The sequence below is a fragment of the Elgaria multicarinata genome, chromosome 18, assembly GCF_023053635.1.
Source record: "Elgaria multicarinata webbii isolate HBS135686 ecotype San Diego chromosome 18, rElgMul1.1.pri, whole genome shotgun sequence".
In the NCBI taxonomy this organism is placed as follows: domain Eukaryota; kingdom Metazoa; phylum Chordata; class Lepidosauria; order Squamata; family Anguidae; genus Elgaria; species Elgaria multicarinata.
This window is the reverse complement of record NC_086188.1, coordinates 2,947,872-3,072,975: the sequence shown is the minus strand read 5'-3', so window position 1 is coordinate 3,072,975 and position 125,104 is coordinate 2,947,872. Positions and strand designations below refer to the sequence as shown.

Here is a 125,104-nt window from a genome sequence, read left to right as displayed (position 1 = left end):
TGCAAAACTTGACGGAGACGAAAGTGGCGGAAGAATATGGTTCCAAAAATGAAGTGAGCTCTGGATGTTCCATCAATATTGTTCTCTGTAAACTGCCCAGAGAGCTTCAGCAATTGGGCAGTATGGAAATATAAAAGACGTTCACTGAACCCCTTCTCCGTGAGCCCCTGCCAAAGAAAGGGAGGCTACCAGGAGGGCCTTCTTTGCTGTGGCACCCCGGCTGCGGAATGAGCTCCCTAGAGAGGTCCGCCTGGCACCTACATTATACTCTTTTCGACGCCAGGTGAAGACCTTTTTATTCTCCCAATATTTTAACAGTTTATCATGGCCTTTTAACCTTGCTGCTTTAAATTTGTATTTTGTACTGCTCGGTTTTACCCTGGTTGTGCTTTGATATAGTATTTTTATATTGTGTTTTTTATACTGTTGTTGGTTTTATATTTTGACCTGTGTCCGATGGTTTTAACTTTTGTGAACCGCCCAGAGAGCTTCGGCTAAATGCAATAAATAAACAAACAAACAAACCCCGAAAAAGGGTCTTATGCACAATTCCCTCTCCCCCCAAAATGCAAGGGAGACCACGCTTCAGAGTAGAAGGCACGTCGCTCGCCACTCGGGATATTTATTCCACAAACCAAAGCCACGAGGACACTGCTCCGTCTCTTTTGCAACATGCTGTTCCAAGAACCGTCCCTCGGTAGCAATTTGGGATGATTTAACTTTTGAGACGGGTGTGTAGAAAGCAGTTTTCTTCCCAAAATGGAGGTACAGCTTGCCCGGGTTCCTCCATGAGGGCACGGATTACCATCTCTCTCATCTGCCGTGAGACCCAGAGGAGACCAGTGTGCTAGCCCTGTCGTTCCGAGGCCCGGGTGCACAACTTCCTCTCCTCCCCCAGGCCTTAAATGTGTTCTCCGAGGCTCCTCTGCCCCTCTCCCGCTCCTCCTGCCAAATTTCCTTCCCCAGTGATCCTGAACACCCTGGCCCAGCATCTTGGGGCTAAAATGGTTGTGCACCCGCGCCCTGGAGTGACAACATGTGTTAGATCAGCCAACCCAAGAGTCCAAAGAAACCCTGTGAGAGGACGTGTGTGCACAGAATCCACCCTGAGAACCTCCCTGAGGACATCAGCCTCCCCAGCTCCATCAACAACAGCAGGGGCCCTTTGTTCATATTCAGAGCTCCACAGGTGCTCCAGTGAGGATGTGGAGCTCTCCCCAGGACTTTCAAGTACACAAATGTGCATAGCGTGGAGACCCACGTCTTCTCTTGCAATGAATGGGCAAGGGGTGGTGGACGGGGCAGCTCCACATGGTCCATGGATCTCCACGTGGCCAGAGGAGCTCAACATGGTCCATGGACCTCCACGTGGCCGGAGGAGCTCCACATGGTCCGTGGACCTCCACGTGGCCGGAGGAGCTCCACATGGCCAGAGGAGCTCCACATGGTCCATGGACCTTCATGTGGCCAGGGGAGTTCCACATGGTCCATGGACCTCCACGTGGCCAGAGGAGCTCCACATGGCCAGAGGAGCTCCACCCACCGTGCCGACGGAGACGCTCCTCTCAGTGTGATTCTTCCACCCCGAGGACAGAAAGGGAGAAGAGGAAAAGCATGCAAGCAAATTCCAGAACCAGACATCCAGTGAAAGCCCAGGTTTAATTTCTTTTTGGTGAGGTGGGGGAAGAGGAGAGAAAAAGAAAGACAACATCCAGACACACCGTTTTGCTGGGTTTTTTTTTCTATCTTTTTGTTTTCTCTCATTTTTAAAACAATATAGTGCAGAGTGCACTTCTCACAGTAGAATATAATGGTCGCTTTTTCATATAAAAACACATTCTCAGAGATTTGTAAATGCACTTAGTGCTAAAACAGGTGGTTAAGGACACAGTACCTCTATAGTCTGAGCACAATCGCTTGGATGTATGGGGTGGCTCTCTCTCTCTCTCTCCCTCTCTCTTTTTCAAACAGTGTGGAGGAAAAAAAAACACCTGTAATTCCTTGAATAAAATCTATTAAACACGTAATTGCACGGGGCTGAATAGCAGAGCAAAAGGAATGGTTTTCCAGAGCTGCTTTTCTTTTTGTAAAAGAGGAAATTAAAGTATGCAAAATATTATATCCTGGAACAGGGCGGGGGGAGGCATCCTTTAAAAGCACTAGAATGCATTAAATGGGTTTCTACGTTCCTCACCTGCAAGCCAGAAGAGAGCAAAGATACAGCCGGCCGCCACATACATTATTGTCTGAGAATCCACAACGTTCCTGTAACTTGATCAGGACAGGTGGGGCGAAGGAGGAGACGGAGGCGTAATGGACACAGCCCGTTTCCAATGGGCGGATCAGCAAGGTAACAGTTCCCCTCCGGCGCGTCTCCCCACTCTTTTAACACCGTCCCACAATCCCACCCACCCCCGGCTCCTTTCCCTGCTGCGTTCAACCCAGTTCACATTTAGGCCAAGCAGAATCTGAAAAACCACTAGCCACAAAACAGTGTGTGTGTGTGTGTGTGTGTGTGCGCGCGCGCACGAGAGAGAGAGTTTGCACTGGGCCAAACGGATGTTTGTGGGTCCGATCCAGCTTTTAAGCTTCTTGGAAAACAAAAAAACAGAAAGAATATCGTCTCCTGCTTGCGACATTTCAGAGGTAAAAGCACACGCCCTCTTCCCTTGGCTTTGCCACCCCACCCATTCTCTCAAACCATGCATCCACAGACACGTGCGACAAAAATGGTCCTGACGGGGAAGCCGGGATTAAAATGAAGGGCAACGAATGGGACGGACGGCTGGACAACATACACCCTTCCAAGATGGCCTTTCCCTTTGCAGCTTTCCCCAACCTGGCGCTCTCCAGATGCATTTGGGCAACGCTTCTCGGCCAGGCTGGCTGGGATGATAAGAATTGAGTCCGACGCATTCGGAGGGCGCCGGGTTGGAGAAGCCGGCTCTAGCGCAACTTCCTAACTTTCTCAGACACACCCACACCGGCAATGAAATAACGTCGTTAAAAACAATAATAATAATAATAATAATAATAATAATAATAATAATAATAATAATAATAGGTAAGGTTTTAATTCAAAAAGCAACCATCACCTAAGGCTATGCCGACAGAGAGGGAATCCATTATGTAGCAGCCAAACACAGAATTGTACAGTAGGTTCAACTAAAACTAAAAAGCCGCTTCAAGTTTTCAAGTGTGTTTTTCTTCCTTCCTTCCTTAAATAGCCACCAGGCTTTCCCCCCTCCCGGATTATGAGCTTCAAATCGGAACAGTGCAAGTTACAGAGTTCAACTAGAGATATGGGAAAGCCACGGCACTAAAGCCACCTAGATCCAAGGAGGTGGGAGAGGAGGGGGGGGGTTAGAGCCCCGCCGCCGCCGCGTCCCCCTCCCTGTCCCCAATCAGGATGCATTTTTAAAAAAAACTCCCCCTTGAACTCAGCACAGGACAGAAACTTCTTTCTGGAGGAGGGAAAAGGGGCTCCCTCCACATGCAAATCCAACTGGTAACGCAGACACACGCACGCACGCACGCACTCCGTTCCTCACGCACACACGCAGGGCAAAAGCCGTCTCTCCCTGGGTTAGCAGCAACATTGGATAGCATCTCCCTGTTCACATTCTTAGAAACCAAAACCAAAACAACGTCTGAGCTAAATAGGCAAGCGATTTCCTCCGCGCCAGGGTAGCCCGGGTGCACAACCAGAGCCGTGGGCATCCAGCGTCTCTCCCACCGGGCGGCCTCTACTTCCGTCCCTCTTCCCCTGGCGGCGTGGCTTCCTGCGCCCCCTGGCGGCGCTGGAGAAGGGGGTGGGGGTTTGGGGGGAAGGGGTCAGTAGTAAGAAGAGATTTGCCCTCCGCTTCAGGCGAGGGCGCCGGCGGCTCTTATCTGTAGACGGGCAAGCGGATGTGGGCGTGCTGGTGGTCCAAGAGCCGCGGCACAGAGACCGTCTCGTAGCCCTTGCCCAACATCTGCTCTTTGATGCAGGGCGGGTGGATGTCGTTGATGAGATACTCCAGCGACTGGAGGCTGCTGCTGAGGATGGAGGTATTGCAGAGGGTCTTGCTGGGCAAACTGGGCAGCCCGTCCGAGGGGTGCACGCCCAGCTCGCGGGGCCCGTTGGCTAGCTCTGGGGGGTTGTAGCAGTCGCTGTTGGGGGTGACCAGGATGCTGTTCCAGGGGGGCGCGAAGTACTGCCCCACCGAGAAATTCCCGTGCATGCCCACGCAGTTCAAGGGCGACGAGCTCACCTTGTCGGCGGTGCCCGCCATGGGGTAGGCGCGCAAGACCCCCGAGCACACCTCCGGCGACTTGCTGACGGCCCCCCCGCCCCCGCTGCCCGCGCTGTACATCCGCAGCTGCTGCTGCTGCTGCTGCTTCTGCTGCCAGAGCAGGTAGTCCATGCTGTCTGGGTAGAGGCCGGGCTTGGGGCCGCCGAGCCCCCCGCTCGGGTTGGAGCCGGCCACCAGCTCGGCCCCCTTACGGCAATCGGGCAGCACGGCCCCCGCGTACGCCACCGCCGCCCCTACCGCGGCCATGGTGGCGAAGCCGTTGGCGCCGCCGTGCTTGGCCGGGCTGGGGTGGGCGGCCACCACGCCCTGGCACACCGGCTGGCTATTCTGGGCCTGGCATTGCTGATTGATCTGGAAGATGATGTTCTGGATGGAGGGCAGGTTGGACTGGGGCAGCGCCAGGCCCCTGCCGGCGTGCGGGATGGCCGAGGCGGCCACCGTGACGTTGGGGGGCAGGGGGGCCTCCATCTGCTTCTGGGTGCCGTGGTAACCCAGCTGGGGGGCGCAGGAAGGGCCTGGGGCTAAAGTGCTTGTCACCGGGTAGGGGGCGACGGCCACGTGGGCGGGGGACAGCTTCGTCCGCTTGCCCTCCGCGCTCTTCACCACGCCTTTGCCGGAGGGCGCTTTCACAATGGCCAGCAGGCCCTGGTAACTGCTGGCGTGCACCGGGTAGGGGCTGTAGCGCTGCCCGGTGGTGTCGTACCCGTTCACCGTCCGGTTAAGGTGCTTGTGTTGAGGGACCCTGATGTTCGTGGGAAAGATCTTGATGGTCAGGGGGTGGTTCGCCACTTTCTGTGCGTAGGCATCCAGTTCCGCCGGGCTGGGGTACCGCGGGGAGTGCACGGGGGCCATCGTTTCACCTAGGAGACACAAAGAAAGCAGGGGGGGTCAGTGCTTGTTTTTGGGGGGGACGGGTCTCTTCACTGAAGCGTAATAACTAGAGATGTGAAGGCCTGGAAAAAACCCGGAAAAAATCGGGGGGGGGAAACATTTTTTTCTGAAGCCTTTTTTGGTTTCCCCCCCCCCCAAATTGAAATAAATGAAGAAAAACGCATTACGGGATGTGTTATTTTAGCATGATGAATAAAAGGTTTAAGACAAGGTCTTCATTTATTTACTTCTCCAAATGATTTCTAAAAACTGTACAGTATCAGATTATTACAATGCCTGTGCACCGAGGACAAGCAAGTCCTAGGTTGCAAACTGAGACTACAACTCTCAAATGCAAGAGCAAGATGCATTTCTGCCTCTAGGGGGCAGCACTGCCATGGAAGCAGAGACTGAAACTAATACTGATAGCTGTATTTCAGAAAATGAGTCTGATTAAATTTCATGCATATTCACTGAATCTTGTTCCCCGCCCCCCCCCCCCCCCATTTTTCTCAGTTCTCTTTTATGGGAATGGGGGCTTTACGTCTTGACACTGGAGGACTAGCGGAGACATAAATAATTTTCTTTGTTACTAATGGTTTCTTCAGTGGTTGTTTTTTAAAATTGTTTTTTTGCCTGCTCCTCATAAACTGGCAGAACCAAAGCGGTTCCTTACAGTTCAGGAGCTTGTAGCTCCATTTGTTACCCCCAAAAAGTTAAAAAAAAGTAAATTAAATTTGTAATAATTGTTTGAATACACTACTTTTAATATACCAAATGTAATAATTTTATGCCAAACCAACTTGGACATAATTACATTATATGTTCCTAAAGTAACAAAGTGACTTTCAATCCGTAAAAAGTGCTAATATTGCATTATTTCAATTTTCCTGAAAATTTCCGTTCCCCCCCCCCCCGAAAAAAACGGGGAAAAACGGGTTTTTTTCATGGCTTCAAAATTTCCAGGAATTTTACATCTCTAGTAATAATCTTTGCGGGATTTACCTACGAGTTAACATCATTATGTGCAAACCTGGTCTATGTACGCCAAACATCTTTTTTGTAACAGACTCCAGACAGATGCTTCTGGAACGCCTAGCCCCACGGCATGAAGCAACGGCCATCCCCCATCATTTATCCTCAGCATCTGGTGCAGGTACACTGCCTCTCAACATGGAGGCTCCAATGAGTCATGCTAACTAATATCAGTCACCCTTCCATTTATTTGTCAGATCCATTCGAAAAAAATAAACCCGTTTTCCGTTAACTGGACCCCAGGAGATTGTAAAGACCCCCCTGACACCCCATTTTTGACTTACAGTATTTATTTATTTTATAATGCTTCTTAAACCATTTCATATAATGAAACCTCTAAGCTGTTCACAAAAACATGCATATATAATAGAATATAAAAACAATATATAATAATAAACTATTTAAAAACGTTACAGCAAGGCGACAATATTCAGGGCAGCGTCAGGCTAGGGGAAGCAGGTGCAAACCAATGTTTCCAAGAGGTGTTTGAAGCATCCCGTATTTCTGCCTCTTGAAACACATGCAGAAGTGTTCCAGAGGGTGAATATGACTACTGAGAAGGCCCACTTTTGAGCCATTACGGGGCAACATTTCACTGGTAATGGGATGGTCAACAAACCCTTCTCGCAAGATCTTAAGGGTCGGTTGGAGATAGGGGCCGGTGGTCCTGAGTTATTTAGGTCTACACCAAATCTTGATCACTGCAGCATTCTGCACTAGCGACAGGCTCAAGGGCAGCCCCAGAGACAGCGCATTACAGTAGTCCAATTGTGAGGGTGCTTCCGTAAGCAGTCCAAATAAATTTGGAACGGAGGGGTAGAAATGTCTCTTTACCCAAGGTTGGTGGGTGGGGAGACTCTCTCTCTCTCGGAGATTGGATTTAAACTACATTATACAAGCAATTTCATGGGTGCTTTACGCCACTATGAGAGCTTCACCCAAAAAAAAACCTAGGGAAAAAATTCCATTTACCAGCTATAAATCAGCACTTCTTATAATGAGCACAAAAAATGTCACTTTTATGCAATTTTACAGATGAACAAAACTGGCGAAATTAACTGTGGTAACCTACTGTAGTCAGCAAAAGGCAGCTGCAAGGAGAGAAGCAAAGGAGGGGAAAAGAAATTATATGTATTTTGCTCCTCTCAAAATCCTTTCTTGAGCAAGTTTCTGCTATTTCTGGTGTGAAAACTCATTTGTCGTTCCCATTATACTTTCATTTGGAGTTTATCTTGAGTATCCAATGAGCCACCAACTGTGAACATGATTAAATCTACAAAATCTATCTAATAGATGGAATAAATTAGGTGTTTGAAAAGGCTGCTTCTGAAAGGGAGATGGGGGGGAAAAGAGGAGACCGTCACCACTGAGCCGTTTAAGAACAGCGCACAAAACCTTTCTGGGGGGTTTAGAGGGCCGCCCATCCACCCAACAAAAAACGCAAAGGTGTTTTGGGAGAGGAATGAGCGGCGTGAGACCATTTTAGAGGAGCGTCGCCCTCTCGGTTTGTCACTCCGGGAGAGCTGTGTAGGCTCTGGCAATCTTAGCCAATTTTTTTCCAACCAAGTCTATAATCTGCTATCCCCATGGGTCCCAAAATCAGTTTGAAAGCCTGCAAATGATTTAACGGATTCAACTGCCCCCTCCATCTGTGAACGCTGGAGGCGGTTTACAACAAAGCCTTAAAAAGATAAAATGCAAAAAGTAAACACAAGGTACATAAACAGCTTGGGACCAGGCTATCTGAAGGAACGCCTCCTCCTATATGTAGCTCCCCGGACCCTACGGTCATCCTCAGGGGTCCTTCTCCGCGAGCCCCTGCCAAAGGAAGTGAGGCAGGGGGCTACCAGGAGCAGGGCCTTCTCTGCTGTGGCACCCCAGCTGTGGAATGAGCTCCCTTAAAGTGGTTCGCCTGGCACCCATACTAGACCCTTTTAGATGCCAGGTGAAGACCTTTTCATTCTCTCAGCATTTTAACAGTTAAGCGATTTAATTTTAACTTTGCTGTTTTCAATTTGTATTTTAAATCTGTATTGCTGTTCGATTTTATCCTGGCTGTGTCTTTATATTGTATTTTATATTATGCTTTGATACTGTTTTAGATTTTGAATGGTTTTTACGGTTTTAATTTTTGTAAACCGCCCAGAGACCTTCGGCTATTGGGCAGTATAAAAATGCAATCAATCAATAAATAAATAAATAAAACACAGGCATTATAATAAAACTGGAGAAACTTCTAAAATCAAGGAGCAGCATCAAATGCTGAATGCTGAACAAAACAGTACCATTTTTACGCTGTATGAACACCAAAAACTAGGAATCCTACCTAACCTCTGTGGAGAAGGAGTTCTGCAACCGTGGTGCCGCTACATAGAAGGCCCTGTTCCCACCAGGAGGAGAGTAGGCAGAAAAGGACCCCGTGTTGGAAAAACTCCATTACCCCTACAAAACCTTGCATTCCACTCTGTGAAAGTACATAAATTCTCAAGACTGTGTTATACTCTTCTGGACTCTTCTTAAAATTCCGCAAAGGCTTAGCTCTATCCCTAGGAAATATTCTGCCTTCTTCACCTTTAAGGGAAATGCAAACACGTTTTTAACACCCTTACTCTGATTGGAAAAATACAATTTTCCCCCCATTGCAAAAGGCTACCTTGAGACCTCTTTGGTGGATAGAAATTGGGTGCTGAATTCTAAAAGCCTGAATGTTCCTATTCCACGGCAGAAACCCAAAACCATCCCTAGCCTCTCTCTCTCTTTCCTCTCCCAGTGGCTACATTAAATCCAGCTCAAAGGACTGGGTTTTAATTGACTTAATAGACTCGTTAATAACAATGTCTATTTAAGACACCTGTAAAAAGCCCATAACATTAATGTAATGGGGAAATGGACGGTGAACCCATCCGCCTTGCTTTTTAAATGACTGCTGCAGAGGGTTTTAATGGGAGCCAGCGATTAATGGACAAGAGGAAACAGTTGCTCAAGTGAAACACACTTGTACAAACACACATTTTGCAGGCACGCTGCCGGCACATCCTGTTGTTTCGAGGTTAAGAACGCTGCCAATTCTGTCCTGTCATCAAAACAAAACAGCCGAATGGGGAAAACACTCGTCCGTTCTCCTCTGGGGAGTTAAAAATAAAAGTTCACCCCATCTGCGCTTATTCAGAGGTGGAACAACCGAGCGCAGAAGGGTGTGACGGGCCCAGAAGATGGCAAAACGTGAGACCGTCCCGGTCAAAAGCGCCTCATCGTGGGCTACCAGAGGGTGTGGCCGCCAGGGATGGCCAAACCCACCGCTTCTTTCACACTGTGAGTTCCTCCAGGGCCTTCGGGAAGGGTCGGTCTTCGCAGGAGGTCGTCTACCAACGGCTATGAGCTGTGATAGCTATGAAACCTCCAAGCTCACAAGCAGTTTACATTGGAAAGAACAAGCCATGCACAAATGAGGGAGAAGGGTGAGAGACCTTGTGCCATTATTTATTTACTCAGATTCATTCCAGCGGGCTGAGCTGAGGGAGATGAGTCCACCCAGAGAAGAGCCTTCCGTGTGATGGCCCCCTTCCTATGGAACTCCCTGCCTCTGGAGGTCAGGCTGGTCTCAAAACAGTGTTGTTCCCGGCGCCTCCTCAAAACATTTTTATTTCAGGGAGCCTTCTTTGATTGGCTAGCCATGTTTTTTACAGGTACTCTGCCTCTTTAAAAATAATTTTTAATATGGAATTTTATTCTTTTATCTTTTTTTGATCACCGCTCTGGAATCTGTCCAGATATATAAATGTTGTAAATAAATAAATAAATCCCACCAGTCCTGCTGAAAGGCTTAGTTTATCCTCCTCTTCCCTCCCCATCCCTTCTTCCTTGGATGCTGTGTCTTTTGAGACGCTGCGCCTGCTGGTGCTCGCCACAAGAGCTAAACAAGTTCTCCACGCTCAGGGGCAGCCTGTTCCTTAATGCCCAGATGCTGAGGACGAGCGACAGGAGACCTGTCGCCTTCCTTCCCTGATTGTGGGCGGTCCCAGAAGTATCAGGCCGCGGGGGGCCCACCTGAGTTGTGGATGCTGTATAAGCAGGAATAGGCGCTCTCGGTGCCTTCGTCCTGGCCCAGCTGCACGGATTAGCACCACGTCAGATGTGGGAACGACAAATATAGGGCGGGACGTCCAGCCCAGCTGTCAGTATCTCGTCAACACTCTGCCCCCAAAGCCCAGCTAAGCCAATCATTTAAAAAACGAAACGGACATGCCATGGGTTGGGCGGATGAACCGGCGTGGTCTCACAGCGGCGGGGACCTTTCTCTCCCGGTCTGTTCCCGCTGGAGCACTCCGCAGTAACCTCAAGAAAAGAGTCGTCCTGTTGGATCAGACCAAAGGTCCCTGTAGGCAAGCGTTCGGTTCCCACGGTGGCCAGTCAGAGACCTCTTGGTAAACGCCAAAGCGGGACAGGAGGGCAACAGAGGGTCTGTCCCAAGCCTTCAGAGGGATATCGCCTCTGTGGCTGCAGCCGTGGTGGAGGCAGGAACAGCCTGAGCCCAGCCACTGTCCAGAGCGCTAAAGCCAACCCCTTCATCCCAAGAAGTCCACCACGAAGAAGCCATAGAAGGTCAGCAGCCTGGCCCCCGCCGCCAGGTTCAGACGCCTCTCCTATATTCCGATTTCCATTCCGGCATTGTCAAAACTGGTTTAGCTTCTCTGCGTTTTTTCTCCACTGCTCTTCTCATGTGCGTCTCGTCCTTCTGACTCGAAGCCTGAGGGTACGATCTGAGTCTCTCTTTTGACTTAAGGAGTGCATCTAGTTAAACGCAGGTACACCAGCCAAGCCAAGCCAAGACAAAACGTTGACAGGTCTCAAAACCAGTTCTTTTATATACACGTAACGCACACCTGCACCACTTAGGGATATTTGCCAAGGCTGACTTTATTGCAAGTGGACCTTTGCAGAGTTGGGACCTTTGTAGGAAAGAGTGCTGGGCCAGTGAGAAGGGAATGTGGGCACGCAGTGCCGGGGGTCATGATTCCTTACCACCTCTGTGAGCCCCACCCTGGGCTCCCTTTCGGGTTCATGAGCAGGACAGCAAATGCCCCCCATAAAACATAGCATTAGAATTCAAAGCCCATACTGGATTCTGAGATCTTTGGGTCAGCTCCCATCAGTCTTTAAAAGGAAAACTCCCACGATGAAGTCTGGCCCGTGAGTTTTAGTCCTCCGGCTCCATCAGCTGTCCAAGCGTCTCCTCCGGGCACACAAAAAATCCCTCCCTCCTGACTCTCACACCTGAAAGTACCGCTGCACAATGCCACCTACTCTTCCCCTCTCGTCCTTGAAAATCCCTCCTCAAACCTTGCTTTTTCCTTGAAGCCCCGAGGTCTCGTGCCTTATCACGACCAACCCTCAGTGCGGGCCACCGAGTTGAACACAAAAGGTCAAATTTTAGACCTTGAGGTCTTCGTGCTACTGTAAAGTGCCAGGTGTACCAACAGTGCAATATAGCTTTATTAATGGTTTGATTTATTATTATTATTATTATTATTATTATTATTATTATTATTATTGTTTATATAGCACCAGCAGTGTACATGTGTACATTAATAATGGTTTGATTAATATTCCGTGTCCTCCCAGAGTGCAGGACATGGAATAACAGGCTCAAGTTACAGGAAGCCATATTCTGGCTGGACATCAGGAAAAACTTCCTGACTGTTAGAGCAGCACGACAATGGAATCAGTTACCTAGGGAGGTTGTGGCCTCTCCCACACTAGAGGCCTTCAAGAGGCAGCTGGACAACCATCTGTCAGGGATGCTTTAGGGTGGATTCCTGCATTGAGCAGGGGGTTGGACTCGATGGCCTTGTAGGCCCCTTCCAACTCTGCTATTCTATTATTCTATGATTTGTTTTTAGCTGGGTATATTTATTGGCCTGGTTCAGACCACACGCTAAACCACACTGCTTAACCACAAAATGGTTAACGGAATGCCTTGACCCTGTGATATAGGGAAGGATACAAATGTCTTAACATCATCATCATCATCATCATCATCTACAATCATATACAATATATCATCATATATGGACCACTTCCCTGACTTCTTAGATTTTAGCAGGCATTGACTTAGGACCAGAAACCTATTTCTTAAGGAAATAGCAGCTGAGATTCTCTTTGGGCAGCTCAATTCTGCCCCAGGCACCCTCTCGTCCCGGGCCTTCGCTGGGCTCTGCCTACAAGCCCCCAAGGGCTGTCTTTCATCCAGCCAAGTCCTAGCCGTTACAGAATTACTTCCGCTACGATCTCCCGCCCTACGCCCCGTCCCCGGTCTGACCTGTCACCCCACGGCTTTGCTTGGGTGGAGAGGGCGCCCGAAGCGGAGCCGGCGGAGTTCGGCGGAGGCTCAAATCGTCGCCCAGCTGACACCCCATCTGCATTCCCCTTCACGCGAGAACCGCTGTCCTTGGAGGTGGCAGCGTCGCAAATACTCAATTAACATGACATTAATTAGCCGGTGACACGCGGAGAATCTCTAATGAAAAGGGCTCCCGGCAAGGGGGCTGCCAGCGAGGGTGCCGCTCGAGAGGAAGGTGTGGTTGTGGGGGGGGGAGGGGAGTTTTGGGGCAAAACTAGGGAGATGGCTTCAGGGGTCAAGCCCAGGACCTTTGGAGGGAAGCGGCCTGGGCCATTTCCACACCTCCTGAGCCCCTTAGATCAACGGAGGAGGGTTCTCCTCCAGGGCCTTTGGAGGGAGCGGTCTCTGCTATTTCAACGCTTCTGAACACCTAAGATCAGCGGAGAACAGCCAGGTCTTCCCAACGCTTCTCCCAAACACTGATGGAAGCGGCTTTGGTCATTTTGACTTAAGTAGGGACCGGAAGCGCACACGATTCACACTCCCCACTACGGCGCGGAAGGAATTGCGGAGACCAGCCCAGTCGGCATGGCTGCCTCCTTAGGCTCGACACAGGGGTTTCCTGAGCCGCGAGAGGTCTCTGGCTTTCCCTGAACGGACTGCCGGATTCGCTTCGCTCTAGAGCCATGGTCCTGCTGCCTGCTGGTGGTCTGGATTGTGGAGGAAAGGCCTAGCGACCGGATCGCCCTGATGGGAGTCGATGGCCTCCTCTTTCCTTCCATCTCTTAGGAGTCTGTGAACAATGCAACTCAGCGCAAGGTTACGCACTCTTTCAATCCCCGTCCATTTCGACGGGACTTCAGCCAGGGCGGCGCGTCGTCCGGGCTAAGCGCTATTAACATTCCGCGCTCTCCGGCTACCCAAATTCTGGGCGAAGGAAAGCTTGAACCCTGTGACCTATATAAATTATGCAAATGCGCACAAGTCCTCTAATTTTGCATAATTTATTCCACAGTTCTTACTATTTTGCATAATTTAGCCCGTTGTCGCAGGGGAGAGGGGCTGGTGATAAACGGGACAGTGAAATTGCATCCTTTGGGAATACTTTGATCTCCCTCAGCGCCACACGGCTGGCTCCAGACCCGGCCCAACGCACTGCCCACGCCTCTCTTCTCAGCCACAAGGACTAGTTCCTTGCTTATTATTTTTAAACCAAAGCAGCAATGTTGGGGGAGCTCTGTTCTGCCCCTAATGCCACACGGGGCAGCTTTTATGCGCTCCTATGGGATCGCAGCGCACCCACCTTATTATTATTATTATTATTATTATTTATTTATTTATTTATATAGCACCATCAATGTACATGGTGCTGTACAGAGTAAAACAGTAAATAGCAAGACCCTGCCGCATAGGCTTACAATCTAATAAAATCATAGTAAAACAATAAGGAGGGGAAGAGAATGCAAACAGGCACAGGGTAGGGTAAGCAGGCACAGGGTAGGGAAAAACCTGGATGAAGCTGAGCCGGATCACAGTCTACAAAGGGCACCGCGACCCAAGAGCAGCAACGCAACAACCAGGGACAGAAACATCACTCACGGATCAAGGGAGGGAGAGACAGAGACAGAGGGGGAGACAGTCTGACTTTGTCACTGCCTGAACACCAGCAGGACTGGATATGACAAGCTGCAAATTCCATGTGTTGTCACATCTCAGGGTGACGCAGCGAACCCCCGCTGGGAAAATTACAGAGCTACCAATTTCCGAGAGGGTTCCTGGCGCGCTTCTGCGCTCCACTGGTAAGCGCCAATCCTTCCCCGCAGTAATTACTGCTTTCTAACGGGCCATAATTATTCTCCCCAATCACCCCGTCATGCAAAGGCAGCCTTTGCCTTGACATACCGCCAGTTGCTAGCACCGGCCTGGCCTTTCCCTCACCCCTCGCCACTTGCAACGCGAGCTGTCGGCAGCGTGGAGGCAAAGGGCCCTTTTCTCCGCTCCGGGTGCCAGGTGCTGTTCGTGAAGCCTGGCGCCTACTGCTCAGGGAGAGAGCGCCCAGGTTGCTGCTGCTGCTGCCTTCCACCCAAAGAAGATTCCCTGGCAGCAAAACTGCGCAGGGTGCATTTGACCGGAGGGGTCTCAGAAACACCATCTCGTAGCAAGTGGAGCACCAGCTTTGCGTTGAAAAATCTGCGGGGTCGATCCCTGGCGTCGCCAAGTAGGGCTGGAAAACACCCTGGTAAGCCACTGCCAGCCAGAGTAGACAATACTGAGTTAAGACGGCCGAACCCGGTATAAGGCTGCTCTGTATAGTGCTCCAAGTTCTCCTGCAAGGAAAGCTCAACTTAGCCAACTGTGTAAATGATGCAAACCAAGCAGACCTGCATGATTCCAGTTAGAACATCAGAAGAGCCCTGCTGGATCAGACCAAGGGTCCGTCTAGTCCAGCACTCTGTTCACACAGCGGCCAACCAGCCGTCGACCAGGGACCCACAAGCAGGAGATGGTGCAACCATGTTCCCCAGCAACGGGTGTATATAGGCTTACTGCCTCTGATACTGGAGGCAGCACAGAGCCATCAGGGCTAGTAGCCATAGATAGTCTCATCATAAATGATTTTGTCTAATCCTCTTTTGAAGCCATCCAAACTGGTGGTGATCACCACACCTTGTGGCAGTGAGTTCCAGAGTTTGACTCTGTGCTGTGTGAAGAAGTCCTTCCTTTTACCTGGCCTGAATCTCCTGCCCATCTGCTTCATGGGAGGACCCCACTGGGTTCTGGTATTTTGAGAGAGGGAGAAAAATGTCTCCCTCTCTCGGTTGCATGTGACGTGATCCGTTTCTGTGATTTGATGACTGATTTAGATTGCAATTGGGGGTTGGACTCGATGGCCTTGTAGGCCCCTTCCAACTCTGCTATTCTATGATTCTATGACTGTTGAGACACTTACTAGAGAGCATGTCCCACGGAAATGAGCGAAACTGACTTCTGAATAAACACGCACACTGTCATCACAATGTTGTTGTTGTCGTTTAAATGTTGTTCAAAAAGTTTCAGCTCTGGTGTTTCCGCATTCTTTACAGCCTGATCCTATGCATGTTTACTCCAAAGTAACTCCCACTGATCACAACAGAGCTGTCTCCCATTTAAGTATGCACAGGGTTGCAATCTTCATTCGTAGAGAAGTCGGCAATTAGGAAATGTTGTCATTGGGATACAGCAGATTCTGTCCACGCCCACTTCCATTTTAAATGGAGTTCTTTATTGTTTAATTTTTTAGAGCATTCAACTTTTCGGAGCATTCTGAGAACACGAAACGACAGATTTAGATGCCAACAATCTATTTTCAACATAAAGCCTGAATAAGATGAATAAAAAAATAAATAAGAGTAGAGCAGAGAGTTTCAGTGGTCTAAGTATGAACAAATGTACATGAGAAATCGCCTAGTATATGAAAACAGGCTTTGGTACCTTAACGGGCTCCGTTTTGGGGGCGGGTGGGGGGAATATCATTAATTCTTCACTTTTGCAATAAAACAGCTTGGTCAGGGAATCAAAATCGGTATCTTACAGGCCAAAATCCACTATTTACTCACATTTTGTGTTTTGTACCCAAAAATGTAATGTCATATAATATTTGAGAATTTAATTTAAAAAAAATACATTTAACTATCTGGGGGGAGACCAGCTTTTAAAATGAGAGAAAAACTAAAACTGCTAACTAAGGCACAGTTCTGAAATGTAGTTTTTTAAAAGTAATTTCATGTGCTTGTTAACCTTTGGGGGGGGGGGGAAACTGAGTTAAAATATCACTTTATCCTTTCCAATTAAACTGATACCCGCTTAGAAAATGCATATAAAACTGTTGCAGTATCATAGTTGGACTTAATTATGTACCTGTTTCTTGGAACATAACACACATAAGAAGAAGAGCCATGTTGGATCAGACTGAGGGTCCATCTAGTCCAGCACTCTGTTCACACAGTGGCCAAGCGGCTGTTGACCAGGGACTGACAAAGCAGGACATGGTGCAACAGCACCCTCCCACCCATGTTCCCCAGCAACTGGTGCACACAGGCTTACTGCCTCGAATACTGGAGATAGCACACAACCATCAGGGCTAGTAGCCGTTGATAGCCTTCTCCTGCAGGAATTTATCCAACCCCCTTTTAAAGCCATCCAAATTGGTGGCCATGATTTTTTTTGCGCCCTCTTGACCATTAAAAGACTGATACAACACTGGAAAGGTAAAAGCTCACCACCAATAATGCAATGGACTGAAGACCTAACAGCACTAGCTAAATTTGAAAGAGTGGTATATAGGTGTCAACTACAAATGGACTTGTATTCGGCCATTTAGTCTGCCTTTACAGAGGTTTATGTGTCATTTACTCCCACCTTTTCCTTTTTTTCATTCAGAAGATTGTAATAATTGAAACTGAGTCCTCTGTAGTATGGAGGGAAATATAATGGCTGACTAAAATGAATTTGTGGAGTCTTGAGTCCTTGGGATAAGTAACCTAAAAATTTAGTTCTAGCTCTGAAACTCTGCAATTGACTCATCCATCACATTTCTGCATCACCTTATAGCCAAAGCTCTTTGGGCAAGTTTACAAAGATCCATTCGTTTACGTTACTTATTATTTTTGATGTAACGGAACAATTTTAGAAACTTACAATTTTCAACATCTAAGGTCTTCCTCCAGGTACCTACTCCGAGAGAGGCTCGGAGTGTGGCAACGAGGGACAGGGCCTTTTTGGTGGTGGCTCCCAGACTATGGAATGATCTCCCTGACGAGGCTCACCTGGCACCAACGCTGCTATCTTTCCGGCGCCAGGTTAAGACTTTCCTCTTTGCCCAGACATATGGCGGCACATCTTAATCACCCACATGTTTAGGTTTTTTTTTTAACAGTTTTTAATGCTTTATGTGTGTATGTTCTGTGTTTTAGAATTTTAAATTTTGTATACTTGTTTTTATCTTAATTTTAGAATTTCTGTAAACCGCCCAGAGAGCCCTGGTTATGGGAGCGGTATAGAAGTGCAATAAAATAAATAATAAATAAATAAATACGGGCAAAGGTAGCAGCGGAAGTCATTCTACCCCAGCTACCCAGCTGCTGACTGCTGCGTCTCCTTCCTGTACTTTTTGCTGTGTGTGTGTGTGTGTGTATGGGGAGGGGGGGGAACCTGGCAGCCCCACAAAGAACACGAATTTCCTCTCTCGCCATCCTACAACCCGTTCCATTTCCCAGGCTTTGCATTCAATAACAGCTAAATAATTGAATCAGCTCAGCTGCTGAAGATTTGCTTTGAATTTTATTAGAATTTTAAATTGTTTTGTTTCTTCAGTATTTTATTACTGTAAATGGAAAAACACATTGCCCGCAGTAATACTCGGATGGCTTTTTATATTACTCTGAGCGTAGAGTGGAGGGAGGGGGAGAGAGAGGGAGGCAGGCCCATGAAGCCATTAGGGCGGCTGCAGAGGCTTATGAGATTAGGCCTGCAGCAAAAGAACTTTTCTACTCCCACAAATTGGCCAACAGACTGGGTCGGAGGCAGATTTAGAAGCCTGGATCTGGGGAAATTGCAACAGGAAATAAATCTTGGGTCTTGATTGTGGGTGATGGAGGCATTGGGGGTGGGGTGAGCCAACTGGGCCCAGCAGGACCCTGCCTGTCAAGGTCTAATTTGGTATATCCAGTCCGAACAGCTATGTAAACATGCAACAGAGCATGCCGTGGACTCCAAGTTCATTCATGGAGGAGACTAATTCAAGGAGGAGAAGGCTATCGATGGCTACTAGTCCTGATGGCTACCTACAGTATCAGAGGCAGTAGACCTGTGTACACCAGTTGCTGGGGAACATGGGTGGGAGGGTGCTGTTGCACCCATGTCCTGCTTTGTTGGTTCCTAGTCAACAGCTGTTGGGCCACTGTGTGAAGAGAATGTTGGACAGATGGATGCAGCACGGCTCCTATGTTCGTTTTTATTTACTGAATGCAACAAAGCATTAAATGCTTGAACTATATGGACGTTCTCAGACACATCTGGCTGACCATGGTTTTGGGTGTGTGTGTGTCAAATGCTTGGCCTGATGGACCCTTTGATTCAGACAAGCGGTTCTTATGCCTTCCCCCATCTGACACTCAGATTTCCGTCCAATTTTCACAGCCCTGCAGCAAGAATATGAGTCCTGTAATGTTAAGGGTGATGCCTATATTAGTGCTATAATGCTACGGATTCATCAGAAGTGGTGTTGGCTGTGGATTGTACATGCAACTACCTCTGTACGCTACACAAAAATGGTGCAGAATTTGGGCGGCGTGAGCACACTCGCAGAAAGCAAAATTCTGCTGGAAATTGACATCCGTGGCCTAACCCTTCCTCTAAGGCAGAGCTTTCCAAACTTTTCATGTTGGTGACACACTTTTTAGACGTGCATCATTTCGCGACACAGTGATTCAGTTTTACTAGCAAACCAGAGGTTAAACTAACCCCTTATAAGAAATACGGACACATACATACATTGTAATAACGAAATGTATGGGGACACAACATATCTCATGAAAACCTTTCATTTATATTTTTTAAAATATATGATTTGCAAGATAATAGCATACATTTCCAAGACTTTTCACAGTGAACCAATTTTGTCGAGCTGCGATCGTGCGGCGGTTGAGACGGTGTTCTATCAAAAAACTGGACCCATGGAATTTATCGATTGCGTCATTTCAGGTGCAGCTGTGTCACCGGAAGTGACACGGAATCAGCTGTTTCGACCCGATTATGCATACTGCGCATGCGCAGTACCGGTATGATCCCTTGACCGCGGTGTGCATACACGGATACGACGGAAGGGGAATATACTAGTGCACCATACTGATCGGCACCTTTGCTGCGTAAAAATGCATGCAAGTTGGTATTGCTTATTTCACATAAACCCAGAGGTTTCTCGTTACGTTTGCGTGACGCACCTACACACTGCAGCCGACACACTAACATGTCGCGACACACAGTTTGGAAAGCTCTGCTCTAAGGAGTTGCATACACAAGCCCTATAGGAGAGGTGTTTACGAACTTCCGTCAACACGACTAGCCCAAGATTTCTGTAGTAGTAACAAGGGCTGTGCAGAGAAAGGATGCAAACTTTTCTGGGGGTGTTGAAAAACATCCCCGTGGCCCAGGAAATGTTTAGGCAATTGCTTTCGAAGCGTTTGCTGGTTTAGCAAGCGCTGCTCTCACTCTGAACTGACTAGGTTTTCTCTCAGCGTTGACTTCACATCGTCAAATGTGACGGACGTTTCGTTCCCATGATCTCCAACTGGCTGGCATCACCCACTGTATTTATTTAAAATTATTTTTAGGCTTCCTTTAAGAGTAAAAATCCTCTCAAGGCAGTGTACCCATGAACTCCTCATAAATAAGGTGCAGCCTAAATGTTTTAATATATATATACATTAAGAATTACAGGAAGGAGAAAAGAGCTCTAACTAGGAAAACAGAGTGGCACCAAAGCAATTAGAGGACACAACAGCATCAAACAAAATTGGGGTGGGTGGGTTTAATATTCTCCCAATGAAAGCATTTGTCAGGAACAGTCGCTTTCCCCACACAGAGAGAGAGGACCCTTGGCCAAACTTCAGAAGAGGAGAATATTTGGGCCAAATAATAAAACGCTGGCACTACAGACCAGCAGCCAAGTTTCTGGTTCATTATTTGGAGTCAGGAGGTAACGTTTAGATCTCACCCTGTCTCACAAAACCAACCCGGGCCCGCTGGATCATGGATTTCCTCGCCTCTCTACTTGATGCGCAGTCGTGAACATTCCGTGACATCAGAGAAGCCAGTGGCTTAATGGGAACAGCTCCCAGACGACAACTGGATTTTAGCCTATTGTGTGTGTCAGATTAAAAAGTGCAAGGGGGGGGCGTTTGGAGAGAATATCCCACAGCGAGCTCTACAGAAACATCCTTAATGACAGGAGAGAAGGGGGGGACCCACTAATTGGGAAGCCGCCTAGGCCTGCATGAGGCGGCAGCCGGCCTGCCCAGACTCACAACAGTTACCAATTAAACCAGACCGCGCTGTGAAACCAGTTCCGGTTATATTCAGACACACAATAGCTTTCTTCGCCAAGGCCCAGCTGCCGGGATTTCTAATTAACCCCGATTTATTTTTATTTTTTTTAAAAAACTGTACGCTTTAAAGAAAAATGTGCCAAAAAAAAAAAAAAAAGCAGTTACAAAGTGGAGAACAAGGCTGGGTTAATCGCGGAGCCCCTTCAATTGCATGCCCTGAGGGGGGAACGGAGGCAGGAGGGCCTCCATTAAATCGGATTGTCCACTGTGCTCTCGGCTGTCAGGCCGTCTCATGATTTGGCTCCCGAGGAGGCCGTTGACAGGAAAGGAACAGCGGCGCGCCTGCGTTCTGACAATCATGGCCTTGCTCATTTAAGAAGTGTTGCAGAATCAAGGCAGTGTTTGTAAATTGAAGGGGACGGCAGCCGACAGCAAACGCGCTCCCCCCCTCCCCAGCTCTGAAGCGGGCGCCAAAGTGCCCGATCGGTTCCCTCGTGCTTTCACCGGGTTGGGAGGGCCTCGGCACGGCCGCCCTTCCCAAACCTGCATGGTTATCACAAGGAAGCCGTTCCCTGGCTCCATCTACAGATTTCTAAGCCTCACAGACACAACCCCACTTTGACAGCAATGAAAACTCCGGGAGACCCTTATAGGCCCCACCACAACAGTAATTATTACTACTAGAGTACGCGGAAGAGCGTGAGTTCACCAGTCAGGGCTCGGGGGGGGGGGAAAGCACGTGGTGAGAAGCAGATGGTAGGTTCTAATGAGCTAGCTGGGACCGGACCGTCGCTGGGAAATGGCTTGAATGGATCTCGCTTTCCGTGCGTTGCGTCGGCTTCTCTGAGTACGTCACACTGACGTTGTTGTTCGGATCGTGCCTGGCTGTGTCATCGGGGAATACAGTGCTTTGTTTGTATCCTGGCTAAGTTAGGGTGAAGGTGGAAAGGAGTATGGGAAGGAGGACCGGGCTCCTGCATCTTTCACAGTTGCACAGAAAAGGCAATTTCAGCAGGTGTCCTTTGTATAGATGGAGAACCTGGTGAAATTCCCTCTTCATCACAACAGTTAAAGCTGCAGGAATCCTGCCCTCTTTTGGATCTGGTCAAGAAGGCAGGGCTTGCAGCTTTAACTGTTGTGATGAAGAGGGAATTTCACCAGCTGCGACATGCAGTCAAATGACACCTGTTAAAATTCCTTTTCTATGCAACTGTTAAAGATACAGGAGCCCAGTCCTCCTTTCCACAGGGTCACCCTAGCTGAGTGGTAAGTACACAGCTGTGATTGGTCCATGGCTGCTAAGTGGTAAATATACTACCGTGTTTGATCCATGGCTGGAAGAGACTCCCCTCCTAGACTCCAGAGTGGATGGGTGAAGCATTCACGGATGCTGCCTGAAATTGCCAGCGTGACGAATAACGGATGGCATGATCACATTGCATCCTGAGGATGCAGCAAGCCAGTTCTTGTTTCAGCATGACTGTTAGGTGCTTCTACCCTGGCATAATGTGCGTGCAGCTAGACGTAACACACTGGCATGTTTCCGCCAGGAAAAAGGGTCAATCCCTGCCGCTGGTGGTAAAGAAATAGCCCCATTCCTACTATCCAGGGCGAGTGGTGTTTTTATAGATATATTTATTTATTTACAATATTTATATACCGCTCCCCATTGAAAATTTCGGAGTGGTGTACAAGATAAAATGAAAATAAAAACAGCATAAAACACTTAAAACAGATTTTAAAAGAAGCAAATACAGTGACTCCTGGCTGGACGTTAAGGAAAGGCTTCCTGGAATAATGATGTTTTCAGGAGGCGCCGAAATGAGTACAAAGCCGGCGCCTGCCTGACTTCCAGAGGCAGGGAGTTCCACAGGAGGGGGGCCACCACGCTGAAGGCTCTTCCCCTGGTGGATTCCAATCGGAGGATGGATCTAGGTGGAACCACCAGGAGCAGGCCCTCGGATGACCTCAGTGACCGGGCAGGTTGGTAAGGGAGAAGGCGCTCTCTCGGGTATCCTGGTCCCAAGTTGTTTAGGGCTTTGTACACAAGTACAAGAACCTTCAACCTGGCCCGGGTAGCGAATAGGCAGCCTGTGCAGTTCCCTCAGCAGAGGAGTTACATGCTGGAAAGGGGTAGCTCCAGACAACAGCCGAGCTGCAGCATTCTGCACTAGCTCCAGCTTCCGAAGAAGCTTCAAGGGCAGCCCCACATAGAGCGCGTTGCAGTAATCCAGTCTTGAGGTTACCAATGCCTGTACCACCGTGGCCAAGCGATCCCTGTCCTGGAGAGGCCGTAGTTGGCGAACCAACCAAAGATGGTAAAAGGCACTCCGAGCCATGGAGGCCACTTGAGCCTCCAGCGACAGAGATGGGTCTAAGAGTACCCCCAAACTATGAACATTGTAAGAATAAGGTATAGACCAAATCCTGTCCCTGAATCACCGGCAGAAGCATTTGCCATCTACAGAATAGTGCCAGCAGCACCTCTCCGTAAAGCGGGAGGATTTGGGGACGCCGCAGAAGAGAGAGTCCCTGCCCCAACCCTCGAAAGACAATTTCAACGTACTTCTCCCGATAAGATAGGACAGAACTTATTTTCATATACATGAAGAGCCGAAATGGCCGGCAACAAATTGAAAATATAATCTCCACTCTTAATCTGTGCTGCCGTTGCTGCTATCGGAGGTAAATGCACACAGAAGAACCTGGCTTCAACCGGATTACCTCTGGTCTCTGCTGTTTACAAACGGGAACGAGGTTTGGCTATGAGAAGAGAAAGAGTAGACCAGACCTCTAAGGAGGTCAGATTTGACCTAAGGTCGTCCAGCTGCAAACCCCGAACCTGTGCAAACTGCACATTTCTCTTAACTAAAAAAGTAGGCTGTACTTGCAAAGCAAAATGGAGGGGGCCAAGGAGCTCCGTGGTGAAGAAAATGCACCTGCCTACATCCTCTGAGAATCACCTGGATGAAGATGTTGAACCCAGGTGCCAGTGGTGAGCAGAGATTGTAATTAAGTCGTCCTGAGCTGGTCGGGACTGTTATGGCTGTGGATAAGACAGAGGCGGCCTGCTGAGAGACACTGATATTCACTACTCTTTTCCAGCCTGAAAATATCACACACCAAAACTCCAAATCTCCCAGCACGGGAGGCTGCCTGAGCAGAGAAAGGGTTTTAATTTGGGCAGAGACAGAGCGTGCGCGCGGCTGCTGTCATGGGTGGTGCTGGACGGACACGGAAGCAGAGGGCATTAGCGCATCTGATGATCGATGTCACTGCACCGACGGCGAGGAGAGAGGATAAACCAGCGGGCTCTTCCCTGTCTCTCCCCCGTCCAGAAGCGGCGATCTAATCTGCCGGAGAGCGGCCATTGCCTGGCGACTATCTTGCTGATCTGCAGCACGAAGCGAAGGCAATGCAAATCACGGCCGCTAAGCACACCCAGCTGACCGCGTTGCTAGGGTCCTTCAAGCGCCGGAGGGAGAAGAGGAGGAGAGACGCACCCACTGGGCCCGTTACTCCTGGACTTGCAAACCGAGGTCCCGCGCCCCTTAGCTTTCAAACAGAGCATCTGATGTCTTATAGAATCATAGAATAGTAGAGTTGGAAGGGGCCTACAAGGCCATCGAGTCCAACCCCCTTCTCTATGCAGAAACCCACCATAAAGCATCACTGCCCAGCTGCCTCTTGAAGGCCTCTAGTGTGGGAGAGCTCACAACCTCCCTAGGTAACTGTTTCCATTGTCGTACCGCTCTAACAGTCAGAAAGTTTTTCCTGATGTCCAGCCGAATTCCTTCAAAATAAGGAATAGCTTTGCCTTTTGTCTCAGGCATTGTGGAAGGCCTGAGCTCAGCAAGAAGACGCATGCTTTGTGTGAAGAAGGCCCCCAGGTTTATCCCCCCAAAATCTCCTCTTAAGATATGTGGTCTTCTATCACTTTTGTGCTTTGGCTGCCGGTGGCTTGTTAACCATGTATAAGGCCCTGCATTGCTTGGGTCCTGGATACCTGAGTATGATTGATTGATTGATTGATTGATTTCACTCGCTCTCAGGAGCAGGGTGCCCTGATGGTCCCCCGCTACAAACTGGAATGTGCGGGGGCCAGGGCTTTTTCAGTGGCTGGCCCCCGGTTGTGGAACAATGCGCTACTGGAGATTAGACAGGTTGCCCCTCTCAATTCTTTCAAACGCCTTTGTAAGGCGTTTTTATTTTCACAAGAGTTTGGAGAGGGGGTGGTTTAAACTGGGTTAAAGGGCTTTTAATGGATTGAGGATGAGGGTTTTTAATGGAATTGTCTTAATGCGGGTTGAGGGTTTTTAATGGAATTGCTTTATATGTGATTGTAAAGCACCACGATACCAGAAATAGTGAGGGGGTGCTATAAAAATGCTTTAAATAAAAAATAAAATAAAATAAATTATTTATTTATATAGCACTATCAACGTGCATGGTGCTGCACATAGTAAAAGAATAAAACAGAAACACTCTGCCATATAGACTTACCTTCTAATAAAATCATAATAAAAACAATAAGAAAGGTTAGAGATGCACCAAATAGGCGCAGGGCACAATAAAACTAACAGTGTGAAAGTAAGAACAAAGTCACGTTCTAAATGCTGTAGAAAAAAGAAGACCTCAAGTAACAGGTGATGGGAGAGAACCTTCTTTTCCAGACATTGTGCACCAGCTAATGCCAGTCAGAATAGGCAGTTTATTGTTTATTTTAGTTTTATTTTAAACGTTTCTGTACCACTCTTCGTTTTTTAACAACCAAAGCAGTATAATACAATAATAATAAAAACAAGTTAAATATCCAGAGTAGTTCGAGATTTTTTGGAAGCAAGCGGAGAAGAAAGTTCTTAAAATAACAGGCTATAATTTATCCTTTAACCGTAAAAACGTTATAGGAGCTCTTTCGATACGAGGTCCCAAAAATTCAACAGCCAATGATATCTGTTCTGTTAACAGCATCAAAAATGATTATTGCCAAGAATTGGAAAAATAGAAAACCAATTGCATGTAAAGAATGGTTTATTAAAGTCTGGCAAATGGCACAATTATTGAAAATCAGCGAAGGAGTCAGATTTAGAGAGGACAGACAACAGATGCCCAAATTTATGAAAGGATGGAAACCTTTTATTGAATACCGGAAAAATAATCATGGAATAGAAATTAATATAATATTCTTGTTTTGCTGCTTTTTAAATCATTGGGGTTGGAAGATATGTGAAACTTGATCTTACGTAGTATTTAATCTATTTGGTCTATTTGATATTTAACTCATTCGTGGGTGATTATGTTGTGGTGTTATGAGACATTTAAACTATCTGGTGCTAAAACATATTCCTAGGTGTTTGTATGTGGTATTAGGTTGGGTGCTTTTGCTGAGTCACTAATATAACTGAATGTGCATAATGATTGTGTTGTATAATGTTATGTTGTAAAATGTCTTACGTATTAATAAATCATAATTTAAAAAATAAATAAAATCCACAGTAATTCATAATACTGAGCTAGATCGGAGCAAGGCTCTGTTGTAAGGTGAGCCTTGACGTTGGATCGGACCAACGGTCCACTCAGTCCAGCACTCTGTTCACACAGTGGTCAACCAGTTGTTGACCAGGGACCAAGCAGGACATGGTGTAACAGCACCCTCTCGCAAATGTTCCCCAGCAACTGGTGCATATAGGCTTATTGGTTTTATATAAAGGTAGCTTCATATTTCATTTCGGGACTTGGAAGGGAAGAGAAAGCACTCACACTCACTCACTCACACACACACACACACACGAGTCAAATGCACTCATACCTCCACTACACACCCCCACACACCGATTTTTATGCAAGAGAGCAGGAGGCAGCCAGAAGAAGGAAACCAGGTAACTCAAGTGAGTCACCCACATCTCATCCGCTCTTGCTAGACAGTCTCCCAAGCTGCAGCAAGGCGAAACTACCTGGATTCCAGTTACCAATCTCTTGGCTTGGCAAAAGTGAGAAAAGGGATAATAACGCAGCTGGAGAACCTGCCAATTTATTTATTGATTACATTTTTTATACCACCCAATAGCCGAAGCTCTCTGGGCGGTTCACAAAAATTGCCTGGTGAACATTATTCAGCTGCCATAGAAGACGTGGATAGGAACAGCTAAATATGGGGGTGCTGATGAACGCTTGCGAGGTTCCAGAAAAAGACGTATTTCATTTATTTATTTATTTATTTATTTATTACATTTCTATACCGCCCAATAGCTGAAGCTCTCTGGGCGGTTCACAAAAATTAAAATCATAGTAAGACAATCAACAGGTTAAAAGCACAAATACACAATACAATATAAAAAGCACAACCAGAATAAAAACCACGCAGCAAAATTGATATCAAATTAAAATACAGAGTTAGAACAGTAAAATTTAAATTTAAGTTAAAATGAAGTGTTAAAATACTGGGAGAATAAAAAGGTCTTCAGCTGGCGACGAAAGGAGTACAGTGTAGGCGCCAGGCGGACCTCTCTGGGGAGCTCGTTCCACAACCGGGGTGCCACAGCGGAGAAGGCCCTCCTCCTAGTAGCCACCTGCCTCACTTCCTTTGGCAGGGGAAAGGCAGGGGAAATTTCATCCACTTTGGCCGCTGAGGGAGGGGCTACTGTTCCATGGCTGAGCAGATCCTTTGCGTGCAGAAGAGCCCTTGTTCGTTGCCGGTTTAACGCATGGACCTAGGTAGCAAGACTTGTCTCTGCCTGAAATTCTCGAGGCAATCCTGGGTGAGATAGAACCAGGGTCTGCCTCAGTATGAAGCAGGTTGGTAGGTTCAGGAAGGAGAGGAGCACACGGGTAGGACACGTGGTTCAATCTCTGGCATCTCCCCGTCGGTGTAGAGCAGACCCGCTTTTCGCAACTCGGTGGCCTCCAGAAGATTTGGCCTTCAGCTCCCATCAGGCCTAGCGAGCATGACCAACGGTCAGGAACGCTGGGAGTTGAAGTCCAGAACATCTGAAGCTTGCAGAAGAGAAATCGCACACGACAGATTACCTTCGACCCTAAAAAGGTGAAGCATTTCTCCGTCTTAGGAGCTGTGGCCCTAGTGAGAATGCGGGCGGGCGCGCACACCTCACACGTGCTCTTCTCCTTCCTCAGTCCAGGTGTAGCAAAAACGCTCCCCGGTTCTATAAACGATTGTGAATGTATGCTTCATTCATGGATGAAAAGAGGGTTGAAAGGTGGAGAGGATGAAGACACTGGAAGAGTCCAGAACGTTTATGTTGTGGCATATTTGACACGAAACAGAGGATTTTCAGTAAGGCTTCCCTACATTTCAAAACATGATTTTGTTTCTACTTCCTTTTTAAAGGCACGTATTTTGCAGGAAAATGCTGTCCTGCTTTAAGCCCCTTAAAACTAAACTGAACATGACTCCAGCTTTTGGGAGTGAGGGGAAAGGGCAGCAGCTCAGGGCTGGAATGCCTGCTTTGCATTGCCAAAGGTCCCAGGTTTCATTTGCGGCATCTCCAAGTACCGCTGGGGAAGGCCTCTCTGCAAACCCCTGGACAATAATGAGCTACATGGACTAACAAGCCCACTATCATAGAATCATAGAATAGTAGAGATGGAAGGGGCCTCTAAGGCCATCAAGTCCAACCCCCTGCTCAATGCAGGAATCCACCTCAAAGCATCCCTGACAGATGGTTGTCCAGCTGCCTCTTGAAGGCCTCGAGTGTGGGAGAGCCCACCACCTCCCTAGGGAACTGGTTCCATTGTCGTACTACTCTAACAGTCAAGAAGTTTTTCCTGATGTCCAGCTGGAATCTGGCTTCCTGTCACTTGAGCCCATGATTCTGTGTCCTGCATTCTGGGAGGATCGAGAAGAAATCCTGGCCCTCCTCTGTGTGACAACCTTTTAAGTCTTTGAAGAGTGCTCTCATGTCTCCCCTCCATCTTCTCTTCTCCAGGCTAAACATGCCCAGTTCTTTCAGTCTCTCTTCATAGGGCTTTGTTTCTAGACCTCTGATCATCCTGGTTGCCCTCTTCTGAACACGCTCCAGCTTGTCTGCCTCCTTCTTGAAGTGTGGTGCCCAGAACTGGACACAGTACACAAGACGAGGCCTAACCACTACAGTGCAAGGCGTTTTCCCGTGGCTGAAAGGAAGCAGATTCTCGCGAGAGGCTCGTTCTTTCAAAATGACAATACAAACCTCTGCCTCCCCATCTGCCTGTCACCAACGGATTCAAAAAGCTTCCTCAACGTCTTCCTCCAAGGGCGCCCAGAGAACAAGACATCCCTGCCACCCGCCAACTTTCCCCGGCGTGACAAGGCACAATGGAACGGAGAGAGGCCCCCCACGCCAACCCAGCAGACTCCTCTATTAACACGTTTGCTTCATACGCCAACATGTCGACGGCCCTGTCCCCCTCCCTCTCCCTCCTCCTCCCTCTCCCTCTCCGGCCCTCGGAGGAGCGAGAGGCTTTTCGGAGGCAGTTGCTTGATCCGCTCACCTCAGGGCGAGCTCTTTATTATCTGCAGCCAAAGCGTCACTGCAGATACTGCTCCAGACACGCACGCATGTCACCTTGCATTTGTCTCCTCGTGAGGAATCGGCGCTGCCGCACACAGCGCCACTTAGAGTCAGCAAAAAAAAAGAAGAACAACAACAACACTAGGAAGAGGAGGAAAGAGATACTCGGGGGTTGATGTTGGAAAAAAGTATTTTCTCCGCAGCGCCTAGGAGCAAAGTGCATTTGCAGCCTTAACACAAACTCGAAATAAGCCGGTGGGAACTTCCCACGGGGCCTGGGGACATTTGCGCCAAAGGAGAGCCAAACACGGCTTCTTGGGATCCAGATGACGGAATTCCCCCGCGGGAAATCTAGCCCAGCAGGAGATGGTGAAAGGGGGCGGTCCAGGATAGGACCCGTTGAAACAAAACCGGGAGGCCTCAAGCCAGGGGTCTGTAACTAGAGCAAAACAGCATAAATTAAAGACGTTTGCATCGGCTTCTTTTGCATAATCTTTGGAGGTCTGAATCTCGAAGGGTGAGCGAAGCCGGGGCAGCGTCGGTGTGACGATTCCCTTCGCAGATCCATGTAAAACAGGCTGCCAGCGAGACACCACCGCCCGGGTGCACCAGCTGACGTTGTCAAAACGCATTACGTCGTCCTTGGGAGGAAAGAACACACCCGACTCAACAGGGGAGGAGGGACGGATCCGCCTGAATCCCACTGGGGTAGGGGAAGAGGAAGAAGGAAGACAGTAACTCCAACCCGCCCCTGGATGTATTCATTATATTTTCCAGGCCAGCAGCAGCGTTTTGGAGACGGGCGCCAGGGTTGGGGATCAAGGTGCCCGTATCTCAGGTCAGGTTGAGAGCTCTGTGTCCACACTGCTGACAACACAAGGAATAGGTCATCAGGGAGAAATGGCTGGCTGGGCTGAGACAGGCGAGCCCTGGCACATGGGCTGCAGCGTCAAAGGGAGAGAGCTGACAAGTCAGCATGCTGCATTCCCCGTTTGTCAACAGGCGCAGCTGGGTGCGTCTCAGGGCCTGGGACCACCCGCAATAGCAGATCAAGGTCGAACTCTTCCCAAGCCTTCTGTGAAGGCTGAATCTCTGAGGTTTGGCCTCCAGATCCAAGAGGTACTGGGGGATCCACTAACCGAGACTCAAAGTGCTCCAAGAATCATAGAATCGTAGAGTTGGAAGGGGCTTAGAAGGCCATCTAGTCCAACCCCCTGCTCAATGCAAGAATCCACCTTAAAGCATCCCTGACACAGAACGTGTCTCCTACAGGGGCTGCCCGCTATTGCTCTACAGAGACTTCTTAAGGGACAAGAGATTAGTTCAGATGGAGGCTACCAAACAACGTCCTTCACAAGCAAAACAGAAATACGATTTGTGATGGTTGCAATATTTTCACGTGTTTGTTCCTGTTCTTTCACTCTTTGTATATAGATGTCATACTGTCTTTTTACCTGTCTGTGTGAACCACTTTGTGAACCACTTAAGAGATCTTTGGCTATTAAGCAGTATAAAAGCCGTGTAAATAAATAAATAACCGGTATTTATTCCGTCCCGCCTCCTAAGCAGGGCCACGTTATTCTACCATTTAGTGGGGTGTGTATGTATGTATGTATTATGTATATTATATATACAGTGCCGACTCCAGGTTTTTGGAAGCCATGGCACCTTCAATGAGCCCCTTCTCTCAGTACGTCTACCTTTATTTATTTAATACATTTATATACCTCCCCACAGCCGACGCTCTATTCTGGGGTCCATTAAAAACAAACTTAACATTGTTAAATGCTGTTAAAATGCCTGGGAGAAGAGAAAAGTCTTGACCTGGTGCCGAAAAGATAGAGTCGCCCGCCAGGCGAGCCTCATAGAATCATAGAATAGCAGAGTTGGAAGGGGCCTACAAGGCCATCAAGTCCAACCCCCTGCTCAATGCAGGAATCCACCCTAAAGCATCCCTGTGATCTCCTCCATCTCATGGAGGAGATCACTCCACAGTCGGGGGGCCACCACCGAGGAGGCCCTCTCCCTTCTTGCCATCCTCCGAGCTTCCCTCAGAGTAGGCACTCAGAGGAGGACCTTAGATGTTGAGCACAGTGTACGGGTAGGTTCACGTCGGAAGAGGCGTTCCTTCTCATAATCATTGCTGCCAGCTCCTCTTCCCTCTCCTCCTCGTTGTCACCGCTGGCTTGCGTGACAGGCAGAGAGCCAGTGGGCCGTGGCCTCTCCTGTTCCTCCTTTTCACCCACCCTGTTGTCTGAGCCGAAGCGAGTGGCAGGTGAGGCAACAGGCTGCAATGACGAAGAGGAGGAGCGAGTCTGGGGTCTCTTGCAGTGTGGTAGCTCAGTAGGGGCCTGGCCAGGCCCTACCCTGGACGCTGACTGCGCCTGCCTGAGAAGACAGATCCGCTCATGGCAGAGACAGGATTCGAACACTGACCTCCCAGGACAAGTCCAGCAGGCTCTCCACCCACCTCAGTGAAGCAGGAAGCCAACCCCCCAACAGGAATTCCTACGGCCCTTTGAAACCGGCTTTGCAAAAGAGCTTGGGGATCCCGGAAGAGCGGCCTGCAACCTCGCTGCTGCCCACGCCGCTCACACCCACCCGTAGTTCCTGGCCTTCTCAGCCCGCATGCAAAAAAGGTGCACCGTTCCCAGGGCGAGGCTTGGCAGGGCACGAAGAGCAAGCACAGAGGCGAGGGGTTGCCGGCTGTCAGAACGCGGGGAGAGCCTGTGCGGAGGACGGCGGGTAAACGGAACTGAAGGGCCCTGCAGCCTGCCCGAGGCGCTTCTCAACCTCTCTGTTCTGTCATTTAAGCAACATCCTCCTTGAATGATTGCAAATTAATATTTGATTCACTGGGAGGAAGGCGCTTCCTTCGTGCCCACGGCCCCCGCTGGTCAAGAGGAGTCTCTCCTGGATCTTGGGAGAGGCTGAGGACCCGGGCAGGCGTGCAACGGGGTGCGTGGGGAAATGGGCTTCAACGGAGCTCTCGCTGGGGGTCGCCGGCTCTTTTGAGGAGAAAGGGGGCCCACCCTCAAAAAAAGGCTCTGGTTATCACACCTCGGGCTTTTAGCAAAGAGAAAAAGATGAGCAAAGGGTCTGTAATCATAGAAGGGCACGACATTACGCGCGATGCGGACAGAGGGTAAACAGAGATACGTGTTCTCTCGACACACTAGAAGCCGCTGGGGTCATTCCCATGAAGCTGGCAGGTGGGGGACTGGGGACAAATAAAAGGAAAGACTTCTTCCCGCAATTCGCTTCTGCAAGATGTCGCGACGGCCGCCAACTCGGACTGCTTTGAAATAGGGTTTGACAAATTGAAGCTCTCTGGGCGGTTCACAAAAATTCTCTGGGCGGTTCACAAAAGATGACGCCTCTTAAACTTTGCTCCGTTGTGGACGGCGGTTTTGGGTCGCTTGTTTGGCTTAAAAAGATTTATTTCTCTTACGGGAATAAAGGGAGGATGTTTGAAAAGGGTTCCAAGTTGAAAATTAGATCTTCCTAGGCTCTAATGCAGCTAATACTGGGGAGGGGCCGTAGCTCAGTGGTACAGGCCTGCTCTGCATGCAAACGGTTGTAGGTCCAATTCCCGGCCTCTCCAGATAGGGCTGGGAAAAACTTCCGTCTGAATTCATGCCGAGCCCATCAGCAATACTGAGTTAGATGGACTAACAGTAAAGACATCTTCCTGTGTAATGTGTGAAGCAAAGAGAAAACAGGAGCCCTGCTAGGTACATGCGTGTTGGTTTGTTCGATATATACCCCCCCCAACCCCCATAGTTAAAAACAGTGATAAAACGAAAAGCCCAGCAAAAATTACAGAATAAAAACACCAACAAACAAAACAGACCATTTTGCAAGCCAAAACGCCAGCTTGAACAGAAACGCCTTTGCCTGCCAGCGGAAGGACAACAAATCAAAGCCACGCTCTTCATCTTTGTGTGCGTTTCAAAATCCCATCCAGCGTGGTGGCTATAACCAGCATTTTTGCCAAATTTAAGAGCTGGCTGGGAGAGAAACCCAGGGACCTGACCGGCCCAGTGAGAGGCGGAATTTCACCCTCCTTGCCTTCTTTTGTATATACTCACAAGTGCTCTTATTGCTACCCGGCAATGAATTTATTTATTTATTTATTTATTTATTTATTACATTTCTATACCGCCCCATAGCCGAAGCTCTCTGGACGGTTTACAAAAGTTAAAAACAGTAAACATTAAAAAGTATACAAAATTTAAAACCATCAAAAACATAAAAGCAACAGTATAAAAACAACAGTATCCATTTAAAAACAACAGTTCTGGGGTCCGTTAAAAACAAACTTAGCATTGTTAAATCCTGTTAAATGCCTGGGAGAAGAGAAAAGTCTTGACTTGGTGCCTGAAAGATAACAGTGTTGGTGCCAGGCGAGCCAACGTTCCACAGTCGGGGGGCCACCACCGAAAAGGCCCTGTCCCTTGTTGCCATCCTCTGAGCAATGAAGAGCTTCTGTCTAGCTGTCTAAGGAAGGGGCCAAGAAGAAAAGGCAACCAAGCCTGCTGCACATTTCGTAACCTGATCCGATTTTAAAGTGGCCAGCGGGGACGACTGGGCACCTGGATATTTTGCACCGCTGCATTTTATGGTTCTGGACCCATTTTATCGAGTAGGCTGGGCTGCAATTCAACAAGCACACGCAAGCACACACACCACACGGGCAAATATATGCCTCTAACCCCCTAGGTGACCGACACTCCTTGAAGACAGACCTATTTTCAATTCCAGCAAGCTGCCTCCCACCTTGAGCTAATTGCCAGGGGCGAGGGGGAAGAACAGAATGGCAAGAGAGGGCAGGGCTAATAAAACCTTTTATAGCCAAGAATATAGGCTTATAAAACAGGAAAGGCAAATGAGGTCAGGCACCTCGTTAAACAGCCCCGTAAAAAACCCGAGTCGTTTTTTTACGAGCTCAATTTCCTCCCCTTTGCTTGAGGGGTCGACCATGTGCAGACAACAGAATGGCCTGCAGCCCCGTCCGGGCAAAGAAAGCCTTTTCCTGGCTAGCTGCACCATCTTTTCCAGCTATCCAAAAACTCAGCGTCCTCTAGATGTGTTGGGGCTACAAATCCTGGGAGGGCACCAGGTTGGGGAAAAAGACATCAGTGCCCACAAGAGGAGAAAGGTTCACCAACTCCCACCTCTCCGGAGATGCTACCCAAAGAGAAGGTGTTTCGGTGGCTCGCAAAAGCAAGCCGAGATACAGGGAAAAGTGAAGAATTAAAAAACCCAAACCCCTATGATGACTGGCCATTCTGACCTGGAAGTAAAATCCCTTTCTGACTCCAAACATGAGGACCAGTAAGACCGAGAAGTATGAGCAAAGTCCACCTAGTCATCATAGCATTGGACGCTGATTCCATTCCAGCCAATGGCGAGATCACATCACGCCAGTCCTTTTACAACTTCATTGGCTGCCAGTCCAGGTCCGGACCCAATTCAAAGTGCTGGTACTAACATACAAAGCCCTAAACGGTTTGGGGCCAGGTTATTTGAAGGAACGCCTCCTCCCATATGTGCCTGCCTGGACCTTAAGATCATCCATAGGGGTCCTTCTCCGTGAGCCCCTGCCAAAGGAAGTGAGGCAGGTGGCTACTAGGAGGAGGGCTTTCTCCGCTGTGACACCCCGGTTGTGGAACAAGTTCCCGAGAGAGGTCCACCTGGCGCCTACACTGTATTCTTTTCGTCGCCAGCTGAAGACCTTTTTATTTTCTCAGTATTTTAACACCTAAATTTAAACTTTGCTGTTTTAATTCTGTATTTTAATCCTATATCAATTTCTGCTGTGTGGTTTTATGCTGGTTGTGCTTTTTATATTGTATTTTGTATTTGGGTTTTTAGACCATTGGTTGTTTTATTATGTTCGTAATGGTTTTAATTTTTGTGAACCGCCCAGAGAGCTTCGGCTATTGGGTGGTATAAAAATGTAATAAATAAATAAATAAATTCCAAAGGGTCTGGTACAGGAGCAGATGTGCTCTGTGAAAAAGGGCCACGATTCCCCAAGACGGTTGGGGAATCTAGATCAACGATCCACCCGCCTGGGCAGGAAGTCACCAGAGCTTTTCGCTATCCCTTTTTGGGAGTCCAAAATGATGGAATTGCATCTTCTCGTGCCCCTTGTGTACACCCAGATAAGGTGACACTTTGGTGGTGTGTATAAAGGAAAGCTTTGGTACAGCAATTTTGGAATGAACAGAAACAAAACAATGCTGGAATGAACAGAAACGTGTAGCGAGAAGGTAATAAATGTGGTTTTTGCCTTTAAAAAATAATTAGAAGAATCTTCCCTCACCAGAGAGGATCTCTAAAGAGCGACAGCCCCTGTGGTGCATGCGCAAGCAGAGTGAAAAGTCAAGGGCCCATTGCTATGCAACATGCTTAAACTATTCCTAGAAAGTCCTTGGGAATTGTTTTCCCCAATGAATCACCCATGGCCTTGGACAGACCAAACGCGAGCAACGGTCTACAGCAGTTTGCAGTCGAATTTTAGGCAGAAGGAAATACTGGGAGGAAAAGGTTGACAAGAGAGGAGACAAAAGCTTACGGTACTAACTGGTCTGCTGTTTAGCAATTAACAGCGGCCCACCCAATGGGACCAGTACTGGGGGATCATTTGGGTGGGACTAAATTGGTTGTCAAAGGCGTGGCGGTGTGCTTGATCAATGAATTGCTGAAGTGAGATGACACCTATATGGATTCCATATCACGCAGCAAGGAAGCATGCAAAATAAAAGGCCACACGGCCCAGCACGGAAAGGCAAAAGGCTCTCCCCACATCTCTTACCCACACACGTGCTTTGCCCCACTGAAAAGTGACTGAAGGACAATTGCTCATCAGGGAAATAGAGGACACCAATGCAAGCTGTCTTTTTGAGAGACTGAGTTTACACAAATTCCATTTTTAAGCCAAGACAATCTCTCGGGAGAACGGTTTGGGGCCAGGTTATTTGAAGGAACGCCTCCTCCCATATGTACCTGCCCGGACCTTAAGATCATCCACAGGGGCCCTTCTTCGTGAGCCCCTGCCAAAGGAAGTGAGGCAGGTGGCTACTAGGAGCAGGGCCTTCTCCGCTGTGGCACCCCGGCTGTGGAACGAGCTCCCCAGAGAGGTCCGCCTGGCGCCTACACTGCACTCCTTTCGTCGCCAGCTGAAGACCTTTTTATTCTCTCAGTATTTTAACACTTCATTTTAACTTAAATTTAAATTTTACTGTTTTAACTTCGTATTTTAATTTTATATCAATTTTGCTGCGTGGTTTTTATCCTGGTTGTGCTTTTCATACTGTATTTTGTATTTGTGCTTTTAACCTGTTGGTTGTTTTATGATGGTTTTAATTTTTGTGAACCGCCCAGCAGAGCTTCGGCTATTGGGCGGTATAGAAATGTAATAAATAAATAAATAAACAAACAAACAAAACATTAGCCGTCCCGCCTCAATTTTTCATGGGAAAAGAAGCAATCTTGAACAAACAAGCAGTCACTGGGACACCCAAACTTTTGCAGTATTTTGTGAAAGTTCCACTTTAGCGGGTGAAATGGGGTGGGGTGGGGGACACTGCTTGTGCCTCCCCTTCCTCCTGGAACTGGTTGTGTGAATGGCGCTCTGGGGTCTGCAGATTCTGTGTCAGTGGTCTGTTGTGGTCCAGGCCCCAGAGGCTCTTTGTCGCATCTAGAAACACAAGGGAGAGGGCCTTTTCAGTGGTGGTCCCCCAATTATGGAACGATCACCCCGAGGAGGCTCGCCTGGCACCAACTGTCTCTGCAGAGGCCACCAGTGAGGGAGGAAGCAGCAGCCAGGCACCTCTCCATCGTGCCTGGGTCCAGCTCCAGCTGAGAGCCCCCTCCCTCCTGCTACCTACTGTCTCTGCAGAGGCCACCAGTGAGGGAGGAAGCAGCAGCCAGGCACCTCTCCACCGTGCCTGGGTCCAGCTCCAGCCGAGAGCCCCCTCCCTCCTGCTACCAACTGTAACTGCAGAGGCCACCAGTGAGGGAGGAAGCAGCAGCCAGGCACCTCTCCATCGTGCCTGGGTCCAGCTCCAGCTGAGAGCCCCCTCCCTCCTGCTGTCAACTGTCTCTGCAGAGGCCACCAGTGAGGGAGGAAGCAGCAGCCAGGCACCTCTCCACCGTGCCTGGGTCCAGCTCCAGCTGAGAGCCCCCTCCCTCCTGCTACCAACTGTAACTGCAGAGGCCACCAGTGAGGGAGGAAGCAGCAGCCAGGCACCTCTCCATCGTGCCTGGGTCCAGCTCCAGCTGAGAGCCCCCTCCCTCCTGCTGTCAACTGTCTCTGCAGAGGCCACCAGTGAGGGAGGAAGCAGCAGCCAGGCACCTTTCCACCGTGCCTGGGTCCAGCTCCAGCTGAGAGCCCCCTCCCTCCTGCTGTCAACTGTAACTGCTGAACTTTGCAACTAAGATTGTAGTGCCTGAATTTGCTTTCCTTTTCCCCCTCCTCCTCCTCCCTTCCAATCCCCTTTCCTTTTGTGTCATGACTTTTAGATTGTAAGCCTGTGGGCAGGGACTGTCAAGAAATACTTTTGCAAGCCGCCGTGAGAGCCTTTTTTGGCTGAATGGCGGCATAAAAATCCTTAAATAAATAAATAAATAAATAAACATTGTTATCTTTTCGGTGCCAGGTTAAGACTTTTCTCTCCTCCAAGGCAGTTAACAACATATGCGGAGTGAATTTTTAACTGCCTCCGGAATAGCTGTTTTAAATGGATATTGCTGTTTTTATGCTTTTAAATTAGCTTCAGCTATGGGGCGGTATATAAATGTAATAAAGTAAATAAATAAATAAACTGAAAACTACCGTGCCATTTCCCACTTGGAGGGCGGCCCAGGTTAACAAGTCATTTTCCATTTCCAAGGTGGCGTCTGTGTGTGTGTAAATAAAATCCAATAGAGGAAAACAAATACACGTCTTGCAAAGACCCAGTGGAGCAACTATTTTTCAGTAGCGGTAAAAACCGGATGCGTTGTTTTGCTGGCCTCTACCAAGAAGGCAACGAATTGGCAAGACCAGCACTAGCCCATATGTACCTACTCGGACCTTAAGATCATCTACAGGGCCCTTCTCTGTGATGACTGTGATCAAACCCCTATGATGACTGGCCATTCTGACCTGGAAGTAAAATCCCTTTCTGACTCCAAACATGAGGACCAGTAAAACCGAGAAGTATGAGCAAAGTCCACCTAGTCATCATAGCATTGGACGCCGATTCCATGCCAGCCAATGGCGAGATCACATCACGCCAGTCCTTTTACAACTTCATTGGCTGCCAGTCCAGGTCCGGACCCAATTCAAAGTGCTGGTACGAACATTCAAAGCCCTAAACAGCTTGGGGCCAGGTTATTTGAAGGAACGCCTCCTCCCATATGTACATGCCTGGACCTTAAGATCATCCTTAGGGGTCCTTCTCCGTGAGCCCCTGCCAAAGGAAGTGAGGCAGGTGGCTACTAGGAGGAGGGCTTTCTCCGCTGTGGCACCCCGGCTGTGGAATGAGCTCCCCAGAGAGATCCGCCTGGCTCCTACACTGTACTCCTTTCGTCGCCAGCTGAAGACCTTTTTATTCACTCAGTATTTTAACACTTCATTTTAACTCAAATTTAAATTATACTGTTTTAACTCTGTATTTTAACTTTATATCAATTGTGCTGCGTGGTTTTATCCTGGTTGTGCTTTTTATATTGTATTTTGTATTTGTGTTTTTAACTTGTTGGTTGTTTTATGATGGTTTCAATTTTTGTGAACCGCCCAGAGAGCTTCGGCTATTGGGCGGTATAAAAATGTAATAAATAAATAAATAAATAAAATAGCCCAAGATCACAGAATCGCCTACTGTACCTCCAAGCACAAGGGGCCCACAGAATGATTTCCGCGCATCATCTTAAAAAGCATAGGGGAATGGAAATGGCTCCCTTCTGCCACGTGCCAGAAAACCAGGAGGGGTGTGCATTTGCCACGCATTTCAGAAAATCTTCCCTCTTTCTGGCCCGGCGTGAAATTCAATCACGCTAAAGCACTGTGTTTATCACGAGAGGCGGTGTTTGAAACAACGTCAAGGTCCTTTTATTTCCTGGCAGGTTCTGGTAAACAAACAGCTCCTGTTATCTCCTCTTTCAGAGAACCACCTGCGAAGGGGTGGGTGGGGGAACAACCGTGTGGCAATGCGGTTGATGTACAAGAAGAAAGCAGGTGGGCTTTCACCACCGGCAGGCCAGGAGGCTCCATGTGCAGACGTAAGGAAGGACGCTTCCCCACAAGCACGCTACACCAGAGCTGTGTTCAGAGGAGGGCAACCAGGATGATCAGGGGTCTGGAAAAAAGGCCCTATGAAGAGAGACTGAAAGAACTGGGCCTGTTTAGCCTGGAGAAGAGAAGATGGAGGGGAGACATGAGAGCACTCTTCAAAGACTTGAAAGGTTGTCACACAGAGGAGGGACAGGATCTCTTTTCGATCCTCCCAGAGTCCAGGACACGGAATAACGGACTCAAGTTACGGGAAGCCAGATTCCAGCTGGACATCAGGAAAAACTTCCTGACTGTTAGAGCAGTATGACAATGGAATCAGTTGCCTGGTGAGGTTGTGGGCTCTTCCACCCTAGAGGCATTCAAGAGGCAGCTGGACAACCACCTGTCAGGGATGCTTTCGGGTGGATTCCTGCACCAAGAGGAGGGTTGGACTTGATGGCCTTAGAGGACCCATCCAACTCTACTATTCTATGATTCTACGACTGTAGCATGTGCAGGGCACCAGCAGCCAGTGTGAACTTCTTGTCTTTGGACTGCAGGGTCTCCAAATACCTCGGGGTCTCCACTTGGTAGCAGCGGCAACAACAAAAAGAGATCTCGAAAGGAGTAGTGAACCTCCAGTTTGATTATTTCAGACAAGTGGTTGAAAGCCTCCGGCAGATAAGCTGTCGAAATCTTTTCAGGGGAACACAAAAGGAGACTGTGTCATGAATGGGGGCTTGGAAAGAGATTTCTGGAAAACCTTATCAACGCTAACGCAATCCTCCCCACCCACCCACCCCCGTCTCCTTTTCCACCTTCTTCCACCCATTCTCTGCATCTACCAGGGCTCTGAGCTCCATCTCTCATCCCTCGAGCCTGCTTGAAGAATGAATTCCTGTATCAGCTACCATGAAAGGGAGGGGGAGACAGAAAAAGAGCAGGAGACACAAGAGGAGATTATCTTTTGGGGGGGGGGAGAGGGAGAGAAAAGGAGAGCAGATGAAGGGAAAACAAGGGCAAACACAGAAAAATTCAGAATATAGAAGAAAGAAAATAGAACATGGGAGAAAACACAAATCAAAATGTAGGTGCAACTGTGGGCCATAAAGTTTTGGAGTATCAGAAGCAAGGCAACTGAGTCCCTGAATACGTATCTGGGAGCAGGGTGGTCACTGGGTTGTGAATACAGTGAAAATTGTAGAAGTAAATCCCTAGCAAGAAGCTCAGGATGGATATATACTATTTAAATGCTCTACATGTATTCATCAATATTGGGATATATAACAACCTTGCAGCTACGTCAGCTGATAGCACTTTTCAAATACTTCAAAGGTTGTCACCCAGAGGAGGGCCAGGATCTCTTCTCGATCCTCCCAGAGTGCAGAACGCGGAATAACGGGCTCAAGTTACAGGAAGCCAGATTCCAGTGGGACATCAGGAAAAACTTCCTGACTGTTAGAGCAGTACGACAATGGAACCAGTGACCTAGGGAGGTTGTGGGCTCTCCCACACTCGAGGCCTTCAAGAGGCAGCTGGACAAGCATCTGTCAGGGATGCTTTAGGGTGGATTCCTGCATTGAGCAGGGGGTTGGACTCGATGGCCTTGTAGGCCCCTTCCAACTCTACTATTCCATGATTCTATGGTGATGGCTCCTAGCCTGGATGGTTGTAAAACTGTGTGTGTGTGTACATTCCACACACATACCCCAAGGACTTTACTGTGCCCCCACAAGGGTGCCTTGGCCACACCATCACGATGGGGATTTTTAATGCAAATCCAACCAACATAACCTCTGACCCACAGTATTAACAATGGACTAATTGTAAGGCTTCTGTAAATTTCTCTCTCTCTCTCTCTCTCAGCACAGCCCTCCAACATGTAATAGGGATATTACAGTTAACTATATATCACAGGACTGTTGTAAACCACTCAGAGCCTGAACTGCAGTATTCCACGTGAACTACATCATGAGGCTGGCGAAAGCCACGTTCTCACAGCCATGTGGGGATAATGAACTACATTTGCTTTGGAACTCCATTTCTGTGAACCGCCCCAAAAGCATCAGCTATGGAGGGGTAGGTATAGAAATATAATGAAGGAAATTAAAATGAATTGGCTTAAGTAGGGTTATTTCTATATGTTTTGAACTGGATAAGTTTGAAAGAGCAGGAACTCTTCTCTTTGCAGCTTCCTTTTGAGGTTTTTTTTGGAGTGGGGTCCAGTGGTACCCATTACCACTATATTAGATCTTGTGTTTTGCCTTTGATTTCTATGGACAGCTCTCACTTCTACCCCGAAGCACATTTAAAAATACCTTCTCAGCATGAAGCAGGCAACGATTTATCCAGAAATTAAGATGGTTCTCTCTACCTTTTTTATGTCTATGTGTCTCTTCCTTCCCCTTTTCCAAACACTTCACTACGTTCTCCTGCCCACCTAGTTTTCAGTTGCCCACCTCCCCTGCAGTCAGCATTCTGTGCCGATGCAAGCGTGCCTGACTGTTTTACAGAGCAACCAAAAAGATGCGATCAAGCTGTCAAACAGCAGGGCCGGCCACCGCCTTGACTTCGCCCACCATTAGCAGATAGATCTACGATGTTTTTTTTGCAGCTTCACATCAGACATACTTTTAATGACTGCTCTCTGTCTCTCCTACTTTCGCTCCAAGCAATGCCGGAGAAGTGGTTTCAAAAAAATGAAGCCAGAATGCAAGCTAAGTAACTACACCACAGCACGCAGCAACGTCAAACGGCCCTGCAAACAATCCCAGAATAAAAACCAAGATATGCTTCATAATGCTCACCCATAGATACTTTTCCAATGCTCTCCCTGCTCCGCCCCGCACCCCCTGGCGTGCTCACGATGCTTGCCCTTCAAGTATTTAATTAAACAAAGCTGTAGCGCACGGAAACTTGCCCTACAGCTTTGTAAAGCAGATCTCCAGTAAACAACGGGTTCTCTCTGGAAAGAACTGCGTAGAGATCCAAATCGAACTGGTTCCCCCCTATTCAGCCCTGGTTAGGCCTCATCTTGAGTATTACGTCCAGCTCTGGGCTCCACAATTCAAGAAGGATGCAGACAAGCTGGAGCGTGTTCAGAGGAGGGCGACCAGGATGATCAGGGGTCTGGAAACAAAGCCCTATGAGGAGAGACTGAAAGAACTGGGAAAGTTTAGCCTGGAGAAGAGAAGATTGAGGGGAGACATGAGAGCACTCTCCAAAGACTTGAAAAGCTGTCCCACAGAGGAGGGCCAGGATCTCTTCTCGATCCTCCCAGAGTGCAGGACATGGAATAAGGGGCTCAAGTTACAGGAAGTCAGATTCCAGCTGGACATCAGGAAAAGCGGCCTGACTGTTAGAGAAGTACAACAATGGAACCAGTTACCTAGGGAGGTGGTGGGCTCTCCCACACTGGAGGCCTTCGAGAGGCAGCTGGACAGCCATCTGTCAGGGATGCTTTAAGGTGGATTCCTGCATCAAGAGGAGGGTTGGACTTGATGGCCTTATAGCCCCTTCCAACCTGCCCATGCACTCACAATGGCTTCCAAAGGCCAGTAAGTCTGGCCTCCCATCCAAGGTATGCTGGGAGTTGTAGGCATAAGTCTTGGTTTTCATTAAATTCTTTAAAAATTCTTAAATACTTAAAACCAAACATTCTGTGTTTTTAGATTTTTCTGGTACATTGTACAGCCAGACCTATCACTGATGCCAAATTTCAAGTTTCTAACTCATCTGGAAGTGGGTAAACATTTCCGGACATACATTGCACAAAATGCTTTCTGCTTTATAGGTAGAGATTATAAGCTGGCTTGAGGGCCATTTTTCTTGGTAGAAAGGTCCAAACCAAATAAATAAATCAAATAAATCACTAGCACTCTCCCGGAAGGATGGTTTGCAGGGCTCCCTTTGCTTCCTGAACAGTATCGGATGGAGAGACAGCGAGCAAAGGTGCTCCAGGCCCCCAGAAGAGACACCTGCGCCTGGAACAGGACACCGCCCAGACTCAGGTTCCACTTAGCAGCTTCTTGGAGGCAACCGACCAAACTCGTGGTGACCTGAAGCCCCTCAAACAGGCGTTTCAGAATTACTCACGAAGGACACCCACCAACTCAGGAGCAGAATATCGATCCCAGGCGGTTAGAGCGGCACAGGCTTCCCGCATGCGCGGAAGCGGCAGAGGACGTTGCAGCGGCCGATGCAAAAATAAAAAAGGAGGAAGTCCAAAGGCAGAGGTATGTGGAAAGTGACATTTAATTAAAACATAAGCCACAGCTACTCGGCTGCAGATAGAGAGCAGAGGTGCGAGCACTGCTGAGCACAGGGCGGCATTTGATTTATAATTTAAAGCAAAGCTCCCTGCTCTATAAACGCAGGGAAGAAAATAAAGATCAAAAGAGAACAGCCCGAGGCAATTAATGAGAGGGGCTGGCTCCCGTCAGGAGGCCGCTTCCTTTCGGGCCCCAGAGGGCTTTGTAGATGGTTCCAGGGAAGGATGGACAAACCTGGCTCTATTCTGAGCACCCATCCATGCACTAAAGCAGGTTCTGCAAGCCCAGGGTGTGTTGAACCACTATAGGCAGCGAAGCAGCCGTGGGCCACGTCCAGCTGGAAGATGGCTGCAGCTAGACCTACACACGCGCACCCCCTTCATAGAATAGTAGAGTTGGAAGGGGCCTACAAGGCCATCAAGTCCAACCCCCTGCTCAATGCAGGAATCCACCACAAAGCATCCCTGACAGGTGGTTGTCCAACTGCCTCTTGAAGGTCTCTAGTGTGGGAGAGCCCACAACCCCCTAGGTAATTGGTTCCATTGTCGTACTGCTCTAACAGTCAGGAAGTTTTTCCTGATGTCCAGCTGGAATCTGGCTTCCTGTAATTTGAGCCTGTTATTCCGTGTCCTGCACTCTGGGATGATTGAGAAGAGATCCTGGCCCTCCTCTGTGTGACAACCTTTCAAGTCTTTGAAGAGTGCTCTCATGTATCCCCTGAATCTTCTCTTCTCCAGGCTAAACATGCCCAGTTCTTTCAGTCTCTCTTCATAGGGCTTTGTTTCCAGACCCCTGATCATCCTGGTTGCCCTCCTCTGAACATGCTCAGATGAGGATGCTCCCTCAGCTGCTTTTACTTACAGGTGGAGGGGATGATGATGATGATGATGATAATAATAATAATAATTTATTTCTTACCCGCCTCTCCCTCTGGATCGAGGTGGGGAACAACAGTGAATATAAAACACATAAAAACTGATTTAAATCATAGTATACATGATTAAAACACCCTTAAAACATCCTAAAATTTCACTGGATAGGCCTGCCAGAATAGATCAGTCTTTATTGCTTTTTTAAATGCTGGGATGTGTGAATGCCCCCAGTCCTGCTTGCAATTTTGCAACACAAACAAAGGCAGTTAAAGACAAAAAGGAGACGATTAGGAAAAAGGGGGGGGAAGAGAGGGGGGAAAGGGAAATCAGCAAGGCTGAAGAAGGGAGTCTAGAAAAGCCGAAGGGGTGTGCAGGAGGAAGAGAAGGAAGACCTCAGAAATGCTGGCATCTCCTTCGGCTCCCAGCAATGGCAGGGGGCAAATATTAGCAGGTTCACCTATGACCTGAAATTAATACAAAAATTAATCAGCAGCAGCGGGCAGGATAATGGGATTCCACATCTGTGGCAGGGCAGGCCGCTTCCGTGCCGTGAGGCGGGCTCGTTTAATATTGACACAGACGATGCCAGAGGACAAGAAATAAAGCCCATAAAAATAATTACCAAGATACTCAGGAGCAAATTAAGTAATCAGAGGCGCTTCTAAATCGTGTCTAGTTTTAAGAAGTGCTCTCTTTTTCGATTACCCAAGCAAGTGTTCAGAGGAGGAAAGGAGGGCGGGGGGGGGGGGAATAGGTCCAGTTCCCTGCCTCTCTGATGCACGCATGCGCTTAACGCCACAGGGGCCCACCTCCTGCCCCAACAACAGGGTGTCAATTTCATGCAACTTATCTCAGCTTCACACACGCAGACCTGGTTCACGTGTCGCGCTGATCCATGGTTTATTTAGCCCAAATGCCTTTGCAATGCTATAGTACTGGCTTGTAGAGTGGCTGGTTTTTGTTTTGTTTACCGCTCTTGCCTTCCGTCTCTGTAATCTAGCAAAACAACCTACAAACAACCCACCGTTCTAGTTACATGCATGATGCCGACCAACGGTTTAAACATTCGGGAGTTCACAACCTAACAACAAACCATGACTTCCCTTTCCCGGTGGTTTGTGGCTAACAAACCATGGTTTGTTAGTGCAGGTTATGACAACCCAGAATTCAACAAACCATGGGTTAATGTTATGTGCGAACGAGGTCAGACATAGACACAAGCAGGCTTGCCGCAGATATACCAAACGAACAAAAAAGGGGGAAAGGCCGTTTGAAGGAAGATCCACAGCGTGATTTGTTAATTTGAAATAGTAGGACACAGCCAAGGAAAGAGGGGGAAATTAATCTCCGCTCCCTCTCGACGAGCAGGATTTGACGGTCAGCTAAAATTCAGATTGGGAAGAGTGAACAAGTGGGAGATACAGGTGTAAAGGTGAACAGAACAAGCATCCGGGTTCACAAAGCCGAAGCCATCGCACGTGGCGAGGGACAGGATTAAACTCTGCGGTAAAATTAAAAGTTGCACCCACTTCACCTAAAACCTATCCCAAGGGAATCAAAATTCTGCAAGCGGCGGAAGGAATGCAACTTAAGGACCTCTACACAAATCCTCTTATTTGGCATAATGTATTCCGCTACCGATAAAGACACACAGAGAGGCACAGAGAGAGGTCGGCGGCTGAAGCCTCACCTGGAAAATCCTGCCATCTGTTCCTCTTCACGGAAGACGGATCAGAGCCTCGTCAGCAGCAGCCCCAAGGCTCTAGGATAAGCTTCCCGAGGGAGGCACATCCTTCTAGTCAAAATCTAGAAAGAACTGCAAAGGCTCTCTTTGCATGTCAGCACACGAGAGCCCCCCCGGAAAGACAGCTGGTCCGCCGCTGTGCCAACTTACCCCTGTAACACGTAGCTGCAAGGGAGCACTGGAGTCGTGTTCTAGGGCAAGGTGGGTGAAGGCAGATCAAGTTATGTTGCAGATCTCTGGGTGATCTGCAGCCAGTCGGCAAGGATGCCTGACTCCATGGTGTTGAACAGCAACAACACGGTGGACTCCCTCCTGCCCTAACCAAGTGCTGTTAAAAAGAAGGCAGGTGAGCAGCTTTGAGGGGGCGGGAGTCACCGGGGTGAATTGGTGTGCGGCTGCGAACTCTGTTCCTGTGATCAGAATGCTTTCGAAGTGTGTGTCTTTTGCGCCTGGCTCCAGTCGGTGGATCGCAATGTCTCTAGTAAGGAACGCAGATCCTACGAGCTTAAAGTCTGTCCATCTCTGTTCTAGGGTGCACGCCCAGCCCACGTAGAGAAACAAGGTGGCCCTGCCTAGAAGAGGGCAAGTCTGTGGCAGACTGTGGCAAGTCTGGGGGTGTGGGTTCTGCCCCCAGATCCCCTCTGTGGGATGCATAAATAATAAAAGATAGCAATTTTTTAAAATTGCTGGATTTGACTCTTTTAGCACTCTGTAGTAGCTACGGAGCGCTAAAATGGACACACTCAGCTTGCAACAAAGCTACATTTGTCCGTTTTAGCACTCTGTAGCCACTGTGAATTGCCATGTTGTTTGGAAAAAAGAAATAAATTGAGGGGATGGGGAAGCATGTGGCCTGCGACCCGTGTATTGTCCGCCCTTGACCTATGTAACAGTAGGAGAGGCAATAAGCCTACATACATGAGTTGCTGGGGAACAGGGGCGGGAGGGTGCCGTTGCACTCCTGTCCTGCTTGTGGGTCCCTGGCTGAGGGCTGGTTGGCCACCGTGTGAACAGAGTGCTGGACTAGATGGACCCCTGGTCAGGGCTCTTCTGATGTTCTTATGGCCTAGACTATGAACTCGATGGAACGTGCCACAAACTCCTCTCCAAGAGGCACAGTTCCATGGTTTGGAGAGGTGCCGTAGCTGAGTGGTAGAGCGCCACTTTGCATGCAGAAGGTCCCAGGTTCAAACTAGGGCAGCATCTCCAGGTAGGGTTGGGAAAGACCCCCTCCCCTCTGAAAACCTGGAGAGCTGCCGCTGCCGGTCAGTGTCGACAACATTGGGCTGGATGGAACAATGTGTTTAAACAGCAATGGGCTCATCAGTTGGAACCTCTACACGGGAAATGTTCCCATGGGAATGACAGGAGTTGTAGTGAAGCACACCTGGAGGGAAACAGGTTGGGGGAAGCCGCCCTATACGTAGGACGTTTGAAATTCGTTCTTTGGGAGGCTGAATGCGGAGTCCACAAAATGATGCGAAAGCAACACCCACCTGCCATTTTTTCTGCTACTACCTTCAGCCAGTCTCTATCGCTCCCCCCTCCCCAATGATGAAGTTGTTTACGCCAGGTGGGCTGTTTTTAAAAGAGGGAGGGGCGGAGAAGAGAGGAGATTCCCCCAAATTCCCAGCAAATCTCACAACCGGAGCCGTAGAGGTTGGGTGGTGGCGCAGGGGGTGAAACGCAGACACAAGAGGGTTGTGGGGGGAAAGAAATATATATATTCCCGTCCTCCTCTTTAAAACACACATTCATCACTTGAGGATCTTAATGTGCCTTTGCCAGCCGGAGAGGTCAAAGCCGCTCGCCTAAGCCGGGCTCATTAAATATACATTTAATCATAGCTTTGGATTGAGAGACAAAGACCGCGAGAAACAGGTGCTTTGCCAAGTGACCTTTCGGAACCTATTTTAATGTAACTAGTTTACAGCTTATCTGAAAGGCCACCTCATCAGGAACTGCAGAGCCGAAGCAAAACCCAGCGAAGTAATTATAGGGGCCTGAGGAGGAATTAGAAACCCAAAAAAGGAGGGGGGCGCGGGAAGAAAAGAGAAACGGCAGCAGCAATTCCCTGGAAACAGGTGACTGGGGCATCGTCTGATGCGACATCAAAGGCACAGCGGGGCAGGCCTTTTCCCCGACTGAGCACTTCTCGACCGGGGCTATTCAATTTTATATTTCATGCAGCTCTTCTTTTTCCGTCCACCAAAAGTCCCCCGCTTTCCCTCTGCTATTCCCGTCCTTTTTAATTCTTATATAAATAAATGTCTTGTTCAATAAGGCAGGAGGTCATCAAAAAGGAAGACAGGAAGGACCAAAGATCCCCTCTGCGAAGAGGGGGAAGTGACTGGATGCGGGCGGGTCCTCCAGGCGTCAGGCGTCTTGGCTTTTCCCCACATGCCGGGGAGCCTTCCTAAATGAGACGGCAGCTCAGTTCAGACACCACGTTTCTCAACGGTGGTTTCAGAACTCCACAGCAGAGTTTTTACGCCACCGTTGAGAAATGTGTTGTCTGGCAGGAAAACGCCGCACAACGGTGGAAGTTTTTTTGGAAAACACTCTAGGCAGAATAGCCACGCTTTGCGGAAAAGAGTTCCTGCACAACCGTTGTGCGGCGTGTTGGCGGAGTTTCCGTTGCGTTGACTTTTCCCATTGGCTACAGAGTTCCCTGGCAAGAGCGGTGAAAGGAGCGAGTGCCGCTCTAGGACAGCTGCCGGGATTGTGGGGTGGGGTTTTTTTTCCCAGCAATGGCTGATGGGATACCATCAGGAGGACCAGGGGAGGAGAGAGAGCGGAGGGGCTGTCAATCAAATGCAGTGGATTTTACTCAACTCCACGGGAGTCCCCAGTCACACAACGGTGGAGATAGAACATGTTGTGTGGGGAGGACCCCCTGGGAACTCAACCGTTGAGTGGAGTTTCCCTCCTGCCTTGACTAACGTGTTGTCCAAACTGAGCCAGCGTCACGCTAAAGATGGCGGCATTTCTCTGCTCCAAGGACACCCGCACCACCAACCCTGTGGGCCAAAGGGAATACAAGCTCCCTAAAGAAGGTTGCAGGCCCTTCCCATGTGGATCACTCCAAGCTGGCCCCGATTCCCTACTCCCTGTGCTCGCTCGGTCAGAAAACGAAAATGAGGACAATATGAGCCGGAGAGGTAACAAAACTAGAATTCTTCTGTACAAGAGAGAGTCAGGTGATACCAAGAGCTAATCACATCCTGCTGAATGCTGTACAGTTCCATAGACTTCCAGTGTTCTCAAGGCCTGTTCGGACGACACATCAGGCTCTGGGGTTAGCGAAACTGGGGTTTCCTGGGGTTAGCGCTAACCACAAGCCGTGCTGTCGCACACAACTCTTTAAGCCACAGTTAGAGCTGGTAACCATACTGCAGACGGTCTGGTCTGACTGGGGTTAGTGAGTGAGCAGGGTTTAGCAAAACGCATCTCACAAGACACCTTGAACCCTGCCGCTTAACCAAAAGCCTGAACCAGCAGGGTTTAAGGTGTTTTCTGAACAGGATCTCAGTTTTTAGACTATTGCAGGTCACCCACCCACAACCACACATGTCCACTTTCCCTTCTGCTCAAAGGGCTTTCCAGCTCTATGAACCCGCCAGCCTTGGAGGCCTTAACTCTCATCGCAAACAGGACATTTGTTCTTTTAAAGCCCACCTTGACGAATCGTCCCCAACAGGAATCGTTAAGGCTACAAAAGCAGCTTTCGTTCATGTGTATGCAACCACGGGTTGAGCGTCCAGCACAGTCACAGGCAAGCGGGGCTACTTACACTTGCGTGGTTCAAGGGACTTGTTCGGGCAGGCCAGGTGTTGGACCGGCGGGTTCTGTGTTCTCTGCAGGCAGGCCAACATGACTGGTAGCGGCAAGAGGGCTCAGGCGGCGTCACTCCAGAACGCACTGCAGGAAACCCAAAAAGAGGAACAGCGTCAATCGGCAGGACAGGAGAGAGTTGGGAACACAGAGTCGTCGGACGGACGAAGTCCGATGCTTTTCTGGTTTCAAAGGGCCAGTGTAAACTGAGCCCAGAACACGACAGGGATGTACATGTGCCATAGATCTCCAGGAGTACAAAAAAGAAAAGAAAACAAGAAGCAGAAAAACATAATTTTGCTGATTGAGGACATAAGCTTTCAATTATAAACAAACAAGTTTCTAGACCTTATGGTGACAAAGATGTGCTCGAAAGGACAAAGGCAGCACCAGCCGAAAACTGAATCGTATTCCTAGTGGGCTTCCGTAGCCCTCCCCATGGGTAGCAGAGCAAGAATAAATTATGCAAAGTAGTACAGATAACATCAGAATAAATTATATATAATAAGAGATGTTGCGCACAGGTCCTTAAGCTACAGCATTGAAACAGGAGGCAGAAGCCAGCCCTGTCTTTCGTGGTGCAGAATTTGGATTTTGCCAGGAGTACCCACAGGCCTATCTGAAGACGTCATGGCAGAAGCCCATACCGTGGGATGGTTTGGGATACGCTCCTCTGTTGCTTCCTTTCCCTTCGGGTGATTGGGAACAAGCCCAGCGGAACCAGAAGCACAAGAACAAGATGCTAAACAGCTTGGGGCCAGGCTATCTGAAGGAACGCCTCCTCCCATATGTACCTGCCCGGACCCTAAGGTCATCCACAGGGGTCCTTCTCCGCGAGCCCCTGCCAAAGGAAGTGAGGCAGGTGGCTACCAGGAGCAGGGCCTTCTCTGCTGTGGCACCCCGGCTGTGGAATGAGCTCCCTAAGGAGGTTCGCCTGGCACCGACATTATATGCCTTTAGACGCCAGGTGAAGACCTTTTTATTCTCCCAGCATTTTAACAGTCTATAGATAAATTTTAACTTGGGTGTTTTAAATTTGTAATTTTGCATTGCTGCTGTTTTTATCTGGTTGAGCTTTTATATTGTATTTTATATTATGGTTTTATACTGTTGTTTTATACTTCGAATGTTTTTAATTTTTGTGAACCGCCCAGAGAGCTCCGGCGATTGGGCGGTATAGAAATGCAATAAATAAATAAACAAAGGTAAAGTCACACAAATGCAGACTTTTCTGTAGCAGGTTCATTTTACTCAGTTGTATCAGCCAAACCTGATAAAAACACAAACACTTTAAATGGTCCAGGATTTAGAAAACAGAACAAAGGACAGGGAAGGGGCAGCTCTCCAAAGACAGGACCCCGGCCCGCACGTAAACACTGGCGTGCGCCTCTACCAGTTAGCCACGGAAATCCCAGCAGGCAACATCCGTCTCCCACTGGCCAAAATGGAGTGTAAAAAGCCCCCTCAAGAGCACCTGGCAATTGTATCCCAAAGTCAAGGCAAGGGGGGGAAAGGCCAAAGACACCCATTTGCTCAGCACACGGAATTATCCGTCCGGAAGTGCAGCGTACGGCATAAATTATGCTTAATTCCCCCCTGACGGCGTCTCCCCCTGAGTGACTTCCGGAACCGTCTCACCATTGCAAACGGGCCGAGGGGGGAAAGGTGGGCTAGAAACATCCGAGGAGCAGGCGGGCGTTCTTCAGAGCGGCGCTTTCTCTTCCATCATGTTCCCATGCCGAAATCCACTGACAGCTGCTTGTCAGGACGGATATATCACATCACACAGATCTCCGCCGCTGCGCGGAAAGGCCCGGCTTCCCAGGGAACCGGGCGAACAAATACGAGAACAAGGAAGGCGAAAAGACTGCCAAAAGACCACTGCGTGGGCTCCAAAAGCCAGCGAAGGCTTGGCTCGCTGAGCAGGAACCCTGCCTCCTGGCCTGAAAACCCTGAGCATTCTTCACATGCTCAGATACAAATCTCCCTCCTATTTCTTCACACATTCCAGAGCGGGCAGGTTGAAATCAGGGTTCCAACTTTCCTGATCTCTGTGTTGTAGTTGTTTTAACAAGCATGCATACTAATTGCTAGCTATAACAACTGAAAAAAGGGGTTTGTTGCTACATAAGAGCCGTTTACCACCCTGAAGCACAGCCTCCGGCGGTAACAGCCCACATGACTTTTGCATTACTTAACCGCGCAGTGCAGCATGTCCCCATGACCGGAGAAGCAAGCGTCCACGCCGTTTGGGTTGTCAAAGTCTAAATATTAATAACTGGTACAACAATAACACATGACCTCAAAAGTCACAGTTTTTGCCCCAGGCTCATTCTTTTACATAGAAAAACAGACCAGCTCAGTGTCGTAGATAAAGAGTCCTAGATTCGATTTTAAGAGATCATGAATGTAGGCTTTAACATGTTTTTATGGTATTGCTTTCAGATCTCACTTTCAAGTCCGTAGGTTTTAAAGGACACTTAATATAATGATTAATTACTATAATATAATTTATAATATATTAATATAATTATAATAATATAATTTGGCTTTAATTTTTAAACTGATGGGGTTTTTTTTGGGTTTTTAAAGTGGTTTCAATTGTAAAAATCTGATCTTTGGTGCAAGTGTGTTTTAAGACGATCTGTTTTAGCTAACCTGACACATTCCAAGTCTGAGCCCAAGTAATACATGTGTCCATCTTCCCCAACCTGTGTTGGACTACAATTCCCATAACCCCCCCAGCTAAGAGTTGTAGTCCAACACATCTGGAAGGCCACAAGTTGCCTACCCGTGATCCAGATGTTAAAAGCTGATCTGTTCCTTTCGAATAATCGTTTTGTTTTGTCCTCATGGGACAGTAACCCTAGACTGTAGGTAAGAAATTGCATCTTTAATTCTCCATCATGTTTTACAGAAATCCTTGTACTTAAAAAAGAATAATACAAGCAGATCATGGATGGCGTTAGGGCGAGAGCTTCCACCCCCTAAGATGCAGGGAGGAATTGTTGGTTTTGTTTATCTTACCACCATAGGGCTCTCCCAAGACCATCTGTTATCCCTGGACCTGGGTAGTGCCAAAAGAATCATTAAGCAGAGACTCCTGGATATTGATACTCAGGAACTACAGCAGCCCATGTTCCCCGTATGCCTTGGGGCTACGGGATCACAACCAAAATAGTGTACTTCTGTATTTAAGCTGGTTATCTATACCCAAATATAGGTGGGCATTTTCCCTAGCAAGGCTTAATGCTATGCCTTCTAGGGTAATGGAGGGCAGATTTGGGCAAGTCCCACTATCAGACAGATGCTGCCCCTGTAACAACGAAGAGCTGGAATCTATCTCCCACGTATTATTCAACTGTAGCTTCTATCAGGAGGCAAGAAAAGCCCTTATCCATCCTTTCACGCACCGATTACCTGGACGATCGTCCGTGACCCTTATGTGGGCCCTTTTACAGGCTCAAGATAAGCATACCACTGAACAAGTTGCTAAATTTCTTAATCACGCAATCCTTACCAGATCAGTTATAGTGGCAGGACTTTCCTTTGCTTCTAGCACAGAACTTTAAGGAGGCTCATGTAATCGTACTGTTTTAATTTCATGTATTTTAAATATTTATTATGTGTTTTTATATGTTTTATTGGTCTGTTGACTGTAATAAAAGGAATTGATTGGTTTTTGTTTATTTGACAGTTCAAGAGATTTTGGTGCCTATGCAAATGATGCACAACCCAAACGCTGCTCCTCCCAGATCCTGTTAAAGATATAAAACTCAATAGTTGATCTGAGGGCGTTAAAAACAACACTCACACCCACACCCACACCCACACACACACCCAGCTGCAGTGGTTAAGTTCCAACAGGATCACATGCTTATTGAAAAAGTCCATAGCTGCTCTTTTGTCCTGGGCTCAAATTAAAACCTGCATGAGATTTACACACATCTATTCCAAGACTTAAAAGCCAAGATTTGGACTCATGACACTTCACTGCCATAAAGTTTTCCTGCCATCGGCAAGTGTAACCTGCCTGCAAAACCCTTCCCCCAGACGACAATATTGCTGCAAAAAGAGAACGGCCAGAAAAGGCCAAGCGAAATATATATGTATTTTTCCCTTGGCCCACCCTGCATTCCCGGTGACTTTCAAAACACTAACCTTTTTGGGCTGATAATTACAAGCAACCGCTAGAGAAAAACAGAGAGGTGGACGGAGAGGGTTAGAAACCTTGCCAGGAGAACAGGTGCAAGACCTGCAGCGATCTCTCCTCCTACCTCCATCGCTGATCACCCTCACCATCCTCAGAAAAACACATTCTGGATACGCCAGCAGCAGCTGGTGGCATTACTGAATGCCACATGCCAAACGTCCCCAGGAGTCATTAAGCAGGTGAAACGGAAGCAAGCCCTTCCAATCTCAAAACTCCAGAAAGGAAAACAAATTATCAGGATGCAAAGGGACACCGCAAAGGCCAGGAGGAAATCTACAAAATGGAGGGGTCGGAGAGGGATATGGATAGACAGGGAGCACGGAAACCTGCAGACCGTTCCTGATCGTCCAAGACCCATAGTTTGGAGATTGGACATCATTTCTGAATTGATTCACCGTTTCATAAGCACAAGGGGATATCTCCTAATTCATCTCAGTATCCCTCACTGCTGGTCCAATGATGTAGGACCCAAAGACTTGACCAGTTCATTCTATTCACCCTCTTTGGGTGCCCCCAACCCACATTTTTCCCTATAGCATCAAATAACTTCTGCTCAGCAGAGTGCTGGGAATTGGGTAGGCTGCACCTGTTAGCAGCCACCTAGTCTGAGATCTCTGCATGGGGGGGGGGAGGGAGTTTAGAGTCTAGGAGAAAGGTGGGGGCTTAGCAAATTAAGTCCTTTGATCATCCTTTGCTGCCATGAGAAAGAGACGGGGGAAGGAAATTAAGAGTCCTTGACAAAGGATTCTCATTTCCCTAGTGCTTCCTTCCTGTAACTCTTGCCTTCCACTAGCAACGAAACGTGCGCCCACACCCTGGGGTTATTCAAAACTCTGCATACATGAACACACGCTTGTTTGCCTCTTGCTACAAGAGATTTAGCTAAGTGCATGCATGCCGGATCCAACCCAACCGGGATCCTATCTCCAGATTTGCCAAGTCACCACTTTGCCGCACACAGCACACAACCGAAAATGCGGGGAAAGATGAAACTAAGTCATTGGAGGCAGGCCTTTAAAAGCTAGAGGAAACCGACGTGGACGTAAAGGATATCTCTACGTACCAAGATCCGAAAACCCAACTAAAACGAAGGCCGGCTTCATATCCTGCTTGCAAATTGCTAAAAGGCATCTGGCAAGCAAATTGGAGACAGAACGTTGGAGCACGTGTGTTCCTGGTCTGATCTAACTGCTTATTACTAGCAGTATTTCGAAGAGGGGCCTGCAACAAAATGTTGCAGCATGGAGTACCCCTGTTCACTGTTTTTGAGCCTTTTTCAAGGAGACACTATTCCATTGCCTATTTCCCCACCTCTCGTGTTTGTTTGCTTATTTTCCCCATAACAATCAGCATTTGCACCCGCTGAACATTCTCAGTACTCACTGGGCTGTCCCCTGTCCCCCTGCCACAGTATTTTTTGAACTTCGGCAAATTTCGGATTTCCCCCAAGCCTGCTGATGCCTCCCTCTTGTGCATGGATCATGCTGTTTTGGAAGAGCCATACACTGAAAACGAGTTTCCTATGAGAATGAGTTTCCTATTAGAACATAGGATTTCCAGAATGCCTACGGAAACCAAGATGTGTACATCAAACAAAACCAGCAAGGTACCGGCCGTGCCTTCAGATTTATAATTTAAAGGGATTAGATACACAAAGAGAGGAGAGAGGAAGGAGAAAGTGCAGGAGGATGAACCGTTTGAGAACACCAGAGTGAAGAGGTGAGTTTTAAATCAAGCCTTCACACCAATGGAAGGAGAAACTGTAACTACCCTCAGCTCATCCCTTGGGTTCAAATCCCACCTTCCCCCACACCTGGAGTTAGAAATTGCCTGTAACCTGTGGCCATTCTTCCCATGCAACAGCTCCCAAATTTAATCCCCAGTATCTTCAGTTTAAAAGGTTCTCTGAAACAAGCAGGGCTAAGAAAGACGCACACACCCAGCTTGAGCTATCAGGGCACTGCTGACAGTCTGAGCAGACTAAGACCTAATTTATGAAAGTGGTATATAAAAGGCAGGAGCCATACCAAGCAGGATATAGCGGTATGAAAGCGGTATATGGGATGTGTTCAGAGGAGGGCAACCAGGATGATCAGGGCTCTGGAAACAAAGCCCTATGAAGAGAGACTGAAAGAACTGGGCATGTTTAGCATGGAGAAGAGAAGATTGAGGGGAGACATCAGAGCACTCTTCAAATACTTAAAAGGTTGTCACACAGAGGAGGGCCAGGATCTCTTCTCAATCCTCCCAGAGTGCAGGACACGGAATAACAGGCTCAAGTTAAAGGAAGCCAGATTCCAGCTGGACATCAGGAAAAACTTCCTGACTGTTAGAGCAGTACGACAATGCAACCAGTTACCTAGGGAGGCTGTGGGCTCTCCCACACTAGAGACCTTCAAGAGGCAGCTGGACAACCATCTGTCAGGGATGCTTTAGGGTGGATTCCTGCATTGAGAGCAGAGGGTTGGACTCAATGGCCTTATAGCCCCCTTCCAACTCTACTATTCTATGATTCTATGTCAATGGGTCCCAACAGTTGTCAGGTCTAAAGTAAGAACCAGCTGAAGAGACGGCACAAGAAGAGAGCAAAACCAGCGAAGGCAAAATACACCACCTAATTCGCTGCAGCAGAAAGACGAATCAGAAGTCCAAGGTCACCATAACCCAGCTGAAGAGGCGTCCTTCAATGAAACCCACATCACCAGCAACAGATGTCTGTCAAAAGCTCTTCATCAACCTCCAGGGACTCAAAGGATTGTGAAAACCCAGTTCCGCCTTTGAAGGCAACGCTGGATATCTGAGCTGGCTTCTGCAGCAGCGCAGCTAGCCTAAGTGGGCTACCACCTGCCTTATGCCAGGCAAATTCCACCCACCCACCCTTGAAATTGCCCATCAAGTCAACGCCATCCAGCATGACCTGTATATTTAAGGAAATGCTTATTTATTTATTTAAGTGGCTCAGCAAAATGGGGTCAACAGAAGGAAAGCAGGTGCAATACCCCACTGCATAAATCCCCTTTACAAGGAAAGAGAACACGACCGTGTGAAAGGAGGCACCCTTGGGTGAAGGGCTTGACCGAAACGGGGATTGCAAGACGGCCGGACGTGATGAGGTCGGTAAAAGCCTTCCTATGGAGCAGCCTCAAAGAGATGGGCGCCACTGCCTTGCCTCCCGCTCAGAAGTGCGAGGGAGAAAAGTTCCCCTCGGTTCTGCTTTCAGCTGCTACAAGATTTTTCTCCACCCGCCCCCTGGGGATGTTTCCCCATCACTGCTAATAAAGTCGGAGCATGGACTCCGTCGCCTTTGACTGGAGTGAACTGGTTAATGGTTATGTCAGCGCGATTTAGCCGAACGTCCTTCCCCCTGAACACAACGGACAGACGTTGGCGGAAATGGCTTGCCTTCGTCTCCCGGCTGATAAATTAGTGTGGACATGAGCGAATTGCTCGCTCCCTGGTTTCCCTCTTGCCTTTCTTCCCTGCTCGCACCCAGACAAATGTGCTTTATTTTCAATCTCATGCCTTCTCCCCCTCAGCGCATGGGGAACGGACAACCTCGTGAGGGAACTCAGTGACCTCTACGCCGAGGGCGGGCATTGCCGTAAGCCGGCAGACGGCAAGAGAGGCCTTCTACTCTACGAGAGGTTTCGGGCTTTACCAGGCCACCCTGGTTGCAAGTTGCTAATCTTCTCTTGAAAGAAAAGAGATCTAAAAGTGGTCTGAAATAATTCCACCCGTTCCAATCTCTCCTGTGGCTTGACATTAAACGTCAAGCCGAAGGAGAAATCCTTCTGGCGATCTTGGTGCCCTGCACCACCCAGGGACGGGACATGCACGTCCTGGGAAGCATGTGGGGAGCCGCCAATCGCAGCGCCCCACCCAGGGATGGCACATGCACATCCCGGGAAGCACGTCCACCCAACGGAGCAAGAAGAGTGAGCGTACATGGAACTTCGGGAGAGCTCCATGCAGGCTCAGGCATGCCACCAGCTGTGGGGGCACCTGGCATGAAGGCGGATTCTCATGGGAACCAGCACCTCTATTCGGTGGGAGAGCAGAGAAGGGGTGGGGATCAGCTACAATAGTCAACCATGTATTATAGTCAACACACTGTTGATTATTATCATGTTGTGTGGAGAGTATCCCCTAAATAGTCAACTGTGGAGTTGACTATTAACGAAAGGTTGACTATTGTGTCACCCGAACTCTCCCATAGGCTCTGGACAAAAATTTAGAGAGTCATAGAATCATAGAATAGCAGAGTTGGAAGGGGCCTACAAGGCCATCGAGTCCAACCCCCTGCTCAATGCAGGAATCCACCCTAAAGCATCCCTGACAGATGCTTGTCCAGCTGCCTCTTGAAGGCCTCTAGTGTGGGAGAGCCCACAACCTCCGTAGGTCACTGATTCCATTGTCGTACTGCTCTAACAGTCAGGAAGTTTTTCCTGATGTCCAGCTGGAATCTGGCTTCCTGTAACTTGAGCCTGTTTTTCCGTGTCCTACACTCTGGGAGGATCGAGAAGAGATCCTGGCCCTCCTCTGTGGGACAACCTTTTAAGTATTTGAAGAGTGCTATCATGTCTCCCCTCAATCTTCTCTTCTCCAGACTAAACCTGCCCAGTTCTTTAAGTCTCTCTTCATAGGGCTTTGTTTCCAGACCCCTGATCATCCTGGTTGCCCTCCTCTGAACACGCTCCAGCTTGTCTGCATCCTTCTTGAATTGTGGAGCCCAGAACTGGACGCAATACTCTAGATGAGGCCTAACCAGGGCCGAATAGAGAGGAACCAGTACCTCCCGTGATTTGGAAGCTATACTTCTATTAATGCAGCCCAAAATAGCATTTGCCTTTCTTGCAGCCATATCGCACTGTTGGCTCATATTCAGCTTCAACTTGAGTGACAGCAGGTTTAGCGATTGAACAAGCAGTTCTTCAACACCTAAAACCACCTGTGGCAGCCATTCTCAGTCTCGCTGCAATTGCGGACAATGGCCAGGCCTGCAGGGACTCCGGCGACAAACGGGTTCTCTTTGTCCTGCCCTATGTCCCTCCCTCGTCCCCAAATGTATTTCTTTTTATGATGGCAATCACACAGGCTTAAAAATGGATCTTTTTATACTGCACAGCACCAAACGCTTAGGGTCTTTATAATTTATGACGACGGCTAGCAGTTTCTACAGAGACGCTTCCATTTCTGGAGAGACGCTGCTTGCTGGTTCTTGTCGTCTAGGCAGAGACCACCACCATCCGCCCTAGAGGGAGGGTCTCCTGCCACTACAAACCCAAAGACATTGTGCAGTCCTTCCGTCTTCTCACATTAAGAGATTTTTTTCTGGTACAAAAGAAAAGTCAGAAGAAGCTGCAGGAAAGCACAGGAGGGTTACAGATTTAATACGCCATCTGGACCCCCCTGGAAAATTCTGCGAATGAGGCAGGGCGAATGCACAATCTGAAAGTCCCAGTAATGGCATCAAAACTCCAGGGAAAAGGGGGCTGAACGAAGCCAGGTTACATTAGCATCTTTCTATATATATATTTACAATTTTATTGAGGGGGGGGGAAGGATTAGTGTATAAAAATAACAGTTGCTGAAGGAACAATAAAATACAGAAAACCACATTAAAAACTGCATCTAGAATGCACGTGCAAAAGGAGAAATTATGCCAATTCCAAAACTTCCTTTCTTACTTTTTCATTCAACTTATTATCTTTTACATTTCCATTCAAATGATTAAGTGTACCATTTCCCCTGAAATCTGAGGGCTGCTTTATAAACCCCCCTCTACTTAATATTATTATTATTATTATTCATCCATGTATTTTGTGACCGTAGCATGCCAAAATTTACACAGCCATTTCTTCCACGGGGCGGGGGGGGGGGGCTGGTTTCGTTATCAATTCTTTGCAAAACGGCAAACGCCAGCACCTTTCCAAATCAAGCCCCTTTGGCATGAGGCTGCCTTTTCAAAACTATCCAAAAAGATCCATTTCAAGAGGACCAAGAAGCTCAGCAAAACATGATACACTTTTCAAGGGAAAGGTGGGTCAAGAGAAAAGTTATTTAATCCCGAACAGGTGCCTGGAGTTGCCAATTGGTCCCCTTTCCTCCTACTAATGAAGTATTCACGAATAAAAGCCCTTTTCACTATTTTTCTTAAGATGCTAATTTCACAACAAGAGTTCGTTACCATGTAATTATCCCAATCTCCTCTTTCCCCATCTGTACCAGCCTCTCCCTCTCTCCCCCCCAAAAAGAAAGACAATCACACAACCACCTTTCATCACAGACTATTTTACTTTCTGCAAAGGTACCTTGAAAGAAGCGATTTTCCCCTGAAAGGCACTTTTATTCTGTTTCAAAACCAATTTTCTCCTATTACTGCCTTTAAGAAAGGGAGAGACACACAGAGAAAGGAGCATTCGTTACGTATCCCTCGTTAATGCAACTCGCGGTAAAAAGCAGCGGTATCCATTTTCCGGCTTTGATTTCTGGTAATTTTAAAATATGCGATCACAATCAGCCAGAAATTATGTAGCTGGGGACGACGACACGCACAAACACACACACACACACAGAGAGAACAGGGCTTATTTGGGAAAGGCCTTGCTCACCTCTACATTGCCAGGATCACAACCCTGGTCTGGTCACACCGAGAGCTGGCAGACCACAACCCCATTGGGAGGAAGGATGCGCTAAGCGACAACGTGTACCAGGGGTGGAGCTGTGGCCATGCAATCAGATGCAATTCATGCAAGCTGCCCGTGTAACAAGTTTTGCAGTACAGACCCTGATTTCCTCTCGATTTATGGGTACCATGCTGTGTCTCCGGGCAGGAAGGAGGCTGGGCCAACTGTCTCTAATTCTACGAAGGCTCATTAGGCCTCTCCACAGCCCCTCAAAGCAGAATGACAGTGTGTGTGTGTGTGTGTGTGTGCATAGCTCAAGGGCAAAAGAGGAATCCGGTTCCATGCTTTTTTAAAAGGCTGGAGCCGGGTGTTGCAGAGTAGAAAATACTGGGCCAGAGGGTCCTGGCAGCATCAGAGAACTCCGTTGGTTATTTTGAAGAACTTCAGTGCTTCCGGAAAATGCTGTCTCCCTCGCTGCAGATGGAGGACCCCAATCGCGGCTCCCCGCCCTCCTAGCCTTCAAGGCCCCAATCCTGCAGATCTCTCTCTCTGAACCACCTCCCTTGCGAGGCCACGGCACGGGTTTCCAACCGCCAGCCCATCCCTCATCCTAAGCCGCGTCCCACCTGCTGTCTGCTCTAACTCTTGGTGACCGGCCAACAGGTATTCGCCATCTGGGCTTTGAGCATAAGGATCTGACTGCTGCTGTCCCTGCTCCAGGCTGCCTCTGGCTGGCACTTTACGTTAATCTCCCCCCGCCGGCAAATCCCCCCGAACCCCTCCCACCCCACCCTGGAGAGCCAATTCTAGCGTTTTCTACTGAAGCTTGGAGGGGAACCACCTGCCCAGCTCCGAGGGGAAGTATGGTGGGGGAATCATTGGCTACGCGCGAGGAACACCCAGAGTCTCTCTGGGAACAAAAAGCTCTTCAAATTACAACTTCCTCTCCCCCCCCCCACTTACAAAAGGAGCAAAGCCTATTATTATAGAACTTGAGCCTGAGAGGTCCACTGCTCTGGGTCACGGAAAAACGCTAGTATTCGTGCCGACACAAAGCCAGGTAGATCTATCTAAGCCACAGAGCAAAAACAGGTTTGCATTTGCTTGCAAGGCTCCCCCCAGCTTATTGGCTAAACTGCTGTGACGTCACGGAACGTTCACCAACGCAAGGGCGCAGCAAAAGAGAATATTTATTTCTTATCCACCTCTCCCTCTGGATCGAGGTGGAGAACAACATTAAATACAAAATCAGAACAAAATGCATAAAACTGGTTAAAAATATATAAAACTAATACAATATTAAAATAGCAAATGGATATGTTAAAAAACACACCATTTGGGTAGGCCTGCCGGAAGAGATCGGTCTTTATGGCTTTCTTAAACTGGGCAAGCCTAAAGTGTGTGAGGCTGCTAAAGGCTAGAACAGGGTAACTGAAGAAGACGGTGGCAGAGTTAGCAGTCGGCTGAATGGAAGAGAAGGATGGTTGAAAGTTGGAAGGAGGCACAGGCCTGAAGGGAAAAGATCAAGGGAGGCACTGAGCTGAGAAACTGGGCAGGGGGTGACCTAGAAAGATGCAGGATTGGCGGACAGGAGAGCGAGACTCAGTCCGTTCCTAGGAGACGGGTCTTGTGGGACTGAGGATCAAAGCGCCAAGCATCAGAGTTAGCATCTGAACTATTCTGCCAAATCTTTAACTGAGTTTATTTTGTTTATTCAGAAGAACATACGAAGGCGCTATATACAGACTCAGAGCCTTGGTCCATGTACCCCAGTGTTGTCGGCACTGACTGGCAGCAGCAGCTCCGTAGAGGTTCAGGCACAAGATTTTCCAGCCCTACCTGGGACCTTCTGCCTGCTACTGAGACACGACCACGAGCTTGTGCAACATGGGGCCCTCCTCTGCAGATTGCTGGTTAGGGAGAGGAGGGGTGCTCTGGCGTGAGGCAAAGGACAAGCTATGCCACAGGACACGAACTGGCATGACACCTATGGGAGCGAGGGACGTCACGTCAACATCAAAAACCCGGTTGGAGTTTATGGGACAAGAGAAAAAGGTCCAGCGAGGAAGACACCTGCAAAAGGAAGACCGTTCCAGGTGGGGCCAAGGAAAAACACGACGCCTAGTTCCTAGGCAGACGGGCAAACTGTTTCCCTGCACGGGAGTTGCAGAAATCCCCACTGCGCACGATCCTCCCATACGTCAAGACTTTAATCCTGGAAAACTGCAACCCCTTGTAGCCTTAATTCCTGCCTCGGGATTTTGCCGCAAAGACGCCTCCTCACCTGGCGCCCACCAATCTCCAGAGCTCTGTAGGCGCGGGGGGGGGGGAGGGTCCCCAGGACACAAAGCCACCTCTCTGCTCGATGGCATTTGGTTAGGGGTTTTCCGAAAAGCAGAGGGGGGGGGCGGCGGCACGAGAAGCCGTGAATCAGCTGATGGGGACCGGACACTGAGCCGTTCAAATGCTCACCGTTAGCTTAGTTGGCTCCGCCGGCATTTGAGCTAATTCCCAATCAGCCCAGATTTTGTCTCAAGCTGGCTCTGGACAGAGAAAAAGAGAGGCTCAGCAATTTCCCCTCCTGGCAACTGTGTCCCGAGTTCGGGATCTCTCTCTCTTTCGCAAAGGAGGAAAGCAAGTATGGGCTTTTGGCCCTGCTGCTGGATTGCAACTCCCATTGTGCCTCGCCATTGGCTATGCTGGCTAGGGCTGATGGGAATTGCAGTACAACAACATCTGGAAGGCCATGACTTGCCCAACTGTGGGCTAAAGCCTTGAAGGGCTGTTGAAGACCAACCCAGTCTCCTGTCTCTGACAGTGGGCAAAGGAAATTTAAGAGCAAGGTGTGAGGGTGATAGCCTTCCCCTGTCGGTCTCCCAAGCATCCAAGACTAAGAGATGGCTGCATCTGTACACGGTGAGGAGGGGACGTAGCTCAGTGGTAGAACTCCGGCCCCAGGTTCAATTCTCGACATCTCCAAGTACGGCTAGGAAAGAATCCTGCCTGAAACCCTGGAGAGACGCTGCTGCCAGTCCGTGTCCACAATACTGGGCTAGATGGACCAAGGGTCTGACTCCGTATAAGGCAGCTTCCTATGTTCGTAAAAGATGGACTGCAGTGGTACAGGGAGATGTTCTAATAACATTAAATAACAACTATCAAGCAACACCACATAATATTTATATAAGGACGCAGACAAGCTGGAGCGTGTTCAGAGGAGGGCAACCAGGATGATCAGGGGTCTGGAAACAAAGCCCTATGAAGAGAGACTGAAAGAACTGGGCATGTTTATCCTGGAGAAGAGAAGATGGAGGGGAGACAGGAGAGCACTCTTCAAAAACTTAAAAGGTTGTCACACAGAGGAGGGCCAGGATCTCTTCTCCATCCTCCCAGAGTGCAGGACAAGGAATAACGGGCTCAAGTTAAGGGAAGCCGGATTCCAGCTGGACACCAGGAAAAACTTCCTGACTGTTAGAGCAGTACGACAATAGAACCAGTGACCTAGGGAGGTGGTGGGCTCTCCCACATTAGAGGCCTTCAAGAGGCAGCTGGACAACCATCTGTCAGGGATGCTTTAGGGTGGATTCCTGCATTGAGCAGGGGGTTGGACTCGATGGCCTTGTAGGCCCCTTCCAACTCTGCTATTCTATGATTCTATAAGCATTTCCAAGTGTTCAAAGTGTTTCACATGCATTATCCTTTCAACAACCCTCATGATGGGAAGGGAGGGGAAGGCAAGATTAGAACCAAGGATTATTTTAATCATTGATCTCTTTCCTTTTAAAATATCTTAAAATCCCCCCCCTTGCAAAGCGGCTCATGGATAGAAGCAGCCCCAAGAAAGCAATGAAATCAGAATTGACCACGTATCAAAAACACAGCAAAAGGTATCAAGGTAAAACACACACACACACCCAAAACCAGCACAAAAGGGCAGCACAAAGTCAGTCCTCAGAATTTTTTTTAAAGACCTGTCAAAAATATGAGAAGCAGCATTTCATGGTGAACTCCATCCTCCGAGTGCTGGTCTCTATGCAGCTGCCCATGCACAAGAGGAAAGTTTTAGCAGGCTCTGGAGAGGAACCCCAAGGTTTGGAGGGGTCCAAAAAATCTTTAGAGAAAAACAAATGCTAAGGGGGAAAGGGAACCCAAATCCAACAGAGCTTGTCCAGTGGCCGTAGAACACTTGCCTAATTTATATCCCACTGTTTCCCCCCTCTTGCAAGGAACCCCAGGGGATTTACCTCCTCCTCCTCTCCCTTTTATTCTCACAACAACCTTGAGAAGGGGCTAGAACCCTGATCTCCCAAGTCCCGGTCCAGCACTCTTATGGCAAACAGTCTGTGCACGTGGACAGGAACTGTGATTAGGCAGTGGGCGGAATGCAGTGATGCTATTCCCAATTGTGGAATAGCTTTTATTCCAGTGGACATCCCACTAACGGAAGAGGAGTGGAACGGAGTAGCGAGGAGGAGGACGTGGCTGGCACCCTGAACAACACACTGCAACATTTTGTGGCAGGCTCCACTTATTTGTCCATAGTCGGGACAAATAATCTGACCTGGTACAAACTTCCATCCCCACCTCATCTTGTGGCAGTGAAACCCGCAACGTTCGTGACATATTACGTGAATAAATGTTTAAGAAAGCAGTAGCAGAGGCTTTTCCTTTAAGTATCAAAAACTCCTCCCAAGACAAAACAAACATTTCCTTAACAAAAACATCTACAGAGTTCAAAGCACCTCACATACATAACTCAATCCTTGTTAGAACAACAGCCCTGTAAGATAGGGTGGTACATAACCCCCATATTATAGGTGGTTATGGGGGGCTTAAAGCTGTGCCCTTAATGCACAACCCTGGGTTAACTGCAGCCTGTCCGCTGTAACATGGGAACATTTGCAAACAGATGCACCACAAACACGCTTTACCCTGAGGTTAAATTTGGGATCTGTATTGTAGCCCAGGGTTAAAAGCGACAACATCAAAAGGGCGCCTAACATTGAGGAGGCTGGATTTCCCAGGACTGTTCTGCAACTACATATACAGCATTTTCAATTGGCAAAGGGCAGCTCCGCAACAAGCACGACACAAGCCGCTGTGTTGTGTTATTTTACTGACCCAGAAAAGAGAACAACTCCGCCACGGCCACGTGAAGTCTGGTCACGCTACGAAAGAGGGCAGGGCTCCTGCAGCTTTAACTGTTGTGATGAGGAGGGAATTTCACCAGGTGCTGCATGCATACCGACGACACCTGCTGAAATTCCCTTTTCCATACAATTGTTGAAGATACAGGAGCCCAGTCCTCCTTTCCATAGGGTCACCCTATCTTTCAGCAACCTCTTCCCTCTGAGCATTGATACGGCGTTCTAGCACACACTGGCGCTATTTGGGGAGGCGAGAAGACGCACCAGAGCCCTTCCCTGCTCGTTCGCAGAGTTAAATTTCTGGTCAGCACCACCAGCCGCCGCATCTGTGGATCCCGGTGTCCTTCTCTGGGTCACTAAACCCGTGTGACAAGTTAACAGGTAAGGGGCCCTGCCGGTGCCAGCATCAACCCCCCACGCAATAAATGCGTGTGACAGGTTCTGCTAGGAAAGGTCACGTCACTCTTAATTAGCCACAAAAGCACCTGAACCTGGAGTGATGCTTCAATGCCACCTGTCTCCCAAAGCATCTTTCACCTGCCTTCGCAAAAGAGGCAGTAGGTGCAGGACTTCTTTCGCACGCCCCCGGTGCCAGGTTAAAACCGGTGCCCAGGTTGGTCTTCAGCCGGTGAGGTGCAAGGCACAACGGAGCCGTGCGCCACATTGAGGCGAGGCGCACCAGCAGCGACACGGACGAGATTTCCTTCTGTTTTTATGTTTGTTTTAAGAGGAGAGAGCAAGAAGCCGAGGGAGAAAGCAGGCACACTGTTAAAAAGTCCAGGCTGTGTGTTGCAAGTTCAAATTAAAGTTGAAGGACAGAGATGAAGACCTCTCCTGTAACGCAGGCGGGATTTGTACATAAGGACGTAAGAAGTGCCATGCTGGATCAGACCAGGGGTCCATCACACGGAGGCCAACCAGCCATCGGCCAGGGATGAAGAAGCAGGACATGGTGCAACAGCACCCTCCCACCCATGTTCCCCAGCAACTGGTGCACACAGGCTTACTGCCTCGAATACTAACGATTGCACGCAACTATCAGGGCTAGTGGCCATGGACAGCCTTCGCCTCCAGGAATTTATCCAACACCCTTTTGAAGCCATCAAGATTGGTGGCCATCACTACTTCTTGGGATAGGCAATACTACCGGTTCCCTCTTGTGGGGGGAGGGCATCGGCAAGAGGACCCCAGCCCAGGGCCTAAGGCAAGGTACGTTCTGTACTGTATGAGAACCGGAGTGACAAGCAGACCAAGGGTCCGTCTAGCCTGATCTCGGTTCCCTACAGCGGCCACGGAAGATCCATGCAGTCTTCGTGACTAGTCATAGCTGATACACCTCCAGCGGTATTTGAAAGACTCGGGGCCCAAGTCCATAGGACTCAGCCCTCTGTAGAATTTACACATGCTAATTTATATCTATATATACACATTTATAATTACTGGGATTTTTAAAAAATAAAATCACAGAAAGCACACACGCTTCTCTCCCCTTTCTCGTAGAGGTCAATTTCTCCCAACCCATGGCATTTAGCTTCGGAAAAAAAACTTGTTGGCATAATTGGAAGGTTTTTTCCGCCCTAACCTTTATGCCACATGGAGGGGGGGATTTGGGGTGGGGGTTGATAGCATACAGGGAGGGGAAGGGTAACCCTTCCTTCCCCAAATGCTACCCCCCTGGGAATCCCCTCCCTTGCATGGAAAGTTAGCTTAGATATAGTACTAGTGGTACCAAGGGATCCTTTTCTAAGTTTAATTGCCGGCCGGGGGGGGGGGGGTTGCTGCAGATGTGAGGATGGAGGGGCTCACCCTGCATGTCAATTAAGCTGAAGGGGGGGATGTGCATTGGTCACAGTTGACATAGAGGGCTTTGGGGAATAGAGCTAGGCCTAGCAACGTCAATTAGGGCTGTGCACGGACCCCCCCGATCCTCTTCATGGCCCGATCTGCAACTTCCAAATAGGGCCAATCCACTCCGCCACGATCCACCTGTGGCCTGGTCTGCTTCGTTACAGAGCTCCGGATCTGAATCGGAGTTCCGTTTCCCTACACACACCCATAGACTTACCTGGCTGTGCCACTGTTGTCACACGAACTGTGGCGGCGGCAGGGCCAGGTAACCCCCCCCTCGCGCACACCACTTACCTGGTCAGTTACAGCCCGTCGCCGGCTTCACTTGAGCTCGCAGCTCAACCCAGAACTGTAGGCCTTCCGGGTTGAGCCGCGAGCTCAAGTGAAGCCGGCGACGGGCTGCGACAGACCAGGTAAGACCCCCTCCCCCCTTATCTGGCTCTGCCGCTGTCGCTGCACGGATGGTGGTAGCGCCAGGTAAGGCCCCCTTACCTTTCTTTCGGAGCTCTGGATCGAGGCAAAGGATCGACCTTCATCTCAATCCACTCCACGATGCTCCACTGCCCCCCGATCCTCTTCGCCTCCGCCTTAAGGGGAGGCGAAGCACCCCGATCCGCGACTGCTTCTCTGATCCGAAGAGAAGCGGAGCACAGCCCTAACGTCAACCCTCCCTTCCTCTCCCAGAAATGTGTCAATTCCCCTCAAAAAGCTACCTAAGCCATCTCCAAGCAACTTGTGGCGCTGAGTTCCATAAGCTAATTGGAGGTGGGGGGGGGGGGCAAACCAGGCCCTCAGAAGATGACCTATATCCTCTTGACCGTCAGCAGATCCAGCAGCTCAAGGAGGACCGACTCAAACCTGGCCAGCCAACTCCTTTGCCTGAAGGTTTCCCATATATAATAATAGGATATATTCCACATCCAACCCTCTCTCCAGGATTTAAAAATAGCAGCCATTCTAAAATTCATCCTAGAGCAACGGGCTCTTTAATAAGCTCTCATTTCACAGCCTTTTCTCTAACGCCTGCTAATTTTGAAAGTCTATCGTTAAAATCGGGGCTATTTATAAGCCCAAGGTCTTTGTGACTTTAATAATACTTTTTTTAAAAAAAAATAAAACCCACCCCCGTCTTAACGCGCCAATGATAGAACTCTTTGGCACCTTCTCTGACATCAGCGGGTGATAAGAAGGGCTTTATCTCTGGCGAGAGCCTCGCCGAAGGTCCCCCTGGCAAGATAAAGGGCTGTGGAGCTGTCGATACCGGCTTTTTCATAGGCAAGGCGAAGAGATAAAAGGGAAATGGGAAAGAAGGCGCTGGTGGAGACAGGGGGTGGGTGGGAGGAAGCCGCTCAGAAAGTCTGCAGACGAGGACATCGTAAACGGGGTAAATGTGCAACCCTGGGGAGGGTTGATCGGACACAGCCCACAGCATCAACAGCCCCCAAGAAAAGAAAGGAAAAGGAGCCACTGAGACCCATGGAAGTCTCCAGCTTTGCGGGGTGTGTGTGTGTGTGTGTCACGGTATTTTCATGCATCAAGCAGAAGACATAGGGTCCCCCCCCCACATCCCACCCCAAAGCTAACTGACATGCTTCTTTGCACGGCATGTAATTAAACTATGGGATTCATTTCCACAAGATGCGGTGATGGCCACCAATTTGGAGGGCTTTAAAAGGGGGTTGGATAAATTCCTGGAGGAGGAGAAGTCTGCCAATAGCTAGTACTCCTGATAGCTATATGGTACCTCCAGTATCCGAGGCAGTAAGCCTGTGTGCACCAGTTGCTGGGGAACATGGGTGGGAGGGTGCTGTTGCACCATGTCTTGCCTTGTTGGTCCCTGGCCGATGGCTGGTTGGCCACTGGGTGAAGAGTGCTGGACTAGATGGACCCTTGGTCTGATCCAGCATCAGGGCTCTTCTTATAACCTTTGGGAGGTTCTCCCCCACAAGCCCCGCTGAGAACAACTCCAGGAGAACTTGCCCAAATTTTCTGCCCGTGGGTTATGAAGTGACTCCTTGCCATGTCCATCTTTCCTCTCTCCTCTGTCTCCTTCTTGGAACTGTCCCACACTCTTTCCTCAGGACCTTCTCCATCACCAAAATCATATTCCTTGAATATCCCCAGCTGTACCCTGTTTTCTAGCATAATCTCCCCATGTGGGATGATGATGATGATGATTCTGCCCAGTAGCAGAAGCTCTCTGGGCAGTTCACCACAGTTCACACATAGAAAAATATACCCAAACTACAACATTACAACATTATACAGCGTTACAACATTATAATAAAATATAGCCTAAAAATTGTTGATCACACAAAATTTAAAAACCGTTTCAATAGCTGTTAGTCTTAAATTGGCTCCGAAAAGATGGCAGTATTGCCACAAGACGGGCTCATTCCATATTTATTTATTTATTACATTTCTATACCGCCCAATAGCCGGAGGTCTCCGGCTATTGTTGTTGCCACCTTCCAAGACTATAGACTATATGGACAGACACAATACAGCTGCAAAACTAATTCGCCAACAACTGGCCATCAAATTCAACATTATCAACCAACCTACGCCATCCTATACATACTCCTCCAAAACAATCTTGGGAAATGCAGATCATAAAATATACTGGGACAGAACAATTCATACGGACAAAACAATACTTTGCAACCGACCAGACATAACAGTCATAGACAAAATAGAAAAACACACCTACCTCATTGACATAGCAATACCGAATGACAAAAATGTTGCTGAAAAGGAAGAGGAAAAGAGAGAAAAATATACACCACTGGCCATGGAAACCAAAGAACTATGGCAACAGGAAAAGGTCACAATTATTCCGTTAGTCACATCAGTCACTGGCATCACTTCAAAAAACTATACAGAAAACCTTCAGAAACTGGGCCTACCAAAATACATCCATATCACCATCCAGAAAGCAGTCATACTTAAAACATGTTCAATTGTCAGGAAATTCCTGAATCTGTAAAAGCCACCATGACTTGGCAGTGCCTATCATGTCCGTCTAGAAAAAAACCCATGAGCGAAAAAGAGACAATAATAATAATAATATCATCACCTGTAACATACGCCAAAAATCAAAAAACTTTTCCTAGCAATGCTGGAGCAGCAAATCTTATTAATTACATTTCTATATTATTTATTATTAATTACATTTCTATACCGCCCAACAGCCGGAGCTCTCTGGGAGGTTCACTGCGCGGTTCTCCTGTCTAATCTTCTTAGACAGGAGGGGGCAACTTCTAGCCCTTCAGATGTTTTGGGCTACAACTACACTGGCTATGGTGGCTACAGCTGATGGGATTTGTAGGCCAAAACATCTCCCCTCCCATTTCTGAATGAAGCAAAGGCATCAGCGCTTAAGAGGTTTGAAGATCCAAGCCTGCACGAGGGCCGCCTCCCCCAAACCCAAGAGCTTGGCAAGCCAAGAAAAGGACGCCAATGCGTTCTGAGCGTGCTCAGAGGCACTCTTTCCTCACGTTCCAAGGCTGTGCACTGTTAGAAGAATGAGGGGAAGGGGTGTTTCCCCGCCTCCCCCTGCCCAGCTGCTACTCTGGAAACTACCGAGTAATTTATGCTCAACCTTGAAAAGCAAAAAGAGCGGCAACTCAATTAGCAAAGCTGACAGTTTTGGTGGCGGAATGAGTTAATCTGGGGAAAGGTCACCCCTCGGTAAATTATGGGAAATATAAAATAAAAACCCAAAAAGGGAAAGTTCAACAGCACCTTGCCAGAGGCTTGCAATAAAGCACACGCACTCCTCCATCAGACGCACGGGTGACCTTCCTTCTCCCCCCCTCCCGGTCCCACCCCCCCACTTGCAAATGTCTCCAACAGACCTGCCTAATACATTCGGGGGGGGGCAGCCTACTCCCCCCCTCCCTGCCATGCACAAGCCCCAAGCCTGCTGGAGGAAAGAGAAAGCGCGCTCACTCGCACCCTGTTAATAATTAAATGTTAATCTAAAAAGCAATTTTAGCTGCAGTCCTGAAGATGTGGTTTGAGATTATATTAGCATGGAAGAGTCAAGGGTAATTTTCCTCTAACCCCTCGTGTGATCTTTAAAAGCCCGGCAATCTTAAAGTGACACGGACGAAGCTGATTAAAAGTGAGGGCTAACGCCTGGGGGGGGGGCGAGGGAGAATGGGGAAAATACCCCTCAGAACATGCCAGATCCTGGGGACTAGTAGCCAGGCTGCTTTTGGGTTTGCTTGTTATCCTGCTGAAACGAAAAAGAAAGGATGCAAGCCATCGACCCTGCCATTGAGTGATGGCCCCTTCCCAGTTCACTATTTCCCCTCTAATTCCCCTCTTTCTATGACCCAACAGCAGGCTCTTCTGCTGTTCCCCCCATTTCCTCCAGAGCCAGAGCGACCTTTCAGTTCCCTCAACAATTATGATGTTTGGAAACATTCTATGGCTGCCTCTCGCCTCCTTCTGCCACCTCCATCAGTTTGTGAATATTCCGCGACAGCCCAGCTAACGGCAGGGAGACGCAAAACCTTTGTGTAAAGTTTGGGTCCTTTCCAAGGCGAGGTCTGTGCGCAACCTTTCCTATCCCTCTGCGTCTGCTCTGGCACTGGCTACCTGCTGATGCCTTATTGGCAGGTTTAAGAAATTGTCTTAAACAGCCTCCTGAACAATTTTCTGGCAAAAGGTCTATAAATATTGAAAGTAAATAAGAAAAGAGTTAGCGTGAGGCCCACAGTCTGTGACAAGCAAGGAGGAGAGGCGGTTTGGGTGTGAAAGCATTAAATACACACACACACACACACACATTTTTTACTTGGGGGAGGTAGATCACATCACGCCAGTCCTTTTACAACTTCATTGGCTGCCAGTCCAGGTCTGGGCCCGATTCAAAGTGCTGGTATTGACATTTAAAGCCCTAAACGGTTTGGGGCCAGGTTATTTGAAGGAACGCCCCCTCCCATATGTACCTGCCCGGACCTTAAGATCATCTACAGGGGCCCTTCTCCGTGAGCCCCTGCCAAAGGAAGTGAGGCAGGTGGCTACTAGGAGCAGGGCCTTTTCTGCTGTGGCACCCCGGTTGTGGAATGAGCTCCCCAGAGAGGTCCGCCTGGCACCTACACTGTACTCCTTTCATCACCAGCTGAAGACCTTTTTATTCTCTCAGTATTTTAACACTTAATTTTAACTTGAGTTTGAACTTTGCTGTTTTAACTTTGTATTTTGATTTTATATCAATTTTGCTGCGTGGTTTTTATCCTGGTTGTGCTTTTCATACTGTATTTTGTATTTGTGCTTTTAACCTGTTGGTTGTTTTACTATGGTTTTAATTTTTGTGAACTGCCCAGAGAGCTTCGGCTGTTGGGCGGTATAAAAATGTAATAAATAAATAAATAAATAAATAAGGGTAGATTTTCCACCTCTCCTTCACAATACTGGTGTGTTATTTTCAGGCATTGAAAGGGAGGGAAGAAATAGCCAGAGAGGTACGACATGTGGGATGTGAGACTTTTGCAAAAGCATCGGGGGGGGGGGGGGTTGCCCAGAGATGCCACAAGAACGGAGATGGTCCTCAGGGCAAAGATCCATCCATAGAATCATAGAATTCAATAGAATTCTATATCCTGAATCTGCTTTTTGTTTGTTACTTAAAGTAAGCCAAGTTCATAGAATCATAGAATAGCAGAGTTGGAAGGGGCCTACAAGGCCATCGAGTCCAACCCCCTGCTCAATGCAGGAATCCACCCTAAAGCATCCCCGAAAGATGCTTGTCCAGCTGCCTCTTGAAGGCCTCTAGTGTGGGAGAGCCCACAACCTCCCTAGGTAACTGATTCCATTGTTGTACTGCTCTAACAGTCAGGAAGTTTTTCCTGCTGTCCAGCTGGAATCTGGCTTCCTTTAACTTGAGCCCATTATTCTGTGCCTTAGCAGTTCTCACAAGCAAACATGGCATGCAGTAAGCAGCACAGAATCAGGCCTTGTGAGAATCTGGTTGTTGTTGTTTTTTAAAAAAACCCAACAAGTTTCTAGTCCCCATGGGTTATATCAAAAGCTTGAAAACGAGTCAGCTATAGCTGGAGAGAGCACAGAAAGCACAAAGGGACTATATGGCATGCAGACGGTCCCAGGTTTGATGCCCGGTAGGGCGAGGAAAGGAATCCGGTCTGATAGCCTGGAAAATTGCTGCCAGTCAGTGTCGACAATACTAGGCTCTGTGGACCAATGGTCTGACTCTGTACAAAGGCGGCTTCCTATGTCCCATACTGCCTGCAGCATAATGCAAAGTCACGGTTAATGTGTTTTGTTTGCATAATTTGTACAGGTCACAGAATCCAGTTTTTCTTGGCTATTAAGAATTTGGATTGTCTGCGACGGATTTTCTTTTCTTTTCTTTAGAAGTATAAAGTACACACAGTTCTGGCTATAAATTACCCTTTGGGGTTACGTGGGGGAGGAATAAAGGGGCAAGAGAGACAGTGTGTCTTCACCCCAGTGGAGACAGACACCAAAGACCCATCTAAGCGGGGGGGGGGGGGGGAATGCCGCCCCACACTCCTGGCAAGGAGCCAGTTGCGTAAACTTGCACAGATCTATGTTGACTCGCGAGGAACCGAGACAGATGTCTGATGGGAAATTACAAATGGAATTATAAATTACGCTGCTGTCAGACGCCTATTGATTGGGCATACTCACTTCCAGAAGCACCACTTGATTTTCTTTTAAAAAAAAATTAATAGAAGCAAAATTAGCACTATAAAGAATCTAATCAGGGCAGCTCCAGATAGCAGAGTCCAAGACCTATTTTAGACCAAGAGAGGGGAGTTTGAATGCAGCTGCTTCTGGGGAGATGCAGATGAACCCTGCACAGATTTGGGGTTCTATGGGGTTGAGTGAAGGAGCAGGTGCATAGCTTGGGAGTACTCCTAGACCCATCATTGTCCCTGGAGGCCCAGGTGGACTCTGTGGCACGGAGTACTTGGTGTCAGCTTCGGCTGATCCGCCAGCTACGGCCTTTCCTGGACAGGGACAATCTAGCCACAGTGGTGCATGCACTGATAACTTCCTGATTAGACTACTGCAATGCACTCTATGTGGGGCTGCCCTTGAAGACGACGCAGAAGTTGCAGCTAGTGCAAAATGCAGCAGCTAGACTGCTGGCGGGTACATCTTACAGAGACCACAGAACACCGGTCTTAAAGGAATTGCACTGGCTGCCTATACGCTTCCGGTCGGAATTCAAGGTGTTGGTAATGACGTTTAAAGCCCTAAACAGCTTGGGACCTTGATACTTGAGAGAGAGCCTGTCCTTATATATACCTGCCCGAGACTGGAGCTCTGTTGGAGGAGCCCTTCTCCGCATCCCACCAACCCAACATATACGCTATGATAGGACAAGGGACAGGGCTTTCTCTGTGGTAGCACCCTGACTGTGGAATGCCCTCCCCTTGGAGGCCCGACTGGCACCAACGCTGATTTCATTTCGACGCCAAGTAAAAACATGGCTTTTTAACAAAGCCTTTGATGGTTGAATTCACTAAGAGAGCACATTGTTTTTACTGCTTTTAAATTATATATTGTTTTAACTTGGTTCGTGGTTTGTTTTTAACTGTGCATATTTATTGTATTATACTGTATGCTTTTATCTGTATGCCACCCTGAGATCTTAATGATATCGGGCGGGATACAAATGTTTTAAATAACATAAAATAAATAAATAAATGTGACTGATGCCAAGAAGTCCGCAAAAGCAGGAGGAATAAGTGATGCATTTTGCAGGTAATTATGGAGAGACCCCGTGTACTGCGGCAGGTGGGGCAGGTGTTCCAGTCTGCTGCAGAAAAGACAGCAAGGATACCTGTGGCACCATGAAAGAGGAGACACCTTTATTGTGGCAGAAGAGCACAGTTCCCCTCCCCCAATCCCGCCCTGCCTTCAGCAATACTGGACTAATACTAAGACTGCAACCTTTACATTGCCATCCTATGCCAAGTTTACTCAGAAGTAAATGCCATCACGTTAACCGTGCGTTGGATCGCAGCCACAGTTGATTAGATGTAGTCCGCCAATAAATTTGTTTTGTTTTTTCTATGGAAGAGCGGTATCTTTTGATTGAGCGGAATGAAAAGCAGGTGAGCAGATTTAAATGTCCCCCCCCCCCCGAATTGATTTAAGATAGGGTGACCCTATGGAAAGGAGGACAGGGCTCCTGTATCTTTAACAGTTGTGTAGAAAAGGGGATTTCAGGACGTCTCATTTGTATGCATGCAGTATCTGGTGAAATCCCCTCTTCATCACAACAGTTAAAGCTGCAGGAGTCCTGCCCTCTTTTGTATCTGGTCAGGAGGGCAGGGCTCCTGCAGCTTTAACTGTTGTGATGAAGAGGGTATTTCACTAGGTGCTGCATGCATACAAAGGACACCTGCTGAAATTCCCTTTTCTATGTATCCATTAAAGATACAGGAGCCCTGTCCTCCTTTTCATAGGGTCACCCTATTTAAGACAATGACTTCCAAAAAGTGCAGGTGGCAAGCGTCACCTTAAAAATAGCAAAAAACAACAACACCTCTCCCTTCTGGGCGGAAGAGAACAGGAGATGTTTTGTATGATGGTACCTGCTGCTAAACATGCATTCATCATTGCAAAACAAAGGGCACTTTTTTTACCTTTAGAAGATTTGGGCGAGTTTTCCCTCCTGTACAAGTATAAAGATTAAAACTAATTAAGCAATGGGCACCAAGTTACCAACTTTTCATTTGGGGCAGCTGCTTCAGTCCAAGCCTGGAACCCAGTGCACTGCCTTGGATGGCTTCCCACGCCTGTTCAAAATCCAAGCCTTGGCCAGAGCGACTCCTGTAGCACCGCGGCACGTTGATCTGCACGTGAACAAGATAACCATGAGGCCAAGGTGACACCGGCCGGCCGGAGGGAGATCAGAAGGGCAGCTTATCTCCCGCTCGCTGCCCGGAGGAACAGTGAAACTGCCATCAGCTCCCAAAGCCCAAACCGTTTGGATCGGCAAGACCGTTTCGGCAATTCTGGGGAGTGCCACACACCCCGGCTCGCAACGCATCAGGAAGAGAAGGAGGCCGTGCCAGGAAAACTCTGGAAAATGGTAAACAGAAGTTCATTTCTCCCTTTCAGGTGGTCCACGTGCCCTAAAATGGCTGTCCATAGAGGCCGATGGGACAATGAAGTTATTTACTTGGATGGCGTTGGTTGAATGTTTGCGTAGGTCACAAGACGTTTGGGAGAACTCCAACAACAGATTAAGCACCACGAAGAAAGGAGAGGATCAGCAGAAGGGATTCCTTGAGATCTCGAAAGGTCTCCCTACAATTTTTAGAATTTCAAGAGAACCTATTTCCTGAACAGTGACTAGCTAACAGGAAGTAAGGCAGGCAGCCTGCCCCAAAACCCACGTCCGTCTGACAGCTCCATAGCTCAGCTGCCTTAGCCCCATAGAAAAGAGGACAAGGTTACGTCTCCTGGATCGACTAGTAGTGCAAATGATGATGCAAGCTTTCGAGTTCCACAAAGTGCTTCCATCAGTCGAAAGGACCTCTTGCCGTTCTCCTGCCTGGTCTCTCGGTGGAGTTTCATGGTCGGCTTCCTTGCCTGGCCTTGGCGCTCTGCACTTGCAGCCTGCCTTTCTGACCCTTTGGCCTCGGAGCCGCGTTCAAAAGGCGCTGTCTCGGCTGAATGAAAGCACCCATTTTTCACTCCCGGTGTCTGGATGTTTGGGATTCGCCCCGTCTCCCCCGCGTGGGACGAACACGCACAATGGGTCTCCGAAGTGCACCCACCACTTTCCGGGGCTGCCGGCGTGGCTACAGGAAGCCTCAGCCTCTTGCGCGGGGGGGGGGTAGGGCAGGAGGAGGCGGAGAGGGTGGCTCTTTTGAAGGCGGCAGCGCTATTATCTGAGGCACGTAGGGCAAGAAGAAAAGGATTTACCAGTCAACAGATGGGGTTCCCATTCAGGGACTCCAGGGGAGGAATGTCTTTAAGTCCCATCGGCTTCCAATTTCCACAGCCGCCTGTCTTGCCTAATCGGGTTACGGTTGGGTTGGACGTCCATCACCCAAATGCTGTTTTGCAACACAAAGCACAAAAATGGTCACCGGACCCGCCCTTTTCAAGATGAATTAGACAGTTCCAGCTTCTGGGGGTGGGTGGGTGTTAATGCAGAGATGAGGACGACAACACACAATTAGGAGCTTATGGTAGGTTTTCCAGAGCAACACAAATGGGAACTTTGGCCCCAAAGAATTGAATATTCAGAAAAGCTGGAGGCGAGCGCTCCACAGAACTCTTTGTCTTGGCTTGGAATTGATCATTCCTTTAGGCATGGCGTGGGACGTGCAAGGCAAAGGGTGCCAAGGAAGGAGATTCCAGGAGGCAAAACAGGACACTTATCCAAAAGCGATAACCAAGTCAGCACATGCGGGGACCGGAGTGACTTCGCTTGGCCCTTGTGCATCAGAACTTAGGAAAACCTTCAGCATGCAAGACTTTTGTGTTGTGGGGCAAAGAGACCAGGGAGGGGAGACAGGAGGGCTGGAAAGTTATGGATCGCCCCAAGAGAAGAAACAGAGGGGACCTTCTCCTCCTCCTCTCACAATCCTGGAACTCTCACAATCCTGGGTCACCTCAAAGAGGCCGGCGGGCAGTCGACCCACGCCAGACAGACGAGAGCCATGCTTCACACCATGCATTGGACCCGCAGCCACGAGACTTACTATGCCATGACACAGGCTCTGAACACCAGACCCGGCCGCGGCTACTCCCTGCTCAAGCCAAGCACCACCGCTTGATACGCCTGAGGCGAGGGACAAACATCGCCTTCCTCCAAACTATGTGGAGAAAGGGGTTAAATGGAGAAGGATTTCACTATATAAAATAATACACTGTGAGTTATATGTGCGGAGGTGAATTATTGTCAGAGTGGGTGCTAAATGTATAATCTTCAGATAATAATATGCCAAACAGACACGTGGGATTTTTGTGGTGGTTAAAACAAAATAATTAAAATTTATTTTAAAAAGTTCACAAGCTTTGTTTCAAATTAAAACATGAAAAAAAACCTTTTTGAAACCTTTCATCCAATCCTTTCACGCATTCACATACGCGCTTTCCTTTCTCTCACACAATCACTCTTGAGCTTTCTTTATTATCAGTATTGTTTAATATACATCAACTATGTGCACACCACACTCCAAGGACACCACTCTCTACCCTGAACCTCAAATTCTCCAGACCCAAGCACTCTAAACACCAAGAGCTAACACAGAGAGAGCCCTAAGAGTTATCCCCCACACATAAACTTAAAGACAGATCGATAGGGCCGTACGGATACCCAGGAAGGACGACCGACCAAGAGAAGTACACCACTGGTGGTCACAGTTGAAACCACTGCAACGGATCATCAGTGAACTCCAACCCATCATCAGCACAGACGCTTCTCTCTCACAAGCCTTGGGAGGCAGAGCGGTCCTGGCCTACAGACAACCTCCCAACCTGAAGCAGATGCTAACCAGGACACAGAGGGACCAGACCATGCAATAGACCCAAGGGCCAACTCTGCCCCCACATCTATTCAGGCAACACTGTCACAGGACCCAACAACATCAGTCACACCATCAAGGCCTCTTTCACCTGCATCCTTATATAATCTGTGTTATGTGCCATCCCGGACTTTGTCTGTTGTTAAGTTCTTAATAAACACATAACACATGTCTCATTTTTTTCACCACTTTTTTCAACTGCACATTTTTTCCCCAACTGCACATTCCCCCCCCCCAACTGCACACTAGAAAAACCCCTGCCCGTCGGCTTCCCACTGGGGCATTGAAATAGTGTTGGGCTGGATGGGCTGTGGGTCTAGGACTGCTATACAGGTTCTTCTTGAGATTCTGCCACCCCCTTTTCTCTCTGCCTCCATCCGCCCTTCTTTCCCTTGGCCTGGCCGGACAGAGGCAGATGGCTCTTCTTGCCAACTGATCTTTGCAGAGGGCATTTGGAGTTAGGCCGTGGGGGCATAGGAAATTAAGCTGAGGGGCCCAAAGGCTGCCCATCCCACGTACACCTCGCCTTTTGCCTGGTTCGTGCAACGTCGGGGCGGCGCAGGCGTGCACGTGTTTCTGAAACGCTGCCGCTCCCTCCCCTTCAAAACACCCCTGGTTTTGCATCTCTCTCCTCACATGTAAACAAGCTGCCTTTGAAAGGTTTTGTAGAAAGAGCTGGAGACGAGGCAAAACAACATCTGTCTACGTTCAGAGCAAAGGAGGAAGAGGGAAATTTAAAAAGGCCTTTCCTATTTAGATGAAGATAATCTCACATAACCACCAGATCAGAAAATGAGGCATCTATCAAGATCTATGTATTTGTTTTACAAAGGCCCACTTTCTTTCTTTCTTTCTTTCTTTCTTTCTTCTTCTCCTCCTCGTGCGCTTCGGAGAGGACCAGATGACAGGCGGAAAAATGCAAAATGATTAAAATGAACACACAGAACAATGGGCGAGAACGTTCGCGGGCGGGCGGGCGGGCGGGCGAGAACGCAGCATTGCTCCACCGTCAGCCCACCCCGCCCTTCTCCCCTTCTCTGTTTATAGCAATTGTATGAAAATGTACAACACGGAACGGCAACAGCTGACAAATGAGATCAAACAGACGCGATTTCAAGTTGGCTCCTTCCTGGCTCCTGATTGGCATTAATTGTGAGCGTTTGCAAAGCAGAACAGAGAGAGGGTGACATTAGCTTCAAGCGAACATTTCCCTTCTAATAGTTTTAATGATTACAACGCGAGCCCGTGATCAGCGCTGCGCATTAATAACCCGGGAACAGCTGGGCGGGCGGGGAGGGAGGGGGGCCGCGCCGGGACGGCCCTCCCCGTCCGCGCATGCGAACGCGCAAACGCCGCGCACACGTGTACATGGACCCGCAGCGCTCACTGATTGACAGGGAGAGTCCAGCACGGCTAAGCCTGTCTGTCGCTTGATGGATGTGCGCTGAATCGCTGTTTTTCTTTTGCAAACTCTGTGAAGAGGCGAGGGAGGAAGAGAAGCACGCGCACACACACACCCGGTCACACGAGCAGAGAAAGTCCACCAAAGCCAGCCCAAGGAGTGAGGTGCTGGTCTCCACTCCCGTTGGGAAAAGGGACGAAAAAGACGGCCCGGGCAGCTGGCTAGCCAGGCCCCAAACCTCTGAATCTCCTTTCCAGAGAGTTTTCACCACCCACCCTTTGCAAACGCGCCAGCTGTCAGCCTCTCTTTCATTCCCTTTCAGCCTCCATTCAGCTGGTTAACCACGGCAAATAAAAACTGTCATCCAGGCAAGCCTACTCCCAGACGACGCCTCTGTAGAAGGCTGGGAAGGACCCCGGAAAACTCAGTGCACAGTCTCCAAGGGTGCAGCCCAGCTGACGTGTCCGCATTTTGCCAGATTCTGCTGCCCTGCCTCCCCTTGCCACTGTGCAGGCCTGGCTTGAGGAGAAAGTGCTGCCACTGCCATACACACACCCCAGGCCCCTGCTTCTGCTGGAGGGTGGTAGCGATGCCACCAGCTACCAAGTCTCTCTCCCTGCTTGCCGGCCGCACGGGCCTCCTGGAGTCGGCTGAAACATTGTGAGAGGCCTCCACGGCTGGGGAAGAAGGTAGAAGGCTGGCTGGGAGGCCAGCTGGTGAGCAAGGAGGCGGGCAGGCGGGCGGGCGGGCGCTGCAGGAGGTGGCAAAGGCCCACCCCCTCCCTGCCAATTGCAGGGGTCTCCTGGGAGAATCTGCCGACATATGACAGGTCCCAGCCACGGGAGCAGCCAGGACCTCTTGCAAGATTCCGGCCAACTTTCCCAGGCGGCCCCTGAAGCTGTGGAAGAAGGTTGAAGCGGCAGGCCGGAGGAGGCTGTGGCGGCACAGGGCGGCAGGAGGGAGGAAGAGAAATGGTTGGCCAGTTGGCTGGGCAGGAGAGAGGGCAGCGCAATTCACCACTCGCCCCATTCTGCACCGCCTGATGCGCCTGCTTCAGGTCACGTCGTTATAGAGCCGGCCCTGGCTCTGGGATTTCGCAAGATCACAGCCAACTGGCTCCCAAGACATGCTAAGACCACCGTGGGTTAAAATACCCACAGTGCCTGGTGCCTGGTTTGCTGTGACCTGCGAACCCAGGCAGCAGGGGTCGTTGAGGGTTAGACAACCACCGGCTCAGTCGGTCCTTGACAAACGCAGCCGGGGGTGTGGAGGGGAGAGGGAGGAAGAGAGCGAGCGAGAGAGAGGTAGCATATGTTCTGGCGATGCTGCCAGCGAAAAACCCGGAGAGCCAAGGAAATGTGCAAGCCAACCAAGCGGTGTTTTCTGCCAGCAAACCAGGCAGACGCTCGCTGCCTGTGGGCAGGAAACTGAGAAACGCCTTTTCCTCTAAGGAATGGATCCTCCCACACGGAAGACGCAGCACAGCCAACTTGCAAGGGTTGTGAGAAAGTCCTTCTCCAGCTGCTGGAACAAGGCAAAGGCATCTTAAACCAACTCCACCTACCGCAGCTCCTCTTTGGCTTGTGAAAACACTACACACACACACTTCCAAGCCTACCTCCACCACCATGAGGACTAGCAGCCTGACTTTGAATAAATTAATGGAATTAAAAGGAAGGGATGGAAGACGCTTAGGAAGGAGGATTCTTTGGCTAACGACCTACCTTGTGACTTTCCTTGGGCTCTCTTGGAATCTCAGCCTGCACCAGGTTGGGAGAAGACTCTCTCTCTCTCTCTCTCTCTCTCTCTCTCTCTCTCTATATATATATATATATATATATATATATGATTCTGATCCCCCCCCAGCCCTGCCCCCTGCACCAGCAGGGGACAGAATAAGGTTACAAGGAGCGTACACATGGGAAGACAGAACCAGACTGGAATATATACTAAATAAAGAGTGAGTGAATAACCTGCATAAATCCAGCGAAGAGGCAATTAAACCGAGATTCACACAAACCAAGGCATCGACAGAGAACTTTAGTAGGCAGTTTATATCTTCGACATCCCTTTTAACAACCTCTCGGCTTTACTGCGGCAACAAATTTCAGTACCAGAACAGGATGAGGTTCAGTGCTTTTGAGCGGCTCTCGAGACGGGACGACGCAGGATGGAGCTGGCAGAAGGTCAGTGAAAAATACGCACGCCTGTTTTAGACTAATTCAGCCTCCCCAACCTGAGGTCCTCCGGAAATGTTGGGATCACAACTCCCAGCATCCCCCCACCCACCCCCAGCCAGTACAGCTGCTGGGAGTTTGTGGTCCTGTAGAATAGCACAAGGCCAATGAGTTGCCAAATTTATAATGGAAACACTCACAAGTACAACTGTGCCAATTGGTTCACCTGTGCAAGTGTTGTTTTCTGCAACGTTGTCGGTTGTTGTAAAATGTTATTAAACTCGTGAGAGCTATAGCAAGGCCTGAGGAAGAAACGGAGGTACAACAGAGTTCCGTAGACGTAGCTGTTATGGCTGTTGCACAAGAGATTAGGCAAAACTCTCAAAGTTGTAGCTAAATGGGCCGGTTGTTTTGATAGGTTGTGGACATATGTAAACCAACTGGCACAATTGCACTTGTGAGCAATTCTAAATTTGGCAACTCATTTGGCCTAGTGCTCCTTCGTAGGTCTCTTAGACTAGGGGTGTTTATATTGATGGCGTTATTGGGGACTTTGTCTTTTCTTTTTTGTTTGGGGAGTTGTAGTCCACACATCTGGAGAGCCCCAGTTTGGGGAAAGACAATTTAGTTTTATTTATGCTCCTTGGCCAAGAAGAGAAGGAAGGGGCATTGATGCGCGCAAACAGACACACTCAACCCAAGAGCACCCTAACGTAATATTGCATGGCTTGGATTTACACAGAACCATCAACGGCCGAGCAGACAGATTGTGGGAGATGAACCCCTATCAGACGGCATGGATACCCGGGGCTGATAACTGGAGGAGAGTTGAGGTCAGAAGCTCAGAGATCTTCCTTTAGGATGGGGGAGAGAGGCAGGCCTAGATTAGAAACACTCACACACATCCTAATCCAAATCAAAATAAAAGCAAAATTCACCCACCCTAGGGGTGCTTTTAAACAGGAAGGGGGACAGAGGGATTTTTTTTCACCCTCCCAAAATGCTAGAATGCAAATCACCCAATAAAAAACCATAGATGTGCAGCAAGTTCGGGACGAACAAACAGAGGAGAATCTGTGCAAAATCTTTCGTTCTAAACTACTTTGGTATCTTTTGCTGGGTGCATCCACACCACTCAGAACCCCCAAATCAACCTGCGCTGTAACTGAGTGCTGGACGAGGGGAGTCCTGACAGTCCTGAAGAAGGCCGCCCTGCACGCCCTGCAAGCCCACCATGTGCCATGCGCAGAGAAAGCGCGCAGCTGCCTCACACAGGGAGTGAGGCGCTGCAATGCTGTGGATGAAAAACTGGGAACTCCTGCATGTCACTGCCACGTGGCCCCCCAGCCACGGCCTCCCGCCCCCCTGCACTTAATGCACACATGCGCAAGGAAGAGCCCATCCCAATGAACGCTCACTCGAAAGTATGTCCCACGATGTTCAACGGGGCTGGCTTGGAGGAACGGGAGTGCAGGATCAGAGGTGAGGGCTTTATTTTTCGCTGAATGGCAAGATCTTGCTGTGAGATGCCAACTAACCCATCTAAAAGAGGGGGTCTACTTTGAACCCCAAGATCCAGGGCTTGTTGGGATGAAAAGAAACAAACCAGGGTTGGGGTGGGGTGCAGAAGCACATCTTTCCAAGTTGATTTGTTGGGGGGGGGAAATAAAGATCCCTCCACAATCCTTTTGCATATGGCGGCACAGATGTGAGCACAACCCATAAAAAGAGTCTGCAATCAAAGTCCCACTTTGCATGACTTGATTTGTCAGTTATCCAAAATTAGATTGCTCGGTGGAGACGCAGACGAGGCAAACGAGTCCCGAAAGAGGACGGCTCAAGGAGTAGCTGAGGACCGATCGAAGGACCGGCAGATGCGGCCCACCCTCAATGAGCAGAGGGAAAGGGTCTCCCCCCAGAGCCCGTGGGGAGCGGGGCCAACGTTTCAAGAAGGAGGGCTTGGCGCGGGAGGAAGAAAATGCTGTCCGAAAACAAAATGCAGTCACGGCTGGTCACCCCGGTGAAGGTACTCTTCTCATTCCAAACAAGGCCAAGCTTGTGTATTGTCAAACCCCAGATGCCCCAAACACACAACTGCCAGAAGTTGGAGGACTTAGCTGAAGGAGAACCCTTCCATCATCCCTGCTGAAAGACGGTCATTTTTTCCTCTTCCTTAGCCATCCCTTTTTCCTTGTGTGCTGCACCTTTTTTTAGATTGAAGCCTGCAGACAGGGGCTGCCTTGTTTTACTGACTGCACGTCATCCATTCTGGCTGAGGAGCAGGATAAAAATGCAACAACAACAACAACAATAATAATAATAATAATGCCCATTGATCTCAAGGGTCAATGCTGCACATTTCCATGTATGCACTCATATTACAAATGCAGCCAATAATTAGCTCAGGGAATTGACTATTCTGAAAGATGGTAACGTCCACTAGCTGTGGTGGGGCTTTTTTGGAGGGCAACAGGCAAAACCATGGGGGGAGGGCGGAGACACAGCAACAGCCATTGCCCTGGGTAACCAGACGGGTCATCTCTGTTCGGAGGAAGGCAGGCCGACGCCTTGGGAGTCCCACCCAACGGTCGTCTCCATCCCTGCTTGCGGATTTCCCAAAGGCCTCCGGCGAGCCAGTGGGAGAAGCAAAACCCTGGACCTGTGATGATGCCACTCATCACAAGGACTCACAAGCCTTTAAGATGTTTTTAGAATGTTTTTAGGATGTTTTAGCAATGTATACTATGTTTTTTTATTATTATTATTATTATTATTATTATTATTATTATTATTTATATAGCACCATTGATGTGCATGGTGCTGTACAGATAACACAGTAAATAGCAAGACCCTGCCGCATAGGCTTACAATCTAATAAAGTTGTAGTAAACAATAAGGAGGGAAAGAGAATGCAAACAGGCACAGGGAAGTGTAAACAGGCACCGGGAAGGGTGAGGCTAACAGTATAGAGTCAGAACAAACTCAAAGCTTAAAAGCTATAGGGAAAAGAAAAGTTTTTAGCTGTGTTTTAAAAGCTGTGATTGAGTTGGTAGTTCTCAGGTGTTCTACTTCAGTATTTTATATTTACTGTTGTTCCCTGCCTCGGTCAAAACGGAGAGGCGGGTAAGAAATAATTTATTATTATTGTTGTTGTTATTTCTATCGTTTCCAATTAACAAATCGATCTTGCTTGCAGCGGGCTTCAAATCTCTACAATGCCGGGACCCCCAACAATTCTCTCTCGCACCCAAGTACACCCCCGTATTCCTCCTCTCCACAGAAACGCAGCTTTTATATCTGGCCCATCGAGGCCCTGCCGGCCGGGACGTTCCTGCTAATTGGGTATAACAGCCCTGTCTTGTTCAGCAGTAAAAAGCTAAATCAAGGAAGCGCAGCGGCTGCAAACTAATTATATCTCCGGACTGCAGACTCCAGCTTGTCTTGCCTGTTATTGAGTTAGAAAAATGGTCGCTAGCCTCAATCTTTCATATCCTTCCCCCCCAACACACGCGCCCCGTGCAACTGGAGCTACGGAAAGTGATCCGCCGCGTCGAATCTCTGGATCGTAGGGCTTGGGAGCAACCCAGCACATCAAGAGCACAATCCGAAAGGATCCTTTCAGAGTTTAGGAAGGCGGCCGACCCCTCCATCCATGCTGACCATGACGAATCTCAGACCAAAGCCAAAACACAGACTTGGCTTGACAATATATCCGAGATATCCAACCGGTTACCATCAAAAACTACCAATAGCGAGCCATTACTTCTGCAGTCCGTTAGTCCGTTTATTCACCATGTGAGATCGGATCTTCGCTTCAACCACGGCAAATAATTCTACTTTACAACAGTCATCACCTTCTCAGTGTTGTTCAGCAAAGTCTAACCTTTTGCAGGCCACCCAGACGTTTTACTCAGAGACGCAACTTAGGCCGTAGCTAGACCTAAGGTTTATCCCAGGATCATCCCGGGTTCGTCCCTGCCTGAGCACTGGATGCCCTGTGTGGCACTTAGATGAACAGGTTTGACCTCAGGACAATCCTGGGATAAACCTTAGGTCTAGCTACAGCCCTAGTGCCTGTTGTGGGCCAAACACAAGGAATAGAAGACTACAAACACAGGCATGACACCTTCTCCCAAGGGCACCTTTTCCCTTACCAACCTGCCCAGCCATAGACCTCATCCTCCCAGAGTGCAGGACACGGAATAACGGGCTCAAGTTACAGGAAGCCAGACTCCAGCTGGACATCAGGAAAAACTTCCTGACTGTTAGAGCAGTACGACAATGGAATCAGTTACCTGGGGAGGTTGCGGGCTCTCCCACACTAGAGGCCTTCAAGAGGCAGCTGGACAACCATCTGTCAGGGATGCTTTAGGGTGGATTCCTGCGTTGAGCAGGGGGTTGGACTCGATGGCCTTGTAGGCTCTACCCTAAAGCATCCCTGACAGGTGGTTGTCCAGCTGCCTCTTGAATGCCTCTAGGGTGGGAGAGCCCACAGCCTCCCTAGGTAACTGGTTCCATTGTCGTACACCACCTTCTGGGCCCTTTCCAGCATGGAACTCCTCTACTGAGGGAACTTCCCTGGCTGCCTATTCACTACCAGGCCAGGTTTAAGGTTCTTATACTTGTGTACAAAGCCCTAAACAACTTGGGACCAGGATACCTGAGAGAGCGCCTTCTCCCCTACCAACCTGCCCGGTCACTGAGGTCATCCGAGGGCCTGCTCCTGGTGGTTCCACATAGACCCATCCTCCGATTGGAGTCCTTCAGGGGAAGAGCCTTCAGCGTGGCGGCCCCCCTCCTGTGGAACTCCCTGCCTCTGGAAGTCAGACAAGCACCAACTTTGTATTCCTTTCGGCGCCTCCTGAAAACGTCATTATTCCAGGAAGCCTTTCTTTAATGACCATGGTTTACTGTACGTTTTGTTTTGTTTTAAAATCTATTTTACAGCGTTTTATTCTGTTTTTATTTTATCTTGTACACTGCTCCGAAATTTTGAATGGGGACTGGTATATAAATACCATAAATGGCCTAACTCCTACCACATGTGTCATCTTCCATCCCACGAGGTCTAGAAACACGATTTCACTTGCGCGTTTGAGAAGGCAGACTTAGAACGAGGGGCAAGGGGGCAACTGATCCAGTTGACCAGCAAAAGGACGGCGCTGGGTTGAGAGTTGCCTGACAGAGGCCAACGCTGCACTCTTTCTGAGAGTGTCTCGGTTTCATGCAACGCGCACGTATTCTAAGAGAGCTGCAGGCCAGGGAGAAAAAAGAGCCTGGATGTGAGAGACAGTTAAAGCCCCTGCACTGCAAAGTATTAAAGCTTTATTAGTGTTTGGTTATCAACAACAAAGGCAGCTTTGCTTCTCGCCCAAGGGGGCATTCTTCTTCTTTTAAAAATGGCCTACAGAAGCCACATGGTTAAAACAAAAGGCTTTATTTAAAAAAAAAACTCAGCAAAAAGAAAGGTCTTTTCCACTTCCACCCACAAAGGGGAACCCTCTTAGAAATGTTTCACATCAACCCACAACAGGGACCCACCCAATTGAGCAGGTTCCACCTCATCTGATGTGGCTGGCGATGCGTGCAACCCTATCCCGTTTTCAAACATCTGGCACATCAAAAAACAAAACCAAAAAAACCCACCTTCCAATGTCATCAAGCAAGTTTTGGGGTAATGATGTGGGTTTTCCGGAGAACGTTTACATTTTTCCAATGCTAATTTGCCTCGGGGAAGAAATTCACTTTGCGCTGGGAAATTTTCTCGTGCCCCAGAGAGCGGTTGCAGTTCGCATGTTTAATTACTAAAAAACTAAAAGGAAGTACTCTTGTTAATGTTTTGTCTCAATGTGCCAGCATTTGACCTGACATGGATAAAAACTAAAGCACGCTTAATATGATGTAAACGTAGAGATTTTTCTACTTAAAAGTACAGTTCTCTTCCACTGAGGTTTTTGGGGTACCTTCAGTTTTGGGACCCCTGTTATGAGTTCCATTTCACACCGAGACGTTTATGTTTTTCGATGAAATATATGTATTCTCTCAAACATTTGCTAAGGATAATCACCTACAAACATTCATTAAAATTCTGAAACTGACCAGGATCCCTAATATTACATTTGCAATTGGCATCCATACATTTGTTACCAATGAACTTTATGGAAAAAAATTCCACGGAAAAATAAAGCACTGGAAAAAATTTGGTTATGGAAAACTTTCTGCTTTTCGGCAAAGCAGGGACATGAACCCGGACTAAGACATACACTCTAACCCAGATTTCTCCAACATGACACCCTCCAAATGTGTCGGACTACAATTCCCATCACAAACCAGGCTTGGAAATGGCTGGGCTGGCCACTGCACCGGCCTGCCTCTCAAATCTCACAGCCACACACTGGAAGTGCAGATGAAGTGATTCTGCAGAAGAGGCGGACACATCCCCCAACCGCTGCATGCACAACACCACAAACATTATTATTATTTATTTCATTTATATCCCGCCTTTTTTCCCTTCCAAGGAACCCAAGGCAGCATACATAATCCTCCTCTCCATTTCATCCTCACAACAACCACCCTGCGAGGTAGGCTGTGAGTGTGTGACTGGCCCAAAGTCACCCAGTGGGACTAGAACCCAGATCTCCCGACTCTCAGCCCAACACTCTAGCCACTACGCCACATTGGCTTTCTTTGGCTTGCGTTCTCATGGTGCAGCGAGTTCCAGATCCTGCAAAGGGATCCATAAAATTCCACCCAAGGCCCCAAACACGCGGTCTGACAATGTTAGAGCAGCCTCTGATGTATCACGAAGGTCCCTCTAGGCCACTCAAGAAACTCCGAGGGAGATCAGAAAGGGGTGCTCCTTCTATGCTCTTTCCTGCTCCAACCATAGCTTTACGGGTCTCCCTATCATGTCTCGACCCCAGAAGCCTTCTCCCATTCCCCCTTTTCTAAAAACTAAAAAGTAGACAAAGAAGACCAGGAGACCATGGCTTTAAGTGCATCCAGCCTTATTCAAAACCCAACCCATTTTTTTCACCTTCTCTGCCACCATGAAGCACAAATAATCCACGTGGCTCTAAACCAAAGACCCCAAAGATGTCTCAATCCAACACAGGCCAGGGGCGCACGAATCCGGAAATCCCTAAAGCAGGACCTAATTTCCCTTCCCCAACCCCAAACTATGGGAAAAACAGTGCTGGTGCTTTTTCATCAATTGCACCCCCCTTTTCCTTGCTCCGTACAAGTAGGTGGAACCAAAATGTTCATTTGCTTTTACCGGAGCAGGGAAAACGAGTTGCAATTAAGAAAACCGGGGGGGGGGGGGGTCCATGGTTCTCTACACACCCAGAACCTGTGGTCCCAAAGGTTTTGTTGAGATAGTAGGCGAGTAGACACCGTTTCCACCGCTTTTCTTCTTCATAGAATAGCAGGGTTGGAAGGGGCCCGTAAGGCCATCAAGTCCAACCCCCTGCTCTAAGCGGGAATCCTGCATGGTTCTCTCAGTTCAGTTGTATGGAACAGGAACACGTCTTCAGAAACACACAGGAGGCAACGTTCATCTTCCAGAAGGAAAGCCAAAGGATCTGAGGCAGCCCCGCTGAGATCTCCAGGCCTTGTCTGCCTCCACTGGCTTCTCAGTCGGGTGGAGGGCAGCTAAGTGTCCAGGAGGATGAGCAGGGTGCAACTTGCATCTGGGGGTGTTTCAAATGGCAATATTGTCTCCTTGTTGGCAGGAGTCGTCTCCAGGGCAATAAAAAATTCCCAGCAGGCTCTTGTCGGTTTCAGGTCATTAACTTGTTTTTATTGGAAGCTTGTTTACAGCCAGCCATAAATAGATGCGTTTGTGCGCCTCTCCAGCAAAAAGCCACAGTGAGACCCTGAAAGAGGGAGGGGAGGGGAGGGGAGGGGGGAGAGGAAGGAAGAAGCGGCCCTGAGACACAGCGGGGAGGGAGGAACCGGATCGGATGGTGTTGCATTAATGATTTCCGGCACTGAGGCGTTCGTCTCTGGCACAGCCGATCCGCCACGGAAGGCCCAGGGCAGAGATGCCTCTTCCTTTCTCTGGGGTGGCTGCCTGCACTCCAGACCCTTTGGCAGCCTGAGTTTGCAAGGAGAGCATTTATGTTCCGGGGTAGGTGGGGAGAGAGGGCGACCAGGAAGGCACCTTTGCTTTTTTAGAATGTTTTAAGAGAGGCGGGTAAGAAATAAAGTTGTTTATTATTATTATTATTATTATTATTATTATTATTATTATTATTATTATTGCATAAGTCTCCGACTCGCTGCCCTTTGAGATGAGGCTTAAACCAAAGCAGAGACAAGGCACAGGCAGCCAGACTTCACTCTACAGATACCAAGTTCCAAAGCAGTCTCGAGAGAAGGAACATCCGCTCGCCTGGGGCGAGTCAGAATCGCCTCCAGCCGACCAAGCCAGGAAGGTTTCGAAGCACAGGCGCTTCGGCTCCTGGCAGGCCGCATGCTGGCTGGGGAATGCTGGGAGTTGTAGAGATTTTTCCCCTGTCTAAACATGCAGAGATTGTGCCTATTCCAGAGGTACAAAAGAAATTCTGATAAGGTCTCTCGGAGCTCACTAGCCACTCAGGCCTTGCATTCCCTCCCCTCCCCTCCAAAAAAACCTCAACCAAACTCTTTTCACGCCCCTCTTTTTAAACTACAGTATTTATTTTTTAAAAAAGTCTACTTCTCAGGAACAACCAGTCTTTAAAAAGAATTCACACCTGCCCTCCTTCTGTAGCTTGCAACCCAGGGGCAGGATTTGGGGACTTGTCCAGATGAGCTCAGCGCCAAGAGGTCATCCTCGGCTCCTGCTGCTGCTCTCTCCCCCACCCCACCCCCTGGGCGCCACAATCTGTCTCTGCTGGGCCTGGCCTGACCTTGCTTGTCGGCTTATTTGCTAAATGAGGCAAGAGTCCAGCGCCACTCTTTAAGTGCACGCTCAGCTTCCGCCCGGCCTGGGATCTCATAGGACACCGCAGAAAGATGCAGCTGAAGGTGGACAACAGGCTTAGAAAAGGGGGGGGGGATCCAGGTTTTAAGGCCACATCAAAAGAACTGGGAATCCCATCTAGTGTCCCGATAGGACAGTGGCTCAAACCTTCCCCGCCACATTAAAAGGTGGAACGCGACTTCACTCTTACCCTGGTATACTGCAGAAGTAAACCTTTCACGGTCTTTTACTGCAAGCCGCCCAAAGAACTCGCATTATTCGGCTGCGCATAAATATTGCAAATAGAATAGAATAAACAAGGATGTAAAGGAGTACACCCTCTGTGCTTCTGGATGAGTCACTGTTGTGAGGGTGCCTCCCCAGGGCCTAGTTATTTTGGGTGCAGGCACGGGGAGCGATTAGCTACGATTTCACAACTCTATGCTCACCTGTGCTAAAATGGATTAGCCTCCGAGAGAGCATGTATTAAAAGGGCGGGGCTGACCCACCTAAACATCCAGCACGAAATTCAGGGAGCTGTCCTATGCATGTTTAGGCAGAAAAATGTCCTGCAATTCCCAGCTGGGAGTTGTAGGATTACACCCTTAAGGCTCCTTTGACTAGGGTGACCATAGGGAAAGGAGGACAGGGCTGCTGCATCTTTAACAGCTGTATAGAAAAGGGAATTTCAGCAGGTGTCATTGGTATACATGCAGCACCTGGTGAATTTCCCTCTTTGTCACAACAGTTGAAGCTGCAGGAGCCTTGCCCTCTTGACCGGTTACAAAAGAGGGAAGGGCTCCTGCAGCTTTAACTGTTGGGATGGAGAGGGAATTTCACCAGGTGCTGCATGTATACAAATGACACCTGCTGAAATTCCATTTTCTCTACAGCTGTAAAAGATACAGGAGCCCTGTCCTCCTTTCCATACGGTCACCGTACCTTTGACCTCCAAACGTTCATCCACCAAGAGAGGCTGCCTGTCATGTCTCTGTGTGAGTGACTGCCCTCGTGCCTCCCCACAAATCAACCACCAGTGGATTGGAGAGTCCTGCCAAGCCTTTGTGTGAGCTGCTGTTGAATCATTCGCTCTAGATTAAAAAAAAACAGGCAAACGTGGTACGATCTGACTTCACCCTGTACTTTCCCAACACTTCAACGCTTTCCCAACACTTCCAAAATAGGACATCACTAATTCGACACTATGGCCAGGCAGATCCCAATTAAGTTACAGTACTTAGTGTGGTTGTATAAAGAGATTAACGTGATAAGATCTCCAATTAATGAATATATATATATATATATATATATATATATATATATATATGAATGAAAGGGCTATTTTTGTCGCAGTAGAGAGTTCTAATTATACCATGAGAGTGCCTTAGCCTCTTCTAATGACTCCCATCCTTAAATCTGTTACTGGACCAGGTTTAAGGTTTTGGTCATTCTTTAACAAAGCCCTACACAACTGAGGACCAGGATATGTAAGAGATCACCTGACCCTATAACGGCCTGTTCGGCTGCTCTGTACATCAGGAGATCCCTTTCTGTTGGTATCCAAGATTTTGGCGGCTCAGAACAGGGCCTTTAGCATCGTAGCACCCACCCTCTGGAATTCCTCACCACTACAAATTAGACAGACACCAATCCTTTCGGGGCCTACTGAAGACAAACTTGTTCCAACAATCATTTTCAGGAAGGTAATTGTGTCTACTGCATACAGTAACAATAGACAGTGTTTAATTATATTATACTGTATTGTTTTGTACATTGCTTAGAAATGTCTTTTAAGGTAAGTGGTTCATAAATTAGTTAAATAAATAGTAATTTCTAGGGGGGGGGGGTGTCTTACAATCCACCAATACCTTCACCCAACGGCCTCCTGAAGGTATGAATAAAGGAACTCCGAGTTGCTGGGGAACATGGGTGGGAGGGTGCTGTTGCACCATGTCTTGCTTTGTGGGTCCCTGGCCAACAGCTGGCTGGCCACTGTGTGAACAGAGTGCTGGACTAGATGGACCCTTGGTCTGATCCAGCCTCAGGGCACTTCTGAAGTTCTTATGAGTGGCCGACGACTCCTTACTCAACTGGTGGTTCCACGGAACAGCTCTTGCTCTATTAACAATTCTCACCATGCTGGAGTCATTTCGATTCAAATAGCTCAGATGGTTTGTGTTTCGTTTTCTCCCCATTCACTAAAAGTGGGGTGTGTGGGGATCTAACTGTGACCAACATGTTCATTTATTTATTTATTTATTACATTCATATCCCGCCTTTTTTCCTCCAAGGCGGCGTACATAATCCTCCTCCTCTCCATGTTATCCTCACAACAACAACCCTGTGAGGTAGGCTGGGCTGAGAGTCTGTGACCGGCCCAAAGTCACCCAGTGGGTTTCCATGGCCGAGTGGGGACTAGAACCCGGATCTCACGACTCCCAGTCCGACACCTTAGCCACTACGCCACACTGGCTCATTCCATTGGCACCCTCCAGAGGTCTCGGACTAAAACTCCCATAATCCCCAGCCAGCACAGCCAATCCTCAGGGATGGATTGAGTGGCAGTCAGACACATCTAGAAGGCAGCTTTAAGAGACCAACAGAAGCATAAAGTGGTACAAGTTGGAAGAGGAGGAACAGTTTTTACTTGTTCGCAGAGCCATTATGTAAAATTTCGTTAGCGTGGTGTAGTGGATAGAGCATTGGTCTTGGGAGAGTCGAGTTCGAATCCTTGCAGCTCACGGAACTGCAAGGGACACAAATCCTCTCTCTGCCTAAGCAGCCTCCCAGGGTTCTAGCGAAGGTGAAACAGGAAAAACCCACGTTCGCACACCCTCAGCTTCTCGGAGGAAAGAAATTAATAAGAGAAAAGCTAGAATGTAGATTTATCCCTGAAAATAGTGCAGGGGTGGGTGCATTTAAGCGAAGGCCTTTAATTCAGAGCACACGCTCGGAACGCATAAGCTCTCGGGTTCAATTCCTGGCATCTCCGATTCGAAAAAGAAGCGTTGGGTTAGCAAGACTGGAACCCTCTTTCTGTCCCAAGCGTTAAGAGATTTGCTCCAAAACCGATTAGACCTCGCTGTGCTTGCTAGACCACAGGCCTGACTCAGGATAAGGGACCTGCCTACTGCAGGGTGATATCATATATTATATCGTGTTTTAAATTGATGCAGACAGTAACCAAAGCCGAACCGCCGTCCTCTCTGCTCCATCAGGTCTTTTGTTTTTTAGTGGTGGGGGAAGGGGGGAGGGACATTGGTAGGCAGCTTTTGAAAGATGTCAGCAGGCTGATAATTATAGAGGACGTCTCCTTGGGAGATAAGCGATTACAGGGGGATGCAAGTCACTTAGCAACCGAGCAGTGCCCCCGGAGCGCCAGGCAGTGACCGGCCGGCCATTTTTCCTCCCGTCGCCTTTTCCCCCTTTGCAGCGCGCCGAGCAAACAAAACAGAGATAGCGAGCAGCACAATAGCTCTTGACACGCAAATAGGTTAACATAATAAAGCCAGCTTTAGCCGGCTCACTCGAGGGAGAAAAGCAATTCCCGGGCAAGCAGGAGGTAATAAAGCAAGGCTTTTGTGCGCCTGCCTCTCTGTTCCCGGCGTTGCTGCATTAGCCGACAGGAATCACTGTTTGATTGAATTACCTCGCAGGAATATTAGCTTTTTCCGAAGAATGCGCGAGGCAGGAGAGAAAGGAGAAATGTCCCCTCTCCCTCTCCCTCGCTTTCGCTCGCATGAAAAGTCCTCAGTGCAATTTGTCATTTATATTTGACATAACGGCCTGCCCGCAGCGGCACGTAATTTCTAGAGGCAGGAAAGAACAGGTCGGCACTTCCCTGCTTTCACAAAGTGAGCTTAACAGATTTCCAGGGGGTCACAGCCAGCCTTTTGCCCCAATGAGACGATGCCCTTTAATTGACCGTTGTTCAGAGAGCACTCTTCAGTAGCGAGGTGGTCTTCTGCTCGTGCACAGAAGCCCTTTCTCCAAAGACAAGATCCACAACGCCCTGACTGGGATCATGTGAGCGGAAAGGAAAGGAGAGGAGCTGAATTCAGGCTTTTTGCTTTCAGTCCACAGCTCATCACTCACAAGGACTAGGAACTTGCTAGCTTCCAAATCACGGGAGGTACTGGTTTCTCTCTATTCGGCCCTGGTTAGGCCTCATCTAGAGTATTGCGTCCAGTTCTGGGCTCCACAATTCAAGAAGGACGCAGACAAGCTGGAGCGTGTTCAGAGGAGGGCAACCAGGATGATCAGGGGTCTGGAAACAAAGCCCTATGAAGAGAGACTGAAAGAACTGGGCATGTTTAGCCTGGAGAAGAGGAGACTGAGGGGGAGACATGATAGCCCCCTTCAAATACTTAAAAGGTTGTCACACAGAGGAGGGCCAGGATCTCTTCTCGATCCTCCCAGAGTGCAGGACACGGAATAACGGGCTCAAGTTAAAGGAAGCCAGATTCCAGCTGGATATCAGGAAAAACTTCCTGACTGTTAGAGCAGTACGACAATGGAACCAGTTACCTAGGGAGGTGGTGGGCTCTCCCACATTAGAGGCCTTCCAGAGACAGCTGGACAACCATCTGTCAGGGATGCTTTAGGGTGGATTCCTGCATTGAGCAGGGGGTTGGACTCGATGGCCTTGTAGGCCCCTTCCAACTCTGCTATTCTATGATTCTATGAACTTGGCTTACTTTAAGTAACAAACAAAAAGCAGATTCAGGATATTTTCGCAAGAAACTGCAAATGGACTGAAGTATCCTAGCGTCCACATGACGTTGCCTTAGAGCAGGAATGGACAGCCCAAGTCCTCCAGCTCCCAGAATCCCTCACCACTGACCATGCTGGCTGGGGCTTATGGGGGCTGCAGTCCAACATCCGGAGGGCCACGCAGCCTCCGTGAAGGTTTTTTCCTACATATCCAGATAATAAATAATACATCTTGAGACGTCACTCGTGTTCCTCAGACTACTGAGCAAGACTGAACGCACTCACCGCAACATGAGTGAGGCAGAAACTCCAAAGTTATGGCCAGGAATCACTGCACACAGAACCAGGGTAATATTTACAAGGAGCTGCTCATTCAACCAAAGTGCTACAATCCCTCAACAGAAAAGATGATATTTGTTCTAAATCACCTCTTTTCCTACCCATAGTAAATCTGTTGAATGAGCATATTTCAAAATCTGGAGATGCAATGGATTCTAAGTGCTGGTATGAGTCATGGGACAATGAAGACACCTCTTCTAATCCTTTGGCACAACACCCTATTTCTCAAGGATAACTAAGCACAAGTACACGTTAACTGAAATGTATATTCTTTCCCCATTTACATCTTTGCTTCTGTTTCCTCCACTGTAAGCTTCTTGGGGCACAGACCTGCCCTCCTGTACTCTGCAAGGCACCACTATACATTGAAGGCGATCTCACACTCATACAAGCCAACTAGAGTGTTCCACAAAACAAGGCAGCGATTGTATAACAACATTCAATTATTAAAATGAGTACGAAGTATGGAAAAAAGGAGCAAGTTTTCAAAACAATAGGAAAAAATAATAAGCATGTTTCTTTTAAGCGTATTTTCAAAGCAACAGAGAAAAGACCAGATTATTAGCTTGCTCAGAGGCTTGGGAAGGGCAGCTGGCCAGGCAGGTAAACCACTGCAGATCCTCAACACAGTAAGCTGCAGACAGTCAGTGGTTTCAATCAGAAACCATCTGCTTGAGCAAGGAGAACTTCTAAATTCAGACCCACTGTCTCCCTTAACTACCCTCTTCAGGGAGAGAGAAGGGGTACAAGATTCATGTAGGGTGGATGACAAGTGCCTTAAACTCCCCAATAATGTCTGATCCCCACTAAACTGGAAGCTCCTTTGCAGATACTCTTTGCCTTTCCCTACAAATGGACCCAAGTTAAGAAGAGTGAGTCCTGATGTAAAGCCACGAGTCATTAAAGTGCCGTCTCACGGCTTCTATTCAGAGCAACCAGCCAATCACGTCTTCTTGAGGTTTTTCTCTTCCTGCAGCAGCTCCGGGTAACTATTCGGTGGCTTAGAGGCTTAAATTTTTAATGTCCCTCCCTCTTTAGGCTGGAAATACCTTGCAGCGTGAAACTGAGAGGAACTTGGAATGGAGATTTATCGACCTGTTAAAACCAGCAAGGGATCTTTATGCGGGCGGAGGGGGGGAGAGAGAGAGAGAGAGAGAAACACACCAAATTCTTGGAGCCTTTTAAAAGATATAAAGATCAGGGAAGGAAAGCGTTTCACTGCCCTCGCCGCCTCCGTCAGTAACTCCAAAACCACGATTGTATCAGCACACAGGTATTTTGGACCCATCTGTTCTCTATGACGGACAACTCCATCTGTGCGCAGTGGGCCTGACTGCCTTAGAAACTGCCGTATAAACCTGGGCGTCTTTACGGTTTGCTATACCTCTCGAGAGTGCTGAATGGTGGTTTAGCCTCACCACAGCCCTCCCAAGCAGGTAAGGCCACGCGTCAGTCACTGCCGACCGAAGGCCACCCCACTGAGAGGGTCACGGCTGTGGCAGCCCCACATCCAAGCTCAACACCCCAAACAACTTCCCACTTCGTATCTGTCACTCGAGCAATTTGGGTTGACGTAAAACTAGGCGCGCTGAAAAGGTTCACAGGACTCTTCCTCCTAGACAGTCTGGAAAAGGACAACAGGTTTTCAGTCACTGGTAGGCCAGCTCACTCTCACCTATGCCTGCAGCGTTACCGGATTTCTATTCTGCCTGATGAAGAACTGTGTGAGATCTGAAAACTTACATACTTTCACCCCAACCTATGCTGCTAAAACAACTCAGCATTTTGACTATTTTATACACTTCACACAACTGGGACTTCTGCTGCTTACACTGGTGAGCTAAAATTCAATTACCTTGGAGAGGGTTTATGCAGCCGGTGACATGCTACCCCTACTGGAATTCCCTGTTCTAGACACACAACTATTACAGGCACAGGAGCCCTTTCTTCTTTGATATTTGGCCACCCAATCTTAAAGGCCAAAGGGATAACTTATAGACCACATTATCACGCTCCATCCGGTTCTTATTCTTAATTGTTGTAAACCGCCCAGAGAGCTTCGGCTGTGGGGCGGGATATAAATGTAATTAAATAAATAAATAAATTCTGCGATAGGCTCCCCATGCTGCTAGAAGCAAGCAACACACTCGCCCTGCCCCCTTCACAGTGGGTGTGGGTGCAATACAAACACACACAAACCCCAATCACAAATGCGCTTGGAGACTTCTTTAAAAAGCCGTTCTCCTTCTGCCTAGACCCTTGGTGAGCTATTTGTGGCAGTCCAGTCCAGTAGTCCAGGGCTACTACAACTACCATCCTCCCTCACCAATGGCTATGCTGGCTAGAGTTGGGGAGGACCACAAATTGCCAACCCATAGGAAAAAGGAAGTGTCCAGGTGTTTTGGACTTCAGCTCCCAGCATTCCTGGCCACTGGCCGTGCTGGCAGGGGCTTCTGGGAGCTGAAGTCCAAAACACCTGGAGTTGTGCCCACTCGTGGCCTAGACTGTCCCCCCCCCAGAACACCCACCCCACTTTTTCCAGAGCCACCAAACCTCAGTACGCAGACCTGCATGACTCCCTGTTGACCCCACCCCTAATTTCCAAAAGACAGTGCCAAAATTTAGACCGGCCCCCTCCCGCCTACGACGAAGTCACACGCAGCAAGACGGCAAAAAACCCCGTCGTTCCGTAACAACCACTCCGACAGCCGCATCTTCTTCTCACAACACAGAGCGAAACAATGAGATTGCTGCCACAAGACACCGTGATGGTTACCAACTTGCACAGCTTTAAAAGAGGACGTACCAAATTCATGGAGGATAAAGCTATTAAGTCACAATGGCTGTATATTCCCTCCAGTATCAGAAGCAGTATGCTGGGGAACATGGGTGGTGTTGCACTCACGTCCCGCTCGTGGGCTTCCTATGGGGACATGCGGTTGGCCACTATGGGGAGGTATGATCCAGCAGGGCGTTTTGGGCGTTCTCACTACCCAAGAAAAGCCAAATATTTTGACACAGGCCAATGAAGCAAACCAACAGGACAGAGGTGTCAATGAGGAGCATTTGGGGATATTTGAAATTAAAAAACAACAACCTGATATCTCCCATCACCAGCAGTTCAAGGCACCCAACGTAACTCAATGGGTGCTGGCCTTGAAATGCCAAAACAGGGGAAGTCCTTGCCATTTATGCCCACAAACCTGTCCAACGGCGTCCCCTTTAAAACCTCCTGCCTAAGTTTCCTCCCTTAATTCACCAGATGCCTCCAACCTCGGGATTACGACAACGCTCTTTGGCTGAACAGATTCTTTGTAACAGACACTAAAGCAGCGTGCTCATCCCTGGTCATGTGAAAGGAACGGAGATCAGCTTAAAGAGTGGGGGAGAGAGACACACACAACCCAGTTGCAAGTTAACTCTTCCGCAGCCTTCACCCCTGCGGGCGAGATCTCTCTTTTTTAAAAAGAAAAACAGAACACACTTTTTTTGGGGGGAGGTACCCCCATTTCATAGGGGAGAGAAAATACAGAGCTGGCTAACAAGAACGGGGAGGTTTTCCCGGAGGGATTGGCGAAGGAGCAGCTCCGTTCCTCTGCATTTGTGCCCCTCTCGCTCCAAAAGCCATCAATGCCAGCCCCATGCAGCCCAACAGCGCCTGCCTTTTGCAGTCATTTCAGCTAAAATATTCTGCAAAACGGGTTGTGGAGCAGATGCGTCCTTGCAAAGAAGTTCGCTCTTCATCTTAGCCACAACAGCACCTGCCTCCGCCCAGCAGGGACACAAACAGAGAAGTTACACAAAGACGCTTTCCCCAAACTGAAATTCCTCTGAACTGTAGGATAAGTAAACAGGGGGGACATAAAGAAGATCCCTGGGGGGGGGGGAGCCCTCTGCTCTTGTGGCTCTCCAGATTTTACTCTTCATGATCATGGCGGACAGCTGCCAGTGGAACGCACACCATGAATCTATCAATTGCTTTTTATACAGCCTTCCCCAATTTTGGGGGGGGGGGGTCCAGACATTTTGGACTACAACAACCAGCATTCCCAACAACTGGCCAGGCTAGCTGGGAATGATGGGAGTTGCAGTCCAACACATCTCTAACGGCAGGATTAAAGGAGCTGCAGCTGAGCCTAGGCCGAAACAGCCTATTTACAGAACGCCCAGCTGTTCCGGCACAACCCTGCACACCTCCCGGGCAGCGGTCTGCCTCCACCCCCAAGTCCAGGTTTACCGCTGCCCCCCTGTTGTATATCACCTGCCCGGCCACCCCTCCGGCTGCAGGTGCATCTCCTGCACAGGGGGCAAAGGGACATCTCTCCAGATGGCCAAGTCAAGCAGACGGTCCCCAAACCCTGAGACCAGAGCAACTCACTCTTCATAGGAAGAAGGACCACCAGCAGAGGCAACCCCCCGGATGCTTCCCTTGACCCATACCTGGGGGGCGCCGGGGAGAGAAGCCGACCGCAGCCACCAACGCGCAGAAATTCCTGCGAGATTTTTTCACTTGCGTCGAAGAGACACAGAGCAGGCAAGAGAGCGAGCCAGAGACGGCCAGCCTCGATGCAGGGGGTCCTGCCCGGCCCCACAGCCCGGCTGGGTTGGGGTTCCTGGCGCCAGGGCTCTGGGAACGGGAGGGATCTACTCCGCCCCCCCCGTTACACTCCCCTCCCCCCACAGCCTGGCTGCCAACGAGCCCAGCTCCAGACGGGGATACCGGGCAGAAAGCGGGTCTAAAAAGTGAACCTGCAAAAGGCAGAAAGACGCAAGACCCAGAGGTGCTGGGGGAGGCCTGTTCAGAGCCCCCTCCCCCTCCTCTTTCCCCCCCCCACCACCACGAGCCGTGCAATCTGCTGAACTTTCCAACTAAGATTGTAGTGCCTGAATTTGCTTTCCTTTCCCCCCTCCTCCTCCTCCTCCCTCCCAATCCCCTTTCCTTTTGTGTCCTGTCTTTTAGATTGTAAGCCTGTGGGCAGGGACTGTCAAGAAATACTTTTGTAAGCCGCCGTGAGAGCCTTTTTTGGCTGAATGGCGGCATAAAAATCCTTAAATAAATAAATAAATAAATAAAATAAATCTCCCCCCCCCCACCGCTCCCCCCCTATTTACCATCCAGGTGCTCCTTTAATCCGCTCTAAATCCTCTCCAGGGCGCCGCCGCCAGGACTCGTCCTTGGAGCCATGAAGGAACCGGGCAGGGGTTCGGCGAGCAGGAAAGATCCCAAGCGGAAAAGCCAAAATCCGGGCCGGGGGGCCGACGAGGGCGGGCGGACGGAGCGGCCGCCGCCAGACCCCGCGCGCAGCAGCAGCAGCAGCCGCCGCCCTGCGCCCTCCGGCGGGGCAGCCGCGGCCGAACGGGCTCCGGCGCGCAGCCGGCCCGGCATGGGCGTCCGCCGCCGCCGCCGCTTCACCGGCAGCGGCAGCAGCAGCCCGTCCGCCGCGCGGCCCGGCCGGCGCTCTGCAGCAGGGGTCGCCGGGGCCGCGAGCAGCGCGCCAGGCTCAGGGGCCGCGCGCGCCCGGCCAGCCCCGCAGACATAGGGGGCACCGAGCGGGCGGCGGCGACGCGAGCCGGGCTGCTGCCGCTGCTGCTCCCTTTGTGGGCCGCCGCCGCCGCGGCAGGCAGGCAGGCAGGCAGGCACGACGGCGCCCCCCTCCGCCGCCGCCTGCTTCCTCCCTCCCCCCGAGGACGAGGGGAGAGGGAGGCCGACAAGCCGGAGCTCAAGCGGGGCGGCCGGGCGCCACCTCCGCCCCGGGGAGCCCCGCGGGGCCGGGCAGGAAGGGCCGCCGCTGCTCCAACGTCGAGGGCTCAGCCGCCAACGAGCATCGCCCAGCCCGCCGCAGCGCTCGCAACGGATGCAATAGGCGGCGGAGCACCCAGGCTCCGGCTCCCCTGGGCTGGAGACGCTGCGCCGAGACGCGGTCTTGCAAAGGAGACGGGGCCGCCTTCGCGGGCCTGGCCGGCTGCAGCTCTTCTGCTGCTCCTTCGCCGCCGCCGCTGCTGCTCCTGCTGCTGCCTCCCTCGGCGGCGGCTCCGGCGACACTGAGCCCCGGCGAGCGGTGCGGTGCCAAGCCGGCCAGGCGGCGCGCGCGCTCCCCCTCTCGCTCCCCGTCCCCGCCGCGCGCTCCCTCCCTCGCTCCCTCGCGCGCTCTCCTCCGGCGCCCTCCCCGTCGCAAGGCGCACGCGGCCGGGCCACGCCCCCCATTATCCCCGGACCGCGGTTGCCCCGGCGACGCCACGAAGCGTCGCCCGCCCCGCCCCAGTGGGCGGGGACTCGCGGGCCACGCGGCGACTTCGCGGCAAAATTCGAAAAGCCTATGCCCGGAGCGCCGACTACAAGGCCCGGCGTGCAGCGCGCAGCCAGGGCGCTGCGGGCAGGCGAAATGGGAGTTGTAGTCCGGGTTGAAAGCTTCCTTTCGTGTTCCTTTAGGGTTTAATACCGGGCGACATAGAGGGAGAAAACGTGGAGGCAGTGACAGACTTTGTATTTCTGGGCGCAAAGATTACTGCACACGCTGACTGCAGCCAGGAAGTCAGAAGGCGTTTACTTCTTGGCAGGAGAGCAATGACAAATCTTGATAAAATAGTGAAGAGCAGAGACACCACACTGACAACAAAGGTTCGCATAGTTGAACCAATGGTATTATTATTATTATTATTATTATTATTATTATTATTATTATTTATATAGCACCATCAATGCACATGGTGCTGTACAGAGTAAAACAGTAAATAGTGAGACCTAGCCGCATAGGCTACATTCTAATAAAACCATAATAAAACAATAAGGAGGGGAAGAGAAAGCAGACAGGCACAGGGTAGGGTAAACAGGCACTGGGTAGGGTAAAACTAACAGTATAAAGTCAGAACAAAATCAAGTTTTAAAAGCTTTAGGAAAAAGAAAAGTTTTTAGCTGAGCTTTAAAAGCTGCGGTTGAACTTGTAGTTCGCAAATGTTCTGGAAGAGCGTTCCAGGCATAAGGGGCAGCAGAAAAAATGGACGAAGCCGAGCAAGGGAAGTAGAGACCCTTGGGCAGACGAGAAACATGGCATCAGAGGAGCGAAGAGCACGAGCGGGGCAATAGTGTGAGATGAGAGAGGAGAGATAGGAAGGAGCTAGACAGTGAAAAGCTTTGTAGGTCAACAGGAGAAGTTTATATTGGATTCTGGAGTGAATTGGAAGCCAATGAAGAGATTTCAGCAGTGGAGTTACATAGTCAGAGCGGCGAGCCAAGAAGATGATCTTAGCAGCAGAGTGGTGAACAGAAACCAACGGACTGATGTGAGAAGAAGGAAGGCCAGTGAGAAGAAGGTTGCAGTAGTCCAACCGAGAAATAACCAATGCATGAACAAGAGTCTTGGCAGAAGAGACAGACAAAAATGATCGAATCCTGGCAATATTATACAGGAAAAAAACGACAGGTATTCCCCGTAGTAACCTATGGCGGCGAGAGCTGGACCATAAGGAAAGCTGAGCGAAGAAAGATAGATGCTTTTGAACTGTGGTGTTGGAGGAAAATTCTGAGAGCGCCTTGGACTGCAAGAAGATCAAACCAGTCCATACTCCAGGAAATAAAGCCAGACTGCTCACTTGAGGGAATGGTATTAAAGGCAAAACGGAAGTACTTTGGCCACATAATGAGAAGACAGGACACCCTGGAGAAGAGGCTGATGCTAGGGAAAGTGGAAGGCAAAAGGAAGAGGGGCCGACCAAGGGCAAGATGGGTGGATGATATTCTGGAGGTGACAGACTTGACCTTGGGGGAGCTAGGGGTGGCGATGGCCGACAGAAAGTTCTGGCATGGGCTGGTCCATGAAGTCACGAAGAGTCGGAAGCGACTGAACGAATAAAGAACAACATATTGCTTTAATGTCTCAGTTTTATTCTTTTCTCTCTCCCTCTCTCTTTTTCATTAAAGGGGATTTTGGTTGGGCGTGTTTTCTATGGTTTTGGCTGAAATCCTACACAAGTTTACAAGGGAGTCTTATTTGCTAGTTCAAACGTTTCTTGGACGCCTTTCACAGCCAGGCGCTGACCCAAGGATATTCCGCCGCCCCCCCCCCCCCCCGTGTCCAGTGCAATTTATGTAATTTTTCCGAGTGTGTAACATTTTGCATATTTTTCTGAGCTCAGTGAACTATCAATGCTGGCTGATACACCCACCCCCACACATGCACTCACACAACTTGGGGGCAAATCGCACGTTATTCAAACTTGTTTATGGAAAGCATGCTTGAATTCTCCAGTTCTATGTTGAAGAAAAGGGAGCCATGGAAAATTTTAAGAACATAAGAACGTAAGTGCCCTAATGCTGGATCAGACCAAGGGTCCATCTAGTCCAACACAGTGGCCAACCAGCTGCCGACCAGGGACCAACAAGACATGGTGCAACAGCACCCTCCCACCCATGTTCCTCAGCAACTGCTGCACACAGGCTGACTGCCTCGGATACTGGAGTTATCACATAGCCATCAGGGCTAGTAGCCATGGATAGCCTTCTCCTGTATCTTTGCTGTCCAGGAGGAGAAGGAAAACCACAGAGAAAATCAGGAACTTATGGCAGGCTGGGGAGGAATGGAACTTGCAGTCTAACACATCTGGAGGGCCCCAGGTTGGGGAAGGCTGAACTGCCCAGCTGAAGAAGAGAAGGCATACACACAATTTACGCCCATTTGAGCCAATGGCGTCTACTCTAACTGGCAGTGGCTGAGCAGGATCCTCCTCAGGACCCAGCCCTGGTTTTCCCTGAGTTCTGCCTTAAGGCTTGAATCTTCACACTGGTTTTAAGCTTTCATATCATATTTATGGTTTTAATTTTTGTGAACTGCTCAGAGAACTTCAGCTATTGGGCGGTATAAAATTAAATAAATAAACCTGAGACCTTCTGCTTGCAAAACATTCATTTTGTTTATTATATTTCTGTAGCGCCTCAGAGCCGAAGGTCTCTGGGCGGTTCACAAAAATTAAAAACCATTGAAATACGTTACATAAAGTATAAAAACCATTCACGTAAGGACATAAAACAGATAGCGCACACAACAACAGCAACAACATATATTTAAAACAATTTAAAACTGTCAGCCAGAGACAACCTAGGACCTGCTCAAAAAGACTTGTAATATGTTGCCGAATGCCTAAGAAAAGAAGGCAGTTTTAACCTGGTGCCGAAAAGACAGCAATATTGGCGCCAGGCGGGCCTCGTTGGAGAGATCATTCCGTTAATGGGGGCCACCACTGAGAAGGCCCTCTCCCTTGTTCCCTGTGCTGTTCCACCAAGCTGTTCCACCAACCATTGTTCCACCAATGCACGACCTGCCTTATACAGAGTCAGATCAGAGCCAGAGGGCCTCTCAGGGCCGACCCAATGCATTTTTCTGCCTGAAGCAAAGTACAAGACGGTGCCCCCTTCAATTCCACGTGCAAAAGCCGACCTGGCTGGTAACTCGCTCTTTCTTCAACACTGGCGATGGGGCTACATCTTCCACTGCCCTTGAAGGCTAGCCTGGGTACAAGACTATGTGGCCTTGTACACAGTTCTATCCTCCAACACATTGCTGCCGCTTCCTAGTATCTGATGCCTGAAGCAACCCCTCTAGTCTAGCTTTCTGTTCCCGCAGGGGCCAGCCAGATGCCCCCTGGGAAGCCCACAAGCAGGGCAAGAGCACAACAGCACCCTCCCGCTTGTGTTCCTCACCAACTGGTGCACAGAGGCATATTCTATCAGCCCTGCCGAAAGCCGCCTTCATTTCCACTCCTTTTCCCTCCAAGTGTGGAGAACGTGGACAGGGAGACATTTTTCTCCCTCTCTCATCAGACTAGAACCCAGTGGGGTCATCCCATGAAGCTGATGAGTGGGAGATTCAGGACATATCAAAGGAAGGACTTCTTCACACAGCACAGAGTTAACATTATGGAACTCACTACCACAAGATGTGGTGATGGCCGCCAATTTGGATGGCTTTAATAGGGCATTGGATGAATTCCTGGAGAAGAAGGGTATGTGCTATCTCCAGTATCAGAGGCAGTAAGCCTATGTACACCAGTTGCTGGGGAACATGGGTGGAAGGGTGCTGTTGCACCGTGTCCTGATTGTGGGTCAACAGCTGTATGAACAGAATGCTGGACTAGATAGACCTGTGGTCTGATCCAGCATAACTCTTCTTACGTTCTTATGACCGCAGTCTGGAAAAATGCAAGATGAACTGTCTTAGCTCCTCTCCCGGTTTCCTGTTAAATCTCCATCCTGCAGATATTGCCTCTGTGACACTCTCCAGCATCAGTCATTTTTTAACAAGTGCAGGAAAATCCCGCATCCTGTCTTGATACAAAGATGGGCAGTGTTGGTATTCAAAATGTCAATCTCCCTCTCCTTCGCTTTCTCCCTTAATGACTGGTCTGCGGGACTGGAGTGATTTCCTGGGAATTAAAAACCAGGGGCCTGTCGTCTCCAGCTGCAATGCATTCAGAACCCTATCAGCTCCAGTTTCCTTTTGTACAAAGTTATTGACTTATCAAGGTTAAAATACATTCAGCGCAGTCCAAGGAAACAGGGATAACTCGGCATTATGCTGTCATCCAGAGATCTGTTTTCATGGCAACGGGCCTCCTTTTCTGCACATTAAACGGTTGAGTTGTGCAAAGTTCAGACATTACATAAGCAGAGAGGTACCAACAACAACGAAAATCAATGGGTGCATAGGCATGGGAAAAGGAGATAGCATTGATTTGCTCAGCCATCGATACGTGGGGATCATTGCTTCTTGCCCTCCGCAAAACCCTCCCCACAGTGGCAGAGAAAACAATGGGCTGAAGGACATGCCAGGCACAGTAAACACGTCTCCGCATTGCAAGCTGTCCGTCCAGCGGTCGGATTTTAATTAATAGCAGCTCTTTCCCCAATGCTGCGGCTGGACAGGATTCATGAATCTTCGTGATAATTTAAACACTTTGCACGCACCCAAACCGTCTCCACACTCGCAAGTGCAATGTGCCCGCGCAGCAAGGGCTTGCCATTTATAATAAAGCTGTATGACTACTAAACCCATCATGCAATGCGACGACGAACCAAACACGTGCATGCAAGAACATCACAGGTGTTTCTTTTTTATATATATATATATATATTTATTTTTAAAAAAACATCCAAACAATACAACAATACAATATGAAACAATGCCCCATAATACACAATAATATAAAGTAAACAATTTAATAACATATGATCTAACTTAATTCCATTTAACATAACATAATTAACACAAGTGTGCTCCCTACCACAGGCGTTTCTATGAAGTGAGCAATGCTGACAAAAATTTTGTTGTTTTTATTCGTGTGGCGCAGAGCGGTAAAGCAGCAGTTTCTGCAGCCGAAACTCTCCCCACAGCCTGGGTTCGATCCCAGCGGAAGCTGGTTTCAGGCAGCCGGCTCGGGTCGACTCAGCCTTCCATCCTCCCGAGGTCGGTAAAATGAGTACCCAGTTAGCTGGGGGAAAGGGAATAACGGCCGGGGAAGGCAACGGCAAACCACCCCGCTATAAGGCCTGCCAAGAAATGTGGTCCATCTCCACCTAGGAGCTGCTGCTGCTGTTGCTTGAGGACTCAGGGTCTGGAGTCAAGACACACGGCCAAACACTTATACTGTAAGGTCCCAGGAGCAGGGGCCGTTGCCTACAAGGCTCTGCAACAGGCCATGTCCCTTGAGTACCATACATTGATGTCATCAGTCCTCCCTTTCAGCTGAGTGCCTTGCTTACCCTAGATGAGAGAGCTCTGGGCTGCTAGCTCTGGTCCAAAGAGGAGAAGCCGGGCAGAAGCTCACAGAATAAATTCCAGGTTAAATATGGAGGCCGTGTGCAGCGGCAGTGTTTTGACATCAGGGCTGAATTTAGGGTCAATTCCCATAGGCGACGAGACCAAGGTCAAGAGGTCAGCTGCTTGTTCACTGCGTTCATCCCCCCCCTCCACTAATTTATTTATAGTCTCCAAAGAGTTATTCAGCTGCAACAAATCTCCGTTACAGTCAACTCCTAGGGCGAGAGGCAGCCTGTGTGTTCTATATCCCCTCCTCCAGCCTACAGGCAAATGTTCAGAGATGCAGCGTTTATGGGGACGGACAGCTGAGGTTGCGGGATCCCCCAGTATGGCTTTAGACATCCTTTGTACAAGGTAACCTGATGTCGAGAGGTGAATATTCCATCCTGCTGTCACGTAGCCAAGCACACAGGTGGGTGTTGGGCAGAAGAAAACAATGAAGTATTGGAAAAAGACTCCACCTCCCACTGGGCAGTGACTTCATGCCTTCTGGGCTCTTTGGGGCTGGAATGAGAAATTCATAGCTCTTTGGTTGAGAATATGTGCCACATATCTGTACAATCCTCCTGGTTTAGCCTGGTGTCACACGCTTGCCATCCCTGCCTCACAAGAAGCACTCCGGCGGTTTAAGGATCAGGAAGTCACAGTTAGCAGGGGAGCTGTCCAGCAGAAAGTACAGTAAGGGAAATGTTGCTTCAGCAAGGGCTCGGTTCCAACTGAGCAGCTTTATAGGGGATGTTGTTGTCCTACCCATTTCTGGTTTGTCATTAGTGTCCCAATCCAGAGCATGCTTTCTTCTCATGAGTAGGGCTTGGGGATATTTGATGCCCAGCCAGATGGGCACTACACCTCTGGCTCTATTTTATCCAGACATGCTGCCACCTTTGTTCCTGGGCGTATGTGTGATTTTGGAGGGCTTGGAGCTGGGTTGGGATGGTGCCAGTCCAGGTGCTTTGGTTCTTCCAATGCCCCAGCCTCCTTCAGTGGAGCATCACTCCTGATGGTGGTCTCAAGAAGGCCATCAGCATTCTCTGATTGCACCTGACCTTCCCAAGATCCTCTTCCTCTGAGGTGTCCTCCAGTTCCAGGGTTGCCAAGAAGGTTGTAGGGTATGACACCTGGCCAGAAATGCCAAGTTGACCCTGGTCTTTGCTACCAAAACAGTATTACTTGGCTCTAGGTATCTCTGCTCATGTCTTCACCTGTTCCTCCTCAAACTCCCTGCCTCGCCCCCATTTCCAGTCTGCCAGCTTCCTTATTTGTTTGCCAGCCCATCCGCCTGCCTCCTGCTCTGACTGAAAGCAGGAGCCGACAGGACAAAGGAGATGTTCACGGGTGTGGCAGTGGAGCTGCGTTCAGCCCATCCATCTGGCGAGGCAGCAGGGACAGGTCAGGCTGCAGTTGCAGGACCATGGACAGGTCCAAACAGGCAACTAGCTCCAGCCCTGGCTGGAGCTTGGCTGAGCCTTCCAAGGCCCCTCCTGGGTCTGGCTGCTGCTCCCCCCCCCCACCTTCCTGAATGGGGCAGCTTTAAAGAGAACGAACTTTGGAGTTGGAGATCAGCATGCCTCTGGGTTAATTCCCAACTGGCGTGTTACTTGCTGTGGTGAGCAGGCACTTGGGAGTAGGAGGCCTCTGGTGTAGTAGTGGGGGGGGGCACTGGCCCAGGGGCATTGCCCCTTTAGGGGTCTCCAGCTCTGGAAACCCCTGGCTGACAGGTTCCAACTTCAGGTTGCGACAAGGATCTGGCATCTCCGCAACTCATGCTGCTAGCCTTTGCGGCCAGGCTAGCTCCTCCTTCATCTCTGGGTCAGAGTCCTGGCCGCCTCCAGAGGCTGTGCTCGCTACACATCCATGTTCCATACCCACTTTGGGTGGGCCGAGTGACTCAGACCTTGTTTTTGCATCTGACTCTGCTTCTGCGTCGACCCTCCTGTGAAACCGCTCCATCCACCCCTCTGTCCAACCGACCTGCCAGCGTTTCACAGATGAATACAGGGTAGTATCTTTTTATTCCCACTCAAGGAGTACCTCCATGGCCACCCTGCACGACAGATTTCTGCCTGTTCTATGGAGTGCTCATGTAATTATAAGAACCTGCAAGTGTCTCATAATACGTTACCCACCGTTCAAAACAAACCTCTTTGAGAATGAGCATGAAAGCAGAAGGTGTGCTTGACAAATGACCTTACTGCTCATGTGCCTGCATATATTATTGACATGCATATACGCTAGACACAAGTTACATCTCCCCAACATCACTGCCAACGCAGAGAAATTTAGAGCGCAACCCTATGCATGTTTAGAGAGATCTTTGCATAGGATTGCACCCTTTGCTTGTCAAGATCTGGAGGAGACATCTGAAAGCTAAAATGTTAGATCTGCAGCAACGGAGAAAACCCTCAAGCTTTTACGAAGGCACACACCCTTCACCTCACCCAAAATAAGGGCATGTCTTTTAAGTACGTGAAAAGAGGCAGCGCAAGGCCTCGGGCAAACACGTGGACCACCGGTATCCCATTCTGGCCCTAATCCTGCCAGGACTTACGCTTGTTGCTTCACTGCCTGTGGGCCAGCACAGGCCACGATTCCCATTGAAAGGAGCTTCTAATATCTCAAATTCCTTTTGCACATTATGAGACTAAAACTAGCCCACTGGGAGGCCCACCACTGCTATTATTGTTGTTGTAGTTGCTGTTTTATTTCTCCGTAAATAACACATGGAAGGGTGTGAGGAGAAAGCAGGGAAAGGCAAGGAGAGCACAGTCTGCATCTGAGCTGGCCATGTGCTCACCGCTCTGGTTCGTCAGGAGCCGTTTGATGCCACCAGAGATAGAGGGATGACTGACGGGTGATTGCGGCTTATCTCACTGGGATCCATTTCATATCCTGTATAGGCTCCGTCATAAGGGGCTCTTTGTTGCCAGGCATCTCATGAGCCACAGACAATGCCGGTGGAAGGGAAACGCAGTGGGGCCACGGGAAGGAGGCGTGAGCTGTTTCCCTGACGGACAGATGGAGCTAAGAGTTGCCACCGCAAGGGTGTGTGTGTGTGTGTGTGTGTGTGTGTGAAAGTTAAACCCCTGTGGTGGGGGCAGACCAACCCAGAATCACTTATCTCTTCAGCAGCTCTGGAGAGAAATTCGCTGGCAGGGCCGGCACCAGTATCTGGCATCCCAGGGCAATTGCCAAGGCCCTGGGTCCCACTGCTGAAATCAGCACTTGGGGTGGGTGGGTTAAAAAAAAAGCTGTTTTTATAAGGACACTGTTGTTTTTATGCTTTTTATGTTTTTAAACTTTGTATATTTGTTTTTAACGTTTACTGTTTTTAACTTTTGTAAACTGTCCAGAGAGCTTCGGCTATGGGGCGGTATATAAATGCAATCAATAATAATAATAATAATAATAATAATAATAATAATAATAACAACAACAACAACAACAATAATAACAATTGGCCGCATACCCTGGCAGCTAGATCGAACTACCATTTTAACATCCCAGCATGTCATTAATAACCCAGCTGTTATTATTATTGCTGCTATTGTTGTTCCTGCTGGTTTGATTGTTTTAATTGCTGTTCTATTACTTTTAATATTTTTAAATATTTTATTGCTTTTAATATGTTATGTATTTTATTGTAAGCTGCCTTGTGAGAGCTTTGGCCTGAAAGACGGCCAAGAAATGTTTTAAATAAATGCCAGGCCACTCATCAATGCTGCCGGGACAGGTAACCGCCCCCCCCATGGCCCACCAACAAAGCGGGGGACCATCCCACCGAAGGTAACTTTTGACCAGGACAGTCTCAAATCTGGCACCATCCCTGCCCAGAAAAGACCAGCTCAGTATTACATCCTCTTGTGGCTTCCGTGGGCCTCACATCTAAGGTCCTCGCCTACTCCGAGGGAAGCTCGGAGGATGGCAACAAAGGGGAGGGCCTTTCCAGGGGTGGCCCCCCAATTTTGGAATGATCTCCCCAACGAGGCTCGCCTGGCACCAACATTGTTATCTTTTTGGCGCCAGGTTAAGACTTTTCTCTTCTCCCAAGCCGTTAACAACATATGCTGAGTTTTTTAACTGACCCCAGAATAGCTGTTTTAAATGAATATTGCTGTTTTTGTGCTTTTAAATTTCTGTATATTTGTTTTTAATGTTCATTGTTTTTAACTTTTGTAAACTGCCCAGAGAGCTTCGGCTGTGAGGCGGGATATAAATGTAATAAAGAAAGAGAGAAAGATCCCCAAACAAACTGTTTAAGGGTGGTGAACTTTCTCATCAGCCCCAGCAAGAGACAGACTACTAAGTTGTACCTTAGAATCAACAACTAGTCACTGGTCTTTAACTGGTAGGTTGTGTGACCTGCAGAACTTGTGTGTGTTTAAAGAGAAGAAGGAGAAAGGGAGGGAGGGAGGGAGAGAGAGAGAGAAAGAGGGGACACACAAGAGAAGCATAAATGTATTGTCCAAAGGGGTAGCCACCTTAGAACCTTGCTAGGCCTAAGGTTTATCCCTGGATCGTCCAGGGGTCAAACCTGTTCATCTAGGTGACACACAGGGGATCCAGTGCTCAGGCAGGGGCGAACCCTGGATGATCCCAGGATAAACCTTCGGTCTAGCTGTGGCCTTAGTCTATTGCAGTAAAAACATCCAGAAGCCTTGTGGCAGCTTAAAGACTAAAAGATTTATTGCAGAGGAAACTTGCATGCCTCTGACAAAGTGACGAGCTGGTCTGTGAACAGCTTTTGGCATAACAGCCTGTAAGCTGCCCCAGGACTCTTGGGTGGTTTTGTTATAAATATACCTTAAAAGTGGGTCCTACAATTGCATTTGACCCTGAAGGTGGGTCCCACATCTGAATAGGTCAAAGATGACTGCTGTGCTGCTGCCTGTTTCAAAGGACTTCAGCAGGAAACTTCCCCGAATATCTTCAGCGGACGGTTCACAACAAAGAGAGAGAGAACAGGAAAATGTGCCCCATTTCTAGTTTTCATAGGTCTTTGTTCATCGAGCCAGTGTTAAACCATCTTCCCATAGCGGTTACACAAATAGATCACCGCTTGGCTCTATGCCAGCCCATTTTCTCATTATTAATGATAATTATGGTTCTGCTCTACATAAGACTCCCTTTAGGCAAAGGAGTAATTGCCCTTTAAGAGCAGAGCACTCTGGGAGTCCTTAACAACGTATAAAACCCAATCTCTCTCGGGAAGGGGCTCAGTCTAGCAGAAGGACCTATAGGAAGTGATGGGGCCTAGAGGTCAGCTGGAGGAGAGGCCGTGTGACGGCCGATGGATTGGCACGTACCTCCCTGCCTTATTTCTTCTGGTTGCTGGTTAAACGGAGGCTGATTTTGGAATGAGACAGAGCCGCACTGGCTCTAGGTTCTTGAGGGCCTTTGGGTGAGACACCCTCCATCAATCAATCAATCAATCAATCAATCAATCATCATCTATATTTCTACACCACCCCATAGCCGAAGCTCTCTGGGCGGTTTACAAAGTTTAAAACATTAAACATTAAAAATCGATATACAAAATTTAAAACCACAAAAGCATAAGAACAGACAGCATATAAAGACAATATACATTTGAAACAACGTTGAGCTCTCAGCCAGACCTCAAGATATATCTGGGGGTCAATTAAAAAACTCGACGTGTGCTGTGAAATGCCAGGGAGAAGGGAGAAGTCTTGAGCTGGTGCTGAAAAGATAGCAACGTTGGTACCAGGCGAGCCTGGTAGATCATTCCATAATTGAAGGGGCCACCACAGAGAAGGTCCTCTGCTTGGTTGCTGTCCTCCAAACTTCCCTCGGAGTAGGGCACCTGGAGGAGGACCTTAGATGTTGAGCGTAGTGAACATGGGTCCCAGTGAGCCTGCTGTCTCATGACCATTGTCACCAGATGGTACTGCTCCTCACAGGAACAAAAGAAGAGCCATGCAGGATCAGACCGAGGTCCATTGAGTCCAATGTTCTGTTCCTACCCCACACTGGCTCTTGGAAGTGGGATACAAGGAGTTGGCACCCAAGAAAGGAAACAAGGAGGCTGGAGGAGAAATGCAAGAAATGAGAAAGCCAAGCGAATTCCAGGTGTGACTAGGAAGCCTTTGGCTAGGTCGGGGACAGGTTCCTAGCCTGGGCGGTCTGAAAAGGACAGCTTGCCTTCTGCCCCTCCACACTCTTGAGAGCTTTGCCACATAAGGGCAGCCAAATGCAGAGGAGGGGGCTCCCCGTTCAAATCCTGACCGTTGCGCCCGAGTTTGCTGTGGGAACCGCATATTTTTCTTCTAGCCCTGCAAGTTAGAAGCTGACGCGGCCCACCGATTGCTCCAGCCCTGTGGGGGCTTCACCTTTAACTCCCTTGCCTTTTTCCGTTCCAGCCCAGCTGACATTTGGAAGTGGGAGCTGCAAGTTGCTTATTTCAGCGTTTCTAAGGTTTAATTTCTCTCTCTCCCACCCACAACAAGTTGTTCGCGTTCAGAGGCTGTGCTCAGCCCCTGCATGAATAGGAGTCCACTTGTGAAATGGAGGCGGGGGAGAGAGAAAGAGAAGGCATGGATTTAAAGAGGAAAGACGGCCCCTGCAGATCCCCACATCCTCCAACACTGGAATTGGCTTCCTGTCATGGGAAGGAACAGTGGAAGCTCAGTGGAGGCTCAGGGTGCAATTTCTAAGAAACACTAAGAAACACTTCAGTGTCTAAGGACACTGAAATAACCTTCACACAATGCATAGTTAAACTACGGAACTCACTACCACAAGATGTCGTGATGGCCATCGATTTGGATAGCTTTAAAAGGGGGTTGGATAAATTCCTGGAGGAGGAGAAGGCGATCAATGGCTACTGGTTATGTGCGACCTCCAGTATCCGAGGCAGTAAGCCTGTGTACACTAGTTGCTGGGGAACATGGGTGGGACGGTGCTGTTGCACTCATGACTGGCTTTGTGGGTCCCTGGTCGACGGCTGGTTGGCCACTGTGTGCTGGACTGGATGGACCCTCGGTCTGATCCAGCAGGGCTCTTCTTATGTTCTTATCTCTTCCTAATAACTGATGTTTTTAACGGGAGAAAGGGGAAGCAACATTTCAGGTGCAATTCAATGCATGTTTAGACAGAAAAAATTGGTGTCTGATGAGGGGCAGCAGATGGCAGTTCTGCCAACGTCCCCCCGAAACCTAGAGCCACCCCTGAGATGGCATGACATCGCTCCACTTAGTGTTCCTTGTCCGCAGCAGCCAATGAACCTCAGGAACTCACATTCTCGTCTTTCCTCATCTGATGGTAGCCAGCAGAATTTTGAATTGGGAGACTCCTTCTTGCCTCTTCACATCTCTTCCCCTCATGGCAGTGTGTATATTTTTTTGGTTTAATAGATACTAATGGGTGCAGGTCTCTCTCCTCATCAAGAGAGCACGGTTCCGTTTCCGAGGAATTGTCCCCAGCGACCTGGAACGCACCGGGAAGATTAATGAAGATGTATCCAGTCTATGAATGGTTGCGTGGTCGTGTGATGGATGCCCGCTTCCTGCCATAAATCCTCTTATGGAACGCCAGGCGTATGGCGAAGGGCACGCCGGCAACGTTCCCTAATGCGGAAAAGGTCAGTGGGATAAAGGAGAGGTGGCGGCCAGGATGAAGATGGATTTGGTTTGGTTCGCAGGCAAGCGATCCCTCCGAATTTCCCTTGCATCATGTTGATGAAGGACTTTCGACGGACCAGGAGAAATTTATGGGCTGAATGGAAGAAACAAGGTGACGGAACTGAGCGAAGTGTTTCAGTTTGTCCTGGTCTAGTTTAGGATCCCAAATCCCTACTGATTACAAGGCTTGGAGTTGCTATGAAATGTCCCAGATTGTAATGGGATATAAGAATGTTCTCAAGAAGGTCTCAAAAGGGAAGTGGTTTTTTTTGCCAAAGCTTTTGTAGGTTGCAGAAAGTGACCACCCTCCGTGAATTTTCAGGCAGAGCTCCAAAAAAGAAGCAAAAGTTCTTGTCCATTAAGAGTGAGGGCAGGAAAAATTGCCCTCACTCTCAATTGATGTTGTGTTATCTCCAAATAGCAAAATCTGATGGTCTAGATGGTGTCCTGTCCAGGGGGAAGTCATGAAGCATGACTCTTGGTCTTCATTGACACCATGGCATCATCATAGTTGAATCTGATTATGTGTTGTTGTTGTTGTTGTTGTTGTGCAGCTGTGATGTGGGAAGATATATTAGATAGGTTCTAAATCCACTGAAAGGAACGCTGTTCCTGAGATGTTCCCCACCACCACCCACACAAGTGGCCATGCTACGTCAGCAGCACCCCAGAGATTGAAACACAGCTAGTTCCTATATGTGACAAGATCTTGTGCAAGAGCCCTTGGCCATGGCCAGCACCTCTAGGGTCTGTGTTGCACAAGCACGGAACATCATCACATTGTTGATGCAACGGTGCCATACTGGAGTCCAAAAATAAGTAGGGTGAGCAAAATTAAGTGCAGATCAACCCACCAGTTCTGTGCTGGTGCAAAGTCCTATGAAGAGAGACTGAAAGAACTGGGCATGTTTAGCCTTGAGAAGAGAAGATGGAGGGGAGACATGGTAGCACTCTTCAAATACTTGAAAGGTTGTCACAAAAAAGGAGTGCCAGGATCTCTTCTCGATCATCCCAGAGTGCAGGACACAGAATGTCTCAAGTGACAGGAAGCCAGAATCCGGCTGGACATTAGGAAAAAGTCCTGACTGTTAGAGCAGTACGACAATGAAACCAGTGACCTAGGGAGGTTGTGGGCTCTCCCACACTAGAGGCCTTCAAGAGGCAGCTGGAAAACCATCTGCCAGGGATGCTTTAAGGTGGATTCCTGCACTGAGCAGGAGGTTGGACTTGATGGCTTTATAGGCCCCTTCCAACTCTACTATTCTATGGTTCTATGATAAACATTAACTCTGGAATACAAGTTGTGAGCAGAGAAACCCGCAGCCTCCAATGGACCCTAGGATGCTGCCAACTCTGCTGCATCTGTTGCTGGATTCTCAACCCCTGGCATCCCAGCAAGCCCCTTCTGCCTCTGCAGACGAGAGTTTACGTGTCGGCGCAATCCCTGAAAGAAAACAAGGGAAGGGAAGCCATGCCGGAAAGAAGCCACCTGGCTCTAAAACTGCAGGCAGCTTTCAGCAGACAGGAAAGAAACACCTCCAGTTTATGCTCCTGGTCATTTAAAGCACCATACTGGGAGAGGAAGCGAGGGGCGGGACAGGCCCTTTGAACTGTGCCCCCCCCCCCCGTTCCGACCCACTTTGGGGCTATCGCTCGCTCCTGTCGGATGTCGTCTCCCTGCGACTTCCTTCACTTCCCCTTAGATCTTTCCAAATGAGTACCACTTGCCTACCGGGGTGTTTCCCCCCTCCCCCCAGACAAAGGTGTCTGGGTTTCTGCCTTTTGTGGTCTCTCTTCAACACCAGCCGCTCCCTTCGGCATTCCAGCCCCGTTGTCGAAACATAAATCCATCGCATCAGAAGTCCTTCCGACCCCTCCACTGGCCTCATCTCTTCCTTCTCACGTTCAGTTTAGAAGACTCGCCTCCAACGTGTTATAATGCATTCCCTGCATTTTGCATTTTTGCTGCTTTGAGTCATTGAGTTATGATTGGTTATGACTTATTGGGTTGAACAAATAATTAAATAATGGAGTTTGCCACCACAAGATGTAGTGATGGGCACCAATTTGGATGGATTTAAAAAGGGGGTTGGATGAATTCCTGGAGGAGAAGGCCATCAATGGCTTCCAGCCCTGATGGCTTTGCGCTACTTCCAGTATCAGAGGCAGTAAGCCTATGTGCACCATGTTCATGATGCCTTATCTGGGGATGTCGCGATCCTTCGGCCATTCTAGGAGGCAGGAGGGATCCTTTATGGAGCCCATCTTGGGAGTGCATAAAACCATGAGACCTCAGAGTGCACACGACTCAAGACATATTCATTCTCTCACTCAGCTTTCCCCAACCTGGTGCCCACCAGATGTTTTGGACTTCAACTCCCAATAGCCTCAGCCAGCATGGTCAAAGGCCAGGAATGCTGGGGGTTGTAGTCCAAAACACCTAGAAGGCACAAAGATGGGAAACCCTAACTCCTGCTTCTCTTTCATCACTAATTCCTCTATATTCTCCTGCTTAAAGTCTTTCGCCTGGTTTGCACATAATAACAACTCAAGATTAGGGGTTGATTTTGAATCGTGGGTTACTGATACATGTGAAACTATGCGCTACGGTTTAACTCGATGCTCATTTATTTTTATTTCAGCTGCTCTACATCTAATCATTCGGGCCCTTTTTTCTCCTCCGGATTAAAGCTTTGTGTCGTTCTATTTTGTGGCCTGTCTAAATTGGACTGTGGCCCCATCAGGCAGAGCTTGCGTTTTCTACTGCACCTTATTTTGGGGTGTTTGGCAATAAATAAATAAATACAGCCATTTTAATAATCATAGAATCATAGAATAGTAGAGCTGGAAGGGGCCAACAAGGCCATTGAGTCCAACCCCCTGCTCAATGCAGGAATCCACCTTCAAGCATCCCTGACAGGTGGTTGTCCAGCTGCCCCTTGAAGGCCTCTAGTGTGGGAGAGATCATAACCTCCCTAGGTCACTGGTTCCATTGTCGTACTGCTCTAACAGTCAGGAAGTTTTTCCTGCTGTCCAGCCTTGTTCTTAATCATCATTTAGAGCAAGGACACAGAGCCACAGGCCCAGGGGCCTAATCCAGCCTGCCTAAGGATCCTAAACTCCAAGGTTCTACAGATCGCCCCGCACCTTCTCCTGGCCATGAACCATGCCACCGCACAGGCTCTTGACAACGGGCCTGTCCGTGTACACTCCCTGCTCAAGCTAAGCGCCACCACTTTATGAGCCTGAGGTGAACACCACTGTTCTACAAACTATGTGGAGAAAGGGGTTCAACAGGAATAATTTCAGGAATAAAATAATACACTGTGAATTATAGGCGCTAATGGTGAATTAATGTCAGAACGGGTGTTATAGGTATATAACTGCAGATGATAAATGCCAAGGACACACGTGGGATTTTTGTGGTAGTAAAACAAACTGAATAAAAATTTGTTTCAATGTTCACAAACTTTGTTTCATCATAAAACTTTTCAGACCCTTGTCAAAACCTCTCATCCAATCCTTTCTCTCTTCTCATACACGCTTTCCTTTCTCTCACACCTTCACTCTGGAACGTTCTTTATTATCAGGATTGTTTAATATACACCAACTGACTATCTGCACACTACACTCAAAAGACACCCCTCTTTACCCTGATCCTCTAATTCTCCCTTCGAACCAAAGTACTTTAAAACACACACACACCCTTATCCCCTCAGTCATTCCCTTATATATCCTCCTCCCCCCGCTCCTAAGATATTCAATCTCTACTTACTCAGGTCAACATTCTAAACTCAAAAGACTTAGGCCGCAGCTAGACCCAAGGTTTATCCCAGGATCATCCCATCTTCATCCCTGCCTGAGTGCTGGATGCCCTGTGTGGCACTTAGATGAACAGGTTTGACCCCAGGACAATCCTAGGATAAACCTTAGGTCTAGCTATGGCCTTACAAATCTTAGACATACATTAGGGAACTGACTTGTGGGGTGTAATGCCACACACACCCCTTTCCCCTAACTGCCAATCATTGAGTATTTTTCCAGCTTTTGCAGAGTTTTTCCTTGTTCTAAAGTTTAGTTAATGGCAGTGAGAACTTCGGTTATTTTGGGTACACTCAAAATGGCTCTGGCCTGTTTTACCTTCCACTCCGCCCAACTTCCTCTATTCTTTGAGCAGCCTTCCCCAACTTGATGACCTCCAGAACGTGTTGGACTACAACTCCCATCATTCCCAGCCAGGTTGACATCAGGTCAAGGATGTCCCACCAATTTTTCCCAGGCCTATGTCTGTTTTGGCAGATCCATACACATCTGTACTTCTTTGCGATGTGGTTGGGAAACAGCGGTTTACCACGTCTCATTAGCCCTATTATTATTATTATTATTTATTGCATTTTTATACCACCCAATAGCCAAAGCTCCCTGGGCGGTTCACAAAAACTAGCACTGAGGGGGAGCACTCTGTATCAGTTTGAAACTTTTGGAAAAGACCTCTGGTGTTTTTAAGGTAGATATCATGTTCTACCTTTGAAAAAGAAGGTATTTCAATGCACTGCTGGCACCTTTTCAGGCTTTTCACCACAATAAACATGATATCTAGAAACTTCATTAAAAAAGAAGAATGAAAGCTAGAGAGCGGGGGCTTTCCCACTCCAAATCCCGCCCCCAGGGGCTTTCCCTTCTCAGGAATGCTCAGAAATCATCCACCTTGCCATCTTTTCAGGCTCAGAAAATGGGACATTGGGAAACTCGAGCCGGGAATAAACTATCTCCGCAGCCGCTGTGTGCACACGGAGGACTCCTCGAGGTGCTCAATTATCTCCCTGCAACTAGCAGAATGCCCTCGTGCACAGTCCCAATTAAACTTTGCCTTGCAAACAATTTAAACCCCATTACGGCATTTCCATTTTGGGTCGTGCTATCTGCATTTATTACCTCGAGACCGATTTCCATCAGGTCAGGCCTCAGTAATTAGGCAGAGAGGCATCTGCAGGGCTCACAGCACAAGGTTACACAGAGAAAGATGCACGTCTACCTTTATTCTTTATTCTTGCCCTCAGCCTGGTTCTTTTCAGGCCCTATGTTAGTGGAATCAGCCACTGGCTAAAACCCACCCAGAGAGGTCTCCTGCGGCAGCCAGGGGGCTGGGAGCTTAGGGAGTCCAACACATAGAGTGTTGCGTCCAGTTCTGGGCTCCACACTTCAAGAAGGACCCAGACAAGCTGGAGCGTGTTCAGAGGAGGGCAGCCAGGATGATCAGGGGTCTGGAAACAAAGCCCTATGAGGAGAGACTGAGAGAACTGGGCATGTTTAGCCTGGAGAAGAGAAGATTGAGGGGAGACTTGATAGCCCTCTTCAAATACTTAAAAGGTTGTCACACAGAGGAGGGCCAGGATCTCTTCTCGATCCTCCCAGAGTGCAGGACACGGAATAACGGGTTGAAGTTACAGGAAGCCAGATTCCAGCTGGACATCAGGAAAAACTTCCTGACTGTTAGAGCAGTACGACAATGGAACCAGTGACCTAGGGAGGTGGTGGGCTCTCCCACCCTAGAGGCCTTCAAGAGGCAGCTGGACAACCCTCTGTCAGGGATGCTTTAGGGTGGATTCCTGCATTGAGCAGGGGGCTGGACTCGATGGCCTTGTAGGCCCCTTCCAACTCTGCTATTCTATGATTCTATACGGAGAGCATCAGGTTGGAGAAGGCTGTCCTAGTCAACCGCTATTGATGGCTATAGGGTTCCGAGGCAGGAGAGCCCTGAATACTAGTCAAAGAGGGAGGATGCCTTCACATCTTGCTCGCCGGCTTCCCAGAGGCATCAGGTTGGCCCCTGTAGGAAGCAAGAGACAGGACTAAATTGGCCTCTAATCCAATACAGCAGACGCCTTGAAGTGTCTTGCAGGCTGTCACTAGAAACATAGGAAGTCCCTGAATAAAGTCAGACCTTGCGATGCTGATATTAGGCCAATTTGGTGGCCCTTCCGTCTTAAGGGTGGGAAGCAAAGGCCGCGGTTGTATTATTGCTTCCTTTTACAAGATCTCCAGGCGCCCTTGGGAGTCATTTGCTTGCGTGAGACTTTGATCCTTAAATCTACCCCTGCCATATACTTTGAGTGCTATGTGGCCGGTGGTGGCAGGAAGGTGGCGGCTTTGAGGTTTTAAACAAAAAAAAACACCCACCAAGGGTGTGCTTCCCATCCAGGCACCGAGGACAATTGCGGATGCTTTGTTGGTCATTGCGTCTGGGACTCCCTGGAGAACCGCGCCAAAGTGTCCCAATTAGATTCACACCCTTTTCTCTTCCCCACACGGAATTACACTAAGGAACAGTTGGGATTTAGCACCCACTAATCCCCGTCAGGTTAACAGACAGCCTGTCATTTATGTAGCTAAACTATTTGCATTTCATCACGCCGTCGTTGTTGTTTCTAAGCATTTTAAAAACACACACGCTCAGCCAGTCCACAGAATCCCGGCTTCCTGTAATGTATTTCCTCAAACAACCACCCAGCATTACCTACAGACAGAAGAACTCTCCCTTTTATAGACTTGGCTGCACACTTCAAAGGAAGCATATGCCTTTGAAGTGAACAGCTGCGAACGTGCCAACCTTAGAGTCCACCCGGCTTAGGACCTTGGTAGTTTACTCAGCAAATGTATATTCATGGAGCATAACATTTATTTATTTCATTTCATTTCTATACCGACCAATAGCCGAAGCTGTCTGGGCGGTTCACAAAAATTAAAACGTTAAGTACCGCATAAAATAGGAAAGCGTAAAACCACAATACAAAGGCCAGATCTGCACCAAGCAAGATAAAACATTTTAAAAGCAGTTCGGAAATGGTACTTATGGAATGTGTCATGGGCCCCAACAGTTGTCAATACCATTATAAACCATTATAAAGCAGTCTAAAACATTATATGCTTTTAGACGCCAGGTGAAGACCTTTTTATTCTCCCAACATTTTAACAATCTATAAATACATTTTAACTTGGTGTTTTAAATTTGTAATTTTGCATTGCTGCTGTTTTTATCTGGTTGAGCTTTTATGTTGTATTTTATATTATGGTTTTATACTGTTGTTTTATGCTTTGAATGGTTTTAATTTTTGTGAACCGCCCAGAGAGCTCCGCTATTGGGCGGTATAGAAATGTAATAAATAAATAAATAAATAGTGTGGACCCTCCCCCAGAATAAAAACCAAGCAGCAATGAAGAGATTTAAAAGGCAGATTTAAAACAGCAGTTAAAAGAATGTGATAGAAAGTGATAAAATGCTGGGGAAATAAAAAGGAGGGCCTTTTCTGCTGTGGCACCCGGTTGTAGGTGCCAGGCGAACCTCTTAAGGAGTTCATTCCACAACCGGGTGCCACAGCAGAAAAGGCCCTCCTCCTGGTAGCCACCCACCTCTCTTCCTTTGAACAAGTAACCATCTGATTAAGAATAATCAATAATAGTTCTATCTCATCGCCTAACCCAGCTGGGTGGGAATGATGGAAATTGAAGGCCAAGATGTCCAAAGGGCACCAGTTGGGGATGGCTGAAGTAGACGATACACACAGCTGGATGGACGGATGGTTTGGCTCCGCGTAAGGCAGCACCACGTGGGCCCAGAGCCTCCTAAGACCAGCCTCTCATTCTGAGCTCCTTAAAGTCGGAATTCTGTACACAGCAGTAGTTTGACCCAAATAGCGCTAATGCCATTCTTGTGTTGCTCTTGTGGCATTTTGCTCCTTTAATTGAATATTTATACGGAGCAGGAAGCCATGTATATTTTAACACGGCCGTCGCTTGGATGGCTGATTGAAATTTCTCCTTCCTTGGGAAGGGACCTTCGCGGTGGGGGACTGAGACAGAAAGAAAGCCGGCACAAGAGAAAGAGAGAGAGAGAGAGAGAGAGAGAGAGAGAGAGAGAGACCCTGGCTGGATTCCCGCTGGGACACTGCCCATTTTGGAAACAGTCATATTGCTGCCGAAATTCCAGATGGAAACGGGAAAACATTGGCAGTTCAGAAAAAACGATTCTTGGAAGTTGAAATAATAAGGCCAAATGACAAGCTAATGAGTTACATGTTTCTGGATTTCCTTGGCACAGAGCTGAGGATATTTATTTATTCGTGGCTGAATATGAAGACAGTTTTGACAATTGCTTTCAATGTCTCCATGTTCTCCAACCCTTCCACTTTCAGCTGCCCCCAAAGTCCCTTGTTCTCTTAAAGAAACTCCACCTGTTGTCCCTTGCTGGTCCCGATCCCACGGAGCCGTCCTCCCAAAACACCCACACAGTTTCACCTGTCCCTCCAACCCTTACCTCTTTTGTGAAACCTTCAGCTTAAAGCAGTCCCAGCTAGCTCCAAATGTGACCGGAGGAGCAATATTGCGGTGGGAGGGTAGTGTGGTGTAGTGGCTACAGTGTCGGACTGGGAGTCAGGAGATCCGGGTTCTAGTCCCCACTCAGCCATGGAAACCCACTGGGTGACTTTGGGCCAGTCACAGCCTCTCAGCCCAACCTAAATCACGGGGTTGTGATTGTGAGGATAAAATGGAGAGGAGAAGAATTATATACGTCACGGG

General features: G+C 48.8%; 1 protein-coding gene across 1 annotated transcript; it reads right to left on the bottom strand.

Moving 5' to 3' along the window:
* Positions 1-3,840: 3,840 nt before the first annotated feature.
* Positions 3,841-102,336, bottom strand: FAM222A (family with sequence similarity 222 member A). Its single transcript, XM_063143842.1, has 3 exons — positions 102,193-102,336; positions 50,079-50,206; positions 3,841-5,155 (listed from the first exon to the last, which is right to left on the bottom strand). Exons 2-3 carry the CDS (start codon positions 50,158-50,160, stop codon positions 3,888-3,890), a joined length of 1,350 nt encoding a protein of 449 aa, XP_062999912.1. The 5' UTR covers positions 50,161-50,206; positions 102,193-102,336; the 3' UTR covers positions 3,841-3,887.
* Positions 102,337-125,104: the final 22,768 nt, after the last annotated feature.

What these genes read in the sequence shown, in the direction of transcription:
- FAM222A (XM_063143842.1), bottom strand. Translation starts at nt 50,160, where the DNA reads ATGTTGGCCTGCCTGCAGAGAACACAGAACCCGCCGGTCCAACACCTG. An exon ending in GTCCCTTGAACCACGCAAGT is followed by an intron (nt 5,156 to 50,078) that starts GTAAGTAGCCCC and finishes TGTGTCTCCTAG; the next exon opens with GTGAAACGATGGCCCCCGTG.